Below are 126,552 nucleotides of genomic sequence, written 5' to 3'. Positions count from 1 at the left end.
ATTCCAGTTTATCTGAAGTTATTTTGAGGCGTTAGCAGTGTGCATTAATCAGCTCTTTCAAAGTGACTGTCCCTTTTTGTGTTTCCTAGGCATTTGCTATATATTTGGTGTTAATCTGACTGTAACTTTGTAAGATATTAAATGAAGGATCTCAGAAGCCTCGTATTAACTTCAGTTAAGCTCTGACTTATCAAACAAAATATCAGCCAATATACATTTTTCTTTCTTCCTTTGCTCTTATATTAACATATCCTAGAGACTGATGGATCTGAATAGTAAACTTGTATTTGGTTCCATAGGATGTTGTATATCACAAAACTCAGATCAAACTGTCATACTGAGCAGGGCTGATGAAATATGAATCAAGATGCTGTTACTGCGTTGTTTATTTCTCTCTACAAATGTTTTCAGAAACATATTTTAGTGACTGTTTCGCTGTAATTTGAGAAGGTTTATGATCAGGACGCTTTTCCTGCTTGAAAATGGACCAATCACCACTCCTACTAACACGTGTCACACAAATGCAAACTGAGAGGTTCAAGACGAATAAACGTCTGCATATTAGTCAATGAATTATAACTAAGGTTGACAGTGATTGTGGTGTTGTTGTGGTCAGAGTGTGTCTGAGGGGGGGCAGTTAGACTCAGCACCAACTCACACAGGGGACTCTACTGCCCTACAAAGTCTAACTGCAGTAACTACATTTATGGTCAAAATTGAGTCATAACTAAAAATGAACTCCTTGATGTCTGTTTTATCTTTTGACAAAGATTTAGATTTCAATTTTGCTTTATTTCAGAGAAATTATTATATAAAAACCACAAAATCCAACTGAAAACCAAGCAGTAATTGCACTTACCACAGTCTGGTTTGGATATATATACTAATTTAAACATAAAAATAATAGAAATGGCAAGGCAAGGCAAGTTTATTTGTATAGAACAATTCAACACAAGGTAATTCAAAGTGCTTTACATAAACATTAAAAAGAGCAAGACACAATTGAAAACAGTAAAAACAGTCAATTACAACAGGGAAATAGAAATAAAAATACAAACAAGATAAAATAAGACACAGCAATGATAAGTTTATTTGAAAGGGAAATTATAATCTAGATAGTGATGAAGTAAAAAGTGAGATAAAATTATATTAAGACTTAAATATAACATTTCTTTTTAAAATTAAGTCTAAAATACACAAATCTTTGAATTGAGTTGTTAAACACTTAAATACACTGATAACAAAATCAATATGAAAATGTTTATTCACTGAAAACAAAATATAAAAGCTAAAAGAAGACAATAACATTATAGTTACTGCTCTCTGTTTATCATAGAACCTTTTACAGCAAAAAAAAAAAGTGCAGTTACTATGTTTTTGGGGTCAAAGGTCAAATAAATCATCATGATTTTTGAGCATAAAATTCCGTCATCAATAAATGTAGAAATAAGTTTCATATCACTTATCTACATATAACCCATTTGGCTGGCCAGTTAAAACACGTTAAAAAACTTTAAAGCAGTTTTTCTGTTTTACCTTTTGCGTAGTTACTGCAGTTAGACTTTGTAGGGCAGAATATTCTGGGCTCAGCTCTTGGGTTTGAAGGCTGTGGAGTGGAGGGTGTTACAGGCTGGATTTATGCTAATTAAAACATTTGAATCCTCTCTTTTGAATGTTAATTATCAGTGGAAAACGCCCATTTCTAGTCTACATGCATTTGTTGGTGTTTTTTCATGAACATGTAAAATGTACCTGCAGAATTCTGCATGTGAACATTCTGCTGGATGTTTGTCCCAACAGGTGAAGCTAAGATGATGAGTGGAGCCCAGACTCCACTGTGTACAGCACCATGCCCACAATGACACTATCAGATATCTTAAGACAGATTTTAATTGGAATTTATAAATTATAAAATGTTCTCTTGATTGCACATGAAGCTCTTTGAGCTTTTTCTTTCAGTACATTCACTGCAGGTAGGCATAAGTCATGCTTTGTTCAGTTGGATGTTTTTTATGGTAAACTGGCATTTGTTCTTCTGACATCTTGGACATTTAAACAAAAAAGATGACATTAATTTTCCTCATATTCATAGGGCACAGTTCTGACAGTACTTTTTACTCTGTCCAGCTCTGGCTGTAGTCCTTGTTCAGTAGGAGGCAGTAGAACCTGGTTATCAGCATAGAACAGACTTGACCTCTGTATGGAGGGGAAGAGGCCACTAGAACAACAGCAGGTTCTTTATATACACATTAAATACAGTCAACCCTGTCTGACACCTCTCCTCTGGGAGAAGAGCTAAGCCTATGTTTACATGATGATGGTGTAGTGTAAATTAACTACCTCTCCGAGTGAGAAAAAAATGGATTGAAGACCAAGTTGAAGTTCCTTTTAGCTTTCTTTATTATCACTCATGAAAGAATACACTGCCTATAGGTACAGTGGAGGAGAACGGTGTCAAATCCAAGGCTGCTGAATGAAAGGTGTCCCGTGCCCAATGTAGCCCTTGGTCTCTCTATCTTTCTTTCTATGTGTAAGGGTTCTAGCCCATACGCAACGCATGGGCGCGTCTTCCCGGGCACAGATACACTAGTAAATTTACTTTTTAACCTTATTTAGGCTGACATTCCAACCCTTTTTCTATCTGATATACAGTCATGGCCAAAATATTGGCACCCCTACACTTCTGTCAGATAATGCACCATTTTTCCCAGAAAATTGTTGCAACTACAAATGCTTTGGTATTCACATGTTTATTTATTTTGTTTGCATTGGAACAACACAAACAATGCAGAGAAAAAAAAGCCAAATCACAGCCTTTGGAAAAAATAACTAAAATCAATCGCTTCCTGTAACCATCAATGACTTCCTTACACCTCTCTAGTGGAATTTTGGACCACTCTTCTTTTGCCAACTGCTCCAGGTCTCAGATTTGAAGGGTGCCTTCTCCCAACTGCTGTTTTGAGATCTCTCCACAGGTGTTCTATGGGATTCAGACCTGGACTCATTGCTGGCCACTTCAGAACCCTCCAACGCTTTGTCTTCAACCATTTCTGTACTGTACTGTAATTTCCCACCTTGGGATAAATAAAGTATATCTATCTTCTGGATGCTTTTTGAAGTGTGCTTTGGGTCATTGTCCTGCTGGAAGACCCATGACCTCTGACGGAGACCCAGCTTTCTGACACTGGGCCCTACATTGCGCCCCGAAATTCTTTGGTAGTCTCCGGATTTCATGATGCCATGCACACAGTCAAGGCATCCAGTGCCAGAAGCAGCAAAGCAACCCCAAAACATCAGTGAACCTCCACCATGTCTGACCGTAGGGACCATGTTCTTTTCTTTGAAGGCCTCATTTCGTTTTCTGTAAACAGAACAATGATGTGCTTTACCAAAAAGCTCTACTTTGGTCTCATCTGTCCACAGGACGTTCTCCCAGAAGGATTTTAGCTTCCTCAGGTACATTTTGGCAAACTCCAGTCTGGCTTTTTTATGTCTCTGTGTCAAGGTGGGGTCCTCCTGGGTCTCCTACCATAGCGTCCCATTTCATTCAGACTGAGACGGATAGTGCAAGTTGACACTGTGGTACCCTGTGTCTGCAGGTCAGCTTGAATTTGTTTGGAAGTTGCTCGAGGTTCTTTATCCACCATCCGAGCAATCCTTTGTTGCAATCTATCATCAATTTTTCTCTTCCGTCCACGTCCAGCGAGGTTAGCTACAGTGCCATGGGCTGTAAACTTCTTGATGATGTTGCGCACAGTGGACAGAGGAACATTAAGATCTCTGGAGATGGACTTGTAGCCTTGAGATTGTCCATGCTTTTCAACAATTTTGGTTCTCAAATCCTCAGACAATTCTTTGCTCTTTTTTCTATTCTCCATGCTCAGTGTGGTACACAGACACACAACACAAAGGTTGAATCAACTTTTATCCATTTTAACCGGCTGCAAGTGTGATTTCTATATTGCCAGCACCTGTTACTTGCCACAGGTGAGTTTAATTACAAATTAAAGGAGCATCACATGCTTGAAAAACAATTATTTCTGGAATGATCAGATTTGGCTTTTTTTCTCTGCTTTTTTTGTGCTGTTCCAATGCAAACAAAAGAAATAAACATGTGAATACCAAAGCATTTGTAATTGCATCGATTTTCTGGGAGAAGTAGTGCATTATCTGACAGAAGTGTAGGGGTGCCAATATTTTTGTCCATGACTGTATAGACTTGTTTTGTTCACATTCCGACATCTCCTCTGTCAGATAGACACCTGTCCCCAGAGCTCCCAAATAGACTGGAGACTGTGTTCTTACCAAGGGTCAGGGTGTGGCCCCAAGGGTCAGAGAGGCCCCTCTTACAGTAGCAAATCTCCACATACCATTTGTGGCACAAAATATACTACAACGGTCTGAACAGAAGACGCAAAAGTGGCGTCTCGTCTTCACTTTTTATTCCGCGTTTAGACAAGCGTTTTCAGGAGGAAATCTGCTGCATACGGTGACGCAAAAGTGTGTGAATGTGATTGGGTAGGATGAGAGGATCTAAGTTTTACACTCTGGAGGGTGGTTTCAGATTTTTGCGTTTTTAAGCCCCAAAAATGCCGTCACCGTCTAAACGAAAGGCACTTCCCATTAAAATATTTTGTCGTTTTTACCCACAAGCGTCCTGGTGTAAACGGGGCCAAAGTCTGTTTGGCTCCAATTTTAACACCACGTCTATTTTCCAAGTATATTGATTTAAGCAGATCAGACATTTTGCCCCCTACACCACAGCGGAGATGTCTGTAGTAGAGGCCTTCATGACACATAGTGAAAAGCTTTCATAAAAACAATAAAACAAGTGAATATCTTACTGTTTTTTCTTGGTGTCCATATTTGTTTATTAATATGGGGAGGGTATACACATGGTCATGGTGTGGTGTTTTGAGAGAAATTTGATTTGGTTTTTACAAAAGTGTTCATCAAGGAAATCAAGAATTCTTTCATTCATTTATTTACCTGCTGACATAACGGCCACAGTAGTTACTAGGGTCTGTTTTGTCAAAACTCCTATGAATGGGGTAAATTAGCCCTTCGCATCATTGTCAGGACAACATCCTGACCGTAATATGATATTGAAGAGCTTCAGCACTGCACCCTGCGTCTCTGGGGTGCTGCACCTGAGCATTTCATTTTTGTTTGGACCACAGGATTCCATTGGCTGGAGAGATTTTATCTGTGCACTGCAAAAAAGGTGTGTGTAAAAACCAGATAAAAACAATAAATCTGAGGGAAATGATCTTGCTACATGGACAGATAATTTCACTTGACAAGATTTCTAAAATTAAGATTATTAAATCTAGAAATAAGCATGTTGAACGCTTAACCCTCAGGAGTCCATCTATTAATTGGATAATACACGTTTTATTTACAGTAATACCTTAATTTATATATGATATGTAGTCAAGCTGAGAAAGCCAGTTAAAGTTCAATCATAGGAGCTTTCACAGAGTGACATTTATGTTTCTAGACCATCTTTAAATTGTGAATTTTCTTTCTACGATGAAAACTATTACTATTTTTAATTTACATGCAAATAGACTGTTTTGTAGTTTTTTTATTTATATTTTTTTCTGATGTTTTTGTGTGTATACATGGTAAAAAATGGTACATTTCCATAGACACCTTTGTCTTTTGTTTGTTTTTTCGGTTACTGGCAACTTTATACTTTGTTAATTAAAATAAAATGAAAAATCTGACTGATAGCCAAGTTTGTGTGTAGAAAAAGGAGCCATGCATGTGATGTAAGGACAGACTGGAAGATGCTGAACAGAGACAGAAATGAATACATAGGAACCAAAATCTCCTGGACTTCAGAGGGTTAAAATAAGAAATTAATTCTTAAAACAAAAAAAATAAAGTTGCAAGCAGCGATGAACTGGCCCGAGCAGAGTGACCTGATAATTATTTGTTTCTAAGATAAAAAAAACTTCAGATTTAGAAGTGTTAGATCATTTATCTGGTTTTAAGAGTTAATTTCTTATTTTAAGTGTTCAACCTGCTTATTTCTAGATTTAATAATCTTAATTTAAGAAATCTTGTCAAGTGAAATTATCTGTCCATGCAGCAAGATCATTTCCCTCAGATTTACTGTTTTATCTTGTTTTAGACACACCTCTTTTGCAGTGTGTGGTCAGTTCAGAGTGTTTCCTTAATAAAACATTGATCTGATTTATTGGTGCATCTTTGTACAGGTTTTTAAAATGTCTTCTCCAGATGTCACTGTTTTGGACGCTAATGGTTTTGGTCCTTTGTGTCCTTCTCAATATCTACAAGTTTCATGTGTCTATGATTTTGTGTCTTGTTCCTTATTGTACGTTTGTATTTAAAATTTTATCTAAACTGTTTATTTGCTATTTTTCTTAGGTCTTTGGTGATGGTATTTTATTCTTCATCAAACCATTCATCATCAGTGGCCTTGTTACACTATCTGGAGTCGGCACATATTGATTTTGGTAATATAATATGTTAGTTATCAGATCAGGTGAGTTCAAGGCCGCAATTAGCTTGTCTCCACTGTCTGGGGCCCACCTGTACGTATGATTTAATTTATTCAGATTACTAGGTTCCCTTTTTGTGTCAATCGTTTCACCCAAGCTTTTAAGAAACATGAATTTGGTTGTGGTCTGAACAGGAAGCACTGGTAGTGGAGGGATCCATATCTCTCTGTCTCTCTTTATTTATTTTACTCGTTGAACATGGAATTAAACAGAATCAAATAGCAAATAAACATTCACTTCCACATGTTCATGATACTACACAGTGCTCTAAAAAACATGACTTGAAAATGTTCAGCTGCTCACATAGACGGTTGAATTCAAAGAACAGAAACTCATCATTATGTGTCAACACTGTCGTTGTGTTTACAACACATGGAATCATGGCAGATGATCTCTTTCAACCCTTTTTAACCACATGACGTCCATCCACTGGACTTCCTGTAGTCAAGGTCTTAAATGGGTCCGCTAGTCCATAGTCTGCATCATTTTAATTGCAGCACCACCTGCAAGACACAAATATGTATACACCATTAGCATTTCATTTTACTGTTTAAGTGCAGTTATCAATACTTGCATCAAATCGGTGGAACAAATAATCAACAACATTTTAATTATTCATTTAATAATGAACACATTTAATGTTGTCGTTTTTTGTAGTGATTGACGCAAAAGTTATTATTGGGTTTTTTTTAGCACCTTTCAGCTTATTGTCTTGCTTCAATGTCCCCCCAACTTTACGGTTTTGTTTTACTATCAGCACTCAAAAGCTCTGATAAAACCTGTACTCTGTCTGTCTGTCTGTAGCGAGCAGGTAGAGATCAGCTGATGAACATAGTGGAGCATTTAGCAGATAAAGAGACATTTAAATTTTGGAGACAGATTAAAGAGACGCATAAAGAGACAGAGATTTTGGACTTACATTCACCAGTTAAATACATATATTCACACTAACTTGTAGAGAGCTTCATGAAATAAAAGGTTTTAGACTTCTTGCTGTACGACTACTAAGTAATATTAGTGGACTTGCTATGTCTTAGGTTATTGCACTTACTTGATGTTTGGCTCTTAGAAAAGTTGTCGACTTGTTTTTGATCATAACAGCAGCATAATGTAATCATAACAAATACACGTCAGGCACGCACATCAACCTCGCTTTGCTGATGTCACTGGGTGATCAGGTACTGTATGGAACACGAGAACCAATTTAGGTTAAAGTCTCCCTGAAACGTAAATCTGACCGTATTCAGTTTCTGTACTGTGACATAGGGCTACACAATTAATCAAATTTTAATTGTCACGAACTGGTCAGGTTAGTGGCAAAAAAGAAGGGAGTCCACACGTAATATACAAAGCCAAATAATTTATTAATAAATCAGATAAATGTAAATTAAGTAACTGATCAATGAAATTATTGAAATTGAAATTAAGTCAAAACAAACCAAAATGGATGTGTGTGAATAAATGTCAATCAGTCATGTATGCAGTGTATGGGTGTGAATGAAGTGTGCTGTATGTGAGTGTTGTATGCAAGAGGGAAAATCAAACTCAGTCCCACATGGCAGGTGGGAACATGAGACCCAGGTTACCAGCTTGGAAGCAGCAAAGAGAGTGAGTGCTGGATAAGACTGCTCTTAAATACCCAGCACACAGGTGAGGCCATTTAGGCTGACGACCTGCCCACCACTGCCAACAAGGAAATAGGACAGCCAATCAGCAGGCAGAGGGGCAGGACGTCACACCCCCCTCCTAAAGAATGGGGTCCCACCACATTATCCATCAACTCCTCCACCTCTCCACAACCTGGACCCTAGGAGCAAATTGAGAGCACAGTGAGCACACAAACCACTAAGGCGACCGAGAAAGGGCATCAGCCATAACGTTCTCTGATCCCTTGATGTGTCGAATATCCAAATTGTATGGCTGTAAAAACAACGCCCACCGCATCAGCCTCTGATTTGGATTCTGAAGTGATCGCAGGAAAGTCAGTGGGTTGTGATCTGTGTAAACAACAGGTGGGGTTAGACCAGATCCCAAATACACTTCAAAATGCTGTAATGCCCATATTAAAGCAAGCGCCTACTTCTCTATCACAGAGTAGTTAAGCTGATATCTATTGAATTTCTATTGAACGCCACAGGTCTTTCAACCCCATGGTCTCCTGTCTGCAAAAGAACAGCTCCTGCTCCTACGTTAGAGGCATCCACCTGCAGGGAAAAACCTGCATCGAACCGGGGAGCAGCCAGCACAGGCTCTGCACAAAGAAGTGCCTTGACATTTTCAAACGCTGAACTACACCTGTCTGTCCAGATATATCATCAAACCAACGTAACCAACCAACCATCTATCCAACGTAACCCAACCAGCCATCTATCCAACATAACCCAACCAGCCATCTATCCAACGTAACCCAACCAACCATCTATCCAACGTAGCCCAACCAGCCATCTATCCAACGTAACCCTACCAGCCATCTATCCAACGTAACCCAACCAGCCATCTATCCAACGTACCAACCAACCATCTATCCAACGTAACCCAACCAGCCATCTATCCAACGTAACCCAACCAGCCATCTATCCAACGTAACCCAACCAGCCACCTATCCAACGTAACCCAACCAGCCATCTATCCAACGTAACCCAACCAGCCATCTATCCAACGTAACCCAACCAGCCATCTATCCAACGTAACCCAACCAACCATCTATCCAATGTAACTCAACCAACCATCTATCCAACGTAACTCAACCAACCATCTATCCAACGTTACTCAACCAACCATCAAACCAAAGTACCAACCAACCATCAAACCAACAAAACCAACCAACCATCTATCCAATATACCAACCAACCATCTATCCAACATACCAACCAACCATCTATCCAACATACCAACCAACCATCAAACCAACAAAACCAACCATCAATCCAACCAACCATCATACCAACCATCTATCCATCAAACCAACCAACCATCTTTCCAACATACCAACCAATCATCAAACCAACAAAACCAACCATCAATCCAACCAACCATCAAACCAAATGTTGAGTGCTGGAACCACTGAAAAGTCTGGGACAGCCAAACCAAAATTGGAACCTCCCCAGCCCTGACTAACTAACAGACATTTAGCAACCCCATAACTACCTACACTCCTCCCTAGTCTTCGTGCTACTACATATGGTGGGTATTTATGCACTTAAACCCACTGGGAAGAAAAAGCAACTGTTACCAGCGACCTTTCCTTGCACCATGGATGTGCTCCCGAGACGACTGCTCTGCCCACGTTTGCAGCCACACTAAATTCCCCAAGACCAGCTCCCCTATTGGAAACCAGCCTCCTTAGCCTAACAGGGGACTACTGGTCCCTTATAATGGTACTTGCCTGTCCCAACCCAACACAAAGTTCCAACACTTTTATTTACTGCAACCAAACCTCACAAATTTAAGTTAACAAAACTTAAAGACAAATGTTCAATTGCTACTTCCAAACTCTGACAAAATCCCCCAAAATTCAAACTAAAAAAAAATTACATGTGGACCTCCCAACACTGGCAGCTAACTAATTGGCTTCAACAGGTGCTACTTATAAGCCAATGCACACTTTGAAACCAAAAAACTCAGATATAACTAAGACCAAAACACAATTCCTAACAAGAACCCAAGCAAATATCGGTGTCAAAAGTTAATACTGAGACAAACCATACTGAATTGTACTAATGTACCCTTACAACATTACCTAGAATCCTGATTGAAGTCAAATGTACAAAATCAAACAATGGTTTGGACGAGCCCCCATTTTGTCACGAGCTGGTCAGGTTAGTGGCAAAAAAGAAGGGAGTCCACACGTAACATACAAAGCCAAATAATTTATTAATAAATCAGATAAATGTAAATTAAGTAACTGATCAATGAAATTATTGAAATTGAAATTAAGTCAAAACAAACCAAAATGGATGTGTGTGAATAAATGTCAATCAGTCATGTATGCAGTGTATGGGTGTGAATGAAGTGTGCTGTATGTGAGTGTTGTATGCAAGAGGGAAAATCAAACTCAGTCCCACATGGCAGGTGGGAACATGAGACCCAGGTTACCAGCTTGGAAGCAGCAAAGAGAGTGAGTGCTGGATAAGACTGCTCTTAAATACCCAGCACACAGGTGAGGCCATTTAGGCTGACGACCTGCCCACCACTGCCAACAAGGAAATAGGACAGCCAATCAGCAGGCAGAGGGGCAGGACTTCACATAATCGTGATCACGATTTTGGCCACCAGGATTGAATTAACCTAATCATCAGTGATATTTCCATTTTAAAATGCAGGCTCTCTTGTATATCTAATCAAGCACTTTCTACACCAGTAGTCCACCAACCAACAGGGAGCAGGGCCGTTTTTCTCCCCTGAAAAAAGCCTGGTTGCTGATTGGATAGAACACTTAGCAGGATGTGACGTAGTACTCAACGGCACAACAACACGCACCATTTGTAAAAATTTGTTGTTATATTTAGCAACTTTTCAGACCCCCTTAGCAACTATTTTTCAAAAAAGCGACTGGCGACAAATCCAGCGAATTTTTCTGGTGTTACTGGAGACTCCTTCTTACTGTTCTTAATGAGTCGCGGGGGCGGCGGCTCGTTAACACAATGTGCTTAACCTAATACCATACAAACAATAAAAACATGTCATGTAAAAAATAAGCAAAAAATTAAAAAAAATAACCATCTTGAGAGCTTAACCAAAACCTGTGAGCTTAGAGCAGGACCAGAAAAGATGCTCAAGAGTTCCATCAGCTGATATGCATTTATCACAGGTGGGAGAGACAGCAGGAACGATTCTATTCAACTTAGTCTTGGAGTAGTGCCACCTGTGAACTACTTTAAACTGAATGAGCTGAAGTCGAGCATTAATAGAGCATGCCTTTATCCTATTTAAGCCTTTCGTCCATAGCTCATCAGAGATTACTTCACCGGTGTCCTTAATCCACACCTCTTTAATATGAAGAGAGGGGGTTGCCATAGAGAAGAGTTTAACCAATCAAGAGATCAGGTTTTTCAAGGTGGGAGGTTTGGTCATAATATCATAGAGACACATTGTATTGGGTCGCATCTGGGGTAGAAAATAATTGCTTAACAAAATTCATAATTTGCAAATAACGATTTTTTGTTATTTGCAAATTAGGAATTGACTCGTAGGGAATTTGAACTTTGCCTGGAGTTCAGCAATAGAAGCAAAATGATTGTCAATGTAAAGATCCCTGATGGAAATTAGACCATTATCTGACCAGTGCTTAAAAACAGCATCCATCAAACCTGGCTTAAAACAGGGGTTCTGACACATGGGGGCATACATTTACATTTCTGGGGGACTCAGAATTCCATTGATTTGCTTTTTACAATTTTAATTGAGTTGCAGAGAAAAATTGTTGCACACCCATTTAATTTTAATGTCAGGTTTTGAAAAAAGAATGGCTGACAAGGAGGCACCAGTAAGTGATACGGCATTAATAAACTCTCAGGCCATCTCAGGCCATCTAGGGCCGGACCCATACTCCTCTGCACCCCCAACTGTGGAATGATTACAGAAAACCCAGGCTCTGGCATTACAGGCCCAGTAGTCATGTTGAGACAGGGAGGCAGAGACCATCTTGCTCTGTGGGCTTCGGTAAGTCGGTCTTATATATATATGAGGAGGCTTGGAGGCCCATATGCAGGGCATGATAATAGAGTCCAACATTTTAAAGAAGGAAGAAGTAAGGAAGATGGGTACTTTCTGAAAAAAATAAGTACATTTAGGGAGTACGACCATTTTGACAATGTTGACACGGCCAATTAATGAAAGAGGGAGTTTCAATTTATCTATCAGGCGCTTGAGCCTGCCAATCAGGTTAATATAATTAAATTTAAAAAGAAGTTTTGGATTTCTGGGGATGTTTATCCCCAAATCAGAAAATTGACTCTGAAAGGCAAATAGAGAAGAAAGCTAGAGTCAAGACCATTAGACAGAGGCAAAGAAACAAATTTCTCCCAATTTAAAGTGGACCCACAAAGCCATCTATCAGTTTAAGAAGGGGTGAAAGGGATATCTTTACATCTGAAATAGTCAGATTAACGTCATCTGCATACAGGCTGATGGTAAACTTGATTGTGCCGCACTTTATACCAGAGATTTGGGGGTTGGCTCTGATGCCTATGGCCAGCGGTTCAAGAGCTAATGCCAAAAGCATTGGAGAGAGGCAGCAGGAATGAGGGGGGCCGGTCATGATTGGTTAGAACAGAAGATTTTGGTCTTGTTTAAAAACAGCGGAGTGGGGCAACTTTGTTGAATACATCAAATTTAGCACACACACTCATAGCATAGTGTTTGAGATGGAAAATCTGTCGGGAATAAAAACCTGATTGATCAGGATGAATTAAAGAGCTAATATGCTTGTTGAACCGGTTGGTCAGGACTTTTGCAATCACCTTTTGGTCAGAGTTCTCTGTCCCTTACTGACCAAAAGGTTATTGCAAATGTAAGCCAGTAAGGGACAGAGAGGGGAAAACTATTTCAGGGTTAGAACAACAAAAGCATATAGATGGGCAAAACATTTCGAAGATCTTTTGAATAGACCCCCTCCACTGAGCCCAGCAGATATCCAGTGAGCCAACAGTGATCTTCCTGTGGTTTGTGATACACCAACAAGGGAAGAAATGTATAAGGCCATCAAGCAACTTAGAAAGGGGAAGTCAGCAGGGCCAGACGCCATTCCTGCAGAAGCATTGAAGTTGGACGAAGTGACCACTGTGGAAATGCTCTATCCACTGTTCGAAAAGATTTGGGAGGAGGGAGACATTCCATCAGAGTGGAACCTTAGTTGCTGCTCAAACTACAGGAGGATAACATTATTCTCAACCCCAGGTAAGATTTTTAACAGGGTCCTCCTAAATAGGATAAAGGATGTGGTTGATCCACAGCTCAGAGATCAACAAGCCGGTTTCAGGAAGAGTAGATCTTGCACTGACCAAATAACCACCCTGCGGATCATCCTGGAACAGTCCCTGGAGTGGAACTCACCCCTTTATGTCAATTTCATTGATTACGAGAAAGCATTTGATAGTGTAGATAGGCAGGCCATCTGGAGATTGTTGAGACACTATGGGGTACCAGAAAAGATAACTAACATCAATAGGAACTCTTACGAGGGAATGACATGCAGAGTGGTTCATGGCCAACACCTTACAGATGCCTTCCAAGTGCGAACAGGTGTAACGCAAGGATGCCTACTATCACCTTTCCTTTTCCTATTGGCGATAGATTGGACAATAAAGACATCAACTGCCCAGAAGAGAAATGGCATCCAGTGGACACCGGGGACACAGTTGGATGACCTAGACTTTGCTGACGACTTAGCACTTCTTTCCCACACCCAGCAACAAATGCAGGAGAAGACTACCACCATCTCAGCCCAGTCAGCAAGCCTCTGCCTCATCATACACAAAGTTAAGAGCAAGATACTCAAAATCAACAATTACAACACAACACCCATTAGGTAAGAGGGAGAAGCACTAGGAAGTGGAGAGCTTCACTTATCTTGGCAGTATAGTCGACAAGCAGGGAGGGACAGATACAGATGTGAAAGTCCGAATTGGACGGGCAAGGACAGCTTTCCATCAGCTGAAGAATGTATGGGGATCCTCTGAGCTGCCGAAGAGCACCAAGATAAAGATCTTTAATTCTATGGTGAAACCTGTTCTTCTGTATGGATCAGAGACCTGGAGAACAACTGTCACCACTACAAATAAAATCCAGTCTTTCATAAACACCTGTCTCAGACCAATCCTTAAAATACCATGGCCGACGAAAATCAGCAACTTGGAGCTATGGCAACAAACAGAACAGGAGCCTTTTGAGGAGGAGATCATGAGATGACTCTGCAAATGGATTGGCCATCCTCTTTGCAAGCCTGCATCTAATACCACCAGACACGCATGACCTGGAGGCAGATGTGAAGAGATCTGACCATACATGGAGACAGCTGGAGAAGTTGACCCAGGACTGAGACAACTGGAGAGCCTTTGTTTGTGGCCTATGCCCAAAGCTGGGCGGTAGGCGTAAGTGAAGTGTTTGGTCAGAGTTAAGCAGGTGATGCAACATTTGTTTTGTTTGGAGCAGACTGATTAAAACAGTATCATCTGCCAACTTCAGGAGATGCCTACCATCGTAGTTACTCCTACAGTCGTTTGTATATGAAATATACAATAATGGGGACAGGACACAGTCCTGGTGTGAGCCTGTGGATGACAGCCGTTTCTGGGATAGAGCCCTATTAGCCCTGACTGTCTGGGGCCTACATGTTAACAAGTCCAGTACCCATTTCACAATGCCAGCATCAAGTTTAAAAGTGGACCGTAATTTACAGGCTTAAATGTGTGGTTGGATTGTATTAAAAGCTGAGGAGAAATCTACAAATAAAAGCGTTATATGACTTTTTTACCCTCAAGATGCTTGTACAGACAATTAAATTATGGTAGTGGCATCATCCACTCTTCTATTAACCCGATATGCAAATTACATGGGTCAAGCAGGCCCTGAACATTATCAGTCAAAATTTGTTCAACCAGTCACTCAAAAGTCTTCATCACTAGTGAGGTCAGAGCCACAGGCCTCAGGTAATTGAGCTCTTTTGGGGATTTGTTCTTGGCCACGGGTACAAAAACAGACTCCTTCCACAGTTTGGGGACTTTGTGCTGGGTAAGTGACAAGTTAAAAAGATCAGTAAAAATATAATATAACTGATCTGCACAAACTTTAAGAAATCTGCCAGTGATCATGTCAGGCCCAGGGCTCTTCCTGATATTACATTTATGGAACACGGATCTGACAGAAAGCACACTGATTGTAGGCTGAGAGGTGTCAGTACAATCACTCAACATATCAAACAGATCACTATGCACATTTGTAAAACCATCATTAAAACGTAAATAAAAATCATTCAGTGCATTTGCAAGTTTTGAATTTGAATCAGAACCGACAATGGTGTTTGACCTATTGTTCTTATTGTTCTGGCTTGTCATGCTGTCCATGCCATCCCACACTGCCTTTAGGTCATTACTATGAAATTTCTCCTCTAGTCTACTTTCATATTGAAGTTTAGCCCTCTTAATTTCAGATCTGGCCTCTTTTTCAAGCTTCTGCCTTATCCCCTTCCCCACCTTATAGAAAGGCATCATGTTTTTTGTGCGGTGCGTCCTTCATAGCTTTATTTAATCAGGGTTTATTATTTGGAAACACCTTTACATGTTTAGCTGGGAGGATCGAGTCTTTTAGATAAAGAATATAAGAGGATATCACCTTAGCCCTCTCATCAAGATCAGTAGTAGAGTTATTAAAAGCATTCCAGTCTGTGCTTTCAAGGGCTCCCTTGAGTTCCTCAACAGCATTTCCAGTCCACATCTCCACTTCTCTGGTGACTACTTTATCCCTTTTGAGGAGTGGCTTGTAGGTTGGGATAAGAAGGATGTATATAGTGTTGTGATCTGAAGAGCCGAGAGGGGGCAAAGCTACAGACTTATATGCACCTTTGACTGAACCATAACATAAATCAATAGTTTTGTTCAGTCCAATAGGGCAAGAAATATACTGATAAAAGTTACTCATTGATCTTAGGCTATAATGACGAAAATCACCAAGGATGACACAAGGGACAACAGGAGAAAGGGACTGTAGCTTTTGTGTGTCCTTGTGAATAGTTTTCACTGCATTCTTTGCATTGGCTTTGGGGTGTATGTACACTACAGTAGCAAATATTTGAGGAAATATGCGGGGGAGATAGAAGGGGCGCACGGACACAGACAGCAGCTCAATGTCTGCAGTACACAAGGGCTGTATCCCAATGTCAAGGGAGGATCTTCAAACGGCTGAATTTGAAGGATACTACCTCATTGACATCCGTCGAAGGACTGTCCCAATGTCCAGGATCCTCCCGAGGACAGAGTCCTTCTTCTGCCCAAATTCCAAGAATGCATGTGTGTATCCTCCATGCGCCCCAAGTACCCATAATGCCTTGTGCACACCGGTCTACCAGGAGATTTAAAAATGGCGAGCGAAGAAACAGCAACGCTGGCGGCACAATATGAATTTAAATATAAGTATTTCCAGTTTACACTGAATGTTATCACATAATTTACAAAACTTGTGTTCAAAGTCAAGCAAAAGCATGCATAAACAAATGCCAGAATATTTAGCTAAAATATAATAAACCTCATCTTGATACATTGGCGGTTAAGTTAATTAATGCCGCCTCAGTCGGCTAAAGTTATTGTTAATTAATTTGTCATTTGTAATGTGTCAGATGATGATGTATTACGTGCAAAGTATACATAGATATGCCATTCAGAAGTTATACATTTGTTTATTGTGTTAGCAGGGACAGACAGTCCACTATAATCCTTTATTGTTATTTATGAATAACTGTTATTGTACTGTTCTGTAAAATAAAATTTAAAAAAAATCACAGAACACATCTCCATGGTGAGTTATTCCGCTGCTTTTATGAAACTAAGTAACGGCCAAATTCAGCCAGGATCAGTGAAATATTCAGGTTTAATCCCCTTTGTGGCTTTTACTTGCTAAATCGTTGAGATTCAACCTTAAAGCATCTTCTTCCATTTCCACAAATATGTGTCAGAGTGCTAATGCCAAAGACACAACCATGTCATGAACTGGTTTAGATTGATTTAGAATGTAAGCAGGATGTCCAATAATGCACAGCTGCACACTGAAGGCTGTTCCATTTGTGCCTTATACCAGTGAGAGGAAGGATTCTGGCCTCGCCTCTGGAGGACCCGACTCTAAAGGAAGGATCCCACTGAGGAAGGATCCTTGACTTTGGGATACAGCCACAGTCTCTCTGACAGTGATGTGCTTACACCACTGTCGGTTGACGTAGGGGCAAACACCTCCCCCTTGGGATTTCCCTCTGACGTCAGTGTCCCTGTCAAGCCTCATCGGTGAACCAAAACTGCCGAGAGTTAAGTCGGTCTCCAAGTCCGTAGGAGTAAGCTGGGTCTCGGTGAAGGCCAAGATGAATGTGTCTCTGAATTTCTCCAAGTGAATAACGTTAGATTGGAGCTTGTCGACCTTATTCCTGACGGACTGGTCATTGCAGAGTAGTATCAAGGGGAGAGGCATGCTGTGTAGAGTCAGGGGCTAAAGCCACTGTCTGACACCGCCCCGTCTTCCCCGTTTCCGCACTTTACATATTTTTTCCCATGTATTAAAGTAAAAAATCCCAGAGAGTACTTAATCCTGCATGTGTGCAAATGGCAGGATCAAACACTGAGCCACAGAAAAAAAAGTCCATGGGACGATAAAAAATAGTAGCTCCATTTTAAAAATGTGATTAATGAACAGTGCAGTAGACGTAGATCTTAATCAGATGGTTGATTCTTCACCGACGACATTTAAAACAGTACAAAACATTGAAACAAGACAGACCACTACGACTGCTTGTCGCCACTCGCACAGCGCCATATTTTTTTGAGCATGAGATGTGAAAGAGATCATTTTATCCTTCAAGTCGGCTTTGAGAGTGTATGATAATATGGACGGGGAGGTTTCATCAATATCATTATATTCACAGAAGAAAGTGATCGATTCAGGAATATGCTTGCAAAAGTTGGCATCTGCTAGCGAGAGAGGATTTAGCCTTCAATGTCTGAATCCCTTAGGCTTCATGCTAAATATAAGGTCAAAGATTACTTTGACATGATCTGACAAGGTTATAGGTCCTGAGCCGGGTTGTGGTTTAGTAGTGAGCTTTCTGTTGCTCGGTCCAACTCAGGAGGAGACTGAAGAATCTGGTTGCTGAGTACTTCAGCCAGGATTTCTGCGAAAAAGCTTGTGGGCCTGGGTCCCTCGCTTGATTCTTGGAGTTTATTACCCTAATATTATTTCTGCGACTGCGGCTCTTGAGATAAACAGTCTTTGCTTGGTATTTCTATCTGCTAATGCTACACACCTCTCCTCCAGTGCTTGAATTAGCTGGGCCTGCAGCTCAGCGTGGGATTCCAATGGGTCCATTCGCTGACCATGCTCTGTTATTGTTGTCTGCATTCTGTCGAGTCTCAATTCCAGAGCATCGAATGTTGCTCTGAAGTTGGCTGCGATGCTAGCTCTGTGGTCTTCTAGCACATTAGCTATGCTAGTTAGCGCTGCACTGTAGCCCATCGAAGAAGCATCCGCAGTCTTTTGTTAGAGATTAATACAAATTAGCAATGGTCTGCATTACGACCTTTAGTAAAATGCTGCTTAGAGGTGTATTTGGTGGGGCATGGAACACACATTTTATTTGCCAGGCACAGCACACAGAAATAAGGAGTATCAAAAGAAAGGACATACTGATAACGCTTTGCACATCATCACATATTTGAGGGCAGATGAAACACTGAAGCACTCTTGTGCTCCTATTCAAGGCCACAGGCCCAGGTGGAGACAGGCACTGACCAACACTAGACAAGATACAGAAGTGTGCTGTTAGCTTTTTTCCTTCCACAGGGCAGTGACAGGAAGCTGAAGCACCAAGAGGCTAGGACTAGCCTGTGTGCCAACGAAATGGGCGGGCCGAGTCTAAACCATGGTGCTGCCCCAACAGTTTTTGACCAATCAGATAGTCGCACATTTACATTACAAAACTCTGTGTAAAAGTAAGTTAGGTATCCTTTTCTGCTGGTTACAGCTAACTGCTGGTTACAGCTAACTGCTTAGCAGCCTGCGATTTCTGAACAGATAAGGTCTATGTACATGATCACTATCATTATTGTCTTAAATAAATAGTCAAAAGGATTTTACTCTCCTCTCATCTGTTCTGCAAAAAAACTAACTCTAACACTTTTTAGACCCTTTTGTTGCTTTAGACATTTCTCTCGGGTATTCAAAGTTTTAATGTTAGTTATTTCACTCTCAGTTGATTGGGGTTTTGAAGAAAAAGTGAGTTTTACAAAGTTATCTCTGCAGGAGACTGAAGCAACGCTGCTTTCACATGTTCACCCAAGCCTGAAGTTCCTCCAACTCATATTTCTGCAGTTATTTTGGTGAAAATAACGCACAAATAGTGGACCGCATTACTCTACTCGACATCTATTGCTTGTGTGTCCTTCCTGGGAGGGGGATCCTTCTTTTTCTTTTCATTCCTGGTAAAAAGGGTTTTTTGATGACCTTTCCCTTATCTGCTGTGAAGATCTAAGGACAGAGGGTGTCGTACCCTGTACAGTCTGCAAAGCCTTTTGAGGCCAATCTGTGATTTGTGATACTGGGCAATATAAAAAAACTGAACTGAATTGAATAAAATTAAATTGAATGAAACTGAATTTAATTGAAACGACAATACAAGAAAATTTGTCTAATAATGCATTATGGAGCTTGGTATAGTCTGACACTGGGAGGCTGTATGTGGATAAACTTCTGGATATCTTTGGAGCTGGTTTTTCCACACATTCATCCTGACAGGCACAATGAAGCTAACAAGACCATGCATCCAGTTTTGAAGACCTTTATTATCTTGGAAAGGTCTGGCTATATTCTGTTACAATGCCACCACCTAGTGTTTAGTCTCCATGAATGCGTAACATTAATTCAAACAACATATGAATACCTAATACTTAATTTATTCATTTTCATCTTTGAAACCAAGTTTAACCCAGAGATTATCAAAGAATGATGTTTTGATGCATTTGAAAGTGCAACTAAACTGATTTAATGTATAAAATGTCATAACATTATAATAGCAAGTATGGAGTGGAAGAGTGAAACTGCACTAATGTTTATCACCAAGTGTTTCCTGGTGTTGGTACCTGCTGTATTTGTGAAAAAGTGCTTTATGCTTCAGGGCTGTGCAGGGTCTGCAGCACACGGCTGGTAAAACATCATGCACAATCTTTCCCTACAAAGTATAACTGCAGTAACTACATTTTTGGTCAAAATTAAGTTATAACTAAAAATGAACTCCTTGATGTCTGTTTTATCTTGTGACAAAGTTTTAGATTGCAATTTTGCTTTATTTCAGATAAATAATTATATAAAAACCACAAAATCCAACTCAAAACCAAGCAGTAATTGCAGTTACCACAGTCTGCTTTGGATACAAATACTAATTTAAACATATAAATAATAGAAATTATACGTTTATTTGAAAGGCAAATTATTATCTAGATAGTGATGAGTAAAAAATGAGATAAAATGATATTAAGACTAAAATATAACATTTCTTTATAATATTAAGCCTAAAATACACAAATATTTGAATAGAGTTGTTAAACATTTTTAAACACACTTATAACAAAATAAATTTGAAAATGTTTATTTCCTGAAAACAAAATATAAAAAGAGCTGAAAGAAGACAACAACATTGTAGTTATATATATATATATATATATATATATATATATATTCACACTGGGCCTGTGTCTTGCATTAATTGAACTTTTCATACAATAATGCCACAGTAATTGATATTTATTTGGATGAACATGAGTGGATTGGGGGTATTTGAATGGTGTTTTAAAAAACTAATATCTTGATTAAGTAACTCAAATGTATTAAGTATTTAGTAGGTGTGTCTGTACCTTATTAGCAGCCTCCAGTGAACTGATGAGTGTGTTCAACTCGTCTCTGTTCATCTCCATGGTTACAGAGCGGAGGGCTCGGTCCTCTCTCACATCCAGACTGAGCCTGAGCAGAGGAGTGTGCAGAGACGAGATCTTATCACTGGACAGAGCTAACTGTAGGCAGAGGAGACACAAACAGGAGAGGTGAAGTTTCAACAGGAACAGCCTGTGTTTACTGAAACAATCAACTTTGAACTTATATGACTTATTCCAGCAAAACAGCTGTCATATTTAATGATTAATCCAAGTGAATGATGCAGGTATCTGACCAATCAGGCAAACACCCTGTCTTAACCTTGTCAATATTTATTTGATAGACACAATGCAGTTAACATAGATACAGGACATGCATCCGATGTGCTGCATATAGAGATATAGCTTCAGCTAATTTTCAACTCCTGTCCCTAGTTGGGCTTTTACAACTACATACAAAATCACAATACTATAAAAATCCAATATACAATTACCCCATCTACAAAATAGAATAAAATTACAAACAATTACAATATACATTTACCCTGAGAAAAAATAGATAAATAAAATAAAAAATAAACCCTGTATAAATATAGCTTAGAGTCCATATCGCAGACATGTTGTTGTGTGTAGGAGCATGCAGGCTGCGTGAACACAACACAACTCTTCTTCTTCCCCCTGAAATTATCCAACTTTCATAAACAGATGCTTCTTTCCTGGTCATTAATCTACAAACATAACTTTTCCCCGCATAGATACTATATATGGAACAATAAAGACATTATATATAGAAACAAATCCTTATTTTACCCCTATTGGTTTACTCACAATATACTCCTAGTTCATCAGTTATTTAACTCAAATGGTACCTTACTTACATATCAGGAATTTGTCATAAAATATAGAATCCCAATTCCTATTAATGAATATAATATTGTTCTCAATGCTATCCCTCTAGGTGTAATTATGTTATTTAGATGCACTTTAACACAAAATCCGACTGTTTTGCCCCTTGATCCATCCAAACATGAAATTGGCCAAATTTGTTTCTCTTCTACACGCAACAATAACCGAAAAATACGTTCACTGTTTCAGAAAGAAGTTGTATCAACCCCCTACATCATTGCTTATTGGAATAATTTTATTGATAACCTTAATTGGGAGAAGATTTGGAATTTGCCAGCAAAATATATAGTCAACAATAAGATCAAAGAAATTTCTTTTAAAATAATTCACAGAATCTACCCCACTAAAATTTTTCTTCAACGTTTTAAAAAAGATTTAGATTTGAATTGCTTTTTTTGTGAAGGGCACCCTGAAAGTATTTTTCATTTATTTTGGTCTTGCCCTTTTTCGTCTAAGTTCTGGAAAGATATTTGTAACTTCCTTTTTTTTTCAATTGAACCTAATTTGTCCCTTTGTTTTGAAAATATACTGTTTGGTTTCACTGACTTCCCATACACAAAAAAAAATCAATATTACATTATAAATCTAATTATACTATTGGCAAAATATCACATACATAAATCTCGATACACAAAAAAAAATCCCCTCTTTTCTATATTTATAAGTGAAACCAAGCAGTATATTAATTCTATTAAAGACTCTACTAATTTGAAAGCTGCTAAAACTCTGAATATTTGTAATTTTTATAATATTTTTGTATGACAACCTCTTTATGATTTATTGAAACCCCCTGGCGACGTTCTGATGTATTTTTTTGTATTACACCCCACCCAACTGCCTTAATAAAGTTTATTTAAAAAAAAAAAAAACTCTTCTTCTTCTTCGTTTTAAAGCGGCAGCGTTTCGGTGCACTACCGCCACCTTTGGATCCGAAATGTATATCACACCATAACAAACACAGGTAAAGCACATGTATCATGTATAATGCGATCGGATCGGTGATTTTAACCGTTTTTTTTATCATATCGGGCCAATCCGATCAGTTGCCGATCGATCGGCGTCATCCCTAATTACAAACACAAAAATAATCAGTAAAAACCCTGATGAATAAAGCATTAAGTCACCTTAAGTTGCCAGTCAAAGTCCTGCAGAGTAGTAGAGGAGATGGAGTTGGTTTTGTCCAGCAGAGCATGGTGGATCTCGTCCCGTCGGGCTCTCAGCACACTGAGCACCGCCTCAGCATGGCTGCTGCCCAGACCTGCCAGCCCTGCCTGCACCTGGCCACACACACACACACACACACACACACACACACACTGCATTTAAATCCTCAATTCAATAAATTACTAACAGGTGGGGTACAAGGTTATTATAGTTAACGAAAACTAACGAAATAACGAAAACTAGAATTGAAAAAACATTTTCGTTAACTGAGAGTTAACTAAGAGTTTTAAAAAAAAACCCATAACTAACTGAAACTGTATTTTGTGGTTACAAAACGAACTAAAACTAACTAAAATTATAGTTAAAATGTCCTTCGTTTTCGTCTTTGTCAACTTTTTTCATACATAAACCTTTTTGGTTGATATGAAATCTATTTCATCTATCTGGTTTTATGACTTAATAAGTCAAGGTCAATAAAGTTGATATTATTATATTATTATTATCATACTGATCAGATGTCATGGTGTCACTGTCTGTGACGTAGCCTGATCTTTGCTGATTAGCTGGAAGAAATCCATGTGGTTCTACGACCAAACAGAGAGACATGGAGACCCAGTTTGATATCCACTGAAGTTACCAAATATAGTTCTTCGCCCGATAAAGCAGTGGTTCCCAACCTTTTACTTGAGTTAGGTGAGGTTACCGCTAGGTGAGGTTAGCTCTAGGGGAGGTTACCTCTAAGTGAGGTTACCACTAGGTGAGGTTACCGCTAGGTGAGGTTACCTCTAGGTGAGGTTACCTCTAGGGGAGGTTACCACTAGGTGAGGTTACCGCTAGGTGAGGTTACCGCTAGGTGAGGTTACCGCTAGGTGAGGTTACCTCAAGGTGAGGTTACCTCTAGGTGAGGTTACCTCAAGGTGAGGTTACCGCTAGGTGAGGTTACCTCTAGGTGAGGTTACCTCTAGGTGAGGTTACCTGTGTATACTGCAGGAGGGATGTTACACATGTCCTTATTCTCATGATATAGCCTTTATTTTTAAACTTTTCTATAGTGATTTTTCTATTTAAATAAATGAATAAATGTTTAATGTCGCCCTTATTTAGTTGTTTTTGTCCCACTAATGAATTAAATACTGACTCATCCATATTTAACACATTAGATTTATTACATCCCTTAAAATCAAGAGGGCTTCGCGACCCCCGTGGATCTCTGGTGCCCCCCTGGGGGGTCGGGCCCCCCCTGTTGGGAATCACTGCGATAAAGGGTTAAAGGCAGCTCTCTGCTCTCTGTTTTGATCTTCATTCCAAACACATGTTCATTCTACATAGTACAGTAGTATTCTAGATGTAGTATTCTACATCGTTCTACATAGAACCTGTCGTGGTGCTACGTTCTCACCTCGTCATCAGAGCTGCTGCTCCCCACTGCCAGCTGGAAGAGTGCTGTCAGGGAGCGGAGCAGCTGCAGCCACTCCTCCAGGCTCCAGGTGGCGCTGTAATCACACCTGCGAGGAGGCTCCCGCCCGCACAGTCCATCCACCACCCTGTGACAGAGCTACACCACAAACACTGTCAGAGTCCCAGTTTGGCATTTGGTAGTGAATTATATGTCAATCAATTAATCAATCAATAAATCAATCAGACTTTATTTGTATAGCACTTTTCATACAAGAGAGATGCAACACAAAATGCTTTACATAAAAAAGGAGAAAATAATGATAATAAAAAGATAATGAAACATAGAAACAAGCAAACAGCCTCTGCCCATCCCCAACCCTCCACCCCACCCACCTTCATCCTCCATCCTATTAAAAACAAAAGACAAACTGCTCCATCTCAACATGGAGCAGTGAGGAAACACTGGAGGCAGCTTAGAAATAAATTAGATAAAGGATAAAGTAAGATAAGATAAAATAAAATAAGATAAGATAAAAAGATTTACATAATAATAATAAAAAATGTAAAAGTCAATAATGACAATGGAATTTATATATATATATATATATATATATATATATATATATATATATATATATATATATATATAGACTAATAAATAGTAGCAAATAAATAAATAAATAAAAGAGAAGATGTAATAACACTAAGATGCATGAGCAGAAAATGAAAAATATGTATCAGCTCTCAGGACAGCTCCCACCCTGGCTCTGACCTTTGACCTGTTGCCCTCAGGGAGGCGCTACAGGTGGATCAGATCAAAAACAAACCATTTCAAAAACAGTTTCTTCCCAAAAGCAATAACAACCCTGAACTGTCATATGCACTGATTTTCATATGGACTTCATTACTGTGCAATATTTCTTCTTTTTTAAATATACTATAACTGGCAATGTACTTTGTGCAATAACACAGGAAGTGTTGCATATCTCCACATTGGTGTGTCTGAATGACATGAAACTCAGTTTACTACTTCCCCATGAGCCCCTGAGGCTCGCTGCAAAAGTTTGGGCGATGACCACTAGGTGGCGCTCTTTAAATTCAAGTATTTTATATCTCCAAATCGGTTGGTCGGATTAACACCAAACTTGGTATACTTATTGTCAATGCCCTCCTGAGGATAACCCTTGAAGATTTTATTGACTGGTTTTACTGGCCGGTCTGGAAACGAGGACCTTTCCCCGCTCATCTATTGGTTGGTGATTGTTTTATATCACTGAGACTTGAGATAATATCAAACACGTTTGATATGATCACAATGGTCAAATTACTATTAAAAACAAAGTGTATATAAAGAGAGCTGGATAGAGAGGGACATCATCTTTGTGACGGACTTGTTTGACGATAATGGAAGTCTTTATAGCTGTGAAACCTTCCTAGAAGCTAAAGCCTTTCCAGTCAAATAGAGAGAGTTTGTTTCTATTGTAAAGGCCATCCCCACTGGAATGATTGACTTAAAAAAATGTCACTTAAATTATTAAAATGTTACAGTTCATATACCTTCTCTAAAAATGTGTGGGATTGATATAATGGATAAAAAATGCACAAACAACCATATCAGAAAAAAATTACAGAGACAAAATAAGCTTTCCTCTGGAGGAAAGTTCTTTTGGGATCCAAAATTGAAGGAATAAACTGGCGTAGAGACAGTTGTTCCCTTCACATTCTGTCTCTCAAATAAGATCAGGGAGGTTCATTTTAAAATAGTGCATGATATTTACCCATGTAAGAAATTAATTTCCAGGTTGAGCCAGACACAACTTTACATTTATTTTATGTGCGCCCTTTTACATTTATTTTATGTGTCATCTATATTTTGGAGGGATATGGAAAAATTCATACTCTATAAGACTGGACAGCCCATCATTTGTTTAACCTAAAGATATTATCTCAAAATTTGAATCTAATAACAAAACAGTATGCTTTATAACAAATCTGATGCTTCTGATGGGTCAGTTTCACATCCACAAGATGAAGTTTTCCAAATCCCTCCCTAACTTTAGTGTTTTTACAATAGGATTTAATTTTTTTATAGAGACTTTAGAGTTGATGTCAAATAAGAAATGTGAACGCACTCTGCTACACTTTAAAAGCTTATTTTCAAAAACCACAGAAATAGTATAAAAGTAAGCACCCTATACCCTATGTGCCTCTAGTATTCTATTATTCTACAGATACTGTAACTGACATTTTCTTTATATGTCTCGTTTATATCCGGAATGCCTGTATTTCTCTTATTGTTAATAAAGATCTAAAAAAAACAACGTTTGATATGATCCAAACCAAGACTAGGAAGAGACTGATATGAAACAGATTACTACCTTAAACTAACCATGGAGATGACGGAGCGCCGTGACTCCAGTAAAACTAGATTTACTAAAGACTTTCAGTTAGTCTGGGACAGTGAACATGTTTCTGTTTCGTTAGACATTTATGAAACTAAATGAGTCTCATTCTTTATCAACACATCACTCGGTACTTACTTGTAGACAGTCTGTGAGAGGTAACCGGTTCAGGAGAACAACCATGTTTTCTTTTGGTTCCGCCTGCTGATCAGCTGATGCCAGTCACATGATAGAAGGAGGTGCGTTTACGGAACTGGGAAAAATGAGCTTCATTATCAAATGACTTTTTCGTGTGTGCATAAAATAGAAGTTAGTGGGGGTAATATTTAATTAATTGCTCGGTATATTCATCTGTGTCTCGCCCGGTTATTAACTGGATTGACTTTGGCTCACGCCGAACTCCATCTGAAGATCTACTAATTTAATGCGAGCTTCACTGTTAGCGAGGTAGCAGCAGCCAGGGTGAAGCAGTAGTTCTTTGGTGTTATCTATCTTTAAAAACATGTACGATTATTCAGTTGGCTGCCGAATGTAACAGAAAGGCCCAGTAAGTCCTACTTTATGTTAGCTCGCTTTACACTACGCATGTACTATTAGTATGAAGATATTTTTTAAATATAACAATTTTAACATTGGAGTTCGGTTGGACGTCGCTGCAGCTCGGAGAGAAACGTCTCGCGACAAGTCTTTCACATCCTGCTTTGTGTCCCGGCTGTGTGTGTGTGTGTGTGTGTGTGTGTGTGTGTGTGTGTGTGTGTGTGTGTGTGTGTGTGTGTGTGTGTGTGTGTGTGTGTGTGTTTCACGGTGGTCTGAGGACACAGGGACGGCACTGATGAGACCCAGAGACACCGGGGATGTTTGTTGACGTGAAGACGGCTCGCGGACTGGATTAAACAACAACAACACAAACAACAACAACAACAACAACAGGGTAAGTGTCAGTGTGTTTGTGCTGTGGACTAACACAGCGCTGGTTCGGGAAGTAAGGTGAACGCAGGTGTTCATTCATTATTGTCACGGTGGACAACATTATCAGCTGTTAACTGGACCGTGCTGAAGTAGGTCAAAGATATTAAAGTGCACCAAACTCCAACTGTCAATGCTGCTGTAACTTGTCCATGTTTTGTAAGTGTCGCGTATTGACATCAGAGCAATGAGAGGGTTAAGGTCTGCAGGCTGTTAGAAACCTGAGGAGATAAGTTGGGTAAACAGGCGTGGTTCAACCCTCTGTTCTGTCTCTATTGTAGAGAGTCTTGCTCTTAGGTCCACTTTTCATATGATCAGGGCCAGATTAACACTTTGCTGTTCCCTGGGCAACAATATTCAAGGGCCCCATCATCACAACACCAGAATCACCATAATCACCACAATCTGGCAAAAAAAATAAAAAATAAAAATTACAGTAATAAATTGCAGTAATATACTCAATACATCAATAACTAACTGTCATCAAGTGCATTTTCATGTACATATGCGCTCATAGAACTACAAATGCGCCACTATGTCCTCTTGTCAGGGCCACTCACTCACATATGATGTTATGAAAACAAAACACATCAGCATCAGTATAATCTGTCAAAATTGACCCACTACATAATATTAATAATAATAATAATAACGATAATAATAACAACAACTAGGGCCGGGACTTTAACGCGTTAATTCAGATTAATTAATTACACAAAAATTAACGTGTTAAAAAAATTGACGCATTTTAATCACAGTTATTTTTGCACCGCGGAACGTTCCTCACTGGATGAGTTTCAGGCGAACCGATTATACTGGAGCACCAACTAGCGTTGATGAGTTCAGACAACAACAAACCACAGTGAACATGAAGGAAGAAGCTGATGAGACGCTTTGGTTGGCCCCGTAGACGATGGGACATTTAGTTACTAAAAACCAATGGATGGAAGCGTCCATAAGAGCATGGTTGTGTTGCTATGCAACAAGGAATTCACATATCACCGCAGCACATCCAGCCTCAAGTATCACCTCAATGCTAAACATATAGCAGCTAATGGCTAGTGTGGTAACTAGCATGGATTGTGTTTTACTTAAAAAACCAAAGTATTCTAGTTTAGAGAAGGTCTACCTACCTATAGGCTACCTGGATTTATGAAATGTACTATATTTCTAAATATGCTATTGCTACACTTAATGGCAAAAATTGCACTGGTCTGTTGGACTTATTAAAATAAACAATATTTTTGTTGCTTAAGCTTATGTATTCAGTCATTATTCAATGATATACTTAAAATCCAAGTGAAAAAAATTACTTCTTACTGTTCTCAGGTCAAATATTTATATGCGATTAAAATGCGATTAATTTCGATTAATTAATTACAAAACCTCAAATTAATTCGATACATTTTTTTTAATCGAGTCCCGGCCCTAATAATACATTTTATTCGTAAGGCGCCTTTCTTGGCACTCAAGGACACCGTACAAAAAGATGTCTAGGGCTGCACGATTAAAATGATAATCACAATTATTTTGATCAATATTGTAATCATGATTATTCATCATGTTAGGGAAAACATATGTATCTGTGTTGCACTACTTTTGAACAAACAATAGGAACAGTTTTTAGTGTGTGCACAGAGTGTCCGGTGTTTGTTGTAAACAAACAGAGATCGCTAAGTGAACACCTCATGCAGCAGCAGCACATACACACTGTACTGCTACAGAGCTAACTGTTAGCCTGTTAGCAATTTGCAGACTGGACGTTAAGGGGTTAACAACCCCTCCGGCTCTGCAGCTGGGAGAGACTGCTGCAGGAGGACTGTGCCGATTCGACTCCCCGCGGGGGCCGGAGGCTCGTTAAGAGTAAGAACGAGTCTCTAAAAATCTCCAATAACAGCAGAAAAAGTTGCTGGATTTGTTGCCAGTCGCTTTTTTGAAAAATAGTCGCTAAGGCAACAAAGCAACAAAGTCGCTAAGTTTGTTAGAGTACTATGTCACATCCTGCTTAGCGCTCGCTCGTTATTTATTTAGGCAGCTACATGAAACCATAACTATGCGTTCGCCCCCTGGTGGTTGGTGGACTACTGGTGTAGAAAGTGTTGATTAGATATGCAGGAGAGACACATTTTAAAATGTAAATATCGCCGACGATCAGGTTAATTTAATTGTTATGGCCGAAATCGTGATCACGATTAAAATTTGATTAACTGTGCAAAGCTACTCTATTGTACAGGAGTCTTGCTCTTAGGTCCAGTTTACATATGATGAATGTTAGATTCCTCTTAATGTTGTGGTTTGTGGATGAATCATTAAGTACTATTTAAATCAGTGTGCTGTATCCCACAGTTGGTAAATATAAAGCCTGCCTTATGTGTCCACACAACAGATCAGTGATGCTGCACTGCAAAAACTGAAATCTATGTAAGATTAATTGTCTTAGATCAAGGGGATACATGTTTATTTTTTGTCTGATAAGATAGTTCTTCTTAGTCAGCATATTTTATGTTCGACTGTTTCACTTGTTTTAAGTAATAATAATAATAATAATAATAATGCATTTTATTTATAGGCGCCTTTCAGGACTCTCAAGGTCACCTTACAATAAACAATTAAAAACAAAACAATAATAATAAAACAGCAATGGCAGTAATAATAAACAACAATGAAACAATTACAAATTAGAACAATAAAGACAACAATGACAGTAATAATAAACAATAAACAATAAACAACACTGAAACAATACAGAGAAAAATTGTAATTTAAAAATGATGAATATTTTAGGGATAGGCTAGTCTGAACAGGTGTGTTGTGAGATGTGACTTGGAAGTTGACAGTGTTGTTAGAGAGCGGATGTACTGAGGGAGTTTGTTCCAGAGTCGGTGGGCAGAGCAGCTAAAAGATCGTAGTCCCATTGTGGCTAAATGGGCGGAAGGGGTGGAGAGGAGTGAAGCAGAGGAGGTCCTGAGTGTACGGCAGGGTGTGTAGGTTTGGAGGAGCTGAGGTATGATGGTGCAAGGTTGTGGAGGGCTTTGAATGTGAGGAGCAGGATCTTGAAGTCAATACGGAGGTGGATTGGGAGCCAATGAAGGTGTTTGAGGACGGGAGTGATGTGCTGCGTGGATGAACTTCTGGAGATTATGCGTGCGGCCGAGTTTTGGACTAATTGCAGTTTATGGAGGGATTTTTGTGGCAGACCATGAAGAAGAGCATTACAATAATCGAGGGATGTGACAAGGGCGTTGACCAGTATGGAGGTGCTATTATGGGCGAGAGATGGGCGAAGGCGATTGATGTTGCGAAGATGAAAGTATGCAGACCGGGTGATGTTATTGATATGGGCAGTGAAGGAGAGGGTGCTATCCAGGATGACGCCCATACTTTTGACCTGAGGGGAGGGATGGATCGGGGTGCTATCATCAATATGCAGTGAGAAACTGTTGGTTTTGGATAATGTGGATTTACTGCCAACCAAAAGGAGTTCTGTTTTTTTTCTGTTGAGTTTAAGAAAGTTGTGGGAGAACCAGGTGTTAACTTCTTGCAGACAGTCAAGGAGGGGGGGTGGAGGAAGTGTGGAGCCAGGATTGCAGGAGAGATAGAGCTGGGTGTCTTCTGCATAACAATGAAAATTGAGTCCGTGATGTCTGAAGATATTACCGAGAGGGAGTAGATAGATGATGAAAAGAAGGGGGCCAAGGACAGAGCCCTGTGGTACACCACAAGTGACTGGGGAGGGTTGGGATTTGTGATTCCTGAGCTGTACCATCTGTGTGCGACCGGAGAGGTAGGAGGTGAACCAGGAGACAGTGGTGAGAGTAAGACCAATGGAGTTTAGGCGGTTGAGGAGGATTCTATGTGAGATTGTATCAAAAGCTGCAGTGAGGTCAAGGAGGATGAGTATGGAGAGATGTCCGGAATCTGCTGCTGCGAGAAGGTCATTGGTGATCTTTGCCAGGGCTGTTTCAGTGCTGTGATGAGGACGGAAACCAGATTGAAACTTTTCATAGAGGGAATTGTGGGTGAGATGATTATGAACCTGTGTAGCAACAACTTTCTCTAGAATTTTGGACAGAAAGGGAAGGTGTGATATTGGTCTGAAATTATTAAGGTCATTGGGGTCCAGGCCAGGTTTTTTGAGTATTGGAGTGATTATTGCTGTTTTGAGGGGGGCCGGAATGAAGCCAGAGGAGAGGGAGGAGTGTATGATGTCAGTAATGAGTGGGAAAAGAGAAGGGAGACAGAGTTTAACCAGGTTAGTAGGCAGGGGGTCAAGACTACAGGTGGAGGACTTGGATTTCTGTATGATGGTGGTTAATTCTGTGGGGGTTGGGAGATCAAAATTGGATAATGGGGGTATGAAAGGTGGAGCAGGGGAGAAGCAGTTGATGCAGTCGGTGCTTGTGCATGGAGGAGGTAGTTGTTTATGAATGCTGACAATTTTGTCATTGAAAAAGTCCATAAATTTATTGCAGAGGGTAGTAGAGTACATGTGAGGGGCAAGAGTGTCTGGGGGCCGTAGCATATTGTTGAGTGTGGTGAACAGAGTGCGTGTGTTTCCTTCAGCAGTCCCGATGACAGAGGTGTAGTAATCTGTTTTGGCCTTGGCAATGGCATCTTTATTTTGTGGTACATGTTGTGGTACATGTTATGGTGAACAGTGAGGCCGGATTTTCTTGCGAGGCGTTCTAGTCGGCGTCCTTCAGTTTTGAGTTTACGGAGTTGTGGGGTGTACCAGGGTGCAGAGCGTGTGAAGGTGACAGACCGTGTTTTTAGTGGCGCCAGTGTATCCAGGAGGTTGTTAAGTTCATAGTTATAGTGGAATATCAGATCCTCGGGTGTGGTTAAGTGGACGGTGCTTGGGAGGGAATTAACTGCAGCAGAGAAAGTTGATGGATTTATGCTCTTGACGTTTCTGAATGTAATATAGCGTGGTGTTCTTATTTTGGATAACGGTAGTTTAATGGTAAATGATACAAGCTTGTGATCTGACAGGGGAAAGTCTGATATTATATGTTTCAGTGGTGATATGCCAGTGCAACAGATGAGATCCAGAATATGTCCTCTTGAGTGGGTGGGAGTGTTGACAAACTGATGTAGACCAAAGCTGTTCAGGCAGGATGTGAAGTCTTTTGTGAGAGAGCTGTCTATGTTGTCCATGTGAATATTGAAGTCCCCTAGCAATATGATATTGGGTGACAGAGAGGACAAAGTGGCAACAAAGTCAGAGAATTCATTAATAAAACCAGAATTATTTTTAGGTGGACGGTAAATGGCAGCTAAAATAGTGGGTGTGGTTCCGTGGATTTTTAATGCAGTAGATTCAAATGATGTGTGAGAGGTGGCAGGGAGAGAGGAAACCTTGTATTCATCTTTATATAGTATTGCCAGACCTCCCCCACGTCCAGAGGCACGAGCTTGGCAGGTATATATAAAGCCTGGTGGGATACACAGGTTAAGTTCATTGTGATCATTAGGCTGCTGCCACGTCTCAGTCAAGCAGAGAAAGTCAAGTTTATGGTCTTTAACTAAATCGAGGATGAGCTGCCCTTTGCCAGTAAGTGAGCGGACATTAAGCAGCCCCATGGCAACGTTGCTTTCACCGGGATTATTGTTGGATGTCTCAGCTAGGCTAGTTAGCACAGAGTTATTTCTGCCTCTGATGGCTGGAGTGGGAAGGAGTCTGTTGGTAGTATGGACAGGAATGGGATAAGGCAGAGTAGCAGTGTGTATGTTTGTTGTCATAAAAACAGCATCCGCTTCAGCATCAGCATCAGCTTCAGCAGGACCCACATCGACGGAGACAGGGCTATGTGGGATGGAGCCAGTGGTCTGGGCAGGGTCCTGCTGGAAGGACCATCAGTTGGTGTTAAAAGCAATGAAGTTGATGAGGTTTGGGGTCAGAATACCAGTTCATTTCCTGTTAAGATGCAGTCCATCATGCCTGAACAGGTCCCACCTAGTCCAAAAGGAGTCGAAATGACTGATAAAACCAAGCCCAGTAGCAGTTGTAAAATTTTCCATCCATCGGTGTAAACTAAAAAGACGGCTAAAACGCTCAGAGCTTTTTGATAAGGTGGGGGTGGGACCGGATAGAATAAACCTCCTTCCCAGGCTTTCAACTGTTGTGGCAAGAGACTCAAGTGCTGTGTTCCAATACCCATACTTCCATGAGTACACTCAAATGCAGTACACTATCCGCACTCACAAGGTACACAGATTTCAGCAGGTGAGTGTTGTTCCAAATCTAATACTCCGTGATGCACTTACCGGAAATGACGCTCGCGACGGCCGCCGCAGCTCATCACCCGCGAAAAACTTCCGGCTTTAAACGGCGAAAAAATGATCCTTTGTGTTGTTTAATCTTTACTTCTACAATCCGGCAATATGGCTCCATTAACGCAGCAAATGTGGAAAATGTGCAGGCGTCGTCGGCCGCCATTACAAACATTTTTTTCGAGCCGAGCGGCTCTGCCTGGCTCCGCCTCTTCCGCTACGTAGACAAGATGGCGGCCGTTGAGTGCGTATAGTGTACATCGTTCCACACTCAGCGTTTTGACCGTTATGAGTACAACATCCGGGTCCTTTAGGTACACTTCTTTTCACCGCGATCGGAATCGGAACACCCTGCGTACTCAAGCTAAGTACAGTGAGTACGGGAAGTATGGGTATTGGAACACAGCAAAGGTCATAGTGAAGTTTGGTAGAGTGCCTGGACATGACGTCATTTGTGCCAGAGTGCGAAATTATGGTGTGAACAGAGGGGTGAATGTCCAGGACTGTAAGTGTTTGCTCCTTAATTATTTAAATAAGATATTACAGATTGTTACTGAGATGTTATGACCTATACTGAGTAAATAGATGCATGAAACTAGAATATCAAACTAGAATAAATAAATAATCATAATTTTGCTATTTTTAAGCAAAATACACCTAATTTTTGTACTTCTTTTTTCTTGCTTTTGAGAGGTGGCTTTTTGCAGTGTGAGGGACCAGGGCCGGATTCACAAAGCATTATTTTGCCACTTTTTTCTTAACTTTGCTCTTAAGACAAAATTTAAGAATATTTGGTATTCATGAAGAAATTCTGATCTTTTCTTTAGTTGTTTTCTTAACTTTCTTCTTATTTTTTTCCTAAGATAAACTTGACAACAAATGAGATTCTTGAAAACAAAGTTCTTAGATTTCTTCTCAAATTTCTTCACAACTTTAAGAGAATCCCTCAGCAGTCTGAAAACAGCTACAGTGAAAAGTTAAGTCTTTATGTATTTACTTGAACAAATTTGTATGACATTTATTTGATTTCTTTAATATTTACTTTAGCCCTAGATAATGTGTTAACAAATATTGTTCATTGAAACTTGTTTTTTTATTTAAAAAACAAGTTGTTTTTTAAATAAAAAAACAAGTTTTTTTTCACTTAAATATGCTCAAGGGTAGCTGGTATCACCAAAATGTATTTCATTAAAATATACACATATTTTAATGCAAACTATTCTATGATTACGGTAACATTTAACCATTTTTTTTCTCATCAATTTTCATTCAGATTTTGTTCTTTATACATTATTAAAAAGCATTATATTTGATTACATTCTGTTAAATTATACATTTTTAAACAAATGTATATTTATTTTTATAAAGTTTATTAAATATTTATTGTATATAAGTGTGGGGAAACCATGACATTTTTATCTGGATGCATTATAGTAATGAATTTGTGAATCAAAAATATGTTTAAAAATATAGAAAATATTATTTTAACACAAAACAATGAATTGTGCCTCATTATGGCTATATTGTTAATTTATATAAAAGTGAAGTATATTTAGTTTAATAAAGTATGTCCTTATAATCTTCACAGACACTTCTCCAAAGCCTGTTGAAGTACTTACGATAGGAAACAGGACTACTTCAGAGAAATTAAATCCTGACTCTGACATGTGATTTAAGGCCTTTAAAGAAGTGACATGTGATAGCAGCTGGTCACAATACATGCTGTTGTGATGTTGTTTGGAGATAAAGCAGACTTTCCTGTCTGTGGCTTTCAAATAGTTGAAACTAAGTCATTATCACCAGTGACCAAGCAGCAGAGCTACTATACTGATGTTGTAGGCCTGCGACCTTTAACTACTTTGACATAATCTAATCAGGCAGTATGTTCTGTAGCTTCAGTGTTAATATCCTGTCAGTGGGGCTCGTTATCTCACCCATGTGCTGAGAATGATGTTTGGCAGCTCATGCATGCCTCAGAGCTCTGAGGGGCTGGGTGGGTGTGCTGGCGTTGAGAAAGACTAAACCACACAAAACACAACATCATTTTTGTTTTGACCTGAATCTTTCATGCTATATGATTAGGGCCGGGACTCGATTAAAAAAATGAATCTAATAAATTAGAGGCTTTGTAATTAATTAATCGAAATTAATTGCATTTTAATCTCATATAAATATTTGACCTGAGAACAGTGAGAAGTATTTTTTTTCACATGGATTTTTAGTATACCATTGAATAATGACTGAATACATAAGCTTAAGCAACAAAGAAATTGTTTATTTGTTTTATAAGTCCAACAGACCAGTGCAATTTTTGCCATTAAGTGAAGCAATAGCATATTTATAAATATAGTACATTTCATAAATCCAGGTAGCCTATAGGTAGGTAGACCTTCTGTAAACTAGAATACTTTGGTTTTCTAAGTAAAACACAATCCACGCTAGCTACCACACTAGCCGCTAGCTTCTATATGTTTAGCATTGAGGTGATACTTGAGGCTGGATGTGCTGCGGTGATATGTGAATTCCTTGTTGCATAGCAACACAACCATGCTCTTATGGACGCTTCCATCCGGTGGTTTTTTGTAACAAAATGTCACACAAGTACCGAGCTCACTGAATAATCACATAGCCAGACCACCTCTCAGTGTTCTATGTTCTTTTATAACTGCTCACATATTAGGGCTGTTTCCACTGCCAGGCAATACCCAGAATGAGGCGGGTTTCACTCGCCGAATACGAGCAGTCCGGAGCTGGCTTTTGTCGGGACTTTTTTCGTCCCTGTCTTAGAGCAGGGTCTTTTTTCTTCTCTGAAACCAGCCTGGTTACTGATTGGATAGATCGCTAAGTGGGATGTGACGTAGTATTCTACACCAGTGGTTCTCAACCTTTTTGAGTCGCGACCCCCAGTTTAACATGCATGTTGTCCGCGAATCTCACGCGCACAGTTCAGATCAGACAAACTCAGTTGATACGACGAATTTTGGACAAATAATGAAGCAGACAACAACTAAAACATCTCCCTGTCTGAAATTATGTAATTTAATATTTATTTTGTGCATTTATATTTTTTCCAAAATGATTTGGCGACCCCCAGAAAACATCTCATGACCCAAATTGGGGTCGGGACCCCGAGGTTGAGAATGGCTGCTCTACAGGATAACAACACGCGCCATTTGTAAAAGTTGGTGAAGCAGTGTTCCTAACTTAGCAACTTTGTTGCAAAATTTAGCGAGTTAGCTCTTTTAGCTCTATAGCAATACAGTGTGTATGTGCTGCTGCTGCAGGAGGTGTTCACTCAGTGATCTCTGTTGTTTACAACAAGTACCGGACACTCTGTGCACAGTTAGTGATGCCGTTAATTCACAATCTCTATGTTTATGATCAGCGGAGACTCCCAACCATACGTCACCTCCAGAGTCTCTAAATCCCTCTGGGGGCTAATTTGTAGTGGAGACACACAGAGTGAATGGACTTTTGAGAGGGCGTGGCCTGAGACTTTCCCGGTGGCCACTTTTCCTCTTAAAGGAAACACGGCTATTATTCTATACTCTGGAGAGGGGTTTTGCACAAGACCTGCATCAGATAGTTTCTGAATCTTTTTAGCTGCACCCGGTTTGTAACTAGAGGGTTGCTGGTTTGAATCCCAGTACTGACAGGTCAAGTGCTGATGTTCCCCCACTGCTCCCCAAGCAAACAGTAATGTGCTGCCCACTGCTCCTAGGATGGCTGTTCACTGCTGTGTAAAAGGAAGGGTTAAATGCACAGGTTAAATTTCTCAGTTGTGGATCCCATAAGAGATTATCTTAATCTTAATCTGCAAAATTTTGTGGATCTAATTTAGAGAAAAAATGGCCCCAGTCGACCCACTCCTCCATTGTTATGCAATCCAGAGGGCTGAAAGTAACTTTGTCTCCATTTTCTAGCAGATTTTAGCGAGCTAACTATCTAACTAGTTTACATCGGTTATCTAGCAGCTAACAGCTTTTTTTCCTCTGATGCGGGGTGATGCGTTGTGTACAATTCAACGTCACTGTAGTTTGATTGACTACATACTCAGTTTGACTTTGAACATAGTATAATTAGTATACTAGTAGATTGGCTGTGAGGCTTCTGTTGGTTGCTAGCCTTGTTTTCTGCTATACTTCTCTCATGCTTTTTTTTCAGCAGTGCTGTCAACTGTTTGGAATAGGGATGTCCCGATCAAGTTTTTTGCCCCCGAGGCTGAGTCCGAGTCATTTGATTTTGAGTATTTGCCGATACAGAGTCCCGATCCGATACTTCCGGGTGTTTGTTTTTGAGATGACGTATCATGTTTGTTGTATTGAATGCAGCCTTTTCCTTGCCACCTCTTGAAATTCCCAGTTTACATACCTCACAGTTTGCAATCACAGTGTTATGTTCACTTTAAAATACTTCAGACTGCAGACATACTCGCGCGTCAGTTTAAATTGCTGCCGTGTTGTTGGTTTTTTTCTTCTTCTTCTTGTAATGGCGGCGGCACCAACTTTAAGGTGCATTAGCGCCACCTAGGTTGGAGTGTGTGAACTTCTGCTTCGCTTATTGACAGCCTGCAGTAAAATGATATCATGCTGAATATACATGTATCTGATCCCTGATCGGGACATAATGTCCGATTCCGATCGAGTCTGAAACCACGTGATCGGCCCCGATTTCCGATAACGTGATCGGATTGGGACATCCCTAGTTGATGAAACAACAAAGGGAATAATAAAAACATTTGTAGAAGACTATAGTGTAATTTGTCGCTTGGAGATGACCAAACTAAACAAACCAGAATGCGGTGTGTTCAGTGTGATGTTACACTGTCTCTCTGTCAGGTCAGCTGCAGTAGAGACTGTCTGTCTCGGGTTGCTGTCCTGGTGTTGCAGATCCTAGGTCCCCCATCTAAGGGACTAAAATGATGTCAGCATGTAAAGAAATGTATCAAAATAACTGGACTACTGGTTTACTGAACAGAATGTGCTCAACCATTACTGCCATACAAAGTCTAATAATTTTCTTTTCAAATAAACGTATAATTTCTATTATTTTTATGTTTAAATTAGTTTATATATATATATATATATATATCGATAAATTTATTTTTAACGTTGTCTAGTGGCACAGAGAAAACGCTTTGGATAAAAGCGTCTGCTAAATGACTAAATGTCTAAATATGACTTTTGGTCCATATCGCCCAGCCCTAGTATCTACTCCGTGCACCTCATATCCGAAGGGAGCTCTTCCAATTCTAATGAGAACTTAACCTCAGTCCCACCCCACTACAACTAACCCAACCCCTCCCAAAATCTCCCTCTCATATAGCTTATCTAGTTCTTATTGCCGGCTTGGTTTCTACTCCCTCTCCATTTGTCTCTTTACCAGAAATTACACCAGAAAACAAATTATTTTGTGGCTGTCTCTTTGCAGGATGAGGACATTGTGAACATCCATTGTGGAGCACAGAGGAGCAGGAGGCCACAGAGGAAGAGGCCCAGCCACTCTTACAGATGGAGCGGTTCCACTGGGTGCAGCATCGCTGTCGGCAGCTGCTGGGAAACTCTGGGGGAGGCTGGTATTCTGCCCCTGATGGCCTGCCCAACAAAACCTCCCTGGAGGCCCACAGTTCTCCACAGAGAGTCAGGGGGCGGCGGAGAACAGTGATTGCCCGCCATGGGCCCCACCAACAGGACTACGAAGAAGTCTCCAAAAGCTGCAAGGGCAATGCCATCCGCACTACCAAATACAGCTTGCTGACGTTCATTCCCATGAACCTGTTCCAGCAGTTTCGCAGGTCAGATTGGTACTTGTGGGTTGAACACGTCATAAGGTCCGGTTCACAAAATATATATTGCGCTAATTATATCTCATGCAAACACATCTGTAAAGTTTTGAAGCTGAGCGTATTTGCCTCCTTTTTACACATGATTGCACTTATCCGCAGAGTATTTACATGTGCTAGAGGTTAACATGTGGATTGTGAAGGATGGAGCCCTGAATAACTCCCAGTCTGACGCCTACTTGGGCTGGGCTTTAATTTTGTTTCAATAGATCGGACTCGACCCATTTAACCTCACTTAACCTTCAGAGATAAGAGTGTGTATTTAGGCACAAGGCACAACAGCAGGTCTCCATTGATTATTTAACCCTTTGATGCACAACATGGGTCTAAAGTGACCCGACAGAGTTTTTATGCTCTATATCTTTGCAATAAATTATTTTCATCATTCAATAGTCCAGGTTTTCCTCAATTCATTGTTTTTGATCATCAGACATCCTAATTTTATATTTTCCTTTATTAATTTTTGAATAAAATACAATATAAAAATATAATTGTGTCACTACCCTTCTAATGCACAACATGGGTCAAAATGACCCATTTCCATTTTTAGCTAAGTAGCTTGTTAAGCTAAATACTTAGCTAACTTCTTGACTAAGTATTTAGCTAAGTAGCTTGCTATGCTAACTTCTTAGCTAACTTCTTGGCTGGTTAGCTTAGCAAGCTACTTAGCCAAGAAGTTATTTATGTAATAATACAAAAACTTTTTTCTTCATAAAGTATGAGAAGCAAGATGGAAATAATGATCTGTTGTCATCAAAAACAAGATATTTAAAGAATACTTGGAATATTCAATGATAAAATAAGTCGATATCAAAAGATAGAGCACAGAAACACACAGCAAGCATTAAATAACATGGGAAATGAATGCGGGTCATTTTTGACCCATGTTGTGCATCAAAGGGTAAAGGGTAGATACCTAATGGTATCTAATGTTGGCTGGTCTTCTACAGACCAAGGAAAGGCAGTAGTGACTGGTTGCATTTCCACAGCTTCTGTTGTATGTTTGTAGTTTCTACTTTCTAATTTGCTGTTCTGGTGTTTTTTTGTAGGGCCGCCAACCTCTACTTTCTGTTCCTGGTGTTACTAAACTGGGTGCCAGTTGTTGAAGCCTTTCAAAAGGAAATCACCATGATTCCTCTGCTGTTGGTTCTTACTGTTATCGCCATCAAAGATGCCCTGGAAGACTACAGGCGCTACTTGTTTGACAAGAAGGTCAACAACAATGTAGTGCATGTGTTCTGTAGGTGAGTGAACCCCTATCAGCTTCATGGACATTCCCAGGACAAGCGCTATTCGGTAACCTTCTGCACTCCTGGGAGGCACGAGGGACATATAGTGGTATCAAAGAATATTAAGATATTCAATATTCATAATAATTCAATCAGTCAACTCATATGAAATGGATTGTACAACCTTAATTTCAAAATAGTTTCCAATTCTAAAATGTAGATAGTACATAGTACTATCATGTGTGGCTCATTTTTTGACTTATACTCAAGGAACAAACAGACAATATATTCCATATTCAAACTGATACACTTTATTTTAGAATAGAATAGAATACCCTTTATTGTCATTGTACATAGCACAACAAAATTAGAGTGCAGCTCCCATAGTGCATAAAACAAATTAAGAACAACAACACACAAACACTTAATAAGGTATAGAGGTATAAAATATCACAATAAGAATAAATAATTGAATGGCAAAAAATACTGAATATGGAATAAATAGATATGTATGTAAAGGAGGCGAATGAGGATGAGTGGTAGCATGTAGAGGTAGTTATTAGATAATAGTATAATATATATTAGATAATATAATATAAATATATTGCACTATAATATTATTGCACTTACGGAAAGAACAGGATACAAAAGACAGATGAAGGTTGTGTGTGGATCAAATTTTTTCAGAGTATTTATGGTGGTGATAGCTTGAGGAAAGAAGGTATCCCTCAATTTTTATTGTAAACATACACTCATTCTGAATTGGATGCCTGCAATCGTTCCAAAAATGGTGCAACAGGAGCATGTTTTCCACCCTGTTACCTAACCTTCCTTTTCATTTATTAACTCTCAGTCAGTGTTTATGAGCTGTGAACACTACTTGTTAGTTTTGAAGTATCATTTTTTCTCTTCAGTTGCTCAACAGTCCAAGGTCTTTGTTGTCGTTCTTTGTATTTCATGATGCGCCACACATTTTCAATGGGAGACAGGTCTAGACTGCAGGCAGGCCAGTCTAGTCTAATCTAATCCTTTCCTTTGAAGCCATGCTGTTTTAGCATATGCAGAATGTGTCTTGGCATTGTCTTGCTGAAGTAAGCAGGGACGTCCCTTAAAAAGACATTGTCTGCATGAGTTACCAATGATGCCTGGCACTCAAACACCCCCATACCATCACAGATGCGGGTGTCCAATGTTGGTTTTTCACATTTCCTCATACATGCAGATATTTCTGATTCTCTGAAACATTGAGAAACATTGGGCCACATTCACCAGATCTTCTCAAGTTTTTTCATACATTTGTTCTTAAAAATGTTCCCAAGAAAAACTAAACGCCAGATTCATGAAGGTTTTCTTTAATTGCTGAATTGTTCATACCACAGAAAACTGCGTAAGTGGGTTTAAAGAAGAAATTCCTTCTTCAGGCCAATTGTTCTTAAATGTAATAATAATCCTCAGCATTTCATGCACCCGTGTATGTCCGTAGTTGGAAAAAGTAAAATAAATGGACATAAAGTGAGGTAGTTGCATACAGAAGTCACTAAAAAAACGTTTACTTCTGATTCCATGCGGGACACCAGACTTCTGAGTAAAAGTCCTGTGGTTGTAACGCTTGTAGTTTGAAAAACGTTTATGATTTAAAGTGGTCGGCATTCAGTGAGGTTTATGCAACAAAACTACTTTGTTAAGGTGAGAGGGAAAATGTAAATAGGGTTGTGTTACAAAAGATAGTTAGAAAAATGTAAATGAATGGACATAACTACCAGAAGTGAGGTAGTTACAGTATGTGGGTGACTTTTGGTTTCATGCGGCACACACACCAGTCTTCTCTGTTAAAGCTTGTTTTTTTACAGAGGGCCGCCCTCTGGGTTGGTGGGAGGGCTGCCACATGGTTCAGCTTCTGCTTTTTTTCCTGAATTATTTTATTATTTTATTTTTGAGCAATTGTGATGAAATTTCAATGCCATATCAAACGTATACATAACGACTCTGTTTAAAAAAAGTCCCTGATGGCCCACCTGGTCCAGCGCAAACAACAGAGGCTCAGTCAGCCCGGCTTCGAATCCGGCTCAGAGCCCTTTCCTTTCTTCCCCTCTGTCCCCCCCTTTCATTCTCAGTATCTGTACTATCAATAAAGCTACAAAATGCCCCCAAAAATATCTTAAAAATAAGAAAAAAAGACATCTTCCGTTGACAAACTAGCAAAACCAAGTGGAAAATGGCAATCGTTAGAATACAAACTATAGCCGTGTTTCCACTAGGGGGAAAAGTGGCCACCAGGAAAGTCTCAGGCCACGCCCTCTCAAAAGTCCTCTCACTCTGCGTGTTTTGACTACAAGTTAGCCCCCAGAGGGATTTAGAGACTCTGGAGGTGACGTATGGTTGGGAGTCTCCTCTGATCATAAACATAGTGATTGTGAATTAACGGCATCACTAACTGTGCACAGAGTGTCTGGTGCTTGTTGTAAACAAACAGAGATCGCTAAGTGAACACCTCCTGCAGCAGCAGCACATACACACTGTACTGCTACAGAGCTAACTGTAGCCAACTAACAAATCCAAGAGTCGCTGGATTTGTCTCCAGTCGCTTTCTTGAAAAATAGTCCCTAAGGGGGTCTGAAAAGTGGCTACATTCAGCAATAAAGTGGCTAAGTTGGGAACACTGCTTTGCCGGCTTTTACAAATGGCGTGTGTTGTTGTCGTGTAGAGTACTACGTCACATCCTGCTCAGCGATCTATCCAATCAGTAACCAGGCTGTTTTCAGGGGAGAAAACAGACCCTGCTCTTCTACAGGGACTAAAGTCCCGACAAAAGCCAGCTCCAGACTGCTCGTATTCAAATTAGGGGCGTTTCGGCGAGTGAGACCCGCCCCATTCCGGGTATTGCCCGGTAGTGGAAACAGCCCTTATGTACTTTTCCAAATGTAACACTTCCTGGACTGGGAACAATACAGCCATTTTAATTCTTCCAAAACACATTTAATAAAACTATTTTGTAGTGGATAAATCAGCATAACACTTTGTATTTTTATCACCTAGAAGAACCATCATCTCACTACACTAGAATATACAGTCATGTATTATCAGGAAGATTGATCAACGTGCTTTTCAATTACACTAGTGGATGTATGAATCCAGCAAGAAATCAATGAAATGCTGCTGCTCCTGAATCTGATTACACAAGCCATCCTCTGAGGCAGTTGTAAAACTTGGACCTTGAGTTTGTTTACAGCATGAGTGCCTTTTAAAGGAGTGGCAAAGAGTTCTGTCACCAAGGTAGTACCTATGCATTCATCCCTCCCACTCCCTCCTCGGCTGTCATGTCCATACCTTTACTAAAGAGCGACAGGGAAAACTATTCCACATTAGAATGGTCTGGTAAAAGAAAGGACAGCGTGAACATGGAAAAAATGACAACAGGATAACTGCAGGCAGGCAAAGCTTCTAAGACCTAAACCAGCAGGCGGATCTGAACCACTGGAACAGTGGACTCATGTATAGCCTGAAACATCTTCACTCTACCGAGGAGCGCCTGCGGAAGAAGAGGACGGTGATACCTTCCTACACAGGGGATGAGGAGGAACTGAGTCAACTCCTGAAGGTTTATAAAAGCAACAAGATCCGGACGACAAAGTATTCTCTCCTCTCCTTCCTGCCCAAGAATCTGTTCGAGCAGCTCCACCGCTTAGCCAACATATACTTCATCTTCCTTGCTGTTTTGAACTTTGTTCCCGAGGTGGAGGCCTTCCAGCCAGAGATCGCTGTGGTTCCAATCACACTGGTACTGTCAGTGACGGCTGTCAAGGATATCTGGGAAGACTACCGCAGGTTTAAATCAGATCATTTGATCAACAGGCTTCCCTGCCATGTTTACAGCAGGTAGGTTAAATGTTTCGTTTCGTTTCCGTTTATTTTGGTCAATACATGTCATTAAAACAGAAGTAGCAAACCAGAAAAAAACACCACCATTTTTATTTATTCTATTGGTAGTGAATAATTCATAGTCATCCAGCTCAACATCAGCCTCCTTCTCATACGTCAGCCATGATTCAGATACTGCGATGACACTGAACCTGTTAAACTATTTCAAATAGTCCTTGATTTTTTCAAAGTTCCTGTGCAGTTTTCTAGCATTGAAATGAATCAGTGAAAGCTTACCATTTATTGATACATTACTTTTGAACTGTTCGTCTGTAAAATAATAGCTGTTGGTACTGTTGAAGAAGTTGTTCTCTGGATCAATGTTGCTCTCGGGTTCATAGAGTTTGTGTTCTGAGAAGGTGAATGTCTTCAGGTTCAGCTCTTCATAGTTTATTGCAACATCATTATAATCCACACTTTGCAAAGCGTTAAGTTGGCTAGATATGGCAGCAACCAACATCTAAGATATCTTATTCTTGTGGGACTGCATAATGTTCTTTGCGTTGTCACAAGGATGGATGAGACTCAGGTGCGTGTTCCTCATTTGAGATCTGATCTTTCTCTCATAGCTGTAGGTGGCACAAGAGATATTGGTAACATTAATTAAATGAATTCATTCAAATCAACACAAAACGTTTTTTCTCAGTGTTCCAAGGTCAAGAATGAATCTTCAAGAGTAAGTTACAAAACATCTCTAGAAACAAGTTAGCAACAACATCTGGCTAGTATGTAACACTACAAATACATAAAGTTAAAAAATGACTAGAACTGTCCTTTATGTGGCTTAACTAAGTGGTCAAAGGTGCTCCAAAGAATTCAGGTGAAGACTCAATCAATGAATCTTTTTACAAATTATTGTAGGTCACTTCAGTTCCAATGGAAATCTCTAGCTCTGCTTGACAAACCCCTCTCTTCTGAACTGAGCAGGAACATGTGATGAACCACGAACCAGACGCTCCTCTTTGTAATGTTCTGATTAAATGTTCTCTCACATTGATTCTGTCACTAAACTTTCCTCCCGCAATTATTGGTACTTTTCTTTTTGTTTTTTTGGCCCACCACCACCCCACTTTTGGAGGACAAATGTATTTTTATTTACAGAACAAGAAAAGGTCAAATAACTTAAACAGAAAATAATGTAAAAAAGTAGATATTTACAACACCAGTTGTTGTTAACATTGATTTCTGATAGTTAACAAGTAGGAGGCGGGTTGTTTTGTGGCCATACATGTGTGCTGATATGCAAATCAGCAGACAGACAGACAGACCAATGGGGGAATTTTATGTAAATGCTATATATGCGTGTGTGTGTGTGTGTGTGTGTGTGTGTGTGTGTGTAAGCGTGTGTGTTCTTTGTATTTATAAGTACTTGTATATATGTGTGGATATTTCAGGGAGGAAAAAGAGGTTCTGTGCAATTGTTAGTTATTTTCTAATGCTTTAGTTTCAGTTTCTTGAAGAAGTACTTTCATCAACGTAACTGTTACTGTATTCAGTTTTCTGTATGTGAGGAAGTCAAATGGAAACTGCCATGGGCAATGACCCATGACCTTTGACCCTGGTGTGACATGGATATACAAAATGTTACAACCTTAACAACTGTCCATCCACATTGCGGAAAAATTAGTGAAGCTGAAATCCAAGACCCAAAACGAAATATTTAGAATGATAAAAAGAGAAGAAAACCTCTGATGAAGAGCACATTTTCAGTTCACCTTCGTCCTGGTCAGTAGTACTAATACACTGTCATGGAACTGTATTTTTTCTCTTCGAAGACTTCCATGCTGATTATCACCATTCTGTGGTAACTGCTATATTTAGAAAGCAATAAAGAAACTGGGCTGGTTCAACTTTAATTATGTCATGACCTCACCTTTTGTTCCTGTAGATTAATAGTATTGCCTCTGCCCTGCCTGGAAGTGCTGTAGACTGAGTGTAATATTTAACCACTGATTGTATCCACAGTGGGTGTGAATAATGGGTGTCGCTCTCTGACAATAAAGAAGAATGGAGACTTGAGTTTTCAGCTGCTTACAGCTGCAGTCTGCAAGGTTATAATAGTTTTGGATTTTTCGTTAGTTTTAGTTTTAATTTCGTTGTGATTTTTTTGTTTTCAAATTCAGTTAGTTTTAATGAGTTTTTAGAGTGAGTTTGCTAGTTTTAATTAGTTTTTATTTTTTGGAAAATGCTTAGTTTTAGTTTAGATTTTTACTAGTTTTAGTGTTAGTTTTAGTGTTTTTGTAATGGGGTATTTGTTCGGTGCCAGATTCCAAAAAGTCACAATAAATGTTTCCTTTATTTCCTTTGTCTGATCCATCTCAGCCCCAATAAGTTTATTAAATCATAAAACCAGATAGATGAAATAGATTTCATATCAACCAAAAAGGTTTACGTATGAAACAAGTTGACAAAGACGAAAACAAAGGACATTTTCACTATTAATTTAGTTAGTTTTATTTAGTTTTGTAACCACACAATACAGTTTCAGTTAGTTATAGGTTTTTTTTTTTTTTAAACGCTGGTTTTTATTTTTATTTCAGTGAACGAAAATGTTTTTTCAATTCTAGATTTCGTTATTTCGTTAGTTTTCATTAACTATAATAACCTTGGTAGTCTGATTGTGAGCGGCACGTACTGGGTTAATGTGTGTGATAAGATCAGAACAAATTATTATTGATCTAATAACTTCTAACCAATATCTGTAAAAGACTTATCTTCTCACAGCTTATGAATCCAAATCCATTTTGGACAGATTCCATTCAGGTTTCAGGATGTACATCAGTCCTGAGCCAGCTCTGCCGAGGCCAAGGGATGACTTAATGCCACCATTTTTAAAAATCATATATGCTATGAAAATCAATTTAATCTTTATTTCCTCTTCGCTCTCCTGTGGTGTACCCCAAGAGTCCATGGGGCCCCATCTTATGTCCATCATAAATACTCCCACTGGGCTCTGTGTTTAGAAAATACAGCATCCTTCCCTGTAGCTATGCTGATGATGCAACTATACTGCCCCTTAAAACTGAGTCGAGCACATGATCATCTGACTCTGTTAAGCTGTTTGCGTATATCAAATGCTGCATGATCAAAGATGTCCTCCAGCTAACTGAGAAAAAGGAGTACACTGCAAAAAAAGGCGTGTCTGAAAAACAAGTATAAAAACAGTAAATCTGAGGGAAATGATCTTGCTGCATGGACAGATAATTTCACTTGACAAGATTTCTTAAATTAAGATTATTAAATCTAGAAATAAGCATGTTATATGGTTTAAGTAAGAAATTAACTCTTTTCTTTTTTTTTCTTTTTTTTGTGCAAAGTAGCACACATGGAAATACTCAGGTTACCTAAAAATTGTACTTTAGTACATTACTTGAGTAAATATTAATTTCCACCACTGACTGGGATCTGTCTGTCCTAAGATGTAAACAACAGCCTCACATTATGGACCACTCACTGTGTTCATTTATACCAGGGGTCGGCAACATTTACTAACAAAAGAGCCATTGTTGGCCAAAAAAGAGGAAGAAATTGCGGAATAAACCTTATTTTGAGCCTAAAATGAATATTAAACAGCTTAATAAGACTAAATTGGCCTACCAACATTATTAATAGGCATATTGAGCATTTATATTATATATTTATATTTTGAAAACTAGTCTATCTAGGGCAGGGGTCAGCAACCTGAGGCTCTGGAGCCACATGACGCTCTTCAGGCCGTCTGCAGTGGCTCCATGTGGCTGTGACAAAAAAAAATAGTACATTTTAATTTTAATTTATCATTGCCGTAGGCCCAAAGTAAAGATGTTAAGCTTATATATGGCAATAAATAATTTCTTTTTAACATAATCATGGAAAAAATGATTAGACCAACCTTGTTTTCTTCAGTTTCTTGTTCATTTTAATGCCTGGTACAACTAAAGGCACATTTGTTTGGACAAATATAATGAAAATATCATAAGAAATTAATTTAAGAGCTGACATCTAGACATTTTTCATGTTTTCTTGATAATGACCAAAATCATTATCAAGAAAAACCATGGAAAATGGCTAAATATCAGCTCTTCATCAATGGTCTAATAATTTTTTCCATGACTGTAATATTCAACTAAAATATGCATCATAGCTTATGAAAATCTTAAAAAGCCTTAACATATGCATTTTGCCAAATTCAAGTCTAGTTTTGAGTTTCCTTAGCTAGACTAGCTTTCAATTACAAACTCCAAAATCATTTTAATAAATGCTAATTTTGACCAATTGGGCATGTTGGTAGAATAATTTAGACTAAGTAGGCTATTTTATTTTCATTCAAAATAGGGTTCGCGGCTCAATTCCAACAATTTTTCCCTCATTTTGGCCAACAATGGCTCTTTTGTTAGTAAAGGTTGCTGTCCCCTGATCTAGAGAAACTCAAAACTAGACTAAAAGTTGGCAAAACTTAAAGGTTAAGGCGCCGGGCCGGAGACTTTCGTAAGCAATGAAGCACATTTTAGTTGACTTAAATGTCAAAACTTTTTTAATATGCTGTAAAAAAAAAAACGATACAATTTTACAATTGAAGAATGCAAATTGTTTTTGGCCTACACCATTGATAAATGAAAATTTTAATGTAAAAATATATGTATCATTTTTTTGTCACTGCCATATGGAGCCACAGGCTGCCTACCCCTGATTTACATTACATTACATGTCATTTAGCAGACGCTTTTGTCCAAAGCGACTTACAATAAGTTGTATTAAGATTTATACTGTAACCTCATGTACATTTCATCATTTTCCTGAGACGTTTTCTTCTGTCTCTACTGTGTCCCATAGTGAGCATAAAGACTACATCAAGCAGTGCTGGAAGGATGTACGGGTTGGAGACTTTGTCCGTCTGTCCTCTAATGAAATCATCCCAGCTGACATGCTGTTGCTGTATTCGTCTGACCCGCGTGGGGTTTGTTACATTGAGACTGCCAACCTGGACGGAGAGACCAACCTGAAACAGAGACAGGTAGTTTCAGACCTCCCATCACAGGTAATAATAATCAGTGTGTGGTGTCTCTTTGTTTCAATACAAAAAGTATTTTTGTCCTTTTTGTCCACTAACTTTGTATGAATTTATACATTTTTAATGTCTGCTTTATAGTAGGGTTGTCACCATACTAAAATTTTCAACTCGATACCGATACTCAGGAAAATATTCGATACTCCATTCCATTTTCGATACCACCAGGATAAAAACAAAGACCCCAAAATTTAACAGAAATATTTTTATTTTATTTTTAACAAGAAAAATGCAACATGTAAAAATTAACATACATATTTTCGTTGTTGGTCAAACACAGACGTGCAGGTCGACTTTTCTCTGTTTCATTCTGGGACTTCAAGAGAGAAAATAACACTTTTCAGTCACCAATATTTATGTAAACTTATTAACTCTATGCTTATGTATACTGACACTGTGTCAATTAATGTAATATGGGCATACTACGTGCCTGATTTATTTATTTATGTTGTTTATAATCATTAATGTGACGTCAGCTAGCTGCAGCTAATGGCTAATAATAATACAGCCAACATTAATGTGGGCCACCAGCCATGATAACATCAGTAACAGGTAAGTTCGATACTTTTGAAAATGAGTATCGTATCCGAATACAACGTTTTAGTATCGATACTTTTTTGAGTATTGATACTTTTGACAACCCTACTTTCTAAGGACTCACAAGACTGAAAGAGCTTTTTAAGAAAACGTTTGTTTCATCCTCTGCAATTCATGTCACGAAAGTGGGATTACCTGTTGTTCAACGCATGTACTCTGTCAGCTAAATGGAGCCTTATGTTATTGACACAGGTGATATGAGAAACCCTGTAGCAAGACATTTGGTGGAAGATCCCTTGATGTCTTTGGATTATAGATTGCCATTGAAGTACACAAAGTAGATATTTTTGCAAATGTTGGTCAGTAAGTGGGCATCAGGAGTGATTGATGGGTCTTGATCAGGCGGCAACCTCCGGGTCTGAGCATTGAGGCAAACCAATGCCTTATGCTGCATTCTACCAAAAATGCTGCTGACGGCGGCTGTAGAAACATTTGGGTCCTATCTTACCAATACAAAATGAGGAAACTTCTCACTTGATTTATTACCTTTTTTTAGGGCAACACTATGGTGTCAATCGCGAGTAAAAAAATCTTCTTTAAGAGAATTTGATGTTAATTGTTCAAATAATGGTCCCATCTAGAATCATCTGATTTGGGGTCTGGCTACCTTTGATTGACAGGTCACTAACAAGTTGAGCCGTCATCAGAAGGGCGATGCGTATTCACGGCAACATGTCAATAAAGTTTTTTTTTAAAAAGGACGTTTACCGGTTTCGTCTCATAACTTTGAGCCTTTCACACTGTGTTTTCACTTAATGACAGTTTATTGGAACATTTTGTTCATTAAAATTTAAACAATTTAATACATTTTTTTTAATTAGAATTAAAAGCGTTTGGTTGGACTAACAGACACTCCAAGGAGTCGCTGTTCATTTTTCTTAGGTAAGTTACATACATATTGTTTTTGGTTTTTTTGCTAGCCAAAACTAACATCCCAGTTAATGCTCCAGTTAATGCTAACATAAATTAGCAGCAACTTCTCCCAGTCAGGTTGCCGGTGTAGTCAGTGTCCTCGGACTTTAGTCAGATCCCTCTCACTCTTTCACAGTCTAAATATGGTCTGGTCCCAGTTTCCGAAACCAAGATGGCGACATACATAAAGAAAGATGGCAACGAGTGTAACGCTGAACTCGATGCTTCCAACGGGCCACAAACCAATGGGTGACGCCACAATGACTAAATCCATTATCTATATATAGTCTGTGGTCTTGATCTCATTTTTTTAATGGTATGAATAGCATTAGGTTAGTAGATTCTAATATTAGTCTATATATTATTGCGAGGCATGTTTATTAACTCATGCAAGTTTGCTGTTTATTCTTGATTTTGTTTGATTTGTTGTGTCAAATTCTGACCAGATTTTCTTGATATGATGGACATGCATTCATTCTGGGTTTCAATTCGTTGTTTACTTAATGGCTTCAAGTTTTTTGCATTTGGATTCCCATTAATTACTTAGGCCGTGGAGGCCCACCATTGCCTCATGTGCTGCATTAACATCACATTTCAAGCCACTAAAAGTATATTTACTATATTCATAATATAAGGTTATTTGGCGTTGTGTTGCCATTGCTCAGCAGAGTGTCGGTCAAACCCTGACCACCTCTCCGTCCTCCTCTGAGACATGAGGACCATTCACACACTAGCACACAACCTGAATAAACCGAGCTGCCCTCCCCACTTCTCCGCTTAAAAAAAACAATTCCAGCATGATAGAGAGACGTGCCTACCTGTCTCTATCAGTCCCGTCCCCACATCATCTCTCTAAATAAATACTATACTAAATACTATCAACCTGTCCGGGCCGTCAGAGGTCTGAAGACACTGCTGGATTATGCCGTTCAGTAGCCACAAGCTAACATTAGCTAACAATTAAAGTTGTTTTAATAAGAAACACTTGTTTAGACAAGAGCACAGTGTGTTAACAGAATCCACCACAGAATTTACTAGAAGACTGTCAGAATGTGATGCCTTAAATAAAACCTACAAGAACCCTTATTCTCTTTTACAATAATTCATTAAAATATGCATGATTAAGATAAATGTATATGATGGAACAATGGCATTAGAATGTGCGAGAGGGAAAAAAAATCTCCGGGGTGGGAGGGGGCATGCCATTCTATACCATGATATAGAATCTTTGTTCTATTAAGAAGTCAACATGTGTGTTGTGTATCTGCACCGTTGGTTGAATTTGTTGTGTGTCTGTGTGTTTTGCAGGGAGCAGAGTTCAACACTGAGAGCTTCCACAGTCGTATTGAGTGTGAGAACCCCAACAATGACCTCAGCAGGTTCAGGGGTTACATGTGAGTTCCTTTTCATCTTGTTCTTTTTTATCTAGCTTTTTTAAAATTTTATTTTATTTTATTTTTTTTGTTTGCTTGTTTCTATGTTTCGTTATTTTTTATTATTATTATTACTTAGTGATCAAGACCAGCAGCACAGATGTGTTGTTTAACATGTCTTGTTTGGATGCCAATGTAGGTTCGCAAAGCCAGGAGCAACATTTGTAAAGAGACATGTAGTCTACCATTAAGTTAAACCAACAAGCACCAGCACCAGCCCAGTAAAACAGTTGGTGGATAAACGGTAATAGTCTGAACCAGGCATCATACTGATCAAACACATTTCATGTACTTCTGTTCCCCGTGCCTTGAGACTGATATAGGGCAGTGATTCCCAACAGGGGGGCCCGACCGAGTCAGCATTTAATTCATTAGTGGGACAAAAACAACTAAATAAGGACTACGTTAAATGTTTATTCATTTATTTAAATAGAAAAATCACTATAGAAAAGTTTAAAAATAAAGGCTATATCACGAGAATAAGGACGTGTAATATCCCTCCTGCAGTATACACAGGTAACCTCACCTAGCGGTAACCTCACCTAGCGGTAACCTCACCTAGTGGTAACCTTACCTAGTGGTAACCTCACCTAGCGGTAACCTCACCTAGCGGTAAACTCACCTAGCGGTAACCTCACCTAGTGGTAACCTCACCTAACAACAGAAACGCAGAGCTAATGGAAAAATGGCGAAGCTTCAGGGAGACGAAAATGCTGAATATCTCAAAAAGAAAAAGAGAGGGTACCATGAAAGTCTCATTGAGTTCAGCTTCATAGAGGCGATGGACAATGGGGGGGGTCGCCAAAGTTTACAATGGTAAAAATGTGGGTCCCTCAGAAAAAGGTTGGGAACCAGTGATCTAGGGGATCAGTACGGCCATCTGTGCTGTGTATACATTAGCTCTGTGCAATTGTTTTTGTCCTCTGACATTTTGTGGCATTCCAACCAAAGCAATGTTCTACATCACATAATTTCTCACTACTGACTACTAGGGCTGGGCGATATATCGATTTAAAAAATACATCGATATATTTTTAAATGTGATATGGAATTAGACCATATCATATATATTGATATTGTTAAATTTTTTTTCTCTCTTTCTATATAAATGCTGCCCTTACTAGGGTTTGTCATATTTAGTTATTTTATAATGTTCCTTATTCTTTTCTCATATAAATATATTTATTTCAGAAAAAGATTGGCCTATTTTATTTCATAGGCTATTTTTATTTAAGATTTTTTTTTTATTTAAATGTGCACTTTATGGAGTTTTGATAATATAAAAAGTTGTTCCTGTTGTTATACAGTATTTATGTTCACTTAAATAAATGGTTTCAATAAAACTACTTGTGACATGTCATATTTGGCTACAACTTCGACTGAACATTTGCTCTCACTTTGCAATAAAAATATCGGGATATATATCGTATATTGATATTCAGCCTAAATATATCGCGATATGACTTTTGGTCCGTATCGCCCAGCCCTACTAACTACTACTAAGCACTTCGTCACAAATACAGAAGTGATATAAGAGTCTTTCTCAGAATTTAATGTTTTGCAAATGACTCAATGTGGTTGCATCAGTTATCCCTTTAGAAAGTGAGAGGAGATGTTATCACAAGCTTGTGGAAGATAAAACACAGTTTGTTCTGCTCTTCTTCAAAGCCTCAGACACCCTCAAAACGCACTCTGTCTTCTGATTGTACTAGTCAGTGGGTACAACTGGGTTAATTTGTGCAGCTGAGCCTGTTATGTGTGCATGTTGTTCCACAGGGAGCACCCCAGTGGGGTTCGTGTTGGCCTCCATAACAGCAACCTCCTGCTGAGGAGCTGCACCATCCGCAACACTGAGACTGTGGTGGGCATCGTGGTCTATGCTGGTAAGAGCACAGCATCACTTAGAAAATTCATAGTACTTAAACGACAGCCGGCCTCTAAAAGAGGCCGGCTGTCGTATAATTAATTTGAGGATGTATTAAATATCAGACATTTAGCGGTTTAAATATGCATCAAATATGTTTTGATAAACACACAGAAATCTGACCAGCAGTCACAGTCTCTTTACAGGAAACGTCTGCTTGATTGAGATATGAACAGCTCGGATTTGGGAAATCCCAAGTGTGCTCTAATATCAAGTGTTTTTCATAACAGGAAATTACAGGACGTTGAACCTTAGTTACACAGAAACAATGACACACCAACCTGCAAAGTAAAAAGAGAGAAACTGGGTGTTGTATCTCAGTGTTGTTCTGACTTTTGGATTCGTCTGACACCTTTGGCATCTGAATCTGTTTTTTGATACTTGCTAAATAAATCCCGCACAAGGCTGCTATTCGAATCGACCTGGTCGTCAGTTGTTTTTCTTTAAAGATTTTCTACAACACCGGGTGTCTTACCGGTGTTAAAGTCTGTCCCCCGTCGATATGTGTACCCCTTACCTTAACCTGCACCAACCTGACCCCTGACCCCAACCAGTCCTCCTTTAAGTTGTTAACATGAGCCCAAGTTTACCTGAACCCCAAACAGTTCTCTCTACAAGGCCTAACCTTAAACTGAAATCCTAACTCCAACCAGGAGGTGATGCTACGGAGAACACCATTCAGGAAACATCATTTGACGGTAACAGATTTCTGTATTTAGAAGTTTGGCCCCACGAGTTAGTACTGTAGGTAAATATGGTTGTTTCTCCTGCTGTCCTAGTCATTCTCTGTAAAGTCCAGCCGTTTACACACGTTCTTCTGGGCTTTTTAGTAGTTTAGACATTTTAAATCCTGCTTCAAATGAACATTCAGCTGTTCATTGTTTGTTTACATCCCAGTACTTCCAATATGGCCGACATCCGGGTAACTGGCTACAATGCGCTGTGTAAAACACTCTAAAAAGTGCCGGTCAGAGCTGCTCTAATTTTCTTTTTTTTATAAAAGCCTCCTTCAAATAATAGCCTGCCCCTATTATTAGGGTCCCAAACTGATTTTTATTAATAGAAGCCCCGGCTGCTATTTGAGGAAATACAGTATTTGAGAGATAAGCTACATTTTCATGTCAGAAGTCCTGTAGGCATCCTCTGAAGTGGCTTTGAGACGGAACACAAAGTGAATATCTCATCAGATTACTTGTGCAAATGTCTCCCTCTGGGCTGTTTGTGTTTTTCATAAATGATACTTTTTTCTGCTTTGCTTCTCTCTCCTTTTCCTCTTGTTTCTATACCTATATGAACTCTCACTTTCCTTCTTCATATCTGCTTTGTCTTCAGTCTGATAAAACCTTTATGGTGTGACAGTTCAGTTCAAATTGAACTCTGGTGTAGTTAATTCGGCAATTGTGAAAGCTGTCCATCAAACTGTGGCGTGGACTAAATCAGAGCAGCAGAATTTGTGGATCTTTGTATGGCATTAACCCTCTGGAGTCCATGAAAGCACCTGCACATTACTTCTTCATGACGTGAAGACATAAAAATGAAGCAACATTGAGTCTTGCCACAGATCTCACAATGCTTTATTACCACTTCCATATGTATTACTATTTTTAAGTATGACCATACTATATTACATTAGATTGTGGTTTTTGTTTACTTTTTGACCCTCTTAACATGCCACATATGGTTGTTTTTTTTACCATTTAAAATGGGTAAACTCGTAGAGCTGCGCACAGCGTATTGATCCACTCAGCTCCTTCCTGCCTGCTCTCACTTCTGCTTTCTTACTTCTGCTTTGTTGTCACTCCGAAACACATTTCACACGTTGTGATTGGCCTCAGAAGGACAGTGCTTTTACTTCACTCATTTCATCTAAAAGGTACTTATCAGGGTCCAAGCACAGAGTGGTGCAGAGCACTATTGTTCCTTTTAGGTTTATTATATCATTAACCCTTTGTTGGGCGAAGAACCGTATTTGGTCCCCATGTCTCTCTGTGAGCTCATAAAAACCACATGGATTTCTTGTGTCATGTGTGTGACACCATGACATTTGATCAATCAGTATGATAATAATATAATAATTAGGGCTGGGACTCGATTAAAAAAAATAATCCAATTGCTTAGAGGCTTTGTAATTAATTAATCGAATTTAATCGCATATAAATATTTGACCTGAGAACAGTGTGAAGTAATTTTTTTCACATGGATTTTTAGTATACCATTGAATAATGACTGAATACATAAGCTTAAGCAACAAAAATATTGTTTATTTTTGTTCAAGTCCAACAGACCAGTGCAATTTTTGCCATTAAGGGTAGCATATTTATAAATATAGTACATTTCATAAATTCAGGTAGCCTATAGGTAGGTAGACCTTCTGTAAACTAGAATACTTTGGTTTTTTAAGTAAAACACAATCCATGCTGCTATATATATGTATATGTATATATATATGTATATGTATGTATATATATATATATATATATATATATATATATATATATATACATACATATATCCTTTATTTAACCAGGTAAAAGTCTTGTTGAGATTAAAAAATATCTTTTCCAAGAGAGACCTGGCCGAGAAAGCAGCATAAAAAGAGACAAGTTACAACATTTAAACACAGTGATCATAAAGAATTTAATACAATTAAATACAAATACAGAGACAGCCATCAGAACAACACTGAAGGAGCCTCAGTAGAGACTTATAAGATAGATAGATTCGACTTTATTAATCCCACTAGGGGAAATTTCTCTGTTACAGCCGACCACAAATTGCACACAAAATGATTTCCCCTTTAGATAAAGATAAAAAAATAAACAATCTAATAGAAAAAGACATTTAACAATATACACTATACTATATACAACTTAGTGCAAAGTGCGCAGAGTGCAAATGATATGCAGAAAAGAAAGAAAGAAAACTACAGGAGCAGTCACACTGACAAGGGAAATTATATAATACAAGAGAAACAGCACCTGGCAGATATTTTTCACTCTGTTTTCAGAGACTGCCCGTTTCAAAAGTACTGTAGCCTGATAAAGTGTAAGTGAACATGAGCTGCTTTGTGTCTGTTCTCGGTAGAGATAATACAAGTGGAACCAGTCAGGTGAGTGTGCCCCACCACCACCAGCCAACTGTATGCAGGTATTTGTACAGTACTCATTCTGTCCTCAGATTTAAAAAAAAAAGCAGTGTACAGTCCAAACATGACTCATTCAGGCATGTCATTCTCTGATCCTTCCTTGAGGAACCAGGAAATGTCTCAATAACTAGAAAAACCCATAAGATACAATACAATACAATACAATACAATTCAATACAATTCAATACAATACAATGCAATGCAATACAATACAATACAATAAATCTTTATTATCCACCATGGTGGAAATTTGCCTTCGGCTCACCGTAAAGATACAGAATTTCATTAAAAACATACAGCAGTTGAGAATGCAGTTAAAACATAGAAAAAGAAAAGAAAAAACAATTAAAAGTTAGTGCATCACTTATGTTGAGTTGAGGAGGCGAGTAGCGTTGGGGATAAAAGATTTTTTAAAGGCTCCGTTAGCTAGTGGGACCCTTTAACGTCTCCCAGACTTCAGGAGCTCCACCTGGTTGGTTAGGGTTTTCCTGCCTTCCTCATTGTCCTCTCTGTGTAAATTTCTGTTAGTGACTTTGGGGTTGTCCCATTATTTTTCTTGCCCTCGACACAATTTTGTTTAGTTTGATTTTACATTTACAACTTAAGTAACCAAAGCAGACAGGAAGATGGAAGGTGAGCACACTCTCCACATGCAACCTGGTCTCACAGGAATCTGTGGAATAGCTACGGAATCACTCAAATTTCGGTGAAACTGACACGGATTTGGCTACAATGCAAGTTAATGTCTTTTTTTGGTCATTTTGTGTCTTTTCTGGTCATTTTGTGTCTTTTTTTTTTTATCATTTTGTGGTCAATGTGTGTCTTTTCTGGTCATTTTGTTTCTTTTTTGGTAATTTTGTGTCTTTTTGATCATTTTGTGTTCAATTTGTGTCTTTTTTTTCATCATTTTGTGTCTTTTTTGGGACATTTTGTGTCTTTTTGGGGTCATTTTGTGTCTTTTTTGGTCAATATGTGTCTTTGTGGTCATTTTTTGTCATTTTGTGGTCAATTTGATTCCTTTTTTTCTTAATTTTATTTATTTTTTGGGTCATTTTGTGTCTTTTTTTGATCATTTTGTGTCATTTTGCGGTCAATTTGATTCTTTTTGGGTCATTTTGTGTCTTTTCTGACAAATCCTTAAGTATCAAGTTCTTACTTCCCAAGGAGTCTCTGTCTTGAAGCTGACTGTTACACACTCAGGAGGTCAGAATGGACCTTTAAACTTAAAGCAAAGGACTTAAAAATAAACATATATATATATACGTACATATACATATATATATATATATATATATATATATATATATATATATATATATATATATATATACAAATGCACAGACAGAGAGATGTTTTAGTTGTTGTCTGCTTCATTATTTGTCCAAAATTCGTCGTATCAACTGAGTTTATATGATCTGAACTGTGAGATTGTGTTCAGTGAGACAAGATGCATGTTAAATTGGGGGTCGCAACTTAAAAAGGTTGAGAACTACTAACTTAAATAAACGGTTTCAATAAAACTACTTGTGACATATCATATTTGGCTTTGTCTTTGACGGAACATCTCACTTTGTGATAAAAATATCGCCCAGCCCTAGTTTATGATGCCAACATTAAAATCCTGCAAATGTACCAGTTTTGCTGATACCCTGATTGTGTGATGTCTGTATCACTAAACATGACTGTGGTCTGCTCCTGTCTTGCTGTGGAACTCAGGTCATGAGACTAAAGCCATGATGAACAACAGTGGGCCGAGGTACAAGCGCAGCCGGCTGGAGAAGCATCTGAACACAGACATCCTGTGGTGTGTCTTCCTGCTCTTCATCATGTGTCTGACTGCTGCTATAGGTGTGTACCAACACAACACAACAACACAACTCTCACTTCACAACACAGCAGCCGTATGACTGCACTGCAAAAATGTGTGTCTAAAAACCAGATAAAACAGTAAATCTTAGGGAAATGATCCTGCTGCATGGACAGATAATTTACCTTGACAAGATGTATTAAATTAAGATTATTACATCTAGAAATAAGCATGTTGAACACTTAAAATAAGAAATTAACTCTTAAAACCAGATGAATTAAAGCTGCCAGCAGTGATGAACTGGCCCGAGCAGAGTGACCTGATGATTATTTGTTTCTTACCAAGATAAAAAAAAAAAACCTTTAGCTTTAGAAGTGTTTTAAGAGTTAATTTCTTATTTTAACCCTCTGAAGTCCAGGAGATTTTGGTTCAAATTTATCAACTTCCTCTGCATTAATTTCTGTCTCTGTTAGCATCTTCCAGTCTGTCCTTAAATCACATGCATGGCTCCTTTTTCTACACACAAACTTAGCTATCAGTCAAAATTTACATTTTATTTTAATTAACAAATATAAAGCTGCCAGGAACTGAAAATACAAACAAAAGACAAAGGTGTCTATGGAAATGTACCAGTTTTTTACCATGTATACACACAAAAACATCAGAAAAAATAATAAATAATAAAACTACAAAACAGTCTATTTGCATGTAAATTAAAAATAGTAATAGTTTTCATTGTAGAAAGAAAATTCACAATTTAAGAATGTTCTAGAAACATAAATGTTACACTGTGAAAGCTCCTATGATTGAACTTTCAACTGGCTTTCTTAGCTTGTCTACATATCATATTTGAATAAAGTTATTACTGTAAATAAAACGTGTATTTTAAATAAATAGATGGTCTCCAGAGGGTAAATTTATTATTTGAAGTGTTCAACATGCTTATTTCTAGATTTAATAATCTTAATTTAAGAAATCTTCTCAAGGTAAATTATCTGTCCATGCAGCAAGATCATTTCCCTCAGATTTAGTTTTTTTATCTTGTTTTTAGACTAAACACCTTTGTTGCAGTGTGTAATGCCCCGCTGACAGTGACCCTCCAGAGGCTGAGGCTTTAATATTGAGCTGTGCTGCTGTCTTGTTTCAGGTCACGGCCTCTGGCTGAAGAACCTCAAAGACCCCATCTTTCTGGTTGATAAGGAGACGTCTCCTGCCCTGGCTGGATTCTACGTCTTCTGGACTATGATTATTGTGCTGCAGGTATTCACTTTCACCATTTCATTCCCAGTCAGTGTCAATAAATTGCATTTTTGCACTCCTTTTGGCCTGGTCCATCTGTTCAGTAGAGTACTCCCACATCAGAAGAGTGGGAAACAACTCAACTTGACACCAAGGTTAATATAGTTAATAAAAAATAACAAAATAAAGGAAACTAGAATTGAAATAATATTTTCGTTAACTGAAATAAAAATAAAAAGGAGAGTTTTTTTTTTTTTTTTAAACAATAACTAACTGAAACTGTATTGTGTGGTTACAAAACTAACTAAAACAAACTAAAATTATAGTGAAAATGTCCTTCGTTTTCGTCTTTGTCAACTTTTATCATTCATAATCCAGTGTTTCTATTCTCCACTGCTGAGTGTGTGTATTCCTGCTTTGTGGCTTCCAGGAGAAGAGTGAGAGAAATTACAGTAATGACTCCATGTTGGCTGTAAAGAGCAACTTCTCAGCTCTCAGAAAACATTGGAATTTTCCCGATAGCGCAAACCGTTTAGTTATTATGGTAAATGTGTCGCCGATGCAACACTCTGTAAATTATGGATGTTGTGTTTTCACTGTGTGCAAGTGAAATTCTTTAATCCAACCATGATGTTACAAATCATATTCTTTTGCGACGGCGCTGAAAATCCAGCAGCGGCTGCAGAATACATGTAGGGAAACACTGCATAATCCTTTTTGGCTGATATGGAATGTATTTATTTAGCTCCAACTAAACAGCTGCTGGTTAGTGAACATACAGAAACACATGGTAAATATGTTTACTGAGACTGGGATGTCTACACTCCAACCAACATTCAAAGCACCTGGAACTGTAAGAGTTAATAACCTTATTGGGACTGAGATGGATAAACCAAAGGAAATAAAGGCAAAATGTATTATGACCTCTTTGAATCTGGCACCCATCACAAAATCATTACAAAAAAAACTAGGGACTTTAACGCGTCAATTAAGATCAATTAATTACAAAAAAATTAACGCGTAAAAAAAATTGACGCATTTTAATCGCACTTGTTTTTGCACGGCGGAACGTTTCTCATTGGATGAGTTTCAGGAGGACCGATTATACTGGAGCACCAACTAGCGTTGATGAGTTGAGACAACAACAAACCAGTGAACATGAAGGAAGAACTGATGAGACGCTTTGGTTGGCCCCGTGGATGATGGGACATTTAGTTACTAAAAACCAACGGATGGAAGCGTCCATAAGAGCATGGTTGTGTTGCTATGCAACAAGGAATTCACATATCACTGCAACACATCCAGCCTCAAGTATCACCTCAATGCTAAACATATAGCAGCTAGCATCTAAATATGCTATTGCTACACTTAATGGCAAAAATTGCACTGGTCTGTTGGACTTGAACAAAAATAAACAATATTTTTGTTGCTTAAGCTTATTTATTCAGTCATTATTCAATGGTATACTAAAAATCCATGTGAAAAAAATTACTTCTCACTGTTCTCAGGTCAAATATTTATATGTGATTAAAATGCGATTTATTTTGATTAATTGATTTCAAAGCCTCTAATTAATTAGATTAATTTTTTTAATCGAGTCCCGGCCCTAAAAATCCCAAACTAATAAAAACTAAGCATTTTCAAAAAATAAAAACTAAACTAAAACTAGCAAACTCACTCTCAAAACTAATTAAAACTAACTAAATTTGAAAACAAAAATTCACAATGAAATGAAAACTGAAGCTCATGAAAAATCCAAAACTATTATAACCTTGCTTGACACTCTCATGTTGTTTGGATCACTACTACAAAATTTCACCAGCTGTTCAGACTGACTAGATATTTTGTATTACATATTGACAGCTGTGTACACTAATGAGGTCAAACAGCCAGAGCGCTGACCATAAAAAAACGTTGCTGCGTTTCTTCAAGAAAACTTCAAGACACTTTATGACTCTGTCAGCTTCTTGAAAATGATGACAAGAGTTTAATCACCCATCACAGTAATGGTGAGATAAATAGAACAATGTTGCCAGGCCATAGTTATTTACAAAGGATCTCTGATTGCTTTACAGTTTCTTTTACAGTGCTTGTCGTGTCCTTAAATGCATCATGCATGTAACCGGTTTTTCGTCCAATAGGTGCTGATCCCCATTTCTCTGTACGTGTCCATTGAGATTGTGAAACTGGGCCAGATTTACTTCATCCACAATGACTTGGCCTTGTACAACAAGCAGCTGGACTCCAGGATTCAGTGTCGGGCCCTCAACATCACGGAGGACCTTGGACAGATCCAGTACCTGTTCTCTGATAAGACAGGAACTCTGACAGAGAACAAGATGGTGTTCTGTCGCTGCAGTATCTACGGGGTTGAATATCCTCATGAGGAAAATGGTAAGAACAGATGACTTAGATTTACTTTACATGTCTTTAGTGACTATTTATCAACAGCCACTGAGACACCTAGTAAATTAAATTTATGCAGGAAAACACAAGTCCATTGTCCAGCCCAGCACAGTGTGTCGTGCAGTTTATTGTAACAATTTGGCTTTTACATAATAGATTCACCAGGTGCTGCTCAGGATCTTCAAAATGCATCAACAAATACTAAAATTAAGTCAAATAATCGCACTAAAGTAATAACGAAACTCATTCTTATGTAAAACTTTAGATTAGGGAACACACATTCACATTCAACATTAATTAGTTGCTTATTAGCATGCAAATAAGTAACCTATTGGCTCTTAATCAGTCATTATTAAGTAGTTATTAATGCCTTATTCTGCATGGCCTTATTATACAACCAGTAAGACATTAACTAAGAGTTTTCTAAAAGAAAAGTAATTGAATACACAAAAAGCTGTTTAAAATCCTCCTCCTGTAAAGCAGTTTTTGTTGAGCATTTAATTTGGTGCTGAATTCTGCATTAGTGTTTCTTAAGTTGGTGTCAAGTCACTTACCTGAAACATGTTTCACACACGGCACGTGATTCGGCTGTTGCACAAATAAAATGTCAGCTTTAATCCTGATACTGTTGATGCTGTGTGGCAGCTCGGAGGCTGGAGGTGTACGAGGCGGAGAAGAGTGAGGCGGCTGCTCGCTCCGTCACTCTCAAGTCTGGCTGCAGCGGGAAATCTCTGAGCTGTCGCTCTCTCAGCTGCAAACACAGCTCAGTGTCCCTGCACACACTCACTGCTGAGTCAGAGGACGAGGACGACCCGCCGTCCAATCACAGCCAGCCCAGGACCAGCGCCTTCTGCAGCCGCGTGGTAGGATCACACACACACAGACACACACACATACACACACACAGACAGACACACACACACACACACACACACACATACACACATACACACACAGACACACACACACACACACAGAACCACAGAACCACACACACACACACACACACACAACCACACAACTGTAAGCTCTGAGGGACACCCGTTAGTGTAGGAGAACACAGAGAGATGATGCGCTTGCGAAGTACATTTTATGTTTTGACCCGGGCAGCGTCAGGTGCACCAGAGCGATCTAGAAAAATGATTAGTCACACTCTTAGAAATGTTGGTGGCAAGATAAATGCAAAAAGTTAGTCTGGAGCCCTGCAAAGTGTCATTTGTTCAAAATTGCAAGAAAAGGCCTTAAAATAGCAGTTGAACATGGTCATAGAGTTCGCTGGCCAATGTAAGCAACAGATCAGAAATCCAATTCCTCCTCGACCTCTGACCTTTGAGCTCTGCTGTCCTTCAGAATACGTCTTGTTTTTCCTTGTAGTTTCTTCATAACTCCTGCTGCTCCTGTTTTCTGTCCAGGCCAAGGAGGTGATGCCAGACCCTGACCTAGTGAGGAAGTTGAATCGGCTTTGCTCTCCAGACCTTGCTCTGAGTGACGGCTCCTCTGGAACCCCATCCAGCCTGGAGCTCACCTACATCACAGACTTCTTCCTGGCTCTGGCCATCTGTAACAGTGTGGTGGTCTCCTCCCCCAGCCAGCCCCGACATGTGGTGAGTACATGACATCTGTCTAGCACATTGTAGTATATTTTATGTTACTTTTAATGTAAGTCTTCTGCTTTACTAAAGAAACCCCAGTCTGACCTTTTGTTCAGAACAGAACTGTAACAACTGCTTTAAACCAGAATAATGAACTGTAGGATCTGGGATTTGTCAGACATTGGAGGCTGTGGAAGCAGAAAGATAAACAGTATAGGTTGAATTCCTTTTAAGGTTAAAAAGTAGACTTAGCAGCATGCTCATTCCCATCAGAAAATGTGCCCATACTTTGGGTGTAGGCTGGAACATTTGAATTAAATGTTCTGACAAAGACAGAAAAAGGCAGAGAGACTTCAGGCTTGATTAGAGAAGGACCTTTTTTTCAGCAGCCTTTGAGATTAGACAAGTTCTCCTCCGCTGTACCTAGGCAGTGTATTCTGATGTCTGATAATAAAGAAAACTAAAAGGAACTTCGACTTGATCTTTGGTTCACTTTCTCACTCAGAGAGGTAGTAAACAAACTACAATGTCACATCCAAAACACTCTTCTCCAGAACTATATTTTCACCTTGAATATTGGGTTATAGTTTTACAGGTTTTTCATTGGTTTACGTTGATTGTATTGACTAGTGCGTTCAGTGGAGATGTGACGATCACAACAACACGTGACACTGTTGTGGTGATTAGGTCATCATCATCATTATCGCAGTTTGTTTGTAGGGTCCTTCCTTTCACACCTTTTTCTGACACAAGAAGATGCTTTCAGATTGAATCTCCACGATTTAGCAAGTAAAAGCTACAAATACTGAATATTTCACTGATCCTGAATTTGGCCGCTACTTAGTTTCATAAAAGCAGCAGCGCATAACTCACCATGGAGATGTGTTCTGTAAAATATAATAAAATAAAAAAACTACAGAACAGTACAAAAACAGTTATTTATAAATAACAATAAAGGATAATAGCGGATTATATCAAATGAGTTATAGTTTAATTTAGGTTTTGGGGTAATTAGAAGGATTGACTCATATAGAGTCAAATATAGACTCATATATCGCTGCAACTCCTCCTCCTCGGCCTGTGCCACGAGGAATATGAGTATTAATATGACTAGGAGGAGTAGATTCATTTAGGCTAACATATTCTTCATCACGCAGCCAGGTTTCAGTTAGACAAAGTAAGTCAATATTGAAATCTGATATTAACTCATTTACTAATAAAACTTTAGATTATAAGATGTTTAAGAGTCCACATTTAATTATTTTGGGTTTTTGTTTATTTGCAGTTGAAGTTTCAGTTTTTTTCAGGTTATTTTGGGTAACTCCTCTTCTGATAGAACCTGGTTTAAATAACTTAGCTTTAGGAGGACGGGGGACAGACACAGTCTCTATGGGGTTTTGGGTGGATGACTGCTCTAAAGGAAGCACAGAGAAGTGTTTTACACTGCGACTCTGCCTCCTGGTCTCAACTCTGACTTGTCACGGGTTTGGACCGCTAATAAACTTGGTCAGGTTGCTAGATATGAGAGCGGCTCCATCCAAAGTGGGATGAACACCATCTCTCCTAATAAGACCAGGCCTCCTCCAGAAAGTTTGCCAATGATAAACGAAGCCCATGTTGTTTGCTGGACACCACCTCGACAACCAGCGCTGGAGCGATGAAATGCGGCTACACATATCATCGCTGGTCAAATTTGGCATTTGACACGATAAACAGTCTTGCTTAGGGATTTAATGAGTTAAGGTGAAGCATAAATCTGTATATGGGAGATTATAGAACATTTAAAGTGTTTGTTACACACGTGTCACCGTGGGTTCTTATGGGTTAATTAGGTGTTGGCTTAGTAATTATTATGCTGCACCTTTTTTGGGGAGAAACCAGATTCAATTGATGCTTTTGACGAAAAGAGGGTTGCACACACACACTCGCACACAACACGAACACACACACTCCTGCTCAAACAACCCTGTCTTAACAAAAACCTTCTGAACTTGTATTAATCTGCAGGTGCCTGAAGCACGAACACCTCTCAAGTCTCTGGAAGAAATCAAGCTGATGTTTCAGCGCTTCAGCTTCTCTCCTCTGTCAGCTCTGTCCACCCTGTCCCCTCCCCAGATCAAAGGCAGCCCCTACAGCTTCACCAGCAGGCTGTTTGCCCGGGGGAAGACCGGCTCTTTCACCTTCTCCACACCCACTAACAGTACTGCAGATAGCTCAAAACCAGGCCTAGAAAACAGCCTGGAAACCTGCAACCTGAGGGGAAACCTAGACTTATCTTCCAGAGGTGAAGAAGCAGGACACACAGAGGACATGGAGGTAGAGGATCAAGCTAATGATGTAAAGACAAACCCTGAGAGGGCCTGGCAGGAGGTGGAGGACCTGAGCAGAGAAGTGGACTGTGAGAGTGAAGAGGAGCTGCTGTATGAGGCGGAGAGTCCGGACGAGGCGGCTCTGGTCCACGCTGCCCAGGCGTACCGCTGCACCCTGAGGGGACGCTCTGCAGAGAGCCTGCTGGTGGACCTGCCAGGAATCGGCTCTCTGGCTGTCCCACTTCTCCACATTCTGCCCTTTGACTCCAACAGGAAGAAGATGTCAGTGGTGGTCCGCCACCCGCTCACAGGACAGGTGGTGGTCTACACCAAGGGAGCTGACTCTGTCATCATGGACCTGACTGACGCACCAAAAGGTAATTAACGGAAGAATCATGGACAAAATGTGAGTGAATTTGTCCCTGACTGAAGAGTTTTGAATGTGCCTGACTGGAGTAGAGACATATTGTGTAATGTTCAGGTGCAGAGCAGGCTCAGGAGCTCTACAGTCACATCAGAGAACAGACCCAGCATCATTTAGACGGCTATGCAAGAGAAGGCCTCCGCACACTCTGCATTGCTAAAAAGGTAAACAACACAGCTTTGTACATTATTATCAAAAATGCACATTTTCATAACACTTTGTTTAAAATCATGTGGCTCTAAACTAAATCACTTCCTAGATTCTGAAGCCCTGGGGGGTTCAAGTTTTTGCACTGCAAAAAAGGTGTGTCTAAAAACAAGATAAAAACTGTAAATCCGAGGGAAATGATCTTAAAAGAAAAGTAATTCTGTGCTTGTGTTGTATTACTCTCATTTGTATGTCGCTTTGGATAAAAGCATCTGCTAAATGACATTGTAGAATTGTAGAATCACAGCTTGGGGCAGGAACATAACCTGATGGCAACCAGGACAGAAAGCCTTTAACAGTAAAACAGTATCCTGTGGGCCAGCTGGCTGGAGGGCCACACGTGGATCTTTATTCCAACAGCTAATGTTCAAACTTAGTGCACTCATACTCTTATTTTTCTTCAGGCATGTCTATTTCCTCCTGTCTCCTTCATGAATTGGGCTCATGCAGTTGTATGAGCAGTGTGCACTCACATCTTCTGTTCTATTCACTGCTAAAATAGACAAGTGTGGTCATGATGGAATCCAGCCCTGTACAAAGTTTGTTGTGTGTCCGGAGCAGGTTGTAGCAGAGGAGGAGTATGAGGTGTGGCTGAAGGGCCAACTGCTGGCAGAGAGCAGCATCGAGAACAGAGAGGAGCTGCTGCTGGAGTCGGCTCAGAGACTGGAGACCAACCTCACGCTGCTGGGTAGGACAGCCAACACATGGACCACCTGTATGTCTCAGCTGCAAGCAGTCCTACAATTTACTAGTGTGTGTGTGTGTGTGTGTGTGTGTTTGTGTTTGTGTTTGTGTGTGTGTGTGTGTGTGTGTGTGTGTGTGTGTGTGTGTGTGTGTGTGTGTGTGTGTGTGTGTGTGTGTGTGTGTGTGTGTGTGTGTGTGTGTGTGTGTGTGTGTGTGTGTGTGTGTGTGTGTGTGTGTGTGTGTGTGTGTGTGTGTGTGTGTAGGCAGCACAGGGATTGTTGACAGACTGCAGGAGGACGTCCCAGAGACCATTGAAGCTCTGCAGAGGGCTGGAATCAAAGTCTGGATCCTAACCGGGGACAAAAAAGAGACAGCCATCAACATCGCCTACGCCTGCAAGCTACTTTGTCCCAACGACCAACTGCTGACAGCCAACTGTGAAAGCAAGGTCAGGCTCTGTTGTATTTCTCTACAGCTGTTGTTTGTCCTCACTTCCTCTCAGCTTGTTGATTCAGAGCTTGTGCTTCATGTTTTTTCTAGGCTCTAAACACTGTCATGGGCATTGGTGGTGACATAATGTAACTTTTGACTCAAAAAACCTCTAAAAACTCTCGCCCTCCTCAGAGATCCGCACACCAAGGTCAAAAAGGGTGATGCCATTTTCTTAGAGAACTGATAGTAGGTTAGTAGGCTGAACACTTTAAAGTGACTGTAACCCATTATATGTTAGTTTTTTCTGTGTTGTTGTTTTTTTACAGTTAACAAGGCAAATGTGTGAATTTAGTGCTCATGCAAAGTTCATGCAAAATTACTTATATTTGGTAGAAATAATTAGCCTGGGTATACCCTTACTGCCTTGTGCGCTCGATTTCATTTCGAACTGCGAAAGGGTCTGGTGTCTATGGCCGTTTCTTAGCCCTGTTTTAGGGATCCAATCACAGAACGGGGAGGGACGCGTACTACTCGACAGACGGAAGCTTGTAGTTTTGTAGTTTTCTTACGGATCCAACATGGCTGCAGCAGACGTGAAGCTCTCTTTGGATCTAGCTGTAGACAGCGTTTTAAATAGTTTAGAGCCAAAGATGATTTTAAAAGAAGAACAACATTTGCTCACTGCTGTAACCACGGTGATCTGGCTACGAGCCGGGGGACAGCGGAGCCCCCAGAGACCCCCAGCAGAGACGTTGGTGTGTGGATCTCTGAGGACATACATTACATTATGTCACCAAACAGAGCCGTGCAGTTACAGTAGAGTTACTGTGTGTATCATAGCTACAGTTAGCTGATTTGTGTTTCTCATTGAACTACTTAATTAGTTTGTAGTTCTCTGGACATTTAACCTCACAGTCTAATAATGTAGCATACATTAATACTATATTATTAATCAGTATGATTTTTACTTGCATATGGAATACTGTATAATTCCTCTAAAATATAACGTTATCACATTATGTTTTATGCATTATAATGATTTGATATTTGTTTTAAACTGCCGATATTACAATCATAGAATACTGATTGGAAAACCTCTATTGTTAGCCTGTTTATCCAAGATAATAGGCCTACAAATGAAGTGGGCAACAACAAAATATATTTCATGTATCATTCATTATGGGACAGTTTTAGATATAAATCCGGTTCATGAGTATTATTTTTAAAAGTCAGTTTTCAGTGTAACAGTGTGTGCAGCTGTCAGGTTACAAACCAACAGTAGTGGTTAATTCACACTTTTTATTTTCTGCCAAAATTCATTGTGTGCCTTATTGAGATCAACAGTATTGCTTTTAGCTGTAATAATTATTTATATTCTTCACAGAAGTGGGCAGAACACAATAGTTTTTTTGGGGTAGTTGAGTCAGATGAAGCTGTCAAAACCCCCTTTATGTGAACGCATACAGAGCCTGAAGCAGAAAGCCTAGGGCTGGGCCATATGGACCAAAACTCATATCCCGATATATTTAGGCTGAATATCGATATACAATATAGATCCCGATATTTTTATCGCAAAGTGAGCGCAAATGTTCAGTCAAAGTCAAAGCCAAATATGACATGTCACAAGTAGTTTTATTGAAACTTTTTAGGTGAAAATAAATACTGTATAACAACACGAGAACCTTTTTTTTTTTTTTTTTTTAAATCAAAGCTCCATAAAGTGCACATTTAAATAAAAATATATCTTAAATGAAAGCCTAAATAAAAAGCCTATGAAATAAAAGAGGCCAATCTTTTTCTGAAATAAATATATTTCTATGAGAAAAGAATAACAAACATTACAAAATAACTAAATATGACAAACCCTAGTAAGGGCAGCATTTACACACGTGGACAAAATCGTTGGTACCCCTCGGTTAATGAAAGAAAACCACACAATGCTCACAGAAATAACTTGAATCTGACCAAAGTAATAATAACTAAAAATGAAATGAAATGAAAATGAACAAATGAAAATCCAACATTGACTTTGAACCGTGGTTCAACAGAATTATTTTAAAAAATAAACTCATGAAACAGACCTGGACAAAAATGATGGTACCCCTAGAAAAGATTGAAAATAATGTGACCAAAGGGACATGTTAAATCAAGGCGTGTCCACTAATTAGCATCAGACGTCTCTACAATCTTGTAATCAGTCAGTGGGCCTATATATAGGGCTACAGGTAGTCACTGTGCTGTTTGGTGACATGGTGTGTACCACTCAACATGGACCAGAGGAAGCGGAGGAAGGAGTTGTCTCAGGAGATTAAAAAGAAAATTATAGACAAGCATGTTAAAGGTAAAGGCTATAAGACCATCTCCAAGCAGCTTGATGTTCATGTGACTACAGTTGCACATATTTTTCAGACATTTTAGATCCATGGGACTGTAGCCAACCTTGCTATACGTGGTCATAAAAAAGCCAGACTGGAATTTGCCAAACTACATGTTGACAAGCCACAAAGCTTCTGGGAGAATGTCCTGTGGACAGATGAGACAAAAATGGAACTTTTTGCCAAGGCACATCAGCTCTATGTTCACAGACGGAAAAACGAAGCATGTCTAGAAAAGGGCACTGTCCCTACTGTGAAACATGGAGGAGGCTCGATTATGTTCTGGGGCTGTTCTGCTGCATCTGGCACAGGGTGTCTTGAATCTGTACAGGGCACAATGAAATCTCAAGACTAGCAAGGGATTCTAGAGAGAAATGTGCTGGCCAGTGTCAGAAAGCTTGGTCTCAGTCGCAGGTCATGGCCCAAAACACAGCTAAAAACACCCAAGAATGGCTAAGAGGAAAACATTGGACCATTCTAAAGTGGCCTTCTATGAGCCCCGACCTAAATCCTATTGAGCATCTTTGGAAGGAGCTGAAACATGCCGTCTGGAAAAGGCACCCTTCAAACCTGAGACAACTGGAGCAGTTTGCTCATAAGGAGTGGGCCAAAATACCTGCTGAGAGGTGCAGAAGTCTCATTGACAGTTACAGGGATCATTTGATTGCAGTGATTGCCTCAAAAGGTTGTGCAACAAAATATTAAGTTAAGGGTACCATCATTTTTGTCCAAGCCTGTTTCATGAGTTTATTTTTTAAAATAATTCTGTTGAAGCATGGTTGAAGAGCAATGTCTGACTTTCATTGGTTAATTTTCATAGAATTTTAATTTATTATTACTTTTGTCAGATTCAAGTTATTTCTGTGACCATTTTTAGTTTTTCTTTCATTAAACGAGGTGTACCAACAATTTTGTCCACGTGTGTATATAGAAAGAAAGAAAAATAATAACTATATCGATATATGTGATATGGTCTAATTCCATGTCACATTTAAAAATATATCGATATATTTTTTATATCAATATATCGCCCAGCCCTAGGAAAGCCTGGGTTAACTCAGAGAGTTGATAACCACCTTTGTGATACAACTGCTCTGTGACTGCTGTTGTTAGGCTTAGTGAAGCGAGATCAAGAGAAGATATCCTGGGTATGTTGAACTCCCTTCATAGTACAGGGCTCAGGTTGGAAGTCCTCTTCCTGTGATGTAGGAAGAAAGGTCAGGGGTCATCCATGAGGACTGTCACGGGGTTCTTCTTCTAACCTCGTCAAAAATCCAGGCTTAGTCAGAAAATAAGGTTCTGAGTTTTTATTCTCCTTCTCATCAGGTGTAAACAATGCCAATATGTACAAACCAAACAAATTAATAAACAAATAAAATAAAGTAAATGAAGCAAAAAACATATTTTAAGCAACTTAAACATCAATTTATTTCACAGGTAATCATCACCCAAAAATTCCCACAGTTTGGTCACAGTTTCTCTTCCATTGAACTGGCTACTACCCGGCAAATTGACAGAATTAATAAAACATTTTACGCCGTTATGTGTCTAGGCCAAATTCATCTACTCAAAAATCATTGTTGTAAATATTTGGGGAAAAACTATCCCAGCTACTAGTGTCCTCTTGCCTAGCTGTTTGGATAAAACTACAAAACCAATCAAAATGATTTCACATAGAATAGTAATGGGGATAAATGCAGTGAAGTAACTGCACTGTAACTCTACATGACAGTACTTCTGGATTTTCTTTTCATGCAACAGGATGTGTGTGCAGCCTTACTTGAGGAACTCAAACTGGAAGTGCAGCGTGGTGAAGACGGTTTGACCCAGCTGACAGCAGCAGGGGATGATGAGGGATCGTCCTCAGGCAGCGGGGGAGAATTTGTTCTGGTGATCGATGGGCGGATGCTGGACTGGGCCCTGCAGGACCAGCTCAAGAATGACTTCCTGGAGCTGAGCTGCAGATGCAAGGCAGTCATCTGCTGCAGGTCCACGCCGCTGCAGAAGAGCCAGGTAGTCCGGCTGGTCCGGGACCAGCTTGGTGTCATGACCCTGGCTGTCGGTAAGGAAAACAGCTGTAGGAAAAAATGTGGACTTAGTTAATAAATTATTAAATTATAGATTTTGAAGTGTAACTTTTTATCGTATTACTATTATTATTACTATTATTATTATTATTATTACTATTATAATCATTATTACTATTATTATTAGTAGTAGTAGTAGTAGTATTACCATTATTATTATTAGTAGTAGTAGTAGTAGAAGTCGTAGTAGTATTACCATTATTAATATTATTATTACTGTTGTTATTATTATTATTATTATTATTATTATTATTTCATTTTTCTGATACCAAACAGTTTTTTGTTTTTTTTAGACCAGTTAATAACCATTGCACACAACAATAGGTTTAAATCAAATAGTGAGTGAAGGCATGTACATGTTACATGTAACATAAAGGTGGAGGACAATGGAAAGTGTTCTTTGTTGTCTCAGGTGATGGAGCCAACGATGTGAGCATGATCCAGGTGGCCGATGTGGGCGTGGGGATCTCTGGTCAGGAGGGCATGCAGGTCAGGGTTTATCCTGGTCAATCCCCTTGTCTCATCCATGTTGACTTGAGGGCTGGGCGATATGGACCAAAAGTCATATCCCGATATATTTAGGCTGAATATCGATATAAGATATATATCCTAATATTTTTTATCGTAAAGTGAGAGCAAATGTTAAGTCAAAGTCAAAGCCAAATATGACATGTCACAAGTAGTTTAATTGAAAGTAATATTAGTAAAATTAGCTGAACATAAATACTGTATAACAACAGGAGTACCTTTTTTTTCTTTTTGTTATTAATAAAGTGCACATTTAAATAAAAAAATATCTTTAAATAAATAGCCTGTGAAATAGAATAGGCCAATGGTGGTATAGTTTGTCCGAAAGTAGCTGAAAAATCCAATTATATAGATGTGTGGTCTGTGGCCTAGAGGTTAGGAAATCAGCTTGTTGCCACAGGGGTCGCAGGTTTGAGGACTCAGGACTCACGGGTCAAAAACTATTTGTCAAAAAATAGCAACAAAGTAGCAGATGAGGCTACAAAAAATCTAATTCTATATTATGTCTTTTTTTGTCAAAAATGGTCAAATTTTAATATGCCTAAAAAATGCTTCAAATGGGCCAATTATAGTCTGTAGAAACATATTAGTAACGGACATTACAAAAGAACGAAATATGACAAATCCTAGTAAGTGCAGCATTAATATATCTAAAGAAATAATATTTTTTTAACTATATCGATATATGCAATATGGTCTAATTCCATATCACATTTAAAAATATATTGATATGTCTTTTATATCCATATATCGCCCAGCCCTATGTTGACTGTGTTGAAGCTAAAGACTTTTTTTTTTTCACATCGTGATCAATATGTTTCCACCTAACTAGTGACGGAGTCACAGAGCATGGAAAAAAATTGTTTATGTAAACTGTCAACAAGGGTTATGTCCCTAGTGTTTGAAAATGAATGACAACATTGCAGCAATGGTAGCTTGCTATTAGCTATCCCCTTCTCCGTTATTATAATTTTCCCATGTTTTTTGCCATTTACATATAGGTCCAGTATTAAACAGGACAGCCTGCACAGAATATCCTTAAAATCTTATATCACTTTAAAGCTTGGACTATAATTATATACCAGTCACATTTATATATTATAGCTAACTGTATATTGATCTCATGTACCTATGGATAGTTCCATCTTTGTAAAAGATACCTTTATAATGATATATCACCTGTATAGCAACAATAACAATATTGTATGTATTCAATCTAAAACTTCCAGAGCTTAAGATGCAACTGAGATATGGAAAGAGGACAGTTTGTGGTCCTTTTAGCATCTATGTGATAATATTGTAGCCAGTGGAAACTAACATAGGGAGATGCCTGGTTTTTGTTTTTCTCTTTATTGTGTGTTTTATATTGTTGTCACTGTGTGTCCTTCCCCAGGCTGTCATGTCCAGTGACTTTGCTGTCTCCAGGTTTAAACACCTCAGGAAGCTGCTGCTGGTCCACGGCCACTGGTGTTACTCTCGTCTTTCAAACATGATCCTCTATTTCATCTACAAGAATGTGGTAAGAGTTCTTTACTGACTCTACCCTGCAAAAAAGGTGTGTCTAAAAACAAGATTAAAACACTAAATCAGAAGGAAATGATCTTGCTGCATGGACAGATAATTTCACTTGACAAGATTTCTTAAATTAAAAATTGTGTGTTTAGGGACCAGTCCAACTTATTATCCAGGTATACACCTAGATACTTATAACTTGGCACCACCTCCATGTCCACCATCAGCTCATGTACAGAAAAGACTCATCTCAAGCAGATCTTTGTACCCAATATAGAATGTCTCCTTGATCGCACATGTGCCACAACATATGATTGAGACTTAAAAACAATCAAAAAACCAGAGTTAATTGGTTGGGGGAATGTGTGTCTGTCTGCAGATGTATGTGAACCTGCTGTTCTGGTATCAGTTCTTCTGTGGTTTCTCTGGGAGCGTTATGACCAACGCTTGGGTGCTCATCCTCTTCAACCTGCTCTTCACCTCTGTTCCTCCCCTCATCTATGGCGTCCTGGACCAAGACACACCTGCAGACAGTCTGATGGAGCTGCCAGAGCTCTATCAGACTTTGCAGACCTCCAAGGTGACTGCAAACACACAAGACGCTATACAAAAATGCTCTTTCAAATCCTCTAGTCAATGCTGCTATTGTTCACTATTTCATATATTTGGTTATCGAGTCAGTGTTACTGAGTGCTGCCTGCTGTCATGCCTGTTGCCACTGTGTTCCTCTGCAGGTCAATGTTTCCTACAGCTTCTGGATCACAGTCCTGGATGCATTTTACCAAAGCCTCATCTGCTACTTTGTGCCTTATTTTGTAAGTACGCCCAGTCAAATCCTTCTGTTCTGTAAAACAGTTCCTTATCATGTTTTTTTTTTTTTTTTTTGCATTTTGATGACCAGGTAATTTACATGCCTGTCAAATACATTGTGTGCTCTCCCACTGTGTACTATACTATACCCCAACACTAGACCATCTAAGGAAAAGCTTTACAGATGAGCAGAATGTCATCACATTAAATATAACAGTGTGTTGTTGTGTTTGTCTCAGGCATACGCAGGATCAAGTGTTAGCGAGCTGTCCTTTGGCTCTCCCATCAACGCCTCGGCTCTCCTCATCATTCTGCTGCACCAAGTCATCGAGAGTCACACTCTGGTCAGAAGCACTTCTAGACTAAAAGCTGAATATTTATCTCAGTTGTTTTGTCAGTCCAGAAAAGGGCTGACATTAAGGCCCTGTTTACACGAGGACACTAGCAGGTAAAAACGACAAAATATTTTATCGGAAGTGCCTTTCGTTTAGACGGTGACGGTGTTTTTGGGGCTTGAAAATGCAAAAATCTGAAACCACCCTCCAGAGTGGAAAAGTTGATCCTCCGTAGCATGTCGTCTACACTGACAAGACACAAAACTCTGCTCAGATCTGCTCACGTCACGTACACGTTTACGTCACATACATGCTCCAGTACAGGAAATAAACAAACATCTGAGTTTGAGACCCCTGGTCTAAATGAAAGGCACTTCTGATAAAATATTGTGGGTTTTACCTGCAAGCGTCCTGGTGTAAACGGGGCCTAAGACTGTCTCCAGCTGTTGTAGAGTCACTGAGCTTCTGTTGTGTTGCAGACGTGGATTCATGTGCTGGTGCTGGTGCTCAGTGGTGCTTCATACTTTGGCTTCGTGCTGTTCTTCAGCTGGTTCTGTGTGACCTGCAGCCCGCCCACCAACCCTGTGGGGGTGGAATCACACCAGATGTCCCAGCCTCTTTTCTACATCGTATGTGCTCTTACTACTGTGGCGGCTCTGTTACCCAGGTACACACACACACACACGCACACTCAGTTACACATAGTGCATATGCATGCATATACAGTTGCAAGAAAAAGTATGTGAACCCGTAGAAATAACCTAGTTTTTTTATTAATTTTCTCATAAAATGTGATCCGATCTGCATCTCAGTCCTGAGTATAGACAAACATAAAGTGCTAAACCTAATACCATGCAAACAATTATAATACAGAATTGTATATATAATTTCTGTTATTATGGAAAGCATAATGTTGCAGTGTTAGCACTGTTGATTTCACGTTTCATGAATAAAATGGCACGTTTCACGTGCCATTTTATTCCATTTTTTACTGTATAAATAGATGTTTTTCCATCAAAAGAAACTCTGTTCTGCCATATAATTGACAAGAAAATACTTTATAAATGCCGCATAAATTACAGATTTTTCAATTAAATATTACATTATATTTCTGTTAGAGATATGGTGTTTAGTACATTTAACAGTGAGAAAAAGTATTTTTTACAAAAGATAAATGCAAAAATTACAGTGATGGCTTGTATATATATTACATTAAATACATATTACAGTGTATTTTACAGTGGAGTAATGTATTTTTAAAAAACAAAACTGTAAAAAATACTGTTTTGGCTGATATATGCATTTACAGTGTTTCACTGTTACTGAAACTGAATGAACTCATTTATCCTTTTACGGTCTTTTACTGTCATGGTTTAGCAGTTTTTCACCGTAAAATCTACAGACATTTATCACAGTGTGTCTCTACTCAGAAACCAAACCTGAGCCTTTGTAATTCCTCCGACATACTGACTCTGTACTCCTGTGTGCTCTCCGCTGCAGGCTGTTGTTTCGGGCTCTGTACAACACCGTACATCACCCAGCTGCTCTGAAATCAGCTCAGATGGACAAAGTGGATTCAGAGAGGTACCGCAAGAAAATGCAGCGCTGGAACCGGAGCCAGTCCAGAGGCAACAGGCTGCAAGTGTGTGCCGACAACCCCGGCCTGGAGCCCAGCACAGCCTCAGTGGTGTCCTGACACACACACACACACACACACACACACACACACACACACACACACACACACACACACACACACACACACAGGGAGCACAGACTCTTACAGTGTATGAGCTGACCAGGGAAACAAAGACCTTTAAGTTCAGAAAAGACTCTTATGTGTGATATTGACATGCTGGATCAAGTGCATAATGCTGACAGAATGATTCTCATTCCTCCTCTTCCAGCTGTTGTTACAAGTCACCAGCCAAAGACTAGTCATGAAGAAAACTGGACATGTTCTACCCACTGAATCAGTATCTGTTTCATATCTCACCAATCATTTATGGGGACAGAAGCTGTGAAACATCACCATCATGGCAAATGTGTAGAGATGATAATATTTTTGATGCAGCTGTATGTATCATTTGAACATCATCAGTGTATGAATCTTCTGACTTTCATAATATAGGAGTGTGAGTTGCCTTCACTTTACTGCAGTTCCCCCCCACCCCCATCCTCTCTGCCTTGTCTTTACTTTGTTGAGCATTGAGCAAAGTAAACCAAAGGGTTCCTACAGATTTTTAAGAGCAAAATTCAAGCACTTTCAAGGTACCGTCCAAAGCCTTAAAGCCCTAAACCCACAGAACTCAAACACTTAAAATAAGAATTGAACTCTTAAAACAAGATGAATTAAAGCTGCAGAGTGCACTGCAAATTATTTGGTTCTTACCAAGATAAAAAAATAACTTTAGATTTAGAAGTGTTAGATAATTTATTTTGTTTTAAGAGTTAATTTCTTATTTTAAGTGTTCACCATGCTTATTTCTAGATTTAACAATCTTAATTTAAGAAATCTTGTCAAGTGAAATTATCTGTCCGTGCAGCAAGATCATTTCCCTCAGATTTACTGTTTTATCTTGTTTTAGACACACCTTTTTTGCAGTGTACGGGTGTAGCCACAGAGATTGTGTTCATTGACTTAATGCTGTTGTGTTGCTGTTATCAACATTCACCAGGGAAGACTTTGTCTGTACATGGAGGACATGCTGGTACTACATCGTGGAAAAAAGACTTAGGCTGACCTGTTTCTCAGCTACATTCTGAGGCAGAGCTGCACCAACAAGGACAAACATTTGATCAAAATAAATCAAGATGTACAGGTGGTGTAGTGGTTAGCACTACTGCAGGGATGGGCAACTGGAGGCCCTCAGTACAGCTACATGCATTTGAGCATGAAATCTTAAAAGTACAGTGTAAAAGTGCACAAAATCACTTCTTGCAATTAATGTTGGTCTGCTGTTCTTGCACTGAAAAGAAGAAATCACAGTAAATGGTTATTTTTTATTTGCTTCAAACCTTTTGTATTCCTATTTATACTGTTATACATGCATTAGAGCATGAAATATGGTAAGTTACTGCACTGTAAACATATTTAAAATTGCAGTTTCATCATATCTGGTGAAGTGATGCTGCTATATGTGGCCCTGTGGCAGGGCCGGCTCTAGCCCATTTGGTGCCCTAGGTGAGATCCATTGGTGTTGACCAGCTCCGCTTGCTGTTTCACGGAGGGTGGAACTCCCATTTTTGTTTGCTCATGGTGCCAACCAGGATATATAATACAACTGTCTTTCTGTATAATTATTAACTTACAAGTAAATTCGCAAAGAAGCAGAGCTGAAGACCGCTAACAAAGTTAGAGACAAAAGAGACAAGACAAGTGCAAACCACGCGAAAAATGTGCTTAACTGTGTTAAGCTAGCGTTGTGTTGCTTTATTTCAACCTAGCTAGCAAGCTAATACAAATGAAACGTCTTCACACAAAACAGCATTTAAAAAAAGATGACATTATGTTACCTTTATATTGGGACTTCTTCTCCTCCTCCTCTTTTCTTCTCTTTCGATACTGCTCACCGGAGAGCTTTGACGGCCGTTTCATCTTGCAAGAATATCAAAACGTCACGTGACTCAGAACCACAAAAATGTCAAAATGTCATTGTTTCTTTATTTTGTTAATATTTATTATTTTCAAGACAGAACACGAAGGGAGCGCCCTCCCTTCAATGGGCATTGCAAATTATTGTTATTGTTATTATTATTATTGTTTTTTGTTTTTTTTCTCCCTTGAGGGTGACTGGCGGCGCCCCTCCAGCAGATGGCGCCTATGCCTAGAGCCGGCCCTGCCCTGTGGTAGTGTTGATGAAACATTGTGGCCCCCTCCAGCATTAAGTTGCCCATCCCTGCCCTGTTGCCTCACAGCCTTAAGAAGGTTGCTGGTTCCAATCTGGCTTGTGGCTCTTCCGTGTCAATGTTGGTTCTCTTTGGGTCCTCTAGCTTCCTCCCACAATCCAAAGACATGCAGCTCAGGTTGAATTGCTAACTCTCAAACCCATAGGTGTGAATGAGAGGGTGAATGGTTGTCTGTCTCTATGTGTCATAATCTGGAGACCTGTCCAGGGTGGACCCGCCTCTTACCCAATGTCAGCTGGGATCGGCTCTAGAAAAATTATATTTTGTCACGCCAGAAAATCTTAAACATTCCCCAGAACACACTCATCAGTGACTCATTCTTTGTTAAAAAGTAGTCTCAAAAGAAAACAGCTGACACCTAAACTAAAACAGTTTCAAATATGTGTGGTGAGATGCAACTACAGGTGAGAATTTGTTTTGTAACTTGAAATTCGTGAACTGGCCCTTTAAGAACAGATGGTTAATTGTATGAATGAAAACAGAAGAGAACAGAATAATTTTACATCACTTTAAAATCATACAAATGTAGTGAAGTGAGACATGGCTTTATGTGCTGATAAACAGTTAAGGATAATTAATTATATTATTAATGTGTGAACTTTTTGCTCAATCACATAAAATTTAACTTTGATTTATTCTCATATAAGCTTTCAACAAATGCACCAAAATGCAGTGAAGGATCATTGAAGTCCAGGCTGAGTGATATTTGTATGTTTACAGACTGTTTATCAGTGCATGTTGTACAGGTTTACATTGTTGGAGGTATTGTTGCTACCATTCATTGGTTTCCATTCACTTCTGTAAAGTATAAAAAAAGCAATTGGCAGAATCTTTATGTGTAAAATGAGCTGAGTTGTGCATCAGGTTCCATTATCCTCCCATGGTAATGCAGTTTAAGCAGTGATTGACTGGGACTGATGAAAATGAATTCATACGTGAGGTTCACTAAGTCTGCCAGTTGATTTTCATAATGGGGAAATATGAACTGATGGATGCCTGGAGTGGTAGAAAATATGTTCACGTCTCGACTTCCTGAATGATTCAGACTGCTGTCTGGTGTACACAGTGGGTCAATAAGAGCACTTTATCTGCTTCACCTGGTATCCTGCCCTACAAAGTCTAACTGCAGTAACTACATTTTTGGTCGAAATTGAGTTATAACTAAAAATGAACTCCTTGATGTCTGTTTTATCTTGTGACAAAGTTTTAGATTTCAATTTTGCTTTATTTCAGAGAAATAATTACATAAAAATTGCAGGAACTACAAAATCCAACTCAAAACCAAGCAGTAATTGTACTCACCATGGTCTGCTTTGGATAAATATACTAATTGGAACATAAAAAAATAGAAATGATACGTATATTTGAAAGGGAAAGTGTGTTCAAGTAAAAAAGTGCGATAAAAATATATTTAGACTAAAATATAACATTACTTTATAACATCAAGTCTAAAATATGCAAATCTTTGAATAGAATTGAATTCTTTGAACACTTTTATATAACAAAATCGATTTGAAAATGTTTATTCACTGAAAACAAAATATAAAAGCTGAAAGAAGAAAACAACATTATAGTTACTGCTCTCTGTTTATCATTACTATTAGAACATTTTACAGCAATGACGTAACTACTTTTTTGGGGTCAAGGGTCAAATAAATCATCATGATTTTTGAGTATAAAAATTACATCATCGATACATGTAGAAATAAGTGTCTATTTATCGACGTATAACCAATTTAGCTGGCCAGTTAAAAAAAAAAATTAAAAAACTTTAAAGCAGTTTTTCTCAGTTTTACCTTTTGCATAGTTAGGTACACTAATGTTGAACATATGTTCCTGGACACTGCATTATGTGTTTATGAGCATCTCTGTAAATACTCAACAACAGACAGCTATCTGACACATTTGTTGTGCATTTTGAATGAAATGTTGTAATCAGTCCCGGCCCGAACCAATTTAGCTTCCTAGGCAAGATTTTCGACACAAATGACCAAAAAAGACACAAAATGACAAAAAAAAAAGACAAAATAACTAAAAAAGACACAACAGACACAAAATTACCAAAAAAAGACACAAAATGAGAAGACAGAATAACCACAAAAAAAACCCACAGAAGACAAAAAATGACCAAAAAAGACACAATTGACAAAAAAAGACGCTAAATGACTTACAAAGACATGAAAATGTTTCAAAAATGGACAAAATAGCCCAAGACTCCATAGAGTTAAATACGCTGTAGTGAATCGCAACATTGTTAATCAAAACTATTATTCATATCATAACTATTATTTTAAATTCTAATAAATAGTTTTGATTAACAATGTTGCGATTCACTACAGCGTATTTAACTCTATGGAGTCTTACCACGGGCCGGCTCTGGTTGTCATGGAAAATGGCTTCTATAATACCAACAAGTCAACTACAACAAGAAAATCCATAAACGCTTGCTGATTTACTGACCTCAGTACTGTGTTGGTGCAGCTCGACATGGAACACCTGAGCATCCTTTACAGCCTGTTTAGTTCAACTTGAAGTCAAGTGACCTTACGGCCTCTATGCACGTCTGCAGGTGTGTTTGAGTGAAGCAGGTGATCATATGAAGCCTTGACTTCTCTACTGGAGCCTTAAAGACCAAAGCCACTGATGACCATAGCTTCATGTTGTGTAATAGGTCAGCTGTGTTATTGGATGTATGATTCAGACTACCAGCAACTGTTTGTACTGTTTCAAACACTGCAATAAACAGATAGTTCACATCTTGTGTAGTGTGGTCAATGTATTTGGAGCCACTGGAGGAGGTGGTGGAGAGATGACCTGTCAACATGTTTTAGTCCATCCTGAAATACCAGATCATCTGCTACACAAAACCTTTATGGACCAAAACAACAGCAGTGGACGGCTCCTCTCTCTCTGTTGCAGGACGGAGAGATTCAAAAGATCCTTCTCTCCTATTATTATTATTATTATTATTATTCTCTCCTACAGCCATCAGGCTGTCTCATTCTAACAGAGGTTCTACCAGACTATCTGTATTTAGCCTTGGGGATAAATAAAGTAATTTTGATTGATTGTATGCTGAGATGAGCTGACATCTGTAAGTATCGCCTAACAGAAAACCACATGCTGCTCCATCAAATCAGGAGCATCAGAATTATCCTGCCCAGAGCTGATAACAACACAAAGTCAAGTCAAGGCAGTTTTATTTATAAAGCCCAAAATCACAAATCTCAGTTTTGCCTTAAAGGGCTTCACAGACTGTACATGGTACGACACCCTCTGTCCTTAGAGCCTCACATTGGCCAGGGAAAAACTCCTCAAAAAACCCTTTTAACAGGGGAAAAAGAAGAAGAAAGAGATCCATCTCCAGGACGGACAGACGTAGAATAGAGTAGATAGAGGATGAAGGGGGAGAGGGAGACAGAGAGGAGCAGGAGTTCTGGGAGGAGACAGCAGCAGGAGGTGAAGCTCCTCCATTGTCCAGTAGTGATGGTGAGTGTAGAGTGGACCAGGAGAGGAGCGTTCCCACCTGAGACCAGCAGGAGAGAGAGACAGGACCACAGTGAGACCAGCAGGAGTGATGGAGGAGGACCACAGCTCCACACCCTGTGGAAGAGAGAGCAAAGAAAAGTGAAGGACTCTGGGAAAATAAAAGCTTGTGTCATGTATTATTGGGACATCAGAGAGAGAAGAAAAAATCAATCAAATCAAAATGTCTTTATTTATCCCCTAGGGGAAACTCAGTTGTTCACTAGTTCACTGACCAGAACTTTGAACTGATCGGACTTCGAAAGAACAAAAGCCTCGAACTCTACTGAATCACTTCTTGAAAAGTTTTGTTCTTTTCTCAACTTCAGATGAACTCCCATCCCATCTAGTGTCTCTCTCTCTCTCTCTCTCTCTCTCTCTCTCTCACTCTCTCTCTCTCTCTCTCTCTCTCTCTCTCTAAACCGTAGAGTGAGCATGAAGTTGCTCAAGCCCGCCCCTCACTCCAGACTCTTTTTTTTCTTCTTTTCTTGTGTTTTACAGGCGGATGGCAAATCTAGAAATAAGCATGTTGGTTGCTTAAAATAAGAAATTAACTCTTAAAACAAGTTAAATTAAAGCTGCAAGCAGCGATGAACTGGCCCGAGCAGAGTGATCTGCAAATGATTTGTTTCTTACCAAGATAAAAAAAAAATCTTTAGATTTAGAAGTGTAAGATAACTTATATTGTTTTAAGAGTTAATTTTATATTTTAAGCGTTCAACATGCTTATTTCTAGATTTAATAATCTTCATTTAAGAAATCTTGTCAAGGTAAATTATCTGTCCATGCAGCAAGATCATTTCCCTCAGATTTACTGTTTTTATCTTGTTTTTAGACTAAACACCTTTTTTGCAGTGCACTTACCACCTGTATGCAGCTCAGTGACATATGTCACTTTATTCAGCATTTCAAGTAGTTCAGCATATCTGATTGTTTGTTGAGATTATTATGGGTTATAATGCAATTAAACAATCATTTTTTATGAGTCAGCAGTCCTTCAGGTATCCAGCTGACATTGTTTCTAGCTGTCACGAGCTTGAGTGAGAAGGGAAAGCCAGTATTTCCTCTAGGCGTGTCTCTGACTGTCTGAAGCTCTCTGTCCTCTGTCCTCTCTGTCACTCTGCAGACATGAGTTTCTACAGTGATGCGTCCACAGAAGACACGGCCGACGAATTGGACAGATTGGGGTAAGACATCTGGGACTGATATTACTGTCCTCTGTCCTTAACCACTCACAGAAAACACGTTGTTAGAAGGAAACGAGTCGTGGTTACCGAAGCTACCAGACTCCATATGAAAATATTTAAAGTATTAAAGTAGGCCTAATTAAAGTATATAACAAACATATAGGTTTTAGAGCAGGTGTCCACAGTACAGAATAGTGTATTGGTTCAATCGGCATTATAAAATAAAACTATCTACTTCTCTGTTAGTTCCCTCGCGACTACTTTGTGACTACTTCAGGGACCTCATTAAAAAGTTGGATTATTTGCACTTTCTATGGACTTTATATACTTCAGCCAGATTGAAATAGCGGTTTTCTTTGGATTAGTTTTTATGATTATTACTCTTTACTCCATATGCTAGATTGACAGACTCACAGGGATTATATTTTCATACCCTCTTAGCAACTTGTAATGCAAACAATGAATTTCACATCCCTTTCCTAGTTTCCGCTGCATCTCTCTTAAAGTAGAATAATTAAACATGCCATCAGGCTTAATGGAATGAAAACATACATTCACATTTAATATCAAGTCTGAAACACTGTTTCACGCGTGATCAATTTTGAACATTTCACAAAATTTCACATATTGAAAATGTGGATTTGACAAATTCGATTTTTGAATGAATTTGCTATGTTTAGACCAAGACATAAATAAACATAGCACATTGGATTCCGAAACGTATTTGTGTTATAAAGGGTTTTGCAACTTCATTTAATCTTCTAAAAAAATCTGCAGAAACTGACAGAAAGTCTGCTGTGACTACTTCAGGGACCTCCTTAAATAGTTGGATTGTTGAACTTTCTATGGATTTCATATACTTCAGCCTGATTGAAACAGTGGTTTTCTATGGAGTTTTTTTTATGCTTATTACTCTTACCAGTCGCTCCATATGCTATGTTGACAGACTCACAGAGATTATATTTGTATACACTCTCAGCAACTCTTAATGCAAATAATGAATTTCACATCCCTTTCCTGGTTTCCGCTGCATCTGTCTAACAGTCTGCGGCTCAGGGCTCATCCTTATTTTGTCTGAAAACCTCTGTCCTGCTGAACTAATGAATCAGTTCAATACTTTATTTATTGTAAGACATATTGTATTATTACGATGACCCATTGTCTTTTGTCCAAGTTATTATTTCTAAGCATACTGTAATCAAAAGCTTTCAAACACATCTAAAGCAGACTGTGACCTCCACAAACAATTAGAACAAACAATTGGAATTTTGACTTAAGATTATGACAGTTTGTCTCAATTGCTAAAACACATTTTTCTAATCCTCCTGTCCTTTTCTCAGAATTCTAAACACAAAACTCTTTTCTCACACTACATTCACAAAACCTCTGATTCTTTCAGCAAAACCATCCCATCGCCTCAAAATAGTTTTACCTGTTCTCAAAACCAAACAATGCTGTCAGATCATGAACTAATAGGTCAAAATAGAAAAACTGCTGAGCAGTCATGATACACTTCACCAAAAAACTGAAAACACAGTGTTCAGCGCATGTAGCTCATGGAGAAATGTTTATTGGTCACATTAAAGTATAGCACATGCATTTTGAATCTCAAAAGCAAAAAAATAACTCAGTGGATTCAGCATTTAATAATTTATAATAATAATAATAATAATAATAATAATAATAATAATAATAATAATAAACAGTTTTTCTCAATTGCTAAAAGACTAATTCCTGTTGTGTGAATCAATTGCTCAGTTGTCTAAACTCATTCCCTTTTGACAAAACCATAAACTATCTTCATCTAGTAAAACACTATACCACTGTAGTGACAGGAGGATTAGAAAAATGTGTTTTAGCAATTGAGACAAACTGTAATGCAGTGGAGAAAAAGAGTATGGTGGCAAGTATAGGTTACAGAAATTTGGATTCACATTGACAGCATGGTGAAAACTAACATTATACCAAATGTTGTCTTGACATGATGAGAAACAAGTGTGATCAATTTAGAATCGTTGTGTTCAATGGATGACCCATGTGCTTTATTTGTGTTCATGTTTTGTCACTTGTTACCATTATGTGTCACAAGTGCATCACAGGGACAACTGTGTCTTATTGCAGGAGAATTGTGTTTAGAGTTTTACAAAAGGAATGACTCAGATCTGCAAATAGATGAAGATAGTTTATGGTTTTGTCAAAAGAATGTTTGATTCAGGGAATGACTTTAGACCACTGAGCAATTGATTCACACAACAGGAATTAGTGTTTTAGCAACTGAGGAAAACTGTATTGTCACACAACTATTTCCAAGATCAAGAATGAACTTCATTGCATAACAGTGGAACATGATTTATTACATTGCACATGGCTAAACTGGACTGTTTCCATCCAAATATGCACATACCCAGACTGAGGGGGAGCAGTAAAGATACAATGTGTAATTCCTGGTCACATGGTCCAAACTAATAAGGGGTGCCATATCACTCCTCCCACCCAGATTGTGTTCAGTCTGACTAGCAAAATAAACTTTCAATGTCCTCTAAAAGTAGTGAACTTTCTAAACTTCCACTTTAGCCTCATCTCATAACAGTAATGCCAAGTGATTACTCTATTGTGAACCCATAAACATTTTTTCTGCTGTCTTATAAGCTCATTACAGTTGACACAAGGCTCTGCATTTTTATCAAGATATTAATAATATGGGGACTTCCTCTCAGTTTACCACAGTATTGAGTGTTTATTTTTTATTTTGTTGAAGGTGGTACCACTATGAGCTGTCCCGCCATGCTGCAGAGGCCCTTCTCTTGTCCAATGGGACTGATGGGAGTTATCTCCTGAGAAACAGTAATGAGGGACCAGGATGTTTCGCCCTGTCTGTCAGGTCAGTCTGCCTAACAAACCATTCTAAATCAAAGGTCACAATAAGTGACCAGTGGTGACACAGCCGCTCACTGACAGTGTAAGAACTCAGTGTGGAAGAGATATGAGTGAATGACTTTAACCCTTTGATGCACAACATGGGTCTAAAGTGACTATGACCCGACTATGTTTTTATATTCCATATCTTTGCAATCAATTAATTTCATCATTCAGTATTCCAGGTTTTCCTCAAATAACTTGTTTTTGATGATCATACATCCTCATTTTTTGTTTTCATTTCTTACTTTTTGAATAAAAACCCTTTTTTATCACTATGTTTCTAATGCACAAGGTCATTTTAGACCCATGTTGTGCATTAGAAAAAAATAGGAAAAATGGATATAATGATCTGTTGTAATAAAAAAATAAAATATATTCAAACACACAGCCAGAATGAAATAACATGGGAAATGAATGCGGGTCATTGTTTACCCATGTTGTGCATTAGAAGGTTTTTTTTATGTTGTGCATCAAGGGTTAATCAAGGACAGACCTCAATATTTTGTTTCTAAAAACCAATTTGTGTACCAGCTATTTAAAATTGTGAAGTTCCCAAGTTGGCATTAAGTGCCTGATAACATTAATACATTTTCTTTGACCAAGTTCAGATGGAAATCACTAAAACAAACATGGGCTTATTGTGTTAAATGCAAAAGAGAAACTATTTAAGAGTGATACACTTTCTTTTAACCACATCATGACTACACAGCCTATTCTGCTTTACATTTGTTGTGCACAGCCTCAGATATGAACACTATTTATACCCATGATATAGTATAGTATAAATGTCCTTACTTACGTAAGGACATCTATACTGTCCTTCAAAGTCAAACTGCAGTAACTACACAAAGGGTAAAACTGAGAAAAACTGCTTTAAAGTTTTTTAACTGGCCAGCAATATGGGTTATTGCTGTATATGGGTTATTGCTGTAGTGATATGACACTTATTTCTACATGTATTGATGATGTCATTTTTATGCTAGAAAATCACAATTTATTTGACCTTTGACCCAAAAAAATGTAGTTAGTGCACTCTGGTTTTGCTGTAAAAGGTTTTAATAGTAATGATAAACAGAGTGCAGTAACTACAGCTTTAATATTTTGTTTTGAAAAAACATTTTCAAATTGATTTTCCTATAAGTGTATTTAAAAGTGTTTAACAACTCTTTTCAAATATTTGTGTATTTTAGACTTAATAGTATAAAGTAATGTTATATTTTAGTCTTAATATAATTTTATCTAACTTTTTTCTTGATTTTGTAGTTACTGCAACTTTTATATCATTATTTCTCTGAAATAAAGCAAAATTGAAATCTAAAATTCTGTCACAAGATAAAACAGACATCAAGGAGTACATTTTTAGTTATAACTCAGTTTTGACAAAAAATGTAGTTACTGCAGTTAGACTTTGTAGGGAGGAATAGTGGAGGCAGAAAAAAGAAAAAACTGAAATATTAAACTCTGAAAAAAACACAAACAATGGCACACCATTTTTCATCTACAGTTTATGCAAAACAGTATACATTTAAACATTGACTATTCATTAACACATATGCAATGTTAAAAGAATGTCACCGGCCTCTGTCCTTACCAAGAAGGGATTCAATCTAACACATGCCTATATAACACTAAGATTTCTGTATTTACCTGTAAATAACCTTGAAAGTTCAACATTAAATGTTGTTTTTCATCTGAAACATAGGGCGAAGGATTCTGTCAAGCATTTCCATGTGAACCGCAGAGACAACACCTATGTGTTTGGATTTAACAAGTTTTCAACCCTTCATGACTTTATCCACCACTTTGCTAACCAACCTCTGCTGGGCAGTGACGCAGGTATGCACAACTTACTGCCTGATACCAGCTCACATATTGCTCTGTTGGCTGCTTCAATGCTTTCATAGTAAAGGTGACACTTTCTTTAGGGTTATTCTAGAAATCAATTGTTCCAGCACAAGTGTGTGTTACACAAACAGAAAGAGGAGTTTGAATAGTAGAGAATCCGTGTATCATTCGTTCTTTCCATTTTCAATTGGCAATCAAAAATCAAATAATGAAAAATGACTTTATTTTGTTATTTGTTTTTTATTATATATCTGCTTTTTTTGGCCTGGTAGGGTAACACTTTATTCTGAAAACTGAAAACCGCACGGCGACACAACAAACACATTTTTGGCGCGACGTAATTTGATTATTTCTCGTGGTGTGTTCATGTAACGTTAATACTTCATCTCCTCTCTGCTGGTAACAGCAGAGGAAAATACTGAAAAAAAGTGAGAAAGAATGACAGTAAAGTGTTTATCCTTCATGTAAGTTCGCTCTGAACAGTTTACATGAATTTACCATTAATATCGCAATACAGGCGCTCTACATTATATGTTATTATTATTATTATTATTATTATATAAGGACGGCTGGTTTGACTACGGAGTAGCTCACTAAACCGCAGTCAAACTTCCGGGTCACGTAAACCCGACCAATTAATATTAAAATCAAATGAATTCCTGGTTCCCGTTTTTCCATTTCGTATTTTTGATCTGAGCCTAAGATTGAAATATGAAAAAGCAAGCATTTTTTTCGTTTTTTGTTTCATAATAGACAACAAATAACAAAATAACCAGTCAATTTTTCATTATTTGAGTTTGATTACCAATTGAAAATGGAAAGAACGAATGATACACGGATTGTAGAGTTACAAAGTGCTTGACGGTAGAAAACACAGTCAGAGCTGATGAGCCATAAATACCTGCACTGCAAAAAAGGTGTTTAGTCTAAAAACAAGATCAAAACAGTAAATCTGAGGGAAATGACAGATAATTTCACAAGACAAGACAAGACAAGACAAGATTTCTTAAATCAGGATTATTAAATCTAGAAATTAGCATGTTGAACGCTTAAAATAAGAAATTAACTTAGCCACAAAATATCTTGTTTGATTTCATGTCATTACCTAAGACTGTGTGTCACAGTGCAGTCTGGTGGCCATCTGTCACACTGAGATACCCACTACATCATTTTGTAGCTGTTGATTTTGCAGTTGTTACATTGTGCACATATTATACATGAAACATTGCAACATGCATTGTTCTAAAATCTCCAACAGGAGAGAAGCCCCACACATGTGGGCGGCTGTGGCTCAGTTGGTAGAGCTGTCCTCTTCTGATCGGAGGGTTGGTGGTTTGATCCCTGACCATGGCAGCCTACATGTCGAAGTATCCTTGAGCAAGATACTGAACCCCAGATTGCTCCCGAAGCTGTGTTCATCTAGCCTGGGTATACCCTTACTGCCTTGCGCGCTCGATTTCATTTCGAACTGCGAAAGGGTCTGGTGTCTATGGCCGTTATTTAGCCCTGTTTTAGGGATCCAATCACAGAAAGGGGAGGGACAGCAAAATGATGATGCGTACTACTCGGCAGACGGAAGCTTGTAGTTTTGTAGTTTTCTTACGGATCCAACATGGCTGCAGCAGACGCGAAACTCTCTTTAGCTGTAGACGGCGTTTTAAATAGTTTAGAGCGAAAGTTGATTTTAAAAGAAGAACAACGTTTGACTTTATACTCCTGTTTCACCACCAAAAAGGATGTTTTAGCCTTGCTTCCGACAGGATTTGGCCAAAGCCTAATCCACCAACTAGCCCCGCTACCGCTCACTGCTGTAACCACGGTGATCTGGCTACGAGCCGGGGGACAGCGGAGCCCCCAGAGACCCCCAGCAGCTCATCTATTGACCATAAAATCAGTAGATGTGTGTGGCTGAATGACATGAGGGGGAATAAGGCGTAAAAATAAATAATCTTGAAGAAAGCGAGAACTGTAGAAGCAAAGCAGCAGCAACACTCTTTCACACACACACACACCAAGACTGTGAGCAGCCAGAGTCAGAACATGCTGCAGAAAAACGTTGCAGAAGCAGAATTGAGCATTTTAGTCTCAAAGTAGAGATGGGCTCGTCTGGATATGTAAACCATAGATGTAAACATTAATTTCTGTCACTCTACATACGTCATCTGGTATAACTGATACGATTGGCTAAGAGCTACCTACAGACACTTATGATAGACATTCGTATCGCCCAATAAACGGCTCTGGAGGATCGTGAACCACGCCTCCTCTACGGAGAAATGAACGGCTGGTTCCCAGACTAATCTCATTTGTGATTAGTCTGGCGTTATCCAGGCTAGTGTTCATCAGTGTGAGAATGAATTCCCAATGGTGGCAGGTGGCACCATTGTAGGATAGCCTCTGCCACCAGTATGAATGTGTGTGTGAACGGGTGAATGAGTCAGTCTGTAGTGTAAAGCGCTTTGAGTGGTCGCAAAGCGACTAGAAAAACGCTATGTAAGTGCAGGTCCATTTACCATTTACCATGTTGACCTGTGTTTGAATGTGAGGCAGTCAGACCTGAAACCCCGCCCCTCTGTCTCTGAACCAGGAACACTCATTGTGCTGAAGAGTCCGTACCCACGGCGTGTGGAGGAGCCGTCCATCTACGAGTCTGTGCGAGTTCACACAGCAATGCAGACGGGCCGCACAGAAAACGACCTGGTGCCAAACGCTCCATCGGTATGAGATATATAGACAGCAACGAATTTGTGAAAAACCCTTCAGAAAATGAGGTGGAAGGCATTTTGGGGTGAAAGTGTTTTCTTGGTTTTTCCTACAGTATTTTTTGTGCTGAATCCATTTCTGCCAGATGTCAAGCTGTAAAAGTTACAGTTTAGTCATAATTATTGAATAATTAGAATAATGATTGATTAATCGCCCAATATTAGAAATGGCTATAATTTTCCAATTTGTGAATATATTATATATGGTTGTTTGGTATCATTGTAAAGGGGGCATTCATGGCTTTCATTTAAGCCATTCTGACAAACACAGAGGTCACAGGACCTCTTTAAACCATAAATTACACACATTTTCGCACAGTTTTCGCCTAAACTAAATAGTTGATGTGATCCCTGTAGGATCAAGGGACATCAGGGACCCAAAAACCAACAACTGCAATACTTAATAGAATATACTCATACTATTTCTTTGTGAGAGGTTATTGTGAGCCTTAAATTAGAAGTCAGCGGCTCAGGCTAGTTCACCTCCATTCATTCTTTGGACCAGTTTGTCAGAAAGATACAACTTTGGGCTTAAATGAAAGCCATGAATCCCCCCTTTACAATGATACCAAACAACCATATATAATATATTCACAAATTGGAAAATTATAGCCATTTCTAATATTGGGCGAAGTATCAATCATTATACTAATTATTCAATAATTACGACTAAACCGTAACTTTTTTTAATGGATTCAGCACAAAAAAATACTATAGGAACAACCAAGAAAACATTTTTACCCCAAAATGCCTACAGGGTCATCTGGAATTCTGAAGTTACAGCCGTGTCTATTATTGCGGATACCAGCTCCAGTTCAAATCAGCCTTGAAAGACAATTCTGGATTATTACAACATGGATATTATATTTATGGTTTTTGCCATCATCAGCAATTATGAATACCTTCAACTCATTGTTTGTCCAATCATCTTACAGTGAACAGAGTTAGGTGGTATGCACCATAACCACTTAACCACATCAGTCAGTCTTCACCAGCATTGAAGGAAGTTGTTGGCTCACTTGACATTACATGACATAAGTTTGGAACTTTTATCATCACACTACAAGAGAAGCCAGTGTACAGAATAAAACCCACTGGATTTGAACTGAGCACATTAGTCAGAGGTGAGGAGCCTCCTACACAGAGAACAACATGCGTCAGTGAGGAGGAGGAGTGACAGGGAGGTGCAGCTGCTCTGTGGGAACAATCAATAATCAATCATAATAAATAAATAAATAATCAATCCCTCCCTGACATATGACCAAGACATGAAACTATTACACTAACTTCATGGTGACTATCATCAGAAGCAACCTGACGACAACTGAGTCAACAACTTTATTCTCTGATGAAGAAGTGTGTGATGTGGTTGAAAGTAGAGCTGCAACAATTATTCGATTAATTGAACAATAATTGATTATTAAACAAATTGTCAACTATTTTGATAATCGGTTAATCATTGGTTTGAGCAGTTTTTAAAAGACAATAAGTCCAAATTCTTTGATTTCAGCTTCTTCAATGTGAATATTTTTGGGTTCTTTGTTCCTTTATGACACTAAACTGAATATCTCTTTGGTTTGTGGACAAAACAAGAGATTTGAGGACGTCATCTTGTGGTTTGGGAAACACTGATTGATATTTTTCAACATTTTATTGACCAAACAACTAATCGATTTATCGTTTAAATAATCAACAAGATTAATCGATAATGAAAATAATCGTTAGGTGCAGCCCCAGTTGAAAGCTCCAAAAAGCTGGTTCAGTTGGGATGCTTTTGGCCCAGATCCAAGTTGCAATAGACCAGAATTATCCTTGTCAACACTTGATTCCCATCACAATCATTTCTGCTAACACAAAGCATGTCTTTTCAGCTAGGCACAAAGGAGGGCTACCTGGTGAAACAAGGAGCGATTGTGAAGGTGAGAGCAGTTGAACTGTCGGGGAGATGCTCCTCACTGTGACTATCTCTCTCTGTAATCTAAGTGTAGTGCAGCTGGACTGCTGTGCTTCACTGGCTCAAGTCAAACCTAAAATACATCCACTTTGAAACCTTTTACAGAACTGGAAACAGAGATGGTTCACACTCAACAGACATGAACTCAAATACTTCAAAGACAAAATGGTGAGACTGTCTTCAGCTTTGGGTGTGGTGGGCTAAAATGTGCTATTTCACAACTTTCACGTCTGGATATTTGTATTACAGTGTGTGCTTCTAGTCACACTGCATAAACAATAGGCGGGCTTGTAGTGTTTGTGTGTGTGTGTGTGTGTGTGTGTGTGTGTGTGTGTGTGTGTAAGTTGACGAGTGTCTCTGTTGCAGTGTCAGGAGCCCCTCCGGACCCTTGATTTGAGAGCCTGCTCTGCAGTCCAGTTTGACTATTCTCAGGACAAAGTCAACTGTTTCTGGTAAGTAATTGCAGTCAGTGATCAGCACTGAGGAGAGGCACCATCAGGGATGTTGACGAAAACTAACGAAAAAACATTTTTGTTAACAGAAATAAAAATAAAAACGATAACTAACTGAAACTGTATTGTGAGGTTACAAAACTAACTAAAACTAACAAAAAATTTAGTGAAAATGTCCTTCGCTTTCGTCTTTGTCAACTTTTTTCATACATAATCCGGAAGAGGCGCAAGTGAAATTACCATAATGGCCATGATATTACAAACCACATTTTTTTTCATTGAAAATCCATAATTAAATTAAAAATTAAAAAATTAAAACTAAAACTAGCAAACTCGCTCTAAAAATTAAAACTTAAAACTAACTGAATTTGAAAACAAAAATTCACAACAAAATTAAAACTAAAACTGATGAAAAATCCAAAAAGTATTATAACCTCTGTCCCCTGTCTACACCTTGAGCCAAGCCTTGCTTTTCCTTCAGGATCCGTCAAACAGTTAACAGAACTTCCTTGAGGCCAACTGAAAGTCCTCCATGGCTTCTCCAAACTCCTCCCACAACCAAGTTTTTGCTTCTGGCAAATCAGTACCTGTCTGCTTCTTCAGGAAACCCCCTGGTAAACCAAGCCTGAAATCTTCCTCCTTCATCTTGACAGCTTCCTTTATCGCAGGTGTCCAATACCAGGAACTTTAGTTGCTGCCACAACAGGCGCCAATAACATAATACCAAGCTGACGCCTCCACTATGGAGGCCATAAACATGGCCCGCTCTAATTTAATGAGGAATTCTTCTGGAGGTGTGAGTTGAAGACCCCACTGATACTGTTCTCTGCCAGACATTGCCAGTTCATTCTCACTACACGTTTGGGTATACCAGGTCTGTTTAGAAGTCTTTCCTGCCATCTGGTTTGATGGTTTGGTATGATTCATTAGAACAAAAGAAGTGTGCATGTTCTGATGGAAGCCAAAGACTCAATGTTGCACTGAGACTCACAAGAGACTAACTTGTAGTCTGAACTATCAAGAACAAAATACTAAAGTGCAGTGCTGTTTGAAACAGTGTTGTGTAAAATTGTGCAAGAAAGTGGTTAAGTTGCCTATTTATACACTGTTTGCTTACAAGTGGCATACTGGCTAGCTTGAAGCAATAACACACCCACTAATACACAAACAAATTTGCAAGTGATCTAATGACCAACAACCAAAACACACACTGTCAACCTGTCTTGTGTGTCCCTGGAGGCCTAGGGCCATGGGCAGCTGCTAGCTTTGCCCCAAAAGACATCTGAATAAGTCATCTTGGTCATAAGCAATTTCTGATGGGTATTTTCTTTTTCTTTTTTACTATTAATGTTTATTTTATAGACAAAATAATTAATTGACCAATGTATAAAATAATCAACATCAGTAGTTTAGTGGCACTGTGTAGAATGAGCTGCAGGTAAAGCAAAGGGAGTTCCAGGTGAGCTTTGATGACCTGGGTTCAGTTTCCAGCAAGATTTCTTAAATTAAGATGATTAAATCTAGAAATAAGCATGTTCAACACTTGAAATAAGAAATTAACTCTTGAAACAAGATAAATTAAAGCTGCAAGCAGCGATGAACTGGCCCAAGCAGAGTGACCTGATGATTATTTGTTTATTACCAAGATTTTAAAAAAATTGATTTAGAAGTGTGTTCGATGATTTATCTTGTTTAAAGAGTTAATTTCTTATTTTAAGTGTTCAACATGCCTATTTCTAGATTTAATAATCTTAATTTAAGAAATCTTGTCAAGGTAAATTATCTGTCCATGCAGCAAGATCATTTCCCTCAGATTTACTGTTTTATCTGGTTTTTAGACACACCTTTTTTGCAGTGCAGTTGCTTTGTCTTCAGATAATTTAGCGACAGAATGGTGGCTAATGGATTGAAAAGCACAACGGATCATAAAAGTGAAAGAACTCCGCTAACAATACATTACAGTCTGTGACTTGCTTCAAAAGTGCCAGTTCTTTCCCTCACATATTCTGTCCAATAGACATTTTAACGTTTATTTTATAGACAAAATAATTAATTGACCAATGCTTAAAATAATCAACATCAGTTGATGACGACTAATCAATAATAATAAGTGTTAGCTGGAACTAAAGAAATAAAGGATTATACAAGTGATTTTTAACAGTCACACACAAAATGAATGAAATATGCATTTATGATAGAATAGAGAGATACACATAATATGGACATCGATACCAAAAGAAAAATGTGTACAGTATGTATCAGATGACCAACAATCCGAAGAAAAGAAAAAAACAAATCTATGAGGGATAAGTCACAGCACGGATGTCTGAGGCCACAGCTTGGTGGACTTCCCCACAGCAGCACAATATGGCAGTTGTGTTGTTTGAAAAGGGGAAGTCTGAGTAGATGAATAACAGACGGAAACACAAGGAGGGAAGGAAAAGTGAACTAAAAGGCAACAGTGGCTGAGGTTACAACCACTGACAACCTTTAGTTACACACAGTGTCCAATGCTGCACAGTTTGATATCTATCTAAATAGGAAGTGCAAATAAACAGGCTCTGTTGATATCTCCTGTAGTCAGTGTGAATAAATAAAGAGGCACGTAGACACTAAGCGCTGTGATTTCATCAATGATTCATTAGCAAAGTGTTCTGACTATGTTCTAAAAGGATCAAGATTTTATGGCTCTGATTTAGTTTGTCAATATAATGTTCACTGAGGCTCATTGGTAATATTTGTTTTATCATTATGGAGACATAAATCTTTCACGTGTGTTCTGAGTCTTCCTCTGGCCTCTTACCAGTTGGACATGCCTGGGAAAACCTCCATTGGGATGTGCCATGGGGGCCTCTTCATCAGATGCCCAAACCACCTATCCCTAACCATCAACAGGCCTCTGGGGTGGAGCCCTGCCAACTTACACTGAGGAAACTGATTTTGGCTGCTTGAAGTCATGATCGTATTCTTTCAGTCACTATACAAAGCTCATGACCAGAGGTGCCACCAAAAAGGTGTACCAGCCAGAACAGCCACACAGTGTCCAGAGCTTTCAGCATCTCAGGGCTATTGTCATCCACACCAGGCACCTTGCCATGGAGGTGGTTTGTGACTACCTCAGCGACCGCTGTCAGTATTCCTCCGAGTCTTAAGCCTCTTTTCGTCAGATTCAGGAGTTCGTCTAAGTATACTTTACCCCACCTGATGATAACCTTAGTCTGTGTCAGCAGTTCTCCCCTGTCTACACCTTGAGCCAAGCCTTGCTTTTCCTTCCGGATCCGTCAAACAGTTGACAGGACTTCCTTGAGGCCAACTGAAAGTCCTCCATGGCTTCTCCAAACTCCTCCCACACCCAAGTTTTTGCTTCTGGCAAATCAGTACCTGTCTGCTTCTTCAGGAAACCCCCTGGTAACCAAGCCTGAAATCTTCCTCCTTCATCTTGACAGCTTCCTTTATCGCAGGTGTCCAATACCAGGAACTTTAGTTGCTGCCACAACAGGCGCCAATAACATAATACCAAGCTGACGCCTCCACTATGGAGGCCATAAACGTGGCCCGCTCTAATTTAATGAGGAATTCTTCTGGAGGTGTGAGTTGAAGACTCCACTGATACTGTTCTCTGCCAGACATTGCCAGTTCATTCTCACTACACGTTTGGGTATACCAGGTCTGTTTAGCAGCCTTTCCTGCCATCTGGTCCAACTCACCACCAGGTGATGATCCGTTGAGCTCTGCTCCTCTCTTCACCCAGGTGTCCAAGACAAATGGTCGCAGATCCGGTGGAACGATCATAAAATTATTCTTTAGCCTTTGGCCTTAGGTGTTCTGGTACCAAGTACACATATGAACTACCCTATTCTTAGACATGGTGTTTGTTAAGGGCAATCCCTGACTAGCACAACATTAAAATATCACCCGGGTTCTGATCAGGCAGATCCTCCCAACCACCCCCTTCAGGTTTCTCCAATGTTGTTCACATGAGCAGTCAAGTCCCTCGGTGACCCTCTAGATTCTCTGCTAGAACTCCAACACAGCAGTGCTCAGCCAGTGGCTTGTGAGTATCCCACACCCGCCCAACACCCCTCATATTGGGAAACTCCTGAAAAGGCCAGAGTCCAGTCCCTCTCCAGGACTTTGGTTCCAGAATCAATGCTGAACCCAATGAACCCGAATATATGTAGTTGATACCACTCCACCTCCTGCACCAGCTCCAGTTCCTTTCCCACACTAAAGTAGACGTTTCAATCAAGGTTGGCTGACAATGCACCCAACTCCAATGAGTTTCCCTGTGGGTGGTGAGCCGACGGAGTGACATCTCCATGTTGTTTCCTCAGGGTTAGTCCAGCTGGGGACCATGGGCCAAGGCCCAGCCGACAGACACTCGCTGGCAAGTTCTCCTCCAGGGTCTGGCTCCAGGAGTTGGTCTGGCAGGGTTGCAGGGCACCTGCTGGCAGGGTTTCCATCTGCCTTGGAACTGCATCATTGTTAATGAATTGCTCTTAGTCAGGCCTTTCCCCTGGGAGTACTTTGCCTTCAGAAACCCTACAAGGAGCTACCGCCCTGGACAACACAGCTTCCAGAATTACCACAGCACACAAACCACAAAGGTTGCAAATTTGGGAGGGACTTTCGGTTTCTTTTAATCAGAGAACAGCAGATCGCAATGGACAGGATGAGCAGGAGGGATGTTTCAGAACATATTGGCCATATATGGCATATCTGAACGACACCCTTACTATAAAACAGTACTCTGCCAAGGTTTCTGGGAAAAGATAAAGGACACTCTAACCAAATGTACTGTTTCCAATTTCTGCACACATGCAAAAACTAGATAATATACAGTAACGCAAACTCTTCCTCCCCTTCCTGATCTCTTGTGTCCACAGCCTGGTGTTTCCTGAAAGAACATTTTATTTTTGTGCAAAGACGGGTGTAGAGGCAGATGAGTGGATCAAGATCCTGAGGTGGAAACTGGTGAGTTTGCTGTTTTACACAGTGCTGGCAGGAAATAGTCAAACCGCTGGCCCTCCAAACTTAACTCCATATCATAGTGTATAAATACTTAATTTACAGACTGTAAAAATAAAAAGGCCCTGACTTCCAAGGGGATTGTTGAAAAGCATTCTGGGAAGACTAGAAGACTACTGAGCTTCAGTGTTACCAAACCAACTGTTACTGTAAACAGTGTTACAAACTCACTTAAGTATTGTGTGACATAGATTGCTTCGAGCTTTGCACTGACTGACTGACTTGTCTTAATTGTAACAGACCAGATTGTAAAATCGGTCAGCAGCCTCTTGCAAACCTCACCTGGCTGCTGCTGATACTGTACCTGAACACACAATACTTGAAAACCTTCCATATATTTAGAGATGCAGTCTTGGTATGTACTAATGTACCAATCAGAGCCATTAGATTTCTAGAGATGTATGCATGTCAGGAAATACATTAATAAACTAATTTGATAGGTTTAGGAAGACGAGTTGAAAAAAGTCAAAACTGAGAAAAGCCGCTTTAAAGTTTATTAACGTGTTTTAACTGGCCAGCCAAATTGGTTACATGTAGATAAGTTATATGACACTTATTTCTACATGTATTGATGATGTCATTTTTATGCTCAAAAATCATGATGATATATTTGACCTTTGACCCCAAAAACTTAGTTACTGATGATAAACAGAGTGCAGTAACTATAATGTTGTTGTCTTCTTTAAGCTTTTATATTTTGTTTTCAGTGAATAAACATTTTCATATTGATTTTGTTATCAGTGTATTTAAATGTGTTTAACAACTCTTAAAATATTTGATTATTTTAGACTTAATATTATAAAGAAATGTTATATTTTAGTCTTAATATAATTTTATCTCACTTTTTTACTTCATCACTATTGAGATAATAATTTCCCATTATAAATTATATATTATATAATAATTATATATTATAAATAAACTTTCTATTATTTTTAAATTAGTATATTTATCCAAAGCAGACGATGGTAAGTGCAATTACTGCTTGGTTTTGAGTTGGATTTTGTGGTTTTTATATCATTATTTCTCTGAAATAAAGCAAAATTGAAAAAGGTTCACTAAGGTGCATTATGTGTCTCTGTTTACAGTCTCAGATAAATAAAGGACGGTGACTGCTGGCAGTGAAGACCCTGCAGATGGAAAGAAGCCACAGATTCATAGAAGATGTCACATCAGCTGGATTAACAGTGAAAAACAGCATCATTCAAAACTGAAGACTCAACTGGAGCATGAATAACATTTCCCTCAATGTAGGGACTGGAGGCTAACTACTGGAACAGGAGGAAATCTTTTGCTCTCTTAATTACACACTGTAGTTTATTTATATTTCCAGCAGCAGGATGGTGTATGTGGGTGTGAGGAAGCATCAACTCCCTCACTAGCTGTTGCTTAAACCCCCTTTTTTTCTTTAGCAAAGTGCACAGTCGCATACACAGTTTTCTTTGTTTCCTTTATTTTGTATGAAATGGTTACAGGATAAATTTAGAAATACAAATTATTTACTTTGCATAAAGCTCAGTTAAGTGAAAGCCATAACCTGTCCTTTGAGTCCTTTGTGGAGGCCGTTTTGTGCTGGTGCTTAAAGAGGAAGCATGCTTCAGTTACAGCCTTTTATGATGTATGTGAGTAGGTTGGTACTTGCATCTGATTGGTCAAAGGATGTATAATGAAAATGACAGCTAATTGAGATAAATCTTAAATGATAAAGAAATTATTTACTTAATTTGAATGTATAACATTAATGATACATATTGAAGAAATTAAGTGGGGTTTGCTGGTGTGAGCAAACTAAGAATAACTATGTATATTTCTGTTTAACCTTGTCACCTCTCATGTTATAGTGCTGACCTGACCTGATAGGCCAGTTTGAACTATCAAGGCGGGCTCTCATATTACATATATGAGTGACATGACAGAGGCAGAGGCTGATAGAGGGAGAGCGGTGTCTGAACTGTTTGAGCTGTGACCAGTTTTTTTACTCATATTTTATTTTGTCTTGTTCTATTTTTTTTTTAGGCTGAAAATAAAAGTGCAGCTGATTATTTTTTTTGTTTAAATCAGTACTTGTAATGTATCTGTTTTTATCTTGCATATTTAAAAACATTTTTACATTCTGGAGATTGACAATGTGTTGGTTCTGGTGTATTATCAGTCGGTAATTTACTTTTTCTCCACATTTCTTTTAATATAAAGCATATTTTGATTTGTTTTCCTCACATCTGGTACCGTTAACTTTTATGTTATTTACATTATGTATATTATGTTTACTTTATGTTTCTGTGTTGTTTTTTTTGGAAAGAGGCTTATCTGAACCCTAGCCCTAAAACAGTTCCATTCTTTGTTGGTTTGAGTCTGCATGTGGGATATGTTGTCAGTAAGCAAACAATAACATATTAACAATCCCGTCTTTTGTTGATTGCCCAGCATTTGGTTCTGTCCAGTGAAATTGAAGCCTCTGAATTACATTTCAGGGTTTTTTCATGTGATTGAGTATTTATCTTCGTGTAAATACTTGGGATTATTAATTTAAACTCTCTCTTTAAGCCTTACATTCAGCAACTTGTGAAGAAGTTGAAGTTTGGGCTGGTTTTAATTTCAGAAATAAGTCTTGCTTTCTTTTTTAATGCAAAAAAGAGACACGTTGCTGCTAATTTTATGTTGTTATCGACTATGGTGATGTTTTATATGTGCATGTATCTTCTCAATGGCTTCACTCCTCACTATATATACTGTATAGCACAAAGCTTTGTTCCCACTTTGCTCCTGATGATTGGCCTGCATTGTCCATTCGTAGACTACGGAAGAGGATTAGGTCCAGGTAGGAGAAAAAAATAATATGAGGAAGAAATAAAAAATAAAAAAAATCATTATGCACTTCAAGAAAAAGTAAAAGTGTTGAGAATAAAGATTTTCCCAGAACAATAGTTGTGGTAGCCTACTGCCAAGAATAGCTCCAGCAGACTATTACTGGCATGTACTTCCTTATCTCTGTAATTTTATCCACCTGAAAAGTTCTGGAAGTTTCCTTCTCACTCTTACTTATACTTTTCAGTGATCTTTTTTCTGAGTTGCTAGGAGTGTTTTTTTGTCTTCATGTTGCCATTGTAACAGGAATAGTGATGAACCAGAGACTGGACCTCCCAGACACGTTTTTATACTACGATCACTTCATACACATCAACTGAACTCAGGTGATCTCCATTTCACTAACTGTGACTCTGCTGCATCAACCAGCTGAACTCTGTTGAATTATTTCAGTTACTTTAAAGGGGATGAATACTTATGCAATCATTTATTTTGCCTTATATATTTTTAATTAATTGATACTATTATGTACAAATCTGTTTTCACTTTGATATTACAGAGGTTTCTTTGGGGGGATGAATACTTTTGGATGAATACTTTTGCAAGCCACTGTAGTTGCAGACGGATTTGGGTCTACGAGAGCTGATCTCTAAAGGTGTTTTTATAAACAGATGGAAGGAATCAGAGGAAGGTACATCTGGTTGTAGATGTTTTAACTGAGCCATTTGCCCCTCTGTGATCTAGCCTACAGTAGTGTTCAAAGTAATAGCAGTCCAATGTGACTAACCAGATTAATCCAGGTTTTTAGTATATTTTTTATTGCTACATGGCAAACAAGGAGGTGCAGTAGATTCTCAGAAAACCAACCAGACCCAGCATTTGTGATATGCAGCTCTTAAGGCTGTGCAACTGGGCAATTAGTTGAAAGGGGTGTGTTCAAAAATATAGCAGTGTGGCATTCAATCAGTGAAGTCATCAATTTAGTGAAAAAACAGGTGTGAATCAGGCGGCCTCTATTTAAGGATGAAGCCAGCACTTCACATTAATTTCTCTTTGAAAGCCTGAGGAAAATGGGCCGTTCAAGACATTGTTCACATTGTTCAGCATTCGTGATATGCACAGCCTTAAGAGCTGCATATCACCAATGCTGGTCTGGTTGGTTTTCTGAGAATCTACTGCACCTACTGGTACCTTGTTTACCATGTAGCAATAAAAAATATACTAAAAACCTGGATTAATCTGGTTAGTCATATTGGACTGCTATTATTTTGAACACTACTGTACATCTGGTTGTAGATGTTTTAACTGAGCCATTTACTCCTCTGTGATCCAGCATACATTCAGTCTTCTTTTTGACTCATTCAGTTATTGGAAATGTCTTATTGTCTGTAATTGTTATATGATGTATTTCTCAAACGTTGTTTAATGTGCTCCTGCTGTCTTGACCAGAACACAATGAGGCTTTTCCTGGTTAAATCATTTCTAACAGACTTTCTGCTGCCAGTATGAAACGCATCACATTGAATGGCTTCAGACAAACCCTCCAACAAAGTGATTGGGCTGTAGCCGTCAATGAAATAAACTGTATGGTGAAGTTAACCTTTACCTGAAGACTACACCATAAAATGTGTATTTTTATATTAATAAAACGGCAGGGAAACCACTTTAGGTGCTAAAATGAAATATTTATTCAGATTTGTTAACATTTGATTTGACATATAAACTGTCTGTGCTGATGAGAAGCACCTCGATTCTACAGAAAATGGAAGAAAAAAGAAGTCAACAGAAGGAAAAGTCCAATTCAGATGTAAACAGATATAAATGTTAACCAACACAGGAGCTGAATGCATCATCAGGGAGCAGGGTGTGCTCCAGATGGTGATGCTGTCTGTCAGATCTTATGTCACCTCCACCACCTGCCGCAGCTCCTCTATTAGTGGAGCCAACTCCTTCTCCAGACTCATGATGAGACCTGAGGATACACAACGTGGACCGTCATTACATCAACCAGCAGCACACAGTACGTCTCACCATGTGACTATAGCAGGCAGAGGATTATCAACAAGCACGTTATTATTCATCAGAAGATTTCCTATAGTGGCACACCCACATTACAACCAAACCATCATAACGGTGTTCGATATGGAAGAATTATCCTATCTTTATTCAAGAGCGTAGATTTTCAGTTTGAGAGCATAATTTGTCTTTCTCATGCTCAGATTTGTTCTCCTCATGCTCACATTTTGCGCTCGCACTCAGATTTCTGCTGCTTTCTTTCAAAATGTATGCGTGCACTTAAAAATCACATGCTTGTGCTCACATTTCTTCTGCTTGGACACAAACATTTCGCTCGCACTCAAATATGTCCTGTGCTCGCTCAAATCTAAAGTCTACGCGCTCAGATCTCAACTCTGCGCTCTCAAAACTTTTGTGCTCGGACTCAGAACACGCACGTCCTCTCAGATTGAGGTGTCTGCTCAGACTGAACGATGTCCCGCCCTGCGCTTAAACTAGTGTGTTTCACCAGCCAATAGGGAGACAGCTAGATTGTGACCCCGTCTTAGGTGCGTTGCCTCGCCTTTTTGAGCGCTCCGTCGGGGCGGGTATATGGTCTGTTTGTAAAACTGCTTCTCTCTTAAAATACACCAATTGACCATATTAGCCAGCTATTTGAATCGTCACCTATTTAAGACGCAGCATATTTATGTAGAATTAATCTTAAGTAGTCCTAAAAAGAGTTATCGTAGTTTAGATTATATATAGGCCCATATATTTTTTTAATTATTATTTATATATATATATATTTGTTGTTTTTTATTTTTCACCTGTTCAGTGGTGTTACGATAGTCCAGTGGTGAAGGATGCTACCATCTGTTGCATTTTAAACCATGGGACGCCAGTTCGCATCCCGTCCGCTGCACTCTTGCTGCATGTCTTATTATGATTTACATTTTTAATTGATAAATTAATGTAACAGTAATACAATCTGTGTAACCAGCTGCTTCTCTTATTGAAACGTTTAACAAGAGATGATGGGTAAATAGACTTGGCTACGTGATTTAAAAAAGTATAATGAAAAATACGCTATGATGATGATAATGATTTGAGGATAACATTGGTGCGTGTAATGCAGTGTATCACCGTCCTATTTACGCGGTCAAAGCCAGGGAGCGCGTAATTAGGCTAATGTTGGTAATACTTTCACTTTCACAAGAAGGAGACTTTGAGCAGGATTCGGAGCGCGGCAGCGAATGAATGGGAGACGAGATGTATGGCCAAAGACCTGTGTCCAAGCAGAAGAAATGTGAGCACAAGCATGTGATTTTTAAGTGTACGCACACATTTTGAAAGAAAGCAGCAGAAATCTGAGTGCGAGCGCAAAATGTGAGCATGAGGAGAACAAATCTGAGCATGAGAAAGACAAATTATGCTCTCAAACTGAAAATCTACGCTCTTGAATAAAGATAGGATAATTCTTCCATAGTTCGACAGTAGGGCTGGGTATTGTTAAGAACCTTTCGATTCGATTTGATTTCGATTCTTTAGGTCACAATTCGATTCAATATCGATTCGATTCGATATTGATTTAAATGCTTCGATATCCATTCAATAATAAGTAGAATTACACAACCAATTAATCAGAGTACCTGTTGATCATTTTAAAATCATTATTTATTTTCATGTCCATATGAACAGCCATGGTATAATTCATAGCATTGTTGATCAATAACTCATCTGAAAATAAAGCATTAGAACAATAATACTGAAAATTGACTACAAAAGTTAAAAAAAAAAAATACAGTACTGTATTAACATTCAAGTAAAGTGCATGTAAACTTAAATTATATTATTTTCCCTTGACAATTGTGATATAACTCACATAACATTTTTGAGCAATAAAACAACTGAAAATAAAGCATTAGCACAAGAAGATTAGAAGAGCAGGGTCTTTTTTTCTCCCCTGAAAACAGCCTGGTATCTGATTGGATAGATCGCTAAGCAGGATGTGACGTAGAACTCTACGCCACAACAACAAACACCATTTGTAAAAGCCGGCGAAGCAGTGTTCCCAACTTAGCGACTTTGTTGCTAAATTTAGCGAGTATTTTTCAAGAAAGCGACCGGAGACAGACCCAACGACTCCTTCTTACTCTTCTTAACGAGCCGCTAACGAGCCGGAGGCCGGCTTGTTAAGAAGAGCCGCTGTTAGCGCAGTTAGCTACAGTTAGCTCTGTAGCAGTACAGTGTGTATGTGCTGCTGCTGCAGGAGGTGTTCACTTATCAATCTCTGTTTGTTTACAACAAGCACCAGACACTCTGTGCACAGTTAGCGATGTTGTTAATTCACAATCACTATGTTTATGATCAGCGGAGACTCTGTTTATAATTAGCCATGCTGCTTTCAGCTGCTGACGTTGTACACAGTTAGACTACAAAAGTTCACAGCGCACCCACTGGTCAGGAGGTTGAATTGATTCAGTGGATTTAATGAATCGATATTGAATTGGGGAAAAATATATTGCAATGCATTAATGAATCGATATTTTTACCCACCCCTATTCGACAGCTACATGAATATTTATGGAGAGATTATTTGTCAGTAAAGAACACATGGATTAAATGGTTAAAGTTCTCCGTCGCTACGACAGATTTCCTTCATTTGGAGTTCACAGAGGCCACTTATGAGATCATTATAGCCGTTTTTCATTTAGGGTAAAGACTGGCCGCTGGGAAAGTCTCAGGCCACGCCCTCTTAAATGTCCGCTCACTCAGCATGTCTCCATTACAAAAAGGCCCCCAGAGGGATTTACAAAACTCCAGAGGTGACGTATGGTTTTAAATCGTCGCGTAATCGCTTAGTGACAGTTTTGACTGTGATCCGTGATCACATACGCGACGGATTAAACACAGAGACCTAACTGTTGCAAAACAAAAGCAGCATGGCTAATTATGCACAGCATCTCCCTGATCATAAACATAGTGATTGTGAATTAACCTGCATTGCTAACTGTGCACAGAGTGTCTGGTGCTTGTTGTAAACAAACAGAGATCACTAGGTTGGTGTTGTTTGTTTGATGCTTGTTCTGTTTGTTTAATAACACAAAGCCCTATAGAGATTTGCACCAATTGTTATTTAATCCTGGGGCTGTTTGTTGATGTATTTTTTATTTCTATTTTCTTATAAAGGTTTAATTGAAATAATAAGGAAAATAAAAACAGTAATGAAAAGTTATGTAGATGCTTGATTATTTTAGAGAGTAAAGAAAAGCTTTGCAAAAAAAATAAAAAATAGGCCTGATTGAAAGGACAATAAAAAATGCAAGATGCCATAGAACAGCTGTCTAAAATCCTCCTCCTGTAAAACAGTATTGGTTTAGAGGAGGAGCATTTAAATGTGATGGCTGCATTTGGTGCTGAATAATTATGCATTAGTATTTCTTAAGCAGGTGTTAAGTAACCTGGAACATGTTTCACACACTGCACGTGACTTGGCTGTAGCACGAATAAAATTTAAGGTCAGAAGATTTTTTTTTTACTTTAATCCATCAGAACAAGTCACAAAATACACTACAGCTGTCTGATATATCTTAAAATACTTTACAACTTATAGTGTCCTGCTGACACTGCTGCCAACTTCATGAAACATATTTGAAACACTCAAGAACCAAGGTTATTATAGTTAACGAAAACTAAAGAAATAACGAAAACTAAAATTATAGTGAAAATGTCCTTCGTTTTCATCTTTGTCAACTTTTTTTTTATACATAATCCAGTGTTTTTCATGAGTGTGTGTATTCCTGCTTTGTGGGCTTCTGGGAGAAGCACGAGTGAAATTACCGCAATGACCATGTTGGCTGTAAAGAGCAACTTCTCAGCTGTCAGAAAACATTGGAATTTTCCTTATAGCACAAACCGTTTAGTTATTATGGTTAAAGTGTCGCCGGCGCAACACTCTGTAAACTTTGGATGTTGTGCTTTCACTGTGTGCAAGTTAAAGTCTTCAATTCAACCATAATATTACAAATCACTTTTATTTGCAGCAGCGCTGAAAATCCAGCAGCGGCTGCAGAATACATGTAGGGAAATACTGCATAATCCTTTTTGGCTGATATGGAATGTATTTATTTAGCTCCAACTAAATAGCTGCTGGTTAGTGAACATGCAGACACACATGGTAAATATGTTTACTGAGACTGGGATGTCTACACTCCAACCAAAATTCAAAACACCTGGAACTGTAAGAGTTAATAACCTTGTTGGGGCTGAGATGGATAAACCAAAGGAAATACAGTCAAAATGTATTATGACTTCTTTGAATCTCACACCCAACACATTACAAAAGAAAACTAAAACACTAAAACTAATAAAAACTAAACTAAAAATAAGCATTTTCAAAAATTAAAAACTAAATTAAAACGAAAATCTATTATAACCTTGTCAAGAACCACTTTCATGTCTCATGTATCTCAGTGGTGATCTGAATTTATGATTTCTAAACATGATGCTGCTGTGAAACTGGAGGCCCCAACTTTTTCTTAGTTATTTGAGGAAATACAAACTGAAGAAATTGCTGATTTTTCTGTATGCACCCAACTTTCTCATGGTATCAGAAATCCCACGTCACAGATTCTTACCTCAACATGGTGGACAAATGATTAATATATGTTGAAGAGTTATTTTGTATCACATTAACAATGTGTACTTTGTTGTCTTTAGTAGCACAGAGGCCACTGTTGTGCACTGTGATCATACCTGTGTTGGCGTTGCTGCTGGCAATGAAACTGATGACCAGTGGTAACCGATTGAACTGCACAATCTGTTCAACAGAGACACAAACACAGGAGCCAATCAGCATTATGAGCAACAAAAGAAACACATGTTTGATCAGAGGAGGGATGGGAGAAGGTAACTACTATACTTTATTACACCGACACAACAGAAATCTCAAGGCACACGATGTTGGAGACTGTGTGGGGAAGATAAGGCCAATCATTTTCATATCTTTTGGGGATGCCCTGGTATTATATCCTGCTGCCCCCGTGACCCGGCCCCGGATAAGTGGACAAGAATGGATGGATGGATGGATGGTAAGAAGAGTATGGAAAAAATTATAAAAGTGCAACTCCCACTCACATTTGAAGGAAAAGAGAACCAGGAGATTACAAGGTCAGGAGAAAAATTCATATTTCGAATAATGTTGGTGGCGTCTAAAAAGGCCCTCACCAGAAAATGGCTAAAAACAGATGCATCAAAAATAGAGGATTGGGTAGAGGTAATGCTTGATATATATAGAATGGGGAAGCTGACTTTCTCAACTCGACTAAAAACAGGTACTTTTATAATCTAGAGGAAAAACTGGGTTGATTTTGTGTCTCCATTGAGAGCAGACTTTGTGCAGTAAGGGCACTGTGTATTGTAGATTATTGACCCCCTTGGTTCAGGCTACAAAACGTTTATTTGATACGCTTACCCTCCAACAGGAGAAAAGGGACAATGCCAGAGAGGTGTGAAAATAAGGACAGGAGTGGAAAAAGGTTTCGTTTTACATCACATTTATTCTACTGTAACTTTACTTGAGAATTTGTGTCTAACTCTGTCCCTGCTCCGTGGTGGCGAAGTACGGGAACATTCTATACTGTTGGAAAATTGTACAGTATATGTAAAATGTTGATGGAATATTGATATGTGGAATCAATAAAAAAAAAAAACCATGTTTGACTGACTGTTTCAATAGCTCTACACTCACCGTCCACTAGATTAGGTAAACTTAACGTGGCTTGCTAGTACTGGGTTGGACCTCCTTTTGCTTTCAGAACTTAACAGAACTTGATTCAACAAGGTTCTTGAAACATTCAGAGATTTTGGTCTTTGTTGACATGGGGTGTGACGAGATTTGAGTTATCCAAACTACTATTTGTGACGTGTGGGAGCAGTAAAAAGAAAAAAAGAAGAGGAGGAGAAGGAGGGGAAGCAGCAAGCAGCCAGAATGACGTCACAGGGGCACGTTAAGAAGAGTGAGAAAGAGTAGAAGCGGCACGGTCCTCCTGCAGCAGTCTCTCCCAGCTGCAGAGCCGGAGTCTACAAATTGCTAACAGGCTAACAGTTAGCTCTGTAGCAGTACAGTGTGTATGTGCTGCTGCTGCAGGAGGTGTTCACTTAGCGATCTCTGTTTGTTTACAACAAGCACCGGACACTCTGTCCACAGTTAGCGATGCCGTTAATTCACAATAGCTATGTTAATGATAATTAGCCATGCTGCTTTGTTTTGATCAGCTGTTGATGTTGTACAGTTAGCGGCGACGGCGGCCACAGTTGCGTCTCCCGTGTTTAATCCGTCGTGTATGTACTCACAGATCACGGTCGGAACTGTCGCTAAGCGATTATGAGACTGATAGAAAACCATACGTCACCTCCGGAATTTCATTAATCCCTCTGGGGGATTTCATTTATTTATTTTATTTTAACTTTTATAAATTTTAGTTTTAGTTTCAATTTGTGGAAGAAGAAGTTTATTAAAAGCTCATGCTTACATCATGCATGTAAAGAGTTATAATAAAACATTTCAAAATGCATGTGCAACTGGGTTAAATAAAAGTCTGTTGGTCCAGTCAGATATTGTGTCATTGTAGTTTTCTTAAAATCTCTTCTCATCTTGTGAACAGAGAGTATCGTCACTCCCCTATATGATAGCATCAAGTAGTTGCTATAGGTTTGTGGGCTGCACATCAGTGGTAGAACTCTCCCGTTCCACCACATCCCAAAACTGCTCTGTTGGATTGAGATCTGGTGACTGTGGAGGCCACTGGAGTACAGTGAACTCATTGTCATGTTCAAGAAACCAGTTTGAGATGATCTGACCTCTGACATCAACAAGGCTTTTTGGCTCACTGGATATTTTCACTGGATATTTTCTCTTTTTCTCTATAAACCCTCGAGAGGGTTGTGTGTGAAAATCCCAGTAGATCAGCAGTTTGTGAAGTAATGGTGATTGAGATTGTACCTGGTAGGTGTTGTAGTAGCAGATGATGCTCTTGTTCTTGGAGAGGCCGAGCTTGCTGCCCTGATCTGTGGCCAGAGCAAAGGTGGACAAAAAGCCAGGTCTCAGAGCATGGACTGGGGCGTTGTCATTGGCAACTGCAGGGACACACAAGCAATGTTAACAACAACAACAACAACCTTTTTACATTTTTACATTAACGATTTCTTTGATGTCTGTAAGGGTATCAATGTACAGTTGTATGCAGATGACACAGTTATCTTCACCCCCGCGAAAAACATAACAGAGGCTGCTCAAATACTCACAACAGCAATGGCTCATGTTCAGGACTGGCTCACTGACTCATGTCTTTCTTTACATGTTAAAAAAGCGTCTGAATGTTTTTTGCTGAAAGGCCGCAAAATATTGATCATTCGGGTGTCTTTCTGGGAGGGGAGGAACTCGCTTTGGTGTGCGAGCTCAGATAGTTGGGAGTCATCGTGGAATCCACACTCTCATTCAGGAAACACATCAAAGAAGTGTCTAACTGGGGATTTCCACCGGGCGCGTTACATCCGCGGCACGGCTCCACTGCGGTTTTGCTCCGTCTTCTGCCCGGCGTCAATTCACACCGGGCGCGTTACAGCAGTGGCACGGCAGCATAGCGAGCCAGCCGTATACACGTGAGATCACGCGATAATCCTGACCATACGGGAGACCGCGAGATCCCGTGATAAACTCTTATTTATACAGTCTATGGATAAACTGTGTGTATAAAGTAAACAACCAACAGCTTACTTTGCTTCTCTGACGTGAAAGATCTGTTGATCTGACCATCTATCCTTATAAAAACAATATGTTATGTTATAAATGATTGTATGATGTTCCACTTCAACAATCAGTCTCTTGTCGTCCGTGTCGCTGATCCTCTGAGACCCTTTGACTGACTGACTGACTGACTGACTGACTGATTGACTGATTGATTGATTGATTGCTGATCTGTTGCCTCGGTCATAACATAATGTTGATGTAAAGTAGTTTTAGGCTGCATGAACTGCGTATTGTGTTTTATTTTGAAAGGGGGCGGAAGTGTTTTACGTTGATTCTGAGTCGGACTTCCTGTCTGGTGCAATCTGCTCTGTTGAGATTTACGCTGTTTGGCAGCAGCTCGCGGAGAAAATAGAAGTCCTACCTAATGCTCGCGGAGAGCCGCGGCTGAGACGCTGCTGTAACGTTACGCAGCGCGCCCGGTGGAAATGCTCTCATTGATTAGAGTGTTACCTATTTGCAACGGCGACCGTGGCGTTGACATTCCGCGGCTGGAAATCAGGCTTCAGGCTCCGTTTACATGATGACGGACTGAACAGAAGACGCAAAAGTGGCGTAACATCTTCACTTTTTATTCCGCGTTTAGACGAGCGTTTTCAGGAGGAAATCTGCTGCATACGGTGAGGCTAAAGTGTGTGAATTGGATTGTATGCATGGCAGGCGGCATCATTTAAAGAGATAAGAGCATCTTTGGGCATGTGGAAGTTTTCACACCACGCATTTTCATCAGCTACTCCTTCCACAAAGTTCTCCACCATCTCCAAGATCTCCCAGGTCTCCTCCAAAGCCGTCTGGCTCGCCTCCGACCAATTGGTGCATCCAAAATGTGATGGAGGTAATTCCAGATCCTTCTCTGTTCACTAATACTATCTGTACATATCCTGTACATTTGGTGGAAAGACTCCTGTAAGTTTATTAGAGCTGCCAGAGCAGCTTGAAGGTTTGACGCATGGAAATAATCCCACATGTTTGTTTATTTCCCTGTACTGGAGCATGTATGTGACGTAAACGCGTAGGTGACGTGAGAAGATCTGAGCAGAGTTTTGCTACGGTGGAGCAGATTACAGTTTTCCAATCGATTTTTGCTTTTTAAGCCCCAAAAACGCCATCACCTTCTAAACGAAAGGCACTTCAGATAAAATGTTTTGTCGCTTACCCGCAAGCATTCTCATTTAAATGGGGCCTATCTCTCGCAAATACAATCTGGCAAATTTCAGACGGATCAGGAATTCATTAACAGGCAGTGCAGCTTTGATGTATTTACACTGTATGATCTTCTCACACATATACTACTGTTTAACGAGCTGGTCACTGGCATGTACGACAGCACTCAAACCCATAGAATCTCTCTATAAAAAAGCCCTGAAGACTCTGGATAAAAAACACTTCCATGTCTGCAAGATCCTTAAAAAACATAATTTTTTAAGTTTCCACCATTTTAAAACTTTTAGATTTGCCTGTTTTGTATACAAGAGTCTCCATGGTCTAGCTCCACCGCCGCTGAATGAATTTATGAGGTAAAAGACTCTGGGAGGTGTGGGCACCAGGGCCTGTGCTTCATCTGAACACTGATGCAGGCAAATCCTCTGTTCTGGTTTTACTGGATCTCAGTGCTGCATTTGACACAGTTGATCATAACATACTAGTCAGCAGACTGGAACAGTCGGTGGGGCTCACCGGCACTGTGCTACAATGGTTCAAATCTTACTTACAAGATAGGGACTTTTTTGTGTCAATTGGAAACCATGAGTCTGAGCGAACTAAGATCACAAGTGGGGTTCCTCAAGGGTCCATTCTCAGGCCACTTCTATTCAACATCTATATGCTACTGCTAGCTCGGATTATAGAACATCACAACATCTCCTATCATGCTTATGCAGATGACATACAACTCTACATTTCAGTGTCCTCACTTGACTACAGTCCCTTACTCTCATTGAGTAACTGTATTCATCAAATCAACGAGTGGATGTGCCAGAACTTTCTGCAGCTAAATGCAGAGAAGACAGAGGTGATCATTTTCGGCCCTAAAAATGAAAGATCTAAGATCAGCGCTCACTTTGGCTCCACGTCATTGACAGCTACAAATCAAGCCAGAAATCTTGGTGTAATTATTGACTCAGAACTGAACCTCAACAGCCATCTAAAGCTTATCACTAAATCTGCCTATTACCACCTGAAAAACATAGCAAGAATTAAGGGGCTTCTGTCCAAACAAGACATGGAAAAACTTATCCATGCATTTATTTTGAGTAGGTCGGATCATTGCAATGGCATCTTCACAGGTCTTAACAAAAATCAATCAGGCAGCTGCAGCTGATCCAGAACGCTGCCACCAGAGTCCTCACAAACACGAGGAAACTGGACCATATTACACCAGTCCTTGAATCACTACACTGGCTTCCTGTGAGTCAGAGGATAGATTTTAAAATCTTACTTCTGGTCTACAAAGCACTGAATGGTCTCGGACCAAATGACATGCTTGATCTGCTCCCTCTCTACGAAGCATTAAGACCCCTTAGGTCATCTGGAACTGGCTTGTTGTGTGTCCCAAGAACAAGAACTAAGCGGGGTGAGGCAGCTTTCAGTTATTCTGCTCCTCACCTGTGGAACAAACTACCTGTAGATCTGAGGTCAGCTCCTTTAAATCAGGACTAAAAACACTATTGTTTACTGCAGCGTAGTCTTAACTTTAACACTTATCTGCTCTACTCTACTGCCCTTACTTTTTAACTACGCAATGTTTGACTTGTGCTTTCGTTATTTCTATTTCCCTGTTTTAATTGACTGTTTTTACTGTTTTCAATTGTGTCTTGCTGTTTTTAATGTTTATGTAAAGCACTTTGAATTACCTTGTGTTGAATTGTGCTATACAAATAAACTTGCCTTGCCTCGCCTGTGTCAGAGGAGACTGTGAGATTCCCCACAGGAGCACTACGTATTGGAGGAATGTGTTATCTGTTGTGGGGACTGCTGGAGGCAGTATCAAAATGACCAAAAAAAGACACAATATGACTGAAAAAACACTAAATTACTTTTAAAAAAGACACAAAATGACAAAAAAAACCCCACAAAATGACTAAAAAATACACAGAAATACCAAAAAATACGCAAAATTATTTAACAAAAAGACACAAAATGACCCAAAAGACACAAAATTACTTAAAAAAAAGACACGTTATTTAGAAAAGACACAAAATTACCAAAAAAAAGACACAAAATTATTTTAAAAAAGACTCACAATTACCAAAAAAAAAGACACAAAAATACCAAAAAAAGTAATTAAAGCGACCTTCCACACACAACACGGTGAAGTGCCATTCATATAAAACTAACATTAAGCTTTCATATTAAGGTGGAGGCCATAAAATAACGTCACGCGGGCCGCGAGTTTGAGACCCCTGTTTTAAAGGAAAACTAAAACAATGGCTCAAATCACATCAAAAGTGTGACCCCTATCTGGACTTGAGACTACTTGATCATTACTTTTTATTGCATTGTTATATCCTGTCTGGGTCTGGTATGTGTTGTCTCCTGTATTTGTATTTTACCTATGTACTTGCTGTCGTTTATATTTGCAAACTAGCAGCTTTGCTATAATACGGCATGTTTACAGAGTAAAATGTGCACTGTCCCTATCCAAAAATAAAGCATTAAACAAACAAACAAACAGACAGTGAATGGCTGCTCACACCATTCACTTTGAAATATTGTCTCATTTATGAAATATGCATTGTATATGCATAATGTTACTTATTACTTCTTCTCCTTTTTAAGTCAAACAAAGAATTGACAGTGTACTGCTGACTACCTGTTCAGTTTTGTTAACCATGCAGATTTGGGTGCAGATGGTTTTCATTTAACAGAATGAGATTAGGGAGACTGATTAGGAATGATATGTTCCCTGTAACTGCTATAACCACCTGAACCTTATCTAACTACTTATGGTGCTGCTTCTGTTACCGCTCTGAAACACGTTACAAAAAAAGATAGAAAAAAGGACCACAATATCATGGACCAGTGAGGTTTCCTTCACTGTGGGGTCGGAGTGGACGTGGAAGTGAACAAATGAGAGAAAAATGTAGAAGATGAGGACAGATGTTTCTTACCTTTGATGACTGGGACACCATCCCTGTCTGTCACTACAACAGCATGAAGACCTTCAACGCTGAAGTAGAACAGAATTTAAAACTGACAATCAGATGGTTTCACTGGCAACTGGGATTCTAACAATTATCATTCGTCATACACACCTCTGCAGCTGTTTGTACAGGTACCTCTTCAAATCCTATAAAGAAAGGTTTTGGATAGAAAATTACTATTTTAGAAATGACACCACTAACACATTACTGATGGAGACACAGCCCTCTTCTTACTGCGTACTGATACAGTGTGTAACATAAAGCACATATATAAGAATAAGAATAACAATATAATAGCACGTGAGCATTGTGTTCTCTTTGCTAGAGAAAGGCAGGGAGTGAACGAGCTAAGTGGGGCAGCCTGAGACCTAAAGGTTAGATAAATCTTGCAGAAAGAGAGAACTCGAGAAGCATAGCAGCAAGCAACACTCTCTCTCTCTCACACACACACACACACACACACACACACACACACACACTGCCGGTAGACTGTGAGCAGCCAGAGCCAGAACATGCTGCAGAAAAACGTTGCAGAAGCAGAATTGAGCATTTTAGTCTCAAAGTAGAGATGGGCTAGTCTGGCTATGTAAACATCAATTTCTGTCTCTACATACGTCATCTGGTATAACTGATACGATTGGCTAAGAGCTACATACAGACGCTTTTGATCGACATTCATATTGCCCAATAAACAGCTCTGGAGGATCGTAAACCACGCCTCCTCTACAGAGAAATGAATAGCTGGTTTCCAGACTAATCTCATTTGTAATTAGTCTGGCGTTAGCCAGGCTAAGTTTTAGTTTTAATTTCGCTGTGAATTTTTGTTTTCATATTCAGTTAGTTTTAATTCATTTTTAGAGTGAGTTTGCTAGTGTTAGTTTAGTTTTTAGTTTTTTGAAAATGCTTAGTTTTAGTTTTTAGTTTTTTGAAAATGCTTAGTTTTAGTTTAGTTTTTATTTAGTTTTAGTTTTTTGTCATGGGCTGTGTGTTTGGTGTGAGATTTAAAGAAGTCATAATACATTTTGGCTTTATTTCCTTTGTTTTATCAAGCCAAGCACACTTCAGATTATCATAATAATTTAATAGTTTATGCTAGTTGCTCTTTACAGCCAGTATGGTGTCATTATGGTAATTTCACTTGCGTTTCTCCCAGAAACCCACAAGGCAGGAATACACACTCAGTGGTGGATAAATAGAAACACTGGAATATGTATGAAAAAGTTGACAAAGACGAAAACGAAGGACATTTTCACCATAATTTTAGTTAGTTTTGTAACATCACAATACAGTTTCAGTTAGGTATCGTTTTTTTAAAAACTCTCGTTTTTATTTTTATTTCAGTTAACGAAAATGTTTTTTTCAATTCTAGTTTTCATTATTTCATTAGTTTTCGTTTACTATAATAAGCTTGGTTTGTAAGAACATTTACTCTGCTCCATGTCCTGAGGTACTTCTACTCCACTTTATTCCTATACTTTTTTCCTACTATACTTGTACTTTTTACTTTTCACTACATTAAGCTGACAGCTTTCGTTACTTTTCAGGTCGACATTTAACATTTAAAATACTTCATCAATTTAAAGTGATTAGCGTTTTTTTTAATAACCTCATTACAGTATGTCAGGTACTGAAAATGAGGCTGACCTTGAGAATTAAACAGCTACTTATATAAATGCATCAATAATAATAATCCAATAACATATTTGGAATTCATAAAACAATCTGAGTGGGTCCATTCTGCCTGCAAGTTCTTTTACTTTTGATACTTTAAGTACATCTTTTTGATTATTTCTGCACTTTTACTGAAGAAAGTTTTTATTGCAGGACTTTGACTTGTAGTGCAGTAATTCCACAGTGTGGTATTAGTACTTTTACTTAAGTAAGGGATCTGAATACATTTTCAACCACTGGTAACCAGAGGGTTGCCGGTTCGAACAATAATCGATTATTAAATTAATTGTCAACTATTTTGATAATTGAATAATTGGTTTGAGCAGTTTTTTTTAAAGACAATAAGTCCAAATTCTCTGATTTCAGCTTCTTCAATGTGAATATTTCTGGTTTCTTTGTTCCTTTATGACAATAAACTGAATATCTCTTTGGTTTGTGGACAAAACAATAGATTTGAGGACGTCATCTTGTGGTTTGGGAAACACTGATTGATATTTTTCAACATTTTATTGACCAAACAACTAATCGATTAATCGTTTAAATAATCGACAATGAAAATAATCGTTAGTTGCAGCCCTAGTTCAATGCAGATGACAGCCACTGCTCTCTGTTTCGGTGTGCGTGCAATAAAACAATAATCATACGGTTATTGTGAAGATGAGAGAGGCAGACAGGCTGTACTCACATCAGCCATGGTGGCCTGTGTCTTGTGGTCTCCAGACCGCTCAGCAGCTGTGGGACAAAAAGGCTTCATTAAACTTTGGCGTCCTTAACTTCTTTATAGCATGCTAACATGTTAGCTTACTAGCAAGATTCCTGGCGATATCTAGCCGTTAAGTTACTTCCTATCATACTTATCGGTAAACTACCTCCGCATGCTTTATGACTTTGAAATAACAGTGCCAGATAAAATAGATTAAAAAACAAAACAATAATTGGGCTCACATACCTTATGTGAATCCCTTTAACTGACTGTACATCTAACAGTTAGCCTTGTTCCTCAGTCAGCTCCAGACAAATCACATGACTCCTTGTTTTCTTTCCGGCTCTTGTTGAAGTGTTGAGGGAAGTCAGTGCTGCGCAGCATGACACACTGCGCACCATGCTGCGCACTGCCGTCATTGTGTGTCTTTTTGTCTCTTTTTTGGTCATTTTGTGTCTCTTTTTAGTCATTTTGTATCTTTTTGTGTCTTTTTTCAATCATTTTGTGTCTTTATCAAACTATATATATATTACTTTTATATGAGTGAACAATATAGCCATAATGAGGCACAAGTCATTGTGTTGTGCTAAAACAATATTTTCTGTATTATTGAACATATTTTTGATTCTCAAAGTCATTACCCTAATGCATTCAGATAAAAATGTCATGATTTCACCACTCTTATATACAATAAATACTTAATAAACTTTATACAAATAAATATACATTTGTTTAAAAATGTTTCATTTAACAGAATATAATCAAATATAATGTTTTTTAACAATGTATAAAGAACAAAATCTGAATGAAAATTGATGAGAAAAAATGGTTAGATGTTAGGGTAAAGATAGAATTGTTTGCATTAAAATATGTGTATATTGTAATACATGTGTATGTAATATGTTGAATACATTTTGATACCAGCTACATTTGAGCATATTTAAGTGCTTGCCAAAGAAAAAAACCCCAAAAAAACGTTTTGTTGTTTTTTTTATTCATTTAAAAATGTGTTACGGTAATGAATTTTGCTCACAGTGTCTCTAAAAATATCAGAAAATACATTAGAAATTTTCAAATAGATTATAAATTCATATTAAACAGTGACTTTAGATTGTATATGTTATAAAGGGTCAAAATAAAGATGTATCTTCTTCTTCTTCTTCTTCTTTGGCTTCTTTGGTGTTTATTGGCAGTTGGCATCCTTTTCGTTGTATTTACCGCCATCTTTTGGACTTAACTTCTTACATACTTTCCTTCTGTTATATTATTTGAATTAGTTGTGGCAAGAAATCTCAGAAGGATTTTCTTCCCTTCTCTAGATTTCCCACCTTCTATTATATTTTTGAAATTTTCTCCTCTTATAGCTGCCTTCTGCATCTCTACCTCCATCCTTTCCCTCTCCCTTTATACTCAGGACCACATGTTCTACTGTCTCCCTCTCCTCACAGTTAGACTCACCAGTTGCATGTTTTCCTATTATGTTAAGTGTGTTTTTCTTACTATACATATAATGACTGTTCTATTATCACCATAACACCCTGCTTACCCTACTACATTTTGTACTTTGTATAAATGTCCCCCTTTTAGGAATTTGGGCTCTTTTTAGTGATCCAGATCATTTGTCTCAACTCACCACTTTACCACTTATACCTTTTATGATTCAGACAAATTTAGCACTGTTTTGCCTTGTGATTTGTATTTGAACACATATATCACTAAATTTCAATAAATTGCTGTAGCCAATTACATTTACCGCTATAAAAGCCCTTGTAACTCTCTAACTTGCTTGAAGAACCACTCTGCTACACAAAGCAGATAGAAAGTGTCTATACAAACCTAAACATAGAAATTGGACAGCTATTTACATTTTTTTCATTTTTTTTTATTCAAACACACACACACCCAACAAAACAAGTAAAGTACTGAAAAAATATTGCCACCTATTGGGTTAAGATATGTCAAAGTTTATCTGAGATTTTCCAGAAACATATTAAACCAGAGCCAGTTCTTGCGATGTTTGGGGTTGGGTCAGCTGCCATGGAGCTCTGTTTATCAAACAACCAGAAGAATGTCATTTGTTTTGTGACACTGTTAGCGACAAGAATAATTCTGCTTAACTGGAAACAAAAAAAACGCAGACTATCAGGCTTTAATTAATGATATAATGAAACATTTGCAGTTAGGAAAAATAAATTTCACCCTGAGAGGTAAGATAAATACCTTTTACACAATATGGCAGACATTTATGGACTATTATACCAAATATAATGTGGTGTGTGGAGTTTGGGGGTTGGTTTCTGTGTTTCTCTTGGCAGAGGTGGGCGTGGCTTGCTGGGTTGCTGAGGAGCTGACTGCACACACCTGTGGCTCATCATCATCTAGAGCTGTATTTAAGGCCGCGTTCAGACTGCCAGCCAAAATCAGATTTTTAGCCCATCCAGATTGGAACTGGATGGCTCTTTTGAAGTCTGAACAGTCACAAATCATATGAAATCTGATTTTTGCAAACCGGATCGAAACCACCTTCAGGAGGTAGTTTCAAATCGCATTTCGACAGATGCGTCTCAGTCTGAACCTCCAAACACTCAGATCGGTTTTGACTGTCTGTGACGTCACTCTACGTGGCACGCGTATCGCAGAGACGAGGTGTCCACCGGCAGCCGCGCCCGACTCATGCGGCCTGACGGGGGCGTCCATCCGCCTGGTTTCTCCCCTGGTGATCTGAGATGTTCTGCACCTCTACTGGACAGTGATGAGGCCAATATACTGAGGTGACCTGCCTCCATCATTTTTGTTGTTGTTGTTCTTGTCGCTGTCGCAATTATATGACGTCAGACGCTCTGACGCCTGTACTATAGCAACCTGTCAGATCAGTCAATAATGTGGCCCAGTCTGAACAGAGCCATATCCCATTTGGACACTTGCTAAAAACAGTGTGGACAGTCAGCCCTGAAAATCGGGTTTGAGTAGGAATCTGATTTGAATCAGATTCGCCTGCAGTCTGAACACAGCCTAAGAGGCAGGCCTCCTGGGCTCTCGCTGTCAGATTGTTCCACTCCTTCAGGGTAGATCGTCCTGTGCGCACTGCGTGAACTTATAACTTGAGATTTCTGACTGAGTTACTAACCTGTGTTCTCTGTGCTCTGCCTCCAGGATCCAATGCTCACTCTGTCCAGCCACAGCACCCACCAGCTCGAGCCACCAACCCTACCACTCTTCCTACCTCCCTCTTCCCCTGCCTCTGACCCCCTCGGCTTCCCTGCCTCGGAGAACTCCCTGCCCTGACTTCCCCCCTGCGTCTGGAGATGCCACCTCACCTTTTCCCCCCTACAATAAACTGCTTTGTCTGCTTTTTGGGTCCAGCAAACCCCGAACCACAACATATAATCCCATGAAAAATTAACAACTGTAAATTTTAGAACACTTGACATCCTCCAAGTTGTATTATTACTATTTAAATTTTTCTTTTATTTGTAAACCTGATTATTGTTTTGATATTTGATTTGACTCCACCTAGGTTTTTTTTTAAAAATGTATTGCTTTTATTATTGTATCATTTTATTTTGTGTTGATTTCAAGTGTTAATTAACATATATCGTCTTTACTTTTTGATGTGAACGAAAGGGGGAAAAAAACAGAAGTTGGAAAAAAGTACAGAAAAAATAGAAGTAGTAGCAATCAAATAAATGTGCTTTGTTAATGCCAACTACTGACATCTGGACAAAAAAAACAAGTAAAAATAATAATAAGCAACATAACTAAAAGAAATATAATACAATGTGCAAAACAGCAGCAACAGTTTCAGGTGTCTCAGTGCTGATGTTTAGCTGTAAAACAAATAAATAAAATAAAATAGGAAAAAGAGGTGGTTAAAACAGAGCATTATTTTTTATATTTTGGCTCAGTACACAGAAGTTTACTGTACTAAAGTCTCCTGATTTATTAAAGTATCTTTCATGGTTGCATAATATTATACAACCTTCTGACTGGATTCCATCATTTCAGTAGATTCAAAATAAGTGTCAATAATTCTACAAGAAGAAATCACAAAAAACATGCATGTAAACTGTCGAAAGGAATTTAATAATAATAATCTAAATGTTTTTATTGATTTTCATATTTTCGAATGTAATTTAAATATTACACCAAGCTACTGAATTCTAGTGGAATGGGTTAAGAGGGTTAAGTCTGTTGTTTTAAATTAGGAAAGAAAGACCAAGCATAGATTGTGGCCTTTTAATTTGAGCTTTTAGTGATCATAGAGACGGAATAAAGAGGCACTGAGCAGTTGTCATATCCCTGAGAGCAGATCTAAATATAGCCAACTATTAATAGGACAGACTGGGCTTCACATGTTCTCTGCCCTGAAAGCACCACCGTTTTAAAGGTCTGAGAGGAAGCCTTCTACTCTGTTCAGCTGTGGACTCAAACAGGTGAGTTTATTGAGAGAAGACGCTGTTGGCTATGTTGAGAAATGCATTGAGGAAACCTTTAACCTTTAATAGGGCACTCGTTGAAACAGTCGCGAATTCCAAATTTCAACCCTAGAGAATATTGGAGGATATTACATACAGCCAGAATGTGTAAAAAAACATACGGACCCCGGGGGAGAGAGGTAATATTTAAAAAAAAAAAGTTTACGAGATTAAAGTGGCAAATCTACAAGAAGAAAATGTGCAGATTTATGAGATTGCTTTTGCTTGTTTCTAGTTAATCTGCTTTTCACGCAGATTTGCCACTTTAAATCTCTTAAATCTGCAACTTTTTTTCTTGTAGATTTGCCACTTTAATATAGTAAATTTGCAACCCTAACTGTACAATTAATGTTCTGCTGGAGCCACACACCACCAGGAAACGTCCTCCATTGAATCAACAAAAATGTTTATTTGTAAAGTTGAGTTCCAAACTTTTAGGTTGCCATGGTTCTAAACAAAACAGAAAAAATAGTAAATAAACTCTTCAAACAAACAAATAACACATCAGCACATTCATTACATTTGTTACATACGTGGATGTGGTTTCACAGACACATGGCAGGGCATTAGCTTGGAACCAGGAACAAAGGGCTTTGCATCACTCTGAACCGCCCTTTTATAGGGGGCGTCGTCCCAAGAAGTGGGCGCGGCCTCTACCTCTGGAGAGGAGGGTTAGTGCAGGGGAATAAAACGGATTTCTGACACAGCTGCCCCCGGATTTGTGCAGCAAATACGTATCAGTCATCTGTCCATTTCAGGGAGAGGGATTAACCTGGCGACAGGGCGTAGGTATTCGTGGCCTTTGATTGTCACTGTGGCACTGCGAACATTACCATCCTTCCCAGGGTGAGTTTTGGTTATTCTTCCTACAGGCCAGGATGCTCTGGGATATCGTGGATCAATAACCATTACCACCTGACCGGTGTCCAGGTTCTCCTGGTCAGTTCTCCATTTTCGCCTGGTCTGAAGGTTAGGGAGATAGTGGCGAAGGAAGGCTGTCCAGAATTGATCAGCCAAGATCTGGCTGTGACGCCATTTACGTCTGCTGAGGAGGTCACTTTCACAGTAGATGGCCTGAGGAAGGGAAGCATCCGGCCGCCCCATGAGCAACATATTTGGTGTGACCGGGTCCGGGTCAGCGAGGTCAGAGGAGACATATCCCAAAGGTTTTGAATTTAAGATGCCCTCCACCTCCACTAGGACTGTGTGCAGGATTGTTTCTGATGTTGTTTGGCTTCCCACAGCCGCGTTGAGGGCCATCTTGATGGATTTAATTTCCCGTTCCCAGCTCCCACCGAAATGCGGGGCAGATGGAGGATTGAACCTGAAGTTTACCTGTGAGTGGGCTAGTTGCTTCTGCACATCAGGTGCCATGGCCTGGAAAGCACTTTGTAGCTCTACCTCTCCTGCTTTGAAATTGGTCCCACAGTCAGAAAGGAGTTCGAAGGGTTTTCCTCTCCGTGAGACAAATCTCCTAAAGGCCATGAGAAATGTGTCCGCATCCATATGGTCAAGTAGCTCAATATGAATGCAGCGTGTTGTTAAGCACTTAAAGAGAATACCCCACCTTTTCTCCGTGCGTCGGCCAATTTTTACTATGAAAGGCCCAAAGCAATCCATGCCTGTGGACCAAAAGGGAGGTTTGTAAAGCCTGAGACGGGCCGGAGGAAGGGCCGGAGGAAGGAGGAAGGAAGCATTGAACTCCTCAGGGAAACTCTCAGATTGAGCCTTTTGCAGAATATGTCTTTCAGCATTTATGAAGCCTTGTGCATTTGGACTTTGATCCGCTGCCCCATCAAACAGAGTCGCAGTCTCCTTCATCAGTTCCTCCCAGCTGCCACACTTTCTCAGGTCAGGGCTGTTTGTCTCACCTGACGTCACTGATCCACAGAACATTGATTTCCGGAGCTCCTCAACTGGCTCTGCCGTAGCTGACAGACATGGATTGGCAGGCCAGCAAGCAGGGGCCAGCAAGAGGAAGGCAGGGCCTTGACTCCATCTGTTGGGCTGAGAGAGTTCTAAAAGGGTTTTGCCGCGTGTCAGGTCATCGGCTGGGTTGTTCTTTGAATCAACATATCTCCAGCTCTTTATGTCAATCAAAGTCTGAATTTCTGATACTCTTGTTCCAACAAACACTTTAAAGCGACAGGAGTCAGATGTGAGCCATGACAGAACTGTTGTTGAATCGGTCCAGAGGGTGATTGACTGTAGTGGAATAGTGAGTTCAGAATTGAGAAGGTTGGCCAATTGGGCACCAGACAAGGCTGCACATAGTTCAAGGCGAGGGATGGATAGTTGGCGCTTGGGGGCTATGCGTGATCT

The 126,552-nt window shown here is 39.0% G+C and overlaps 4 protein-coding genes across 4 annotated transcripts; 2 read left to right on the top strand and 2 right to left on the bottom strand.

Annotated features, from left to right (window-relative positions):
- Positions 1 to 6,094: 6,094 nt before the first annotated feature.
- commd8 (COMM domain containing 8) lies at positions 6,095 to 27,698 on the bottom strand. The gene is made up of 5 exons (XM_059352932.1): positions 27,154 to 27,698; positions 24,615 to 24,770; positions 23,176 to 23,328; positions 21,131 to 21,286; positions 6,095 to 7,033 (listed from the first exon to the last, which is right to left on the bottom strand). Exons 1-5 carry the CDS (start codon positions 27,196 to 27,198, stop codon positions 7,013 to 7,015), a joined length of 531 nt encoding a protein of 176 aa, XP_059208915.1. The 5' UTR covers positions 27,199 to 27,698; the 3' UTR covers positions 6,095 to 7,012.
- A 90-nt stretch (positions 27,699 to 27,788) lies between these two features.
- Positions 27,789 to 79,202, top strand: atp10d (ATPase phospholipid transporting 10D). The gene is made up of 23 exons (XM_059352906.1): positions 27,789 to 27,946; positions 39,685 to 40,048; positions 41,146 to 41,340; positions 50,056 to 50,260; positions 53,108 to 53,193; positions 55,009 to 55,115; positions 60,018 to 60,149; positions 61,256 to 61,368; positions 63,489 to 63,741; positions 64,399 to 64,616; positions 65,166 to 65,357; positions 67,353 to 68,031; positions 68,136 to 68,242; positions 68,847 to 68,973; positions 69,233 to 69,417; positions 73,538 to 73,838; positions 74,276 to 74,352; positions 75,785 to 75,910; positions 76,283 to 76,483; positions 76,638 to 76,718; positions 76,953 to 77,057; positions 77,528 to 77,715; positions 78,549 to 79,202. The coding sequence occupies exons 2-23, from the start codon at positions 39,765 to 39,767 to the stop codon at positions 78,742 to 78,744; spliced, it is 4,158 nt and encodes a 1,385-aa protein (XP_059208889.1). The 5' UTR covers positions 27,789 to 27,946; positions 39,685 to 39,764; the 3' UTR covers positions 78,745 to 79,202.
- A 6,011-nt stretch (positions 79,203 to 85,213) lies between these two features.
- On the top strand, positions 85,214 to 103,481 carry dapp1 (dual adaptor of phosphotyrosine and 3-phosphoinositides). The gene is made up of 10 exons (XM_059352930.1): positions 85,214 to 85,252; positions 85,609 to 85,669; positions 88,428 to 88,550; positions 90,291 to 90,424; positions 93,021 to 93,151; positions 95,067 to 95,114; positions 95,255 to 95,317; positions 95,516 to 95,601; positions 100,488 to 100,575; positions 101,718 to 103,481. The coding sequence occupies exons 2-10, from the start codon at positions 85,611 to 85,613 to the stop codon at positions 101,739 to 101,741; spliced, it is 756 nt and encodes a 251-aa protein (XP_059208913.1). The 5' UTR covers positions 85,214 to 85,252; positions 85,609 to 85,610; the 3' UTR covers positions 101,742 to 103,481.
- Positions 103,482 to 105,098: 1,617 nt separating this feature from the next.
- On the bottom strand, positions 105,099 to 120,106 carry lamtor3 (late endosomal/lysosomal adaptor, MAPK and MTOR activator 3). The gene is made up of 7 exons (XM_059352934.1): positions 120,002 to 120,106; positions 119,738 to 119,784; positions 117,493 to 117,527; positions 117,349 to 117,407; positions 112,436 to 112,569; positions 110,188 to 110,251; positions 105,099 to 105,406 (listed from the first exon to the last, which is right to left on the bottom strand). The coding sequence occupies exons 2-7, from the start codon at positions 119,744 to 119,746 to the stop codon at positions 105,333 to 105,335; spliced, it is 375 nt and encodes a 124-aa protein (XP_059208917.1). The 5' UTR covers positions 119,747 to 119,784; positions 120,002 to 120,106; the 3' UTR covers positions 105,099 to 105,332.
- Positions 120,107 to 126,552: the final 6,446 nt, after the last annotated feature.

The sequence above is a fragment of the Centropristis striata genome, chromosome 16, assembly GCF_030273125.1.
Source record: "Centropristis striata isolate RG_2023a ecotype Rhode Island chromosome 16, C.striata_1.0, whole genome shotgun sequence".
NCBI lineage: Eukaryota > Metazoa > Chordata > Actinopteri > Perciformes > Serranidae > Centropristis > Centropristis striata.
Note: the sequence above shows the minus strand (reverse complement) of the source record. Positions and strands in the feature narration are given on the sequence as shown.

Bases quoted from the DNA above. Each gene is read 5' to 3' on its own strand.
- commd8 (XM_059352932.1), bottom strand. From the start codon at position 27,198: ATGGTTGTTCTCCTGAACCGGTTACCTCTCACAGACTGTCTACAA. The intron at 23,329-24,614 runs GTGAGAACGTAG...GTGTGTGGCCAG, and splicing joins GCAGCAGCTCTGATGACGAG to GTGCAGGCAGGGCTGGCAGG. The intron at 7,034-21,130 runs GTACAGACACAC...TGTGTCTTGCAG, and splicing joins CACTGGAGGCTGCTAATAAG to GTGGTGCTGCAATTAAAATG.
- lamtor3 (XM_059352934.1), bottom strand. The intron at 117,408-117,492 runs GTGTGTATGACG...GTTCTACTTCAG, and splicing joins CTGTACAAACAGCTGCAGAG to CGTTGAAGGTCTTCATGCTG. The intron at 110,252-112,435 runs GTACAATCTCAA...TCTGTTGAACAG, and splicing joins GCTACTACAACACCTACCAG to ATTGTGCAGTTCAATCGGTT.
- atp10d (XM_059352906.1), top strand. From the start codon at position 39,765: ATGGAGCGGTTCCACTGGGTGCAGCATCGCTGTCGGCAGCTGCTGGGA. The intron at 53,194-55,008 runs GTGAGTTCCTTT...GTTGTTCCACAG, and splicing joins AGCAGGTTCAGGGGTTACAT to GGAGCACCCCAGTGGGGTTC. The intron at 60,150-61,255 runs GTGTGTACCAAC...GTCTTGTTTCAG, and splicing joins GTGTCTGACTGCTGCTATAG to GTCACGGCCTCTGGCTGAAG.
- dapp1 (XM_059352930.1), top strand. From the start codon at position 85,611: ATGAGTTTCTACAGTGATGCGTCCACAGAAGACACGGCCGACGAATTG. The intron at 90,425-93,020 runs GTATGCACAACT...TCTCTGAACCAG, and splicing joins TCTGCTGGGCAGTGACGCAG to GAACACTCATTGTGCTGAAG. The intron at 95,115-95,254 runs GTGAGAGCAGTT...AACCTTTTACAG, and splicing joins AACAAGGAGCGATTGTGAAG to AACTGGAAACAGAGATGGTT.